This window comes from Lathamus discolor, chromosome 4 (genome assembly GCF_037157495.1).
Source record: "Lathamus discolor isolate bLatDis1 chromosome 4, bLatDis1.hap1, whole genome shotgun sequence".
In the NCBI taxonomy this organism is placed as follows: Eukaryota; Metazoa; Chordata; class Aves; order Psittaciformes; family Psittacidae; genus Lathamus; species Lathamus discolor.
In genome coordinates this window covers 22,687,540-22,790,023 of record NC_088887.1, presented here as the reverse complement: position 1 = coordinate 22,790,023, position 102,484 = coordinate 22,687,540, and the positions used below count along the sequence as shown (strand labels likewise).

The 102,484-nt window shown below is 44.7% G+C and overlaps 5 protein-coding genes and 2 long non-coding RNA genes across 20 annotated transcripts in view; 3 read left to right on the top strand and 4 right to left on the bottom strand.

Moving 5' to 3' along the window:
• Positions 1-15,874: 15,874 nt before the first annotated feature.
• Positions 15,875-38,972, bottom strand: LOC136013192 (protein spire homolog 1-like). 11 transcript variants are annotated; one of them, XM_065676682.1, is made up of 17 exons: positions 38,702-38,972; positions 37,863-37,894; positions 37,206-37,370; positions 36,436-36,576; positions 36,106-36,171; positions 33,608-33,805; positions 31,445-31,510; positions 30,870-30,999; positions 30,319-30,443; positions 28,244-28,319; positions 27,561-27,712; positions 26,319-26,450; positions 24,928-24,992; positions 24,079-24,106; positions 23,553-23,695; positions 21,280-21,374; positions 15,875-16,074 (listed from the first exon to the last, which is right to left on the bottom strand). In XM_065676682.1, the coding sequence occupies exons 1-16, from the start codon at positions 38,940-38,942 to the stop codon at positions 21,302-21,304; spliced, it is 1,833 nt and encodes a 610-aa protein (XP_065532754.1). In that variant the 5' UTR covers positions 38,943-38,972; the 3' UTR covers positions 15,875-16,074; positions 21,280-21,301. The 11 variants fall into 11 exon arrangements, with proteins under 11 accessions (XP_065532754.1, XP_065532753.1, XP_065532752.1 ...); XM_065676681.1 differs by lacking the exon at positions 15,875-16,074 and having other exon boundaries at positions 21,122-21,374; XM_065676676.1 differs by lacking the exons at positions 15,875-16,074; positions 21,280-21,374 and adding an exon at positions 21,519-22,384.
• Positions 38,973-40,482: 1,510 nt separating this feature from the next.
• On the top strand, positions 40,483-46,538 carry NEPRO (nucleolus and neural progenitor protein). The gene is made up of 9 exons (XM_065676671.1): positions 40,483-40,587; positions 40,712-40,866; positions 41,944-42,020; positions 42,128-42,259; positions 42,605-42,682; positions 43,596-43,957; positions 44,674-44,735; positions 45,147-45,397; positions 45,888-46,538. Exons 1-9 carry the CDS (start codon positions 40,497-40,499, stop codon positions 46,282-46,284), a joined length of 1,605 nt encoding a protein of 534 aa, XP_065532743.1. The 5' UTR covers positions 40,483-40,496; the 3' UTR covers positions 46,285-46,538.
• Positions 46,539-47,286: 748 nt separating this feature from the next.
• TAF13 (TATA-box binding protein associated factor 13) lies at positions 47,287-50,215 on the bottom strand. The gene is made up of 4 exons (XM_065676674.1): positions 49,714-50,215; positions 49,495-49,573; positions 48,870-48,967; positions 47,287-47,984 (listed from the first exon to the last, which is right to left on the bottom strand). The coding sequence occupies exons 1-4, from the start codon at positions 49,738-49,740 to the stop codon at positions 47,814-47,816; spliced, it is 375 nt and encodes a 124-aa protein (XP_065532746.1). The 5' UTR covers positions 49,741-50,215; the 3' UTR covers positions 47,287-47,813.
• On the top strand, positions 49,720-57,351 carry LOC136013191 (uncharacterized). Of its 2 annotated transcripts, none has more exons than XR_010612181.1 (5): positions 49,720-49,893; positions 51,118-51,204; positions 52,011-52,149; positions 52,840-52,943; positions 53,602-57,351. It is a non-coding gene; the product is annotated as an uncharacterized LOC136013191 (long non-coding RNA). The 2 variants fall into 2 exon arrangements; XR_010612182.1 differs by having other exon boundaries at positions 49,720-49,940.
• GTPBP8 (GTP binding protein 8 (putative)) lies at positions 51,329-57,355 on the bottom strand. Of its 3 annotated transcripts, XR_010612180.1 has the most exons (8): positions 57,029-57,355; positions 56,847-56,945; positions 56,226-56,356; positions 55,831-55,930; positions 55,323-55,441; positions 54,815-54,941; positions 53,080-53,153; positions 51,329-52,298 (listed from the first exon to the last, which is right to left on the bottom strand). XR_010612180.1 is itself a non-coding variant. In XM_065676673.1 (7 exons), the coding sequence occupies exons 1-6, from the start codon at positions 57,311-57,313 to the stop codon at positions 54,857-54,859; spliced, it is 819 nt and encodes a 272-aa protein (XP_065532745.1). In that variant the 5' UTR covers positions 57,314-57,355; the 3' UTR covers positions 51,329-54,255; positions 54,815-54,856. The 3 variants fall into 3 exon arrangements, 2 of the variants coding, with proteins under 2 accessions (XP_065532745.1, XP_065532744.1); XM_065676673.1 differs by having other exon boundaries at positions 51,329-54,255; XM_065676672.1 differs by having other exon boundaries at positions 51,329-53,153.
• Positions 57,356-92,502: 35,147 nt separating this feature from the next.
• CD200R1 (CD200 receptor 1) overlaps positions 92,503-102,484 on the top strand; it is a 14,615-nt gene continuing 4,633 nt past the window's right edge. Inside the window, exons 1-3 of the mRNA XM_065676670.1 lie at positions 92,503-92,773; positions 101,011-101,319; positions 102,092-102,343. Coding sequence (XP_065532742.1) covers positions 92,686-92,773; positions 101,011-101,319; positions 102,092-102,343 — 649 coding nt within the window. The 5' untranslated portion in view covers positions 92,503-92,685. The remainder of the gene's footprint in view (positions 92,774-101,010; positions 101,320-102,091; positions 102,344-102,484) is intronic.
• Positions 96,058-102,484, bottom strand: part of LOC136013186 (uncharacterized) — a 16,555-nt gene continuing 10,128 nt past the window's right edge. The window contains exons 4-5 of the long non-coding RNA XR_010612179.1: positions 101,385-101,539; positions 96,058-101,004 (exon numbers count right to left, since the gene is read on the bottom strand). This is a non-coding gene — a long non-coding RNA (uncharacterized LOC136013186). The remainder of the gene's footprint in view (positions 101,005-101,384; positions 101,540-102,484) is intronic.

Here is a 102,484-nt window from a genome sequence, read left to right as displayed (position 1 = left end):
CTGCATTAAAACACAAAACTGAGAGAGAAATCCCTTGCTTTAGAAATGCAGTTTAGTGGGAAAGGCTGCCCAGACAGCTCCTCCTGACCTGAAACACTTGAGTAGCTCCACCTGGGAGATGGTTCAGTGATGAGGAGGCAGTTTAAAGAGCAGGGTTCTGGTCCTGCCCTGCAACCGATGCCCTGGGTGACATTTTGCAAATTACTTTGGCCAACTGCAGTGTTTGATGTTCCCCAGCTGGTGTAGCCAGGGCTGGTTATACCCCACTGGCTGTAACTTCAGTTGGTCATAACCCCAGGTGGTTGCAAGCATGGTAGAGCTTCTTAGACGAGGCATATTACAGACTGGTACTTCAGCAATCGAACAGACATGTGCTGGACAGCGGAAATGGCATTCTGCATGAGTTTTGGGCTTAATAAATGCAGCAGTGATACTGGGCTGCAAAGCTTACAACCAAACAAAAGCTGTAAAACATAATAGCACGGGGATACAACATGGCTTTTTTTTTTTTCCATCTCAGGTAAGATGAACTTCTGCAGAGTCCCCGCTCTGATACAGACACCTCTTTGTTGCAAAGCCGGACAGGAAGCTACTCACACTTTGTGAGCTTGAGGCTTCATTAAAAACATTTCCCCCTTTTATCACCTTCAGTGAAAGCAAAATGTTTTTGATTTTGTGCTGTGAAAAGCTATAATATGAAAAAAATGTTGCAAACCAACTATCAGAAGTATTTTTTCTTGAAAGTAAACCTTCCTTTTTTCCATATATCAATTATTGTGGCTAAACATCCTTTGATCTATGAGATTAATCTGTTTCTCCAGGACTGCTGGTACACAATGAGCTGGCCAGCCAGAAATCTTCCTCACATTGGTGATCAGCCTCAATTGCTGTGACACACTCAGCGCACCATGACTTTCTGAGCAGCAAAAATGGCAACAAATTTAATTTGATTGGTTCTTTTGCACTTGAGGAGCACCTCCTCTGTAGCCAAACACAGCCATCAGGTCTCCCCAAAGCCTCTCCTCCTCCAGCAATCCACACAGGGCTGTGTCTGCCATCTTGAAGACATTGAGCATCCCAGGCTGGCCGGCTGCACTCCACAGTGCAGGTGAGGGATGCAGGAACAGGTGTGGATGACAAAAGATATTTAATGCTGCATGGCTTAATCTGGAAAGGTTTCAGCAGGATGGGGGAGGGTTTGAAGTCTGGATAACCCTCCCTATGGTGTGCAATTTAAAAAGGCACAATCTCCCTGGTTCTTCCCAGGAGCGATTCGATCTACAAGCACTTCAAGGGAGAGAGAGATTCCCAATATCAAAGGGTTCTTTAATCCAGCAGAAAAGGGCATTTATCAGGACCAGCTGCCAGCAGCTGAGGCTGGATATCAGACTGAAAATCAAGGTGCACTTTTTCAACTGTGAAAGTAATTAATCTGTAGGGCACATTACGTAGAAGGGCAACAGCAGCTCAGTCGCCAGCAGGCAAATCAGGACCAGATGTTTTCCTGGAGGAGATGATATCACCTAGGAGGGACGGCAGGCTCAGGGCAGGAACTGTGCGGGGCCAGGCTGGAGAGACGCAGCCATCACCACCAGCACCAGTCTTACAGCCCACGGCCTGTGCAGGAATGCATTTTTTATATATATGTATGTATGTGTGTATACACACATATGCACATGTGTAACTTCACATGTATAACTCCAATAGGCATAGACCAACATCTCCCCAGCCAAAGGTTGCTCTGCACACTCTATTTATTTACCCATTTCAGTCTTAAAGCACTGCACAAGTGCTTGGCAAGGGTTCAGGGGCCAAAATCTCCACAGCATCCCCAGTGTTTGACCTGGCAATGGGAATGGGGTGGCAATGCCTGCTGTTGCCCACCTTCCTGCCACAGCCCCCAAGGGTCCCTTTCTTTGGGTGTGTGCTGCCATACAGCCCCTCAAGTGTTGTCTGAAGCTGTCGTTGAGAATCAGTGGATTGGGCAAAATCCCACATTCACTCCTTCCCACCCCCACCCCTCCTTGGCAGAGTTGCACAAAAAAAAAAAAGAAAATAAAAGAAGAAAATTAAGAAAGCCCCAACCCTCCATGTTACCAACAATAGCAACAGGCCCCGGGCCCTGTAATTGATGGCCTCAGTAGAGGGACTCCACTTGCGCCCAGCCCCCTTCCCACCCAAGCCCCTGCTGTTGCTACTTCTATCCTCTATTTTGTCCTTCTCCTCCCTACCCTTTTTCTTTTTCCTGGTTAATAAGTGTGCATTCTTATAGATGTGGCCCTCCCTCCATTGTGCTTATTCCCTTTCTTTATGGCAGCAAGTGATTTTTGAGAGGGGGGAAACATGCATGCATCTTACCTTTGCACAGGTTGGTTCCTCTCCATGTGCACACTGGGATGCAAGAAAGGGCTGCAGCAATACAGTGTTGATGAGGTGCAGAGAGGGGGTGTATGTATGTGTGTGAATCAAACGAGCCTCCTGAATTGACAGGGAATAGTATGAAAGGGAAACTCTGGTGTGCATGGGGTGACCTAGATGGACAAATTGCAGTGAGGCAGATTAGTTAATGGGTTGCATTAAATTTAAACAGAGATGGTATTCATTTTCCAAGTGGCACAGTGACCGCAGAATGGCTTCACGGCTTCCACGAGAAGGTAGTGGTGTGGTGTGAAGCAAAACCAGGGCTAACCTTTCCTTCCACCACCCCATCCTCAGCAGGTGCAAACTAGGGCAGCCCCACTGTCTTTTCCCTGCCTGGGTTAACACAAGCCAGCTCCCAACACCCCCTTCCCTCGCCACCAGCGTGCATTTCCGTAAAGGGGATGATGATCTTGTCAGTGTTGCTGTAAATCTGAACTCTTCATACATGGTCGCAGCTCTCAGAGAGATGACAGCTGATTGCCAGCTGGCCATCAGAATGAGGAAGGGCCCAGGCAGTCTGCAAGACCCAAGTCAAGCTTTAAAGAGGAGGATGATAATAACATGTATCTATCCCCACTCCCACCCCTACCAGAAGGAGGATTTATACTCCTTCTTGCAAAGGACTTAAGTGGTCATTTAGGTTCTGCTTCAGCAAAGCACCTGCTTAATTACTAGCTTTACTGCGAATGGACAACACAGTCAAGAGCATGCTTAGAGGTGCTGCTGGGTAGGAATAAACTTAATCACATGTTTAAGCTTAAAGAGGTGCTTAAACACCTTTCTAAACGAGGGCCTTGCACCTGAGGAAAGCAAAAGGAAATGGTTGCTATAGCAGAGGACAAGCTTTTCAAAAAATGAGCCATTTTAGGTTCTCCACCCTGCATTTGAAGGAGATGAATGAAAATCACCATTACTTGCTGGCTGACGATGGAATAATCAACCAATGAAAAAGAGATACACGCCTTACTGTTCCACTATGACTGCATACCTTTAACTGGCAAGAAATACTTAAACTTTCCTGTGTATTCTTGTTTTTTGTTCAAATTGAATAGGCTGTGAAACACACTTCTTTGTTCAAAAAGGCATGGTGATGTTTAAGAATTCAGCCTACTTCTAAACAATCAGCCAAGCTGTCAGTGCAGAAGCGGGCTCTCTGGGCAAATTTATACCTCTTTAAATAAAAAGCAACCAGGCCATTTAACCAGGGGCTGGACTGGAGTGATGCACTCCCAAACCCTGGAGTGATGCACTGTAGGAAGACTCCCAAAATAGTCTGAGCACCCCCTTTGGCACTGCAAGGCGTAATTGCCCAGCCCTTTTTGGTATTTCTACTAGGCAGCTGCCAGCAGTGAAGGCAGCAGCAGTGCCTGTAGCACTGCCCTACAAGGTGTATCATCTCCCTTTATCAGGCCAGGCTTCCTTCTCCATGCCTGGCTGACTGTCACAACAAGGCATTATTTCAATTGCAGCTCATGTCGTGGGGATGCTTGCTCCAAAGACAGTCTGGAAGACAAATACACTTCTCTTCACTCCTCTTGAATTGTCACAGTCTGGACATGATTTAGGAGACACAGTTGCCCATGATGATGGACTCACAGAAATCACTTATGCAGGGAGCACAAATAGATGGGTATTTTTTACCTTTAGTAGCAATAACTTTCTTTCAGCTCAGCTTCATAGTTCTTTATTTGAGGGGCAAATACCTTTCAAAAATAAGCAGCAAGAGATCCCAAATTTACATGGCATGCAGGTAACTCTGGGATGAAAGCAAGCAGCTGTCCTCAAGCTTGCCTCACATTTCAGGGAGGGCTTCATGGCAGCCCTTTCTGAAGACATCTATTTCATAACCAGTACATTTTTGAGAACTGCAAAGACTTTGAAATTTCATTCCTCAAAAGATAAAAAGCAAGCTACAAACACTGTCCTCCCTCGGTTCATGGACCAAGGCTTCAAACACACTCATCTCCCAGATGTGCAAGCCCCCTGAGCAACCTGCTTCTGCTGATGTATTTATGTATCAAAGAAATGTTATACCTAAATCAAAAGTATTAGCAGCTCTAAGGAATGCTGTTGCACCTGAGTTTGCAAATATCTGTTTCCCCCTCTCTCCTAGGGTTGGATAGAGCTTTTAACTGGGTGAACATCAAACTACACTCTCATGTACCTGCAGCGACATGTAGGCATGATCCCAGCTGGACACATTGGGTGTCTGGAACAGCAGAGCTGCAGGATATCTTCCAAACCTTGCTTGCTACCATGTGAACCTGCAAGCTGGGAATAGGGTACTGTTAGCTGAGAGGATGATGTGGTGGCAGAAATAACACAAGGTGCACCAGGAGCTGGAGATACTGAAGATGTGGCAGCGGATGCCTCCTGCCTCTGGGTCCTTCGGACAGAAATCATGGCACTCCCAGGAATGGGGACAATGCAAAGCTAAGGGTGCTGCCGTACAAATAACTCACTGATGGGTCTGAAACCCTCTACATGACTCCCTAGGATGGCTCCGGTTACACAGTTGGTGCAACAAGCATCTTAAGCTGGAAGGCAGCACACACACCTGTTGTTCCTCCTTTCTTTTTTGTGCCCCTGGACTTGTTCTCTCTTTGCCCCTTCAGATCATCCTGAAATAAAGTCCACCTCAGTACCGCAGGGTCCTCCTCTCTGCCCATCTTCCGGACCCCCGCTGGCCCTGCATCTGTCCCCGTGCCCCCCCACTCTGCCCGCCGCCCACATCCTGAGCATGAAAGCCGTCCGGATTAATCCAGCACAGAGCACATTGTGTGTGAGTCATGACAGGCTCACTAAGGCGTGCAGTGCTGATAAAAGGCAGCTCTGATGGGCTCTGTCAGGGATCCCGGAGAAACAGCGTGGAAAAAATCTGCTAACCCACATCCCAGCCTGGCGGCTGGGGCCTGGAGACAGCCGGGCATCGAGGGGAGTGCAGGGAAGCTCCCCCAGTGCTGACAGGTCCTGCTCTGGGCTCAGTCTGTGGGGAAGGCCCTGGTCCGGGGCATGAGGATGGTGCTTCCTGGGGACCTGGAGTCAGCTGAGAGCTTATGGGCCTGAATCAGGGCTTGCATGAGCCCTCAGGTTCTGAGGATGCACCCTGGGATAATCCTTCTCTCCCTCGCTGGCCAGGGTATTTCAACTGTCTATGGAGCTGCAGAAAAGGGAAGTCTGCCTGACCCTTCAGTGCATCCTTCTGCCTGAAAGTTCCCTCTGGATATTTTACACAGCTCAGTTCTTCAGAGCTTATTTTACCACTCCTTTGCTTATCACTTAGCAGTACTGCTCCCAGAAGACCAGCAGAAGAGACCGCAGCCCAACAATACCCCACGTCCTTCAGTGTGCTGGAAAACAGCTTCATAAACAACCAGGAACCTGTGGTGCATGAAATCATCCCACAGGCAGGTGTGCAATTCACTGTAACACTGTCCCGAAAGGTTAGCGACTGCATTTGCTGCAAACAGGGCTCTGCCCTGGGAACCATTTGGTTCAACAGCTTGCCTGACCACAGGAGTAGATAAAATAGGGACCACAACACCAAGGATATTGCAGATAAATCAGGACAACATTCATGTACACCACTGCCCTGTGAGGAGTTGCAGACATGTGGGGTGTGTGGAGGGACGGCACCAGCACATTTCAAAACAATCGAGATAAATTGGAGAATTGGTCTCAAATCAGCAGGATGGAAATCACACAAGAGTGGGTGCAAAATACCACAGCGAGGTGTTGGAACTCAAATGCAAGATGAGGACTAATTGGATAATGAGCACCGCTTCAGGAAAGGCTCCTGGGATCACAGACAAAAAATCAGTCAACACTGCCATGCTGTTTCGAAACAGGCAAGTCCCTTGACAGGATCCATTAATGACAGATTCATAGGCCAAGCATGGGAGAAAATGACTGTGCCGAATTTGGCCCTGGGGATGCCTCAGCTGGGGATGCTGGGCACGGCACTCTCCAAACTGGGTAAACAAACTGGGGAGCGCTCCAAGGTGCAAGAAGCAAGCACGATAAAAGCGTCAGAAAACAATCTGTGAGGGCAGATTGAAAGAATCAGGTTTGTTTAGTCTGGAGAAGAGAAAACTGAGAGGGAACATAATGGCCTTTCAATACATGAGGGCTTGTCCTAAAGAGTACAGAGTCCAAGGGAGGAGCATGGGCAGAACTGGGGTCAATTTGCAGCAGAGATTTAGGACAACAAAGCAGTAATAGAGAGGCTTTGGAGCTGATGAGGGGTGGTGCAGACTCTCCTTCTCCGGCACCATGTAAGTGGAGGCTGGACAGATGCCCGTCAGGGATGGCTCAGGCATAATGAATCTTCCGTCAGCAGATGATCTACAAGACCACAACCAAGTACTTAGTGGTGTGCTCCTCCACTCTCCTGCTCTAGAAGTAAACCTGCAGCTTTATGAACCGCCCCTTTCTGACTTCTAGAAAGCAAGGGAATGGGGCTACCACAAGAGGAAAGTTTTCCATAAAGTGATCCTCCACCACCCTTGCTTTCATAGAGCCATAGAATTAACGAGGCTGGAAAAGACCTTTAAGATCATCGAGCCCAACCGTTACTGTAGGACTCTCAAGCCCACCACAAAACCATGTCACTGAGGGCAAACTGATCTCCCCTCATGGCTGCCTCTCATAATCTCCAGTCACAGACACCTCTCATCTGCCCCCTCATAGTGGCCCACACTGTATAGCTGCCTCCCCTCACCTCTCATGGCCACCCTCAAGATCTCCCCTCACAGCTAACCCTCACAGCCTAGGGCTGCTCCTGCTCTCATCTCACGATGTCTCTTCACCCCTCATGGCTGTTCCTCCTGTCCCCTCATGATCTCCCCTCCTCCCTCACGGCCACCTCCCACGTCCCTTCACGATCTCCCCTCCCGCCTCATGGCCATCCCTGCTTTCCCCTCATGACCGCCCCACCTCTTCCTTCATGATCTTCCCTCATGGCCAGCCCTGCTCTCCTCTCACGATCTCCCTTCACCGCTCATGGCCATTCCTGCTCTCCCCTGACCCCTCACGATCAACTCTTACCCCTCATGGCCGCCCCTCTCCCCCCTGACCCACATCCCTGACGTGCCCCCACTCTAACTCATCACCTCGCCAGGCCTCTCTGCACACCCCAGATTCTCAGTGTATTTCCAAAGTTCATTTGTGCTCATGTATTTGTGTGCAGTTGAGCTGCGAGACCCTGTCAGGGAGATCCAGGGGGTCTCAGGTGGCCATATATGTACTAAATAATGACACCCATTCCAAAGACCACGCTGGCTAGATAGATGGGGCAGAGGAAAATTACTTCACCCTGAGAGATGGGGCGGCTACAGAGGGCTCATCAGGAGAAGCTGAGAGAAAGGGACTTGGTTAGCCTGGAGCAGAAAAGGCTAACAGGGAATCTACTTGAAGTCGTCAGTTATCTAAAGAGGTTGAAGAGAAGACAGAGCCAGACTGCATGTGGTGGAGGCCAGTGAGAGAATAAAAAACAATAGGCACAAATTGCAACAAGAGAAATGCTCACTGGAGCTAAGGAAAAAAACCTGTCTGTGAGGATGTTTGTTCAGCCTGGAGAAGACTCAGGGGAGACATTAGAGCAGCTTCCAGTAACTCAAGGGACCAATACGAAATATGGCGAGTGACTTCTGAGAAAATGGAGTGATAGGACAAGGGGGAATGGCTTTAAATCAGAAGAAGGTAGACTGAGATTAGACATAAGGAAGAAATTCTTCACTGTAAGGGTGGTGAGGCACTGGCACAGGTTGCCCAGAGAAGCTGTGGCTGCCCCATCCCTGGCAGTGTTTAAGGCCAGGATGGACGGGGCTTGGAGCAACCTGGTTTAGTGGAAGGTGGCCCTGCCCATGGCAGGGGGTTAGGACTGGATGAGCTTTAAGGTCCCTTACAACCCAAACCAATCTATAGTTCTGTGATGTCTCAGCACTGAAACAGGTTTCACAGAATGATTGTGAAATCCTCGCAGATTTTCAGAACCCAACTGAACAGAGTGCTGGACAACATGACCTAACTTTAAAAGCAGCCTTGTTTTGAGTGAGGGCAGAAGTTGGAGCTCTACCAAGGTCCTGTCCACAGGAGCCATCTTTGCAATTGAGCCCTGCCACTGATGCTTCATACAGTGTATCCTCTCTGCCACACTGGACTCTCTCCATACATGCATTTCTGTCCCTTTGCCTCATGAGCCTTTCTTTGGCTTGTATGGTTTGCAAAGCTGGATCCCCACTGTTTGTATCAGACTTCAACCCATTGTAAAGCACTATGTAATAACAACATTTCTTGACTGTGATTCACAACAATAGCTACCACCCAAGTTCTTGGCTCACTGAGCAGTCCAATATCTAACGGCGTTCAGTTCAACCTAATATTATCTGCATCCCCCCCCCTCCAACTCCATCTTCAGAGCCTGGCCAGCATTCAGCCCATGCTGTTCCTGCTCGCAAACCCTAAGCACCCTCACTGCTGCTTGGAATGAAGAGGGAGCACTTGGAGATGAACTTTAAGAAGTGCAAGCTCTAGGGAAGGCTGAAGTCCTTGCTTGTCTGTCAATGATTTATTGATGCCTCCCTAATGCCAACCATACATGGAGATCTGCAGAAAGAAAGGGCTTGGCTTGAAGGAAAGAGAGGTCATTGCAGGCAAATCAGACACAGGCACCAAGAAATGGCTTTGTTTTGTTTTGTTTTCTTTGCTGCTGCAGTGAACGTAATAAATGTGCATCTGCTGAGCTGTTTCTACTGACAGAGTTTTCCCTTGTTCCGGATTTGGCCTTAACTCTTCTCAGAAATCCTGATTAGCGGTGATCTGCCCAGCAAGGGTATGTGTACGCATGTATGAGAGAGGGAGAGACAGTGCTCTTTTCCAAAGCAGACATTTTGTTCACCCTCTGCCAGCCATTTTTTTGGATGGAGGTATTTTTTTCCTTCATTTTTTTTGGGTCGTAATGTAAGCATAAATTTGAAAATGATCTGTAGGAGTAAGATTTAATAAGCTCACTGACATAGTAATAAACCAAGAAGAAAAAAAAGAGCAAAAATCACAGACCTTTTCTCTAGACCTTCTTCCTTACAAATGTGGGCACTTTTTAATTAAAAGTTAATCTACACCAAACACTAGAGAACATTTGTTCATTTTGGAGAGTGCAGTCTGCAATAGTTCCTCACATACCAGTCTAACACACATCTTTTATGCCCTCTTCACCTTCCTCTCCTGAGACAGAGCAGAACTCTGGTCTAGCAGCCACCATCTGTCGCTGATTACAGTGGCTTAAGATTTCACCTCTGAGGAGCAGAGGAGGGGCAGATTAAGGTCCCTCTATGTAGCTGCACACATCTCTGACACTTCACACACCGTCACTCCTCCCTTCTAGACTTGTTCTTCCAGGCCCTTCTCAAATCAGCCCTCTCCTTCATTAGCCCTCTTCATACACCATGCCTGTGAGACAGATCCTGTTGCTTGATTCCAATACCAGAGCTAAAGAGCATCGATTTGATGGCACACCAGAGAAGATGTGCAGTCTACTTTATATTTTGGATTAACCATACTAATTGAGCATTTTGAATCCAGCCTGCTGTGGCATGGCAGAATGCAGCATCCAAGTTAGGCTCTACAACAAACAAGCTGTCGTTAGATTGAGGTTTTCGAGTCATGCTATTGAAGCAACACTTGTGGTGAAGCATTTTATTAATAAGTTTTGTTGCAGAACTTTATCCCAACAAACAGTCTAAAAATGGAACTAATTGCACTAATTGCACTTACATCTTGTACCACAGGGTTCTTTTGTTATTTACTTATGTCAAGTGGGGGGTTTTGTTAGTTTTTTGTTTTTGTTTTTTTTTGGGGGGGTGTGTTGGTTTGGGGTATTTTTTGCTATTTTAAGCCTTCGTCAGTATAACCTTAAGGCTTGCTCCTGCCCTGCTTTGATTGCTGTAATAGGGCTCCTTTATCAAAGCAGTTTTTTTTTCCCCAGTGTACAGACCTGAGGGTTCAAGCCTTGGTTCTAGTTTGGGTATAGAGCAGGTTGGCCGACAGAATTCAGGTAAGGTGGAGAGAGCAGGTCACAAGCACAGCTGACCAGAGAGGAGATTTTACACAAGATGCATTGGATTGAGTATAGCTGGTGCTGAGGAGACACCAAAGAGGGAATAGCCTCTTGCAGTGCAGGAGTGAGGAGAAGCAGGCTGTGTGTGGCAAAGTCTGTGCAGCACCTTCCTGCACTAAACTTGGACCCCGTCTCTGGAAATCTCTCACATTCTCCTGGCAACTGATTCACTTTCCAAAACAAAATGAACTAAACCAGCATCATTTCCTATGAATGAAGTTGGGATGGAACTTAAAACACAGGAGGGGATATATATATATATATGTGACATACTTGAACCAGCAGAGAGAATGATTTCATCTAGCATCCAGCTGACTAGTAAAGAGAGTCAGCTGCCCCCAAGGAGAAAGCCATTAACACACAAACACATTTTATGTTGGCCAAGGTGAGAAAGGAAGGGCTGTAGGTACTGAGGTGACAGCTACTTTAGGATCAAAGGAGAAGGCTGAGAGGAAACTATAAAACTAACTTCAGATCTGGAAGTGGGAGGTGGTGTGAACAGAGGGAAAAACTTAATTAAATGTGGCAAACAATGGCTATTTTTTCTCTGGGGAAAGAGCGGTGATGATTTCACTTCCAAGATACTACACCTGAGCAAACATTATCCAAAGATGGCTTGAATTAGGACTTCACTGCCAGTATGGTAATGTGGTAATGCAGATCAAATCTTGACTTCAAAAGCTAAAAAAAGTAATGGCAGGGGGTGGATCTAGTTTGCCAGTGGTGCTCAGTATCTCTTCCCTCTCCTGCATAGTATCTGGAATGGATAGTTGCTGGGCATGGCTGAAGATGTGGCCATCTCATTCATGCCAATCATTTCTGTCAGGACAAAAGAAAAAAAAACAAAAGAAACAAATAAGGCTGCACCAGTGCTGTGCTGGGTGGCCCAGAATATCTACCAGGTGAAATGCGATAGCTAATATAGTTCAGGGAGAAAACACAAGCTTAGGGTAGCCTACACATCATCACATGTAGGCCTCCTCACCATGACAAGCCTGTGAACCACCATCCAGGAAGCAACTAGCAGATTTCAACCACAGTCCAGGCTTTGGTGGTAACTGTGGATTGTTTTGCACCCAGCTAGTTGTTGGGACAGGATAGCAGCAAGAAACTGTTTGCCCAAGCAAGCTCTACACCAGTGCAAAAAGGAAAAGGGTACAAGAAAAGAACAAAATAACTAGACTGCTGCAGTTGACCTTGAACATAAAGAGGTTATGTGCAGAGAATGAAATTTAGGCTAGATTACGGAGAATTACTGTACAAGCATAGCAAAAGCAAGGAAAATCAAAATCAGAAAAAATGTCTTTGAAAATAAAGGAGCTGGGGAATTATAGACTAATGAATTAAATTTCAATTACAGGAAAAATTCTGGAATGCATAATGAAAAAAAGCTATTCGTAAGGAACTGGAATGTCGTGGGATGACTAACAACCAATATTAGCTTCCTAGTCTAGTCTTGACAAACCCATCTAATTTCCTTTTGAAACAAGGAGACAGACCTTGCAGACCAATAAGGAGAAGCAGATGTCAGTGTCTTGACTTTTGCAAGTCTTCTGACACTGTCTTGCCTGAAATTCTCATAAACCATCTAGGAATGTGTGGTCTATCTACTGCAGAGCAGACACAGGACTTCATCCTCCACATACAGGAACCTACTGAATGGAGATGTTCTGATTTCTGTCTCTAACTCCAGTCGATTAGTGACTTGGACTGTGAACTAGAAGAAAGATGCTCAAATGTGCAGGGTTCCCAAAGCTGGAAGGATCTGCAAGTACATCGAAGATAGGATTAGAATTAAAACAGAACAAACAAAAAAATAGGCAAAAAACCAAAACCAAACCAAACCCAACAGCCTGACAAATTAAAGAAACAGGGGGAAAAAAAAAGAAAAAAAAAAAGAAAAGACACAGTAGGAATCCATGCAAGACTCCACACTGAGGAATAACTGACTGTACAAATATGGATATGGAACTACTGGAGCTGAGGTTTAGTGCAGATTGAAAACTGAACTGTTTGTCGTCAGTGCCATACTCTTGGAAAAGCCAAAAAAAAGATGTGGGATAATTAGATACAGTCCAGAAGAAAACAAGAAGAATAATCAGACGTCTAGAGAACATGATCTGGGAGGAAAATCTGAAACATTTGGTAAAGGTTAGCCTTAAGAAAAGAGCACCGAGGATAAGCACGAGTCTTTCAGTTTAGGGAAAATTGCACCAAGGGGAGAAAGGCAGTGGTCCGTTCTACCCGCCCAAAATGGCGAAGTTAAAAACTAGTAACAGGCTTAAACTGTAGTAAGAAAGATTCTAACTTATGTTACAAAAATATTAAGGCAAATAGATGGAAGCAATACATAAAGTATGCAGGTGTGAAGCCTCCCTGAGAGCTTCAAGAAGAGGTTTGACAGATGTCAGGAATGACAGACATATCCTGCCTCAGGGATCTGGAGGGGGCACAGAGATTTTGGGGGTACTCAGCACCTCTTCTAGGGGAGGCTGACTGAGGAGGAGGGCTGGGTTGGGTCCATTGTAAGTGGAGGACCTTGTCAGGAGTATTGAGTGAGACAGGGAGGAGTGCTAGGATGTTTCTCCTTCCCTCTTCCTCAGTCTGCCCCCAAAACTTCCTTTCCTGTCTGCACAGAGCCTTGTTTCCACTTACTCCCCTCACAGTCCCCTACCTGCATCAGGTATCACTGATCTTGTTGTGCTTCTCCAGCTGCTGCTGCATGCCTGAAGAGCAGGAGGGGCCAGTCCAGACTAACCTTGTCCTGGGGAGGTCAGAAAACTGGCATGTGCTCTCAGCTTCCTCAGCAGCAACCTGTGCCTGTCTCCTCTGGCCCTAATCAAAGAGAAAGACTGCAAGTCTGGTGCCCAAGGCAACATTGCCATTGCCTTAGAGTGTGTTACAGATCCCAGCACAAGGATTTTTTCTCACAACGACAGTATGATAAATGTCAAAGCCAGTCTGCATCTCTAACCTGATCTTAACAAGGTTCTTACCCTGGTTATACAGAAAATGACTGGCGACCCCAGGAGAGATAGGTAGGGCAAACTGAAGGCCAGAGAATTTAGAGTTCCCACTGTGTTACTTCTGTTTCACAAAACCCTGCATTGTGAATGGAACTGTACTATAGGGAAACACAGTTTTAGGAGTAAAACATATTATAAACCTATGTATCATCCTTGGATGGCAGAGTAGGGGTTGTTAGGTGTCTATATGCACAGATAAGATGCAGGCACAGAGCCAACCATCTGTCACAACCACCTTTTCCTCTGTGTTCCCATTCTAAACTCAAATTGCACTCTATGCTCTGCCCTGACAACCAAGCACTGCAGGACCTCTGAATTGTGCTTTCTCTTATTTGGGATCAGAATAAAATTATTTTCCAGTAACATCATGGTACAGACTCAGCATCTCATCTGGTAAGTGGCAACTGAATCACTTGGAACTGCATATATATATTACCAGAACCTACAGCACAGTCTTAAAAAAATCCAGCTCCAACACTCAATGAAAATCTAGCCTCTTAAATGTTTAACATTAACAATGGCTCTGATGATCAATAGAAAGCTTATTATAAGATTTTCAGCTTGTGTAAATTGGCTGATTTAGATTTCATTGAAAGTAACAGGGCCAGCATATTAAGTAAGCAACCTGGCCCTGTGAGCCCACAAAATGCAATCTAAATTATTAACTTTCAAAGAATGATTTCTTCTGAGTGTTTTACTGGCCTTTTGGGTGTTCCCAGATCACTTGTTCAATGGTAGTTTCATGCGCATTGGTAATTATTGCTAATAATGATTTTGCATTGCTTTAGCATCTCAGCAGAAACAAGCTTATAAATACATTATCCTTCTCTTTCCTTGTATGTACTTACTGGCAAAAAAACATCTCTGAGTATTTATTTTCATTCAGCTGAACACTGGTGATATACACAGAAGGACCAAGAGATGTCATAACACCCTGTGCACAGCAGACTATATTCCTATGGGTCAAATCCTCTTCTAGTGTCAATCAGCATTAAAAATCAATGGAGGTGCAATGATTTCACAAACATAGAAGCCAGGTCCAATAATCTTCGTGCCACTCCTGCCTTATGAGCCATATCCAGAATGGTATAGTGCTGGTCCCTCCTGTTGCACCATTGGCACCAGCACCATGCACTTTGTTACCATGCCATATCTTTGACTCCTGTTGGGTCCCCATCTCCTCTGTGAGGATGCTCTCCCTGCATGTCGGGGTAAATAAGTGTGCTCAGTAAAACCCCAGTGCAGCCAGGGAGAAGTGACAAATGTTTCTTTGGTGGCAGAAGTGGCCCCATTGTCAGAAATCAGAAGACTCATTTCCTGGTTACAGTAGCCTTCAAATACATTGATCCAACTTCAACCCCCAAATAAAGACACTGAGAGTGATATATTGGCTATTCTGTTTCGGTGACTGAGCACTTGAGAGCAAGAATGCAGCTCCCAGAGGCACGACACAAGGGCTTGAAGAGGTTGGCTGTATTTTCTTCCACTTAAAACTGGGAGGGGTGAATAGCTGGTGAAAGTGGGGAGGAGATTGATGACTTTGGAAACTGCAAGGCCCTCTCCCTATGTGGGACAGCTTTGGTACAGACAGTCAGCTTCAAGCCTGACCTTGCCCTCCCCGACCTGTCAGTAACCTCCACCCTGACCTTGGAAGGACCACCCTTTTCCTGGGGGAAAGACGGTTTAGGGAATAGGGGCTAAATCTGAGCGGTGATCAGGTCAAGATTATTTTATTTCCCAGAAGATGACACACTGTGAGGCATGTAGAAGCTGGATGTCCTTCTCATGCTTTGGTATTCATGGAGCAGGAACCTCGTGGTGCTCACACAGCATTAGTCCCAAAGATGGTCTGAGACTGACTACCTCTTTACACTTCTGCATGAAGCACTTTCTTGCCTCCTCTGCTGAGTCCCTATCTTCAGTGCACTTTGGATGCCATGACAGCAGTCTGACTGCATCCCTGATGGAATTTGTTGTTTCTCCTTCTTCAAAAATCACCAAGACTCAAACCAGGCTCTTTTCAGACCCAAATATTTCAGCAGCAGGAGTCCCAAACCTATGTTATAGCTCTCTGCTTCCCACTGCAAGGAAATCACCCCCTTCCCTAGGAGCTGCCTCCCTGCTGCTTCCCATTTCTCATAACCAGCCATTCCTCACCACGCTGTCTGTAAAACACTCAGTATGCACAGCAGCTGAGGGGGAGGGACTGAGGGCTGGTAGAAGCCACTCAGATTTCACATTTATTTAATAGCCGTGGCTGTGCTTGTTTGATTTATTTTCACACATACATTTGACAGATATGGTCTCATAAAAACTCCACAGAGTAAAAACACCAAAAAGGCCTGCAGCCATACTGTGTTAGCATGGAGTCTGGCTCCAGCTCCGGCACTAAGCATAGACCAAGCTTGCTGCAGCTGGCAACACTCTTCAGATGGGAAATTTCTGAGTTTGCAATGCCCAAACACAGGATGCTCAAACGTCGCTGGACCTGAGTTCCCCAGGTAGTGGTGACTGTGCAAAATAAAACAACACAATTTCCTCTTATCTTGAAATATTCCACTGCACTTTAGATAAATTGCTTCATTCAAATAAACTTACATTTGGGTGGCTAATCTCATCCTTCCCCCAAATCCTGTGGGATACAGCAAGTGTTCAGAATGTCTCAAGAAAACTTATGATTTTTATAGCACTTCCAAAAGACCTCTCCCAGTTTTCAACAATTAAAGAGTAAGCGTGCTTCACCCTTACATTATAAGGGCTTGACAAGCTTGCTGTGTTTGTATTATTCCTAACATACCCTTAAAAAATTTGAGGTCTTATTTAATGAGTCAGATTCATACTGTCGTGGTTCTGACAAACACATTTTCACTGGAGTGGAACTGTGACTTTGTGCAATTTGTGCACAAAGCAGCTACTGTGTATCTTGGGATATAGGCCCCACAGAAACACAACCAACTTTAACATTCATACTTCACAGTGCTTTTTAAAATGGGAGCGCACCTGAGACTCTCATTCCCTGCATCAAGAGAGGCAAAGTGAAATAGCTGTACATGAAATCACAAGCGTGTCAATGCCACTCAAAGGTAGGGCTCCAGCTGCCTTCAGGTGGCGTTTTATTACACGTAAAAATAACAACCCCCCCCCATCTCAGAGCTGCCAGCATGGTCTGGAAGAAGGAGCTCAGGACTGAAAGACCCTGTGTTTCTTTATATGTTACTCCCACATATAAAATAATGTTCTTAATACTTACGCATCACACAGAGGTAGGATAGAGCTTGCTCAGTTAACAAAAGCAAATGTGAAGACCTGTGCATCTTGCCCACAATTATCTTGGCTGGTTAAAACCACTGAAGAACATTAGTGGGAGAAATTGTGACTGCTTCTCTGTGGGCAGGTAAGATACTTGTGGTTCCCTCTTGAATTAGGGAGGATTTTCCCCAGCTATCATCTTTTCTGTTTTGGGTAAATAGCTAAGGAGAATGCAATGAAGGTTTGGAAGCCTCATGTTTTCCTGACTTCGGATAACCTGGTTTTTGTTTATGGGTATCTCCTTTATCCTGATCTCCTAGCTGTGATGTGGGGTCAGTGATACTCTTAATGCCATACCCACCGAGTTTTCACAGTCAGACTGAGCAGCATCACAACAGTCACAATCCATAGATGCAGCCCAGCGCCTGGCAGTGAATTATTTGCCAAAGGTGAGGACTCCTATACAGTGGTTTCGTCTTCCATTAGGGACAGTTCTTCCCAGCTATGGAAATGATATCTTTCCTGTTTAAGCAAATAACTAAGAAGTTTGCAGACTCTGCCACACTGGCTCTCCTGTTTTCCAAGGACACTAGACAAGGATTGCAGATACTGCGCATCATGGTCTGGCTTTCTGTCCCCCTTGTAATTCTGTTGTTGGCAAATGAAAACTTAATTCACTTTCATTAGCAGGTTCAAGGAGTGGAAGAATACACCCCTAGACTGAGGGCCAGCTTCTCCACTTATGGACAATGTATTAATTACATTGTATTAAGGTATTTATTAATGTTGTGGTGCTGCACACATTATGAAATATTTGGGCTTGGACACTCAAGCCTTGACCTGTGACAAACCAACAGTGAAGACCCATGGCATGACCTGACACCTTTCTGAAACAGGCCAGCCTTTGCCAGAGGCAGGGCACAAGCAGCTCCCTCAGAAAGCTGCAATCAACATAGAAAGGCAGGTCCCTAGAGCACACAAAAAGAAATAACCACACATGAGATCCAGATATCACAGAAGGAGGACCATATCTTCTACGTATAAATGCAGAAAAGGAGGCCACCCTCACACGGGTGACATAGCCACCCATATGCAGCATTTCTATCCTTTCTTTTTCTTTGTGGATAGCTACAGAGCTGCAAGGAAGATACTGACAAGCAGTCAAGGAATTCAGCTGCTGGTTGACTGTGCAGGACTTGGGAGCTGGAGGGTAAAAGTGATGCATGGAAATTAAGTTAATTTTAAACCGCAGGCAAGAGAAGAGACTTGCTAGCAGTTACTTATGAGAAGCTGCTGACTGTTTAAATACCATTAAGAGGATTAATGTTGGCCCGCAGAACCACTGAAAAGTTAAGGCTGAAAGGGACTTTGAAAGGTCAGATCAGTCCATCCTGCTAACCCAAGGCAGGATCACCTAAACCTCGGACATCCCTGACAGATGTTGCTTAACTTGATCTTAAAGCTCCCCACTCCCCAGGCAGTCCATTCTTTATTATCCCTGTCATTAGAAAGTTTTTCCTAACATCTAAATTGAGTCTTTCCTGCTGTGACTTAAGCCTTCTTTTTACTTTTTTTTCCTCTCTTCCCCATCCCAGACAAGGAACAACGATTATGTCCTTTTATGTGCTTAAAGATTTCAGTTCTCTCCTCCTTCGGGTTAGAGAATTTCAGTTCTTTCAGGCTTCCCAGGTAGGTAATGGTTTCTCGATTTTTGGCTTGTTCTCTCTGCCAGGCTGGATCCAATTACCCCACACCTCCCCCCAACTTACCTCAACACCATGGCATAGCTGACTCGTGTTCAGCTTTTGATCCTTTTTCTGAAGAATTGCTACTTAACCCATCACTCCCTCCTCTGTGCTTGGGGAGTTCATATTGCTGCTCAAGTGGACGACCTTCCACTTACCCTCATTCAACTGCCTCCTGTTTCTTCCACACCATTTCCCCAATTTGCTCACAGAGTTTTTGAATCTAGTCCCTCCCACCACATCTACACTTTTATTTCACGTGGAAAGTATTATATCCTTATGTTTGTACTTTATGCAAAAGAAAACGGAACCTAAGTCGAACTGAATGGGGTGCAGGGTGAAATCCCTCTCAGAACCACCTTTCACTTGGACAAGACATAGCTGGCAGTGGCATCCTGGGAGAGGTTATTCAAATGGGTTTGTGCCTACTTTCTACAGGAGCGAGTTTTCCCCGCTGGCTTCAAGCATCAAACACCAAACAACTGTGAAAGCCACATAACATTATTGCAGTCAGGCCTCCCCTGCTTCCCACCTCCACCTAAAACCTCCTTTTCGTGCTGCTGTGTCCATGTCCCAGCCATGTCCCACGTATCCTCACTTTCCACCTCATCATGGCCACTGTGGCTGCCCAGACCCAGGGTGCCAGTGGGAAATGCCCACGGCACCCACCCCGTACCAGGCTCAGGACAGTGCCGTGGGACAGACAGAACTAAAGCAAACGGGGATGGTTAAAACCTCTTACGGCCTACAAGCGGCTGAAGACGGGGCACGGGCAGCACGGGAGCACGCAGCTCGGCACTGCGGGGCAGCCGGGGCCCCGCCGCGCACCTCCACCTGCTCGCAGCCCGGCCCCGGCGGGCAGCGCGGCCCGCGGCTGCCCCCTGCCGGAGCGGCCCACACGGCTGGCTGCAGTGCGGTGCGGTGCCGGGCCCGGAGCCCGCCGGAGCCTCTCCCCTCAGCCCGGCCTCGGTGAGGCGGGCGGGCCGTGCTCTCAGGCGCTGCCTGCAGGAGCTAGGAGGTCGATGCAGCCGGGCGCCCAGCCGGGAGAGCCACCGCGGTCAGCGGGGCACTGCTCGGAGCCCCCGCAGGGGCAGAATGAAAGGTGTCCCCTCCCTGCCTTCAAACACAAAGAGCTGAACCCAGGAGGAAACAAGGTGGAAGTAAGCTGGCCTAGACAGACCATAGAACGGTTTGGGGTGGAAGGGACCTTAAGGCTCATGTAGTTCCAGCCCCCTGCCACGGGGAGGAACACCTGCCACTACATCAGGTTGCTCAAAGCACCATTCTCCCTGCTCTGCTCCCAGAGGTCCAGTCCAGGCTCCTTGCTATTGCCAGTAATAACAATTAGACTTCTGCTCCCAGTTTTCAGCCATGACTCACTACTGGGATAGGACTAAAAAGTGCACCTATGCTTTAAGGCAGAGAGCCATGTGATGGGACCCAGCACTGGAGCTTGTACTTCCTGCAGTGGTGGGAGAATACCAGAAGGTCCCCATGTGCATGGGGAGGTTTCACCGCAGCACAACACTAATAACAACCAGTTGATTCTTGAACAGGGAAGGGTCTAGCCCATATGATGAGAGCAACCCACGGAAGACTAGAAAGCAGGTCAAATCCTGTCCTCCAAATGATCACCTTGCAGGGGCTCCAAACAGAACAGGTTTTGCAGTCACTTCTGCATCCCCGGAAAGGGCTGCTCTTAATGCTCAGTCCCAGATCTGTTCCATATGGTAGTCTCCTATTCTGCACCCTTCAGGCTGCCTGTACCTCCTCCACCCCACAGCTCCCAGCTAGTCTCTGCTCCCTGCCATGGGCTCTCCTTGGCCACAGCTCTTTTAGCTGTATTTAAAGATACGTACATTTCCAGTAAGTGTACCCAAAAGCTCTCATTACTTACCTTTGCCAAGAGCAATGGCTGCACGCCAGAGTTGAAAGAGGACTAGATGTCACTCCTGTACAGGTGGACAGAGATTTCCACTAGCCCACTACATGCCAGTGCAACCAGTACAGTGGAAGAGGAGTGATGGGAACATGGGTCTTACTGACAGCTCACTAGGTCAGGGGCAGGGAAGGTCAGGCTGTCCCTTAGCATCCACCTCCCACCCCCTTTTGCCCGTTTGTTCTGCCAGTGAGGGCATTTCTTCACTCCACTCACGGCCAAAAGGCAGGAAGAGAAAAAGCCAGTAAAAAGAGCCCATATGGCGCCACAGCAGGTATGCAAGAGACAGAACCTAGAACCACCTTTGTTCTCCAGGCTCATTTCTAGCTCTCTCTCAACTACCTCACTCAGCAAGTGTCCAAGAGCAGCTCCTGCCCCTGGCCCTGTGCTGTACCCATCTTGCCAGCAAGCGCAGCTGTGGCTTGGCTGCCATTCCCTGCAGCCTGCAAGGAGCCCACCTGCCTGATATGGATGTGCCTCCCAGCAGCACCAGCAATTAGCACATGCAGGAGAGGACCTGGGCAGGCAGGCTGCACCCCTCCTAATTGACTCAAGGAAGAGGAACATTTGAACTTGCTCCAAAAGGAAGCACAAGCTCCAGCTTCCCCACATTAATTTACTCACTGAGCTTGCCCAAACCTGCAAGTAGGCATCAGCTTGCAGACAGACAGATTAGAGGAAGCAGAGTTAGGCCACCACAAAGCAGCTGGAGGTATTGACCCTTCTGGCAGTTTGGATGCAGACCTTGGGCTCAGCTTAAACATGTCTTTCTTCCCTTCTCACCTCACGGAAGGACTGGCCCTTCTCATTCATTTTCTTCAGCATGACTCATCCCAGCTACAAGTCCACTGTATCCTTCAACACTGCCTAACCAGGCCCTGCAAAACACACCAGGGAGAACTCCATCTGAGCACCTATACCCCTTCCATACAGGCAATTCCTGAGAAGCAGACAATCACATATCACATTTTGTTTTAACCATACAACGAGTTTACCAGTTTTTTTCTAGATTGTCATACATCATAATTACATAACTTAGAGGAAAAGACCAATACAGACAGCAATAATCCGTTGAGAACTATCTGCCCCTCAGGTGATGATGGCATTAAGATATACTATGTAATTCAGTGACATGTACTGAAGAGCTATGGTGGTAAAGCACTGAGAGCACACAAAAACTACCATCAAGATCTAGCTTCCCAAGCAAGCAGACTGAGCAGGCTGCCTGACAGCCATCAAAAGTGTGACATGCAGAGCAGTGAGTTTTAAGTGCTTTCTAGTGAGTTACCAGGAATGACTGTTTTCAAAATGCATGGTAATACAAATAACCAAGAGCTTCACTTCTTAAGCCGCTCTGTGACAGAGTTTTAGGTTAAGAGTTCTTACATAGCACAAAGTCTGCTCAGCAATGAATGCAAACAATGCCTCAGAACAATAAGAACTGCAGGTGCAAAGGAGGAAATGCTAGAGGCATGACAGTGCTTCAACTTTTATTTTCCTCAAAAACACAAAAAGAATTAAAACAACTGTAAAAGCCATAAAGTTTTATAATACTTCACAATACACATATACCAATTGCGCTTCCCACTTAGACTAACCAGCAGGGAGGTCTTGTATTCAGGCCTTTATGTCTGTGGGTGCATGAAGCCATTTCATTTACTTCAGGTACAGAACAAGTGACGGGACAAATGTATAGTAGACTCATTCCAATTTGGTTCAAGGACAGGAAGTTCTCCTGAGAGGGATGCTCTGCTGTTGACTGGAAGCCATGTTCAGCAGATACTGCTCACATCGTCTACAGATGTCTGCAGTCAGCCAGTCTGCCACAGGCCCTGTGTAACAGCACAGAGGCCGTGCTAGGCAACGGGGTTCCAAAGTAACAGGTACACTGGAGTGGGAGAGGGGAAAAAGAAAAGCAGGAAAGCTGGCACAGTTTTTTGTTGCAGGACATAGCACTCTTCCACCCTTCCCCCCTCTGTAGTCCAATACTGCTAAGTGATTTAGCTAGATGCACAAGTTCAACAGAGCAACCAGCTTCACTTAGGAAGGCTACTAAGCACCAGAACAGGTTAATTTACTGACACCTTCGCTCTCGAGAGTATGCCAGCCAAAGGGCTGAGGGCTAATGGGTGTCTGGTTGATCCAACATTATGGCTACATCCTTATCCTGTATGTTTCGGTTTGTTTTGGTTTTTTTTGTGGTTTTTTTTTTTTTGCCATCCTGAAGTATGGCACTAATGCAGTCACTCAGACCTCTTCTGCAGCACCTGCATTATAAGACAGACCAAACCACCACCCCACATAGCTAACTTCAGGAGTGAACACTACCTCTGATTTTTGGCAACTGAAGTACAAGCCTTTGAACCAGAAACTGATGTGACTTTGACCCATTAAAGAATGGGTTCAGAGAGAAAAGATGCCTGTTCCCCCAGTACAACACATAACTGATTTGGAAAGATGATAAGAGATAATACATGTTTTCAGTCCCTAGAAACTGCACTTATACCCACAAGGTCTTTCTTTTCCACCCAGAACTGTCAAAAGCTCTTTTTGAAATAGTTCCCTTTCTGTGGACAAAAAGGAAAGGGTGTCTGTATGTATCTGGAGGGACTGAGAAGCCATCTGTGGCATTATTCTTCAGGCACTTGTAGCTGAGACCATTAGCACACTAGGTAGAAGGGGGCTACTCTTGGGTTGTAGAGACAGACCTCTGGCTGCAGGGGATAGAGTACAATAGGGTCTGGGAATTCTCATACAAATCAAGCTCTCACAAGGAACCTTCTATGTCTGGACTAATATGGACACTTCTGACCCCAAGTCAGAAGCCTGTTAGCTCAAAGCAAAATGGATTTCACCTACACATCCTCCATTTTGGTCATCCAAAATTCATACTTCCAGAGAACAGTAGACTAGTTAGATGAGTGGCTAAACCAGTCATTCAGCATAACATTCAGCTGACCAGCACAATACTACATGCTGCTGTAAGCATGTTTGTAGACTTGCATATACAGGCAACATCTTTTAAGGCAAACCAGAACACCCCTGTCCTAGCTTACCCAAAATACTTCCAGTGCACTATTTCATGCAGCAACTCTAAGCTCTTCTGCTCTTGAGCAGCTGGGTCCTCCTCTCTGGAGAGTCTCAGAAGTTTCAGAAAGTGAAGTGGGAGATGTACACATGTTCTGAGGGGCAAGGACATCTGGAATCGCAACACAGGTCACCTGAGTTCTCAGGGAAAACATATGCTCCTCCTTAGCAGGAAAATCTGCATGGCATGCAATTGATTTATTGGTGCACTTAGAAGATAGACATTAATGCAGTGAACTTTCTGACCCAACCACTTTACACAGGATGAAAGAAAAAGGAACCAGAGCTGCGTTAGCCAAATATGATAAGCTACGTCTGTGGCACCCTGGTTGCTTTTGCACCTTGTAGTATTCCGTCTCCTTTATTCTCAGAAACAAGCTATAGTGTACACCTGAGGTATGAGTGGGATGACAGAAAGCTTCTTATGACTAGGTGAGGTGCAGGGAAAACAGAAAACATAGAACATCCATATGCTGTTGTAAAGACTAGACTTACCTTGACACAGCAGTCACAGCAGACAACACTAAGAGAAAAAAAGTTCCCAGCATTATCATTCGAGCAAAGCTCCATGCAGATACCAATACTGCAGCTAAGGGTGACTCACAATCACTTGATGGCAAAGTAAGCAAGCTTAGAACTATTCAGTTTGCCAATCCTCCTATTTATCCTAATAATCTGAAATTATGTACAAATGAAGATCTGAAAAGAAGCATACATAGAGTTTGAAGGCTTTAACTACAAACACCCACTACTTTTCATCCAGCACTACCACTAGCAAGTTACTCAGTTTCCAGTGGTTGTTTACTCATTGCTTCTAATCAATTCAGTGCTTCAAATAGATTTAAGAAGAGCCTTGATGAGCCTGAAGTTACTCTTTCACCCTCCCATGAACAAAACCCCTCAGACAAATAAGTGGATACAAGTAGATTCAACTCCTTTCCCAGTCACAGGGTCTGAAGTTCACTTTTTCAGTCCTCACCAGAATATTCTGGTGCACAGCCTCTCCCAGAACCTGCTCAAACCCCTAACAGAAGTTAAATCCAGGCTTTAGAGCAGAATGCAGAGCATGATCTCAGAGAAATTGAATCTAATACATACCCAATATATTTGGTTATTGCTAGCTTAATACTGAGAGTTAATATTGAGATACCACTTCAGGGGCAAGTTTTTCCACATCCTCTGCAGCTGTGGACACTTCAGCCTGGCTTGTGCATTAAGACAAAACTGAAGGGCTCAGCAACCTGCTCCTATCCAGTGCGGCAACTGTTAGAATATAGAGTATTTTTCAGCACTGTTTCTTTACTCTTTTCTCCCTTCTTATTCAGTCCTTTTGTACTAGCTCACCTGCTGCAGAGGTAACAGCTGTAAGGCCACTTAAGGAACATCTGCTTATGGCAGCTGAAACAGATCTGTGGAAAGAAAAGTTACTTGTGAATGCAAATGGTAAATATCTTTGTGCCAACAGTATCCACTGCTTGCCAAAGAGCAAGCATATAAACCAACCTTCTAAAGGCTTTAGATTCACATACAATAACAGAGATCCAATAAAGGATAGCAAAGACAAGAATTATAAAAGCTAAAAAGGCAAAAAAGGTCTTACTTGTAGGCCAGTGTTTTTATGATGCAGAGGTTTGGGGCAGCTGCCAGACAACAGGAGTGTTAAAAAGCTCTCTTGAGCAAACAATAGCTGTATTGTGCAAGAGTGTAACAGTAGCTAGTTAAGACAGAGAAGAAGAGAGACATTCTTTGAGGTAGACTGCAGCAGTCCCAAAGAGATTAAGTTAGGGCAAATTTCAATCAAATCCTGAAGCAAAAAATGAGTCATAAGGAAGCTGATGAGTCACTTGAACTTTATAAAAAAAGGAATACATTCATACACAGCTGGCAGTCAGAAGTGATATTATCTTGAGAAGCAGAGCTTGAGAAAGCTAAAAAAAACTTCAGCAGTGACAACAAAGAGAGTAAGAGAGCCATTTTAGAAGGCAGGCAGCAGGCAAGTTAGAGCAGGGTTAGTAAGTCCTAGACAAGAAGAACCCAAGGATTCAGTCTCAGGGACATCAGACAGATCGTGGCAGTAGCTAGCACAGCTCTGCTAGTACAACCCTTTGGCTCTGCCTGTACTGCTAAATAAGTGAGAGCCAAGTAGTACAGACTTCCTCACATCTGTGGTGCAAAGGGCTTGTACTCACAACATCTGTTATAGCAGGACTGGTTACAACACCCCGTCTAAAGGGTCCCAGTGAATAAGCCAGCAGTTGAGCAGAGTGGACAGCCAACAGGACTATGCTGCAGGTCACCCTGTCCCTCTCATCTCACTGACCTCTGCTTCACTCAGCAATTTAGCTGCCTTCACAGTCAGCAAAACTCAGGTGTGGGAGCCTGAGTTAAGAGCCTTTGTCTCTTTAGCAGTACCAAACCCCAGCTAGTTACTTTGTGATTTCAGAGCTGGCCAACAGACTTGGCAGTCTGCAGGCCTAGCATGGAAATAATAGTACAAGAAGTATCAAGCAAAGGCTGGGTTACTTTCTCCACAACTCACACAGCTTAAGCTTGATTAGAAGCCATTACCATACAATGTGTTAAAAGATTTTTACAGCCTAGGGCCAAACATGGATCAGCTGTTATGAACAGGATATATTGAAACAGAGCACCTCAGAGTTCAGCACTAAAGGCCATGAAGCCAGCCAGCTTTTGAAAAGGCAAGGACAGCACAAAGAGAAAGAGAAGAAACATACCTTTGCTCTTGGAAAGATGCCATCACTACCTCCTTGGAAGAAGTCTTGCCCTTCCAGCACCATCATTGCATATCTGGTTCCAATCAGCTCAGCAATGGTAGGTGTTGGCCACTTTGTAGGGAAGGGACAGTCCTATCAAAAAGACAGAAGTTAAGCATTCAGAGAAAGCTGAAGGAAGTAGATACCTGAGGAGGTCATGCTCAAAACTTAGTCCCAAAATGCTCAGGAGTATTCATCCCCAAAACTCAGCTTTGCCAGTGATGAGGAACATCAGTTGACTCTTTGACAATACTAGCACAGGGACTACTACAGGGGTTTTAGTGGTTGCTACAGTTTTCGAGCAGCTTCCTGACACCTCGTTAGGTAAGCAGGTCACTTGGTCCCCACAGTAGTTAATACCATGTCCAGAGCTAGGCTTTGGGGAATTTTACCCTTTGGTACAGATCACAGCACAAATGGCCTCCCGGTCCCTCTTCGGTACAGGATCCCTTTCCACAGCATAACACTCTCTTGCCTCCTCTTTCCCAAGACTCCCTGGCCCCACACCAATGGCAGCTATAGTCTGGTGATTAACCAGGAGAGACAACAGTGCTTTTATCCCCAGGTGGGGAGCCCAGCCCACCTGCATCCACTACTGAACAAAGAGGTCACACAGAGCTACGGCCAGTTTAGAGACTTGCCAGGGTGGTGCAGGGAGGGATGCAGAAGGGAGGGATGCAGAAGGAAAGGAGGCAAGGGCACAGCACACTTTGGCAGGTGAGGCCATAATTCAGAAGGCTGCACAGGTGCACACAAAACACATCATTGCTCCCACAAGAGTCATTCAAAGCCTGATAACTTCAGTACCACATATATTTAAAAGTTTGTGACTGTATCAGAATCTAAAATGAATGAGAGGAGATGGAAAAAGCATAAACAGCCCCACTGTCAACTGCGGTCTGCTTGAGGAAGCCTTGACAGACACTTTCAAGTAATGCAGTGGTACTTTTCCCTTCCTGTATGAGAAGCAACTCTATTTCCTATCACGCAAACTGGGAAGCCTCCACAAAGATGCTAGAGCATCCAGTCTTCAATTAAGCATCTCCAAGGACAGAATAATATATCAGCTTAATATCAGTATACAATATAGTGCAAGACAAAAACCACAAAACATGCTTACTGCTTGCACAGAGATCAAGGTGCAAGCTCTGGTCATTAACAGATGTATCAGACCAGGCATGCTAGCTGACATGCTGGACTTACAAGCTCCTTGCTTTGAAGGCCTCTCTCTACAGATTTGGACCTTCCTCTGTAAGGAGGCAGCTGCATTTGGCCAGCATTCAGGAAGCCATTAGGTTTAATGTCTCCTAGTGTGTGTGCACTCACAGGAGGACATATGCAACTTGCAGCAAGACCTGGAGAAGAAGAGAGTTTGAGGGTATAGAAAACCAGCAGGCAGTTTCTAAGCATTCACCCCAAAGCTGAATGCTTAAGAGCATTACGCTGCCTTCTTAAGGTAGCAAGGCTTACATTTCTCTCCCTCAACACCCATTGGCTCAGATAACAAAAAGCAGAGGTTACAGTAATTACGCTTGTCAGTAGGCAGTGACAAGGTTTCACTAGCCCTATTTAGTTTAATAGTATTAAGTGGTGCACTTTCTACTTGAACATTCAAAACAACCATTTAGCTTCTACTGTGGATTCCAGTTAGGCCTTTGGGGACATGCTATCATTGTTTTGAAGCTGCAGGAGCTATACAAGCTTCAGTCAACTGCAGAGCAACAGTTTTCTATGGGCACCTCCCCAGAAACATTACTTAGCATTGGAGCTTCTCCTGTTAAAGTGTTTTCAGGTGATCAAAGGGTACAGTGAGCCTAACCTAAGGCTTTGGGAACCCAGCAGGCTACTGACAACTGGTCTAAATGTGCAGCTAGAAGTACACTGACCTGCACTGTTGCTGGATACTACTGCTGACCTAGTCGAGGCAAGCCAGGAGCTGGAGGGCAGCTTCAGAGTGGTTTCCTGTAGGCCAGAGGACAGGACAATCTTAAGCTACATACAAAAGATACCAAGTCCACTTCCTCAGAAGTACTGCTGCCAAACAAAACCCATGATGCCCAGGACTGACCAGAAATGTTCAAGGCTCAGCCAAAAGTGGAGTGGAAAAAGAAATCAGTGTGGTATATTTAGCAAGTCTATATTCCAAGAGGTAATAGCAAGTTAATTCCCCCTCTGGAAGCTCCAGCCAAGCTAGTGAAATTTCAAATTCATCTGTTTTCTCTCTCGCCCAAGTTCAATCCAGATACTAGTCAAAGTTTCATCTGGTCAGGAACCAACTTCACAAAATCCTCCCTATACAACTGTGAGTACACTGGACCATGGTCTTGACTCCAGCTCACATGCAGCAATGCTAGAGAACAGTTCAAGAGACTGCACCCCACTAACCCAACTCAAACCCAAAGCTGTATCTCAACAGCACTGTTTCTAGCTTCTCTAGAAAAGCAGAAGTTACATTATAGTCTCCATATGAAGGTCCTTCTAGTTTAGCAGTAATACATCAGGCCACAGGGTTCTCAAATGTGGAACATTCCTACAAATAGCACAGACTATCTGTTTCCCTCAGTTAAGCAACTGCATTTCAGACAGAAGTGTTTATAGAAAACAGATTCCTGTTTGTATGCCAGTGCGTCTGTGCTAGACATGATGCGTTAGAGCTTAAGTTCTGTTCCACAGAATTTCTGAATACGCTCAGACTGGATCCCAGAACTAGGCAGTCAAGCTTTTCATGACCAAACCAGGAGTTAAAGAACCCAAAGACTATGTATCATAGTTTATTGAAGAATGGTGCTCCCAAAATTTTTCCACATGCAGTGGGAATTCACCAGAAGTTGCTTCCTGAAAAAAAAAAATAAGTTAGGCTTTCCTTCCACAAGCTCACATACCACATGAAATGCAAACATATCAATACATCTAGCATCAAATGCCTCACTGTGAGCAAAGACAGGGAATAGTTTTGACCCATATTGGCCAAACTCCTGTGAACATAAAAACTTCTGCAGGATCTAGTTTTAAGAGACCAGAGTAGGCCTTGGCTCTATAGACTGCTGTCATGCCACAGAAAGAAGTGTTTAAACATGGCATAAGCTTCTGTAGCAGGAAGGACTTCAGGGAACCTAATAATACCACATTCCTTCACAGAATCACAGAATCACAGAATCCCAAGGGTTGGAAGGGACCTAAAAAGATCATCTAGTCCAACCCCCCTGCAAGAGCAGGGTAACCTACAGTACATCACACAGGAACTTGTCCAGGCGGGCCTTGAATATCTCCAGTGTAGGAGACTCCACAACCCCCCTGGGCAGCCTGTTCCAGTGCTCTGTCACTCTTACAGTAAAGAAGTTCTTCCTGATGTTAACGTGGAACTTCCTATGCTCCAGTTTACACCCATTGCCCCTTGTCCTATCACTGGATATCACTGAAAAAAGCCTAGCTCCATCATCCTGACACCTACCCTTCACATATTTGTAAACATTGATGAGGTCTCCTCTTTTGCAAGCTAAAGAGACCCAGCTCCCTCAGCCTCTCCTCATAAGGGAGATGTTCCACTCCCTTAATCATCTTTGTGGCTCTGCGCTGGACTCCTTCAAGCAATTCCCTGTCCTTCTTGAACAGAGGGGCCCAGAACTGGACGCAATATTCCAGATGCGGCCTCACCAAGGCTGAGTAGAGGGGGAGGAGAACCTCTCTTGACCTACTAACCACTCCCTTTCTAATGCACCCTAAGATGCCATTTGCCTTCTTGGCCACAAGAGCACATTGCTGGCTCATGGTCATCCTCCTATCCACCAGGACCCCCAGGTCCCTTTCCCCTTCACTACTTTCCAGCAGGTCACCCCCCAACCTGTACTCACTTTGGAGAGACAAGATTGCCCACACTGAGATTTGAACCTGATGTCCCAAGCTACATGTGTGTGCAGATCTAGTGCCTCTCCTGACTCCTTTCACTTAAGTTCAGCCTTACCTGAACTCCTGGTTCCAGCTGCTGTCTTGTAGTGTCAACAATTTTAAACCCTGTACTGTCATCTTGGAGAGTCTGGAAACTGTTGCTTGGAGATTTCAAGGCAGCATTTGGTGTCACAATCATTTCTGCATGGGAGATGGGAACCAAACCCCCCACCCAGAAACATAAAGATATTGTGCTGGGACAAAATAACAAATATCCACATCAGAATTTGATATTTGGCTAGACTTTGTCATACTAGTAACTATCTTTTAACTTTAGGTAATGGTCAAAATCTTGTTCTTTCACTTAGTGGACAGACAAATTTGAACTTCCATTTAATAAAGGGTAAGTTGAAACATCTTTTGAGACTTAATAAGCCACAAATATTTTCTAGAAGGAACCATTCTTATGCCATACCACCTCTATCACACAAAATTTGCATCCCCACCTCCCTTGCATTTTACATGCTATGGAAAAGAGGAGTGCCCTTTAATTTCAAAAGCCATCTATTACTTTTAGTTAACATTGACTTTACTTGCATGCTTGATAGGTCACTTTGTAGCAGGTACCTTTGGGCCTGCTCCCATTTTCCCCTGCTGCTGCTGATTGAAGCTTCTGTGGTTGTTTTACTTCCACCATGAGCTGTTCACGCCAGTTGGACTTCTGTGGCATGTGCTCTTTCAGCTTCCTCTCCAGCACCTGGAAGCAAAACAAAGGACAAGAAAAAGTCAAGAGCAAAGTGACAACAGAACTATTTCTTTAGCAATGGCACTGTTTTAACAAGTGCCTCTCACTCACTGGGCCCTGCACACAAGAGAAATTCTAGATAATGCATACTAGAATACTTTAGCAACTCTCAAATCTGGAACTGAGAACTCCAGGAGTACTTTCCGGACCACAAAATGTTCCAAATGGGAGAAACAGTGGAGGAATTAGGTGGATTGATCATCTTTCTTCTATGCAGATGTCACCTCCCATTTTCCCAACCACATATTTTGGCAGTAGGCTGTGCCCAAAAGTTAAGTATGATAAATATACCCTCCTCCCAATCCCAAATCAGTAACTCTGTATCCCTAGAAGTTGCCCTGTCAGCTGCAGAATCATCTTGTTTTGCTATCACTAGATGCAGCACCAGGTCACCTACAGGTTTCAGATGAGGCTTTGGGACAGCTACATCAGCTTTGGGGGTCCTGTGTTTCTGCTCGATCACCTGAAAGAGCAGAAATTATGCTTAAACAACAGTTCTTTCTCTTTTCCTGATACACACTCCCATTCAGTGGCACAGTGAATGACTCAAATCAGGATTTGGGAATGGGGAGGTGGGAAAGGCATAACAAAACTGAGCTGGGAAGCGAAGAATTATGAGATTAATTTACACGGGGTTTGGTAGAGACAGATTTACGAGGTTTGCACAAGAAGCATACAGCCTTCTAGCTTGTGAACTGAGCTGAAGAGCCACTAAATAACATCATACTCAAATTTTAATATCAGGAATGATTCTGACAAGCACGATCACATTCAGCAACAACTCAGCTCCAGGGAGGAGAGTAACTGAATGGGTTAACAAGACTGTAACAAGAACAGTAGAAGCGGGCAGCTGCATGCATAAGCGACATATATAATGTAGCTTATGCATACAGCTACATATACATGCATAAGCTGTATATATAAGCTATATGTAAGCCAGAGACTGGCTTACAGTCCTATGCAAACTAGGAACAACAGCAAGATAGAATTGCAGAGCAAGTATTCACAGGAGGCAGACTGTCTCCATCATCAAGCCCTGCGCTTCACTGCATAGGAGAGAGCTGACAGAAAACGTAAAGTTGCACATGCATGTCTTTAGCTGCCTCATTTCACTTATTCTTACTTTGAGGCTATGCCATTTACTTTCCCTGTGTGTACAGCTTCTGAACAGGTGGGAGTGCAGGTAGAACAACACCACAGCTTCCCACAATAGCTGTAGTTTTCATTCATTTGCAAATTAGAGTACTGTTTGCTAGAGAAGCTTTACAATAGCTGATGGGGAAATCCTTGCTTAAGAGCCTTCACAAAGACCTGAGCAGTAGCACTCTGCTTTCTTCTAGCATTTCTGACTACTACTCTTCAAGCATGTTTGTGCTACTCTGCCTACCACAGAAAAAAAATAAAAGAAGGAAATAAAATAAAATCAAGACGCAGCTCATCCTGCCACCTTGAGTTATGGCTCTGTACTGCACAGTGCATTGATACACAGTGCATTGCAAGGAACATAAGTAGTTACAATGTACTGTCTCCTTTCCACTACTATTCATTTATGTATCAATGAAGATACCACCTCCAGAGAAATGTCATAGCTTTATCTGGAGGCTGGAGTCACAGTCAAAACAAGCAAGAGCTTGGATTTTATAAAAGTATAGGCTTTAGCTGAGACTTCTAAACCCCCTGCCCTCTAGCAGCACCAACAAGGAGAAAAAAAAGCCAATGTCTAGTGCTGTATGCAAAGTTTTCACTTTTAAAAATATTCTTCATTACAAGTAGAGTTGTCTCATCTTCTGCCAAGGCATCTGTTTGCAGAGCATGCCAATGCCACAAAGCCTTATGCCAATGTTTTAGATTTGCTCATCATTCCCAGCTCAAGCTGCAGCAAGTGAACAGCATCACAAGCCTTCAGAGACATCCCAGACATTTTTGTATCTGGTCATCTTCACCAGCCAGCCACACTGTTGGAAGCCCCTGCCACTTGAGTCAGCACAGCAGCTGCCCCTGGAAGGGAATCAGCATTTTTTTTTACCCTGAGTAAACTCCTGCAGTAGCTCATGTACACTGCTTAGAGGCCTCTGCCTGAGGCTGAGTGAAGGACTCAAAAGTGCTTTTGCACATATCCCATACCTGGGAAGGCAAGAAAACGACTGAGAGATGCCAGGTAAAGCTCAGCTCAAAGAGCCTGGGAGGACACAAGTGTCCAAGGTGGGAAGCACAAGTAGGCAAAAGCATTTCATGAAACTGCTGCATGCAAGGCAACACAATTGTTCCAGGAAAGGGAGTCGCTGACCCATGGAGGGAAGAAAAAGTACACCATCCAGCTTTAAGGAAGAGTGTATACCCCCAACTTTAAAAGTTACACGAAATTAAGAACCTGAGTGGACAAACAGGGTGAATTAATGCTGAGCTGCAGCTGAGAAGGTACTTCTAAGTCCAGATGCTTCTGGACTTGGAAATACCTTTGAGAAAGCCAGTCTTTTGGAGGAGAGGTCTCAACAATTACTGTTTAGAAATGAGGTAGAACAGGTGGTTTCAAAGTTGTCCATTGACTCCAGTCACTCACCTTCCGAAGGGTGAACCTCTTGCACTGAATATCATCCAAAAGTAATTCATAGGGAGAACGGATACGTTCTGCTGGAGGCAAGCGATGCTGTGGTCGCTCAGTAGGTTTACGCAGCTTCACACCATTCTGCAGCTCGCAAACAACACTGGGCCACAGGAATGCCTCAGAGAAACCAGTTAGGGCCTGGTCAACAGCTGGCTAGAACACATGGAGTAGATCCCATCCCATCCCCTCCCTCCAAGTAATAGGGCACACTTAGCAGCTGAAGTCATTCAGAAATACAAAAGTGTGTCCTTAACACTACTTTCAACTCACTGCCAGATTAGGGCCCAGTACCACAGCGGAGAATTGCTTATCTTTGCAGAAGTTAATTTACAACAAGGGAGCTGGCTTACCAGGCTTATTCCCAAATTTTGTCATTAACTTCATGAGCATACTTCAGCAAAACACAGCTTCTGCTGCCAGCTAGCTGGAGCCATTTTCTTGAACGCCTGAATGTTTCCTGCTAGTACTCCAGGTGCCAGAGCTTTTTCATATTATTTGATCCAAGAAAACCTTGGCAATTAAATACCTAATCTTACCATTAAAATCCTCTGAACTTTCGGAAACCAAGGGTTGAAGGGTCCACAGACAAAGAAATAAACAAAAAGGGGATCTCATACTTCAACCTTCCCAGCAGCCTACGTTAGCAGTTTCAGCCTGGAGACACAATCTGGTAATTGACATCTGCTCATCCTGTTCCTGTATTAATATCTGTGGATGCTCAGGCATGCAGTATAACCCAACAAAAGTTAAAAGCAGAAAAAAACCTCCCAAAAACTCAATAGCATGTTTAAACAACACTGTAATGGAAGTGCTAAGTCAACAGCTTATCTGGATCCCAAAGGCAAACTGAGCAAGAACAAGCGATTGTGTTATAAACAGTGAAAGGGAAGCAAAATATTCTAGACCACTACCTCAGCACAAAGTTTGACTTAAACTCCTCTCCCTTTTCCACTTACAGTATGAAGCATCTTCCCTCAACTTACTCCTTCAGCCATTCCCTGGACTGTCACACACAAAATGCTGCAACACTCTAAACCCACTGCCTTCAGTTCAACAGATGAGTGGCAAGACAGCTGTGTTCTCACTGCTCAGATTTCAAGGCAAAGATGGTCTTGTGACACGTATGGATAAGCTCTGCAGAGGCTACATGCTATCAGGCTGTGATCTAGGTTTCGGAAGGCCTGTATTGTAGCAGTCCACACAAAAAAGTGTGGCCCAGAGAGAGCATTATCTGCCTGGCACCACTCAAGGCATCAACTGTAATCTGTGGGATCCCAGTGAAGTTGGCATTCTGGTTATTTTAAACTGAAGAGTTTGTCAGAGCAATGCAATCAACTGGTGCTTAGGGACTTGGAAGCTGGAGGCAGAAGACTTGCAACAGACATCCTGCTTTGGAATTCATGCCTCCTGAAGGAGCAGAGGCCAAATACACTGGCCTTCAGGCCACACGGCAAAGCCCATGTATTTATTAATGTATTCCCTGCAGAAAAGAGCTATAGCAGTTGACGAGTTTGTGGTTTCAGATAGCTTGCCAGTTTATTTTAATAGATCACAAAATTGAGAATATGCCCAAACACACATTTCACAAGCATTTTCATACAAATAGTTTGAGCAAGCTTCAAAGCAAGTGCTATTTAGACAAAGGGAGCAAGTCCACAAGTCTCTTGGGGCTTGCCGTTTGCCTCCACAGACTCCAGACTACAGTGCATTTGTTTATGCTGGGCAGAGTTCCAGCCAGAAGAGCTATTTGTTTCTGATTGAGCCCTGACTGTGCAGGGCCTTGAAAAGAATAAGTTGCTTTATTTGCCACAAACAGAGTCCAAGATCTATGGAAGGAAAGAATGGAAAGACAAGAAAGGCAGTGAGCAGAAGGTAGGAGGTACATCTCCAACCTCACCCTCCTTCAGCCCTTTGTTTGAGCTGCTGGAGCTACACAACCACAAAGATGGACACAGCTAATGGCCTTCAGTCCCCCTCCAGCCCTGAACCAGCACAGACTCCACACAGAAACAGTGAACTAGTCCACCCCAGTGCTACCACCAACAGAACAGTTTTTTTGGAGTTTTCAGTCCAGCTACAAGGGAGGAAGAGATTGCTTTTGGCAAATATCAGTCACTGCCAAAAGCTGGAGGCTCATCTGCAGGAAGAAACACTTACTCCAAAGACTGCCTCAAACTTCATTTTTAGAAGTTATTTAAGTTGAACCACAAAGACAATCTTTGTGACGAAAAAATGTCCACGTGAGATTAACACACAAATTGGTTTAACTTCAAGTCCACTCTCCAGACTGTTTTGCAGACAACTCTTTAGCTACTTAAGCTTACTTAACCTAAGAAGTTTCATTTGATTTCATGCTCTACTTTTCATAGAGGAGTCAATGAAAAGCCATAAAGCCAAGGTAAAAAAAAAAAAAAACAACAACCCCCTCATAATGAAGGGATTAGATCCCTTACCCAGTGTTTGTCCTTCTTCTGAAGGGACTTTTCCACCACACCTTCCCCATCCATTTTTCTCAGACTCTGAGAAGGAAGCACATGAAGTCATGATCTTGTACTGTTCAGTACCAATTACTGTTAATCTGAAAAGCCTAGAAGCCTCAAGACACCTAAACTTTCAAAAGCTACAACTTATTAACATGGTGCAGATACAGTAGACCTTCACATTGTGAAAATAACCCTTCAGCTAGGTACTCTATTTTTAGTGCAGCCGGAAGGTTACTTTAGAACTAGGTGAGTGTGTGAATGCAGAGGGAATAGGCAGCTAAGGAGGGATCTCAAATGTACCTCTTTGGAGGTCTGGATGACAGTTATAAGCTTCTTAAGTTCCATATATCCAGTAAACAGTCTCCTACAGGTAATTTGGTAATGGCTGGTAACCTCAGAAGACCTGGACAAGTGATCCTCACAGGCCTGAAAGAAGTGCAGCTATTTAAGAGAATCTTGAAATGAGAAATATGATTGGATGGAATAAAGCAAGATTCAGTTTTCTCAATCCATAGTTAAAAAACATCTTCCTCACAGCCCCATTGTACCTTTCCCCCCAACTATTGCAGATGCAGAGGAACAAAGCAGCAAGATGTCCCATCTTATATGTACAATAATGTAAGTAGCTGTGTTATTTATCTTGTTCTCTATAAGATGGAAAGTTTCTTATAGCTTTAAATTATGGTTGAGAGGAAAATATAGTTTGAATCGAGACATTCAAATCCCAGCTTTCGCAGAAACTGAACAGTAAGGACAAGTGATTCCCCCCACCCCCCGCCATTATCCATAGTCTTCTAGGTATTGAATTTGAAGACTATGTGCAGAAGGGCTTTGTAAACACAGCTGTACAAGAGCCATGTCCAGTCTTCCTTCTTATTTCTTTTCCATAAGCACTTGAGTGCATTTAAGCTTGTTTTGTGATTTTCCTCTGATTGGAAAGCCACATGCTCCCTCTATGCCCCCCAGCAAGCTGCTGAGCCTTTTCCCAGAAGTGGTCTTGCCCTTAGTTAACAGCATGGTTCCTCAACTCTTCTAAAGCTATTGTATTTAGTAAGTGGGGAAAGAGAAACCTTGATAACATCCTGCAGGGTGACTGCTGGTTTCATTGCCCCATCATCCAATTTCAACATGAGATACAGCAGTTTCTCCAAAGGATCACTCAGTTCTCGCTCCACTTGGTCACTGATTCCCCAGTCCAGGGCTTCATAGATCACCATTCCCAAGTACTCCAACAGCTGCAGACAGAGACCAAGGAAACAGTGTAGTGCAAAGTGTTGTGGAAAACTTGACAGCTATCACTTCCCAACCATGAGTGAACCCTCCACTGCTTCTCAGGGCTGAGCACCTCTCTCTGGACAAGAAGGCCCCCAAAGGCAGCTAGACGCTCATTGGATAGCATGAGATACTACCTAAAGAAGCTGCTTTAGGATTTTAAAGCAGCCTTATCTAGCACCTCTAAGTTATATGCCATTAAGACTAAAAAAGACTGTGGCTATTCCACAATAGGCAGCATCTGTCCACATTGTTTCCCAGCCCCACTGTCTTGCTGGAGTTCAGTCCTGGCATTCTGTTTCATTTTCCAGATTGCAAGGGATGGTCACTCTCAAAGGGCACGGCAAGTTTAAGCACTTTCATAGTTTAAAAAGAGATCTGCATCTCCTGAACTGGCTTTCTACTACAGCAGCATTGTATCTGCACACATTACAAACATGAAGACACAGGCTTACCTTGTCCTCTGACTGCTGAATGCTGCCAACATCTGAAAGGGAAAGAAGGGAGAAAGAAAAATATAACTGCACAGGCACTGACAAACAGCTTTTGTAATCCCTCTCAAGAGAGGGAAACTAGAAGAATTCTTGGCAATAAGGAAACAAACCCCTATAGCATCAGTCCCGCCTGGGGAAAGCGGACATATGTTTAGAAACTCCTGAAAAGCAATACAGGACACTCTCCTTGTTATGAGCATTAACCCCAAACTAACAGCTGCAGGATATTTTTATATACATACATATATATATATATATATATATAGAGCTAACAACAAGGAAGACCAAAGCTCTTTTTCTTCATTCTTTACTACCCGCTCTTGTCCCTAGAGGGTTAGCCCAGCATTGACCAGTGCAGTAGTGCAGCCAAGCGATGCATAAGAAAAGTATGTTGCCACTTGCTGGCTACATGTAGTGACAAAAAAAGGGAAACTGACAATCATAGACCTGACTTGAGATTACCATAACAAAGGAACCATACTTTGGAAGGTTAACAGACAAGGACATCTAATAAAGCCTCAGACTATTTATTTCAAATAACATAAGCAGTAACAAAATTTTATCCCATCTATACCCTAGAACAAATAACTCACTAGGCCACTACCAGAAAAACTAGTAGGCTGTATGTGTGTATTATCACACATCTATGGCCCTTTGAAATTAAGTTCAGGCAGTAGAATAGCTTCATGACAACATACTAAAGGGGAAAGGGGGGAGAAGGGAAGGGTATTTCCTCACTTTATACCCCACATGCCAGCCCATTATAAGAACAAGCCTTGGCAGCCCTTACACACACTTACCGGACTCATGGTACACCATGAAAGAAGCAGTACCATCAGCATGAATAAAGATGCTTTCAGGACCATTTATGAATACAGAATGGAGAGGTGGACACAGCCCTTGGGCCAACTGCTTCATTTTACAGCAACATTGAAAGCAGACAGCCCAGGCTTGATCCTCACTCAAAGGATGTTCAAAACACCTCAGAATCTCAACTAGAGAAACCTTTGCAAGCCTCTGCTCACACCACAGAAACTCCATTTTCACCTCTCAACTCTCACCCTACCCTAAGAAATCCAACTGTCTCCTTTGCAGGCCAGGCCGCTGCCTTTTATCCTCTTTGCCTCCTGGTTTGATTTGCTCTCACCTCTTTCCTACAGGTGTAACCATTAATGCTAATTTTGCTTTATAGCTTTAAAGGGACACCACTTTAATCTGCATTTGCATGAGGCTCCTTGACAGAAATCATACTCAATTTTTACTCTATTATTCCTAACAAATCTATTAAGTGGAATACTAATGCTGGCAAGTAAAACAAACCATTGTGTTCAACTTCAGGCAGAGGGAAGGAGGCAGGAAATAATGTCTTATACTCAGGAGAGAATAACTTACAGAACACCATGAAAAGTCAATCCATTTCATGGGAAGCTGTTCTGGGAGCACTAATACATTACAGCAATCAACTCCACAGGGCACCTGCGTCCACCACACGGCCCACTCCTGCCTGGCCTTGACCCTTCGGCTCTGCCATAAGAAATACCAACAGCTGGGGCTGGGAGCAACCAGTGCGTGCAGGGACCAGGCAAGCCAGGTGAGCACTGAGAGCAGGGGCAGTTCAAAATGCTGGCAGGAATTGCTACTGGTGTGAGTAAGTTACACAGGGTTTTTGCACTTAAGGGTGTGTTTGAGATAGGGAGGGACAGTTGTATGGCTTGTGATGGGGTCATCCCCTGAAGAACCCTATTGCAGTCACAGTGCCTGCAGCACATTGTGAGGACCTCAGCTGCTCCTGCCCTGGCTCTGAAAAGCCGAATTCTGAAGGTAGGCGTTGAATTACAAAATCCTAGAATGGTTTGGGTTGGAAAGGACCTCAGATTATCCAGTTCCAACCCTCCTGCCATGGGCAGGGCTGCCTCCTCTAGACCAGGTTGCTCAAAACCCCATCCAGCCTGGCCTTGAGCACTGTGAAGAACTGTGAGGTTTAAGAACTGTGAGTGTTTCATATTTCTTCTCACTTATGACATTCTAGGAATGCAGCATCAGAGTCAAGCCCCGGGCCTTGGAAACATGTTGAGGCCAATGCGTCCTGCTGTCATTTCACCATGTGGTGAGCGCTCACGGCCAGCAATGGCCACCACGGCCGGGCACAGCTTTCTGGGCTGACCCGTGGCCTCCAACCTGCCCCTGTGCCCTGGTTCAAGCGCTGAATCCAGGACACCCGGCATCAGCCTGGTCATGGCGCATGGCAGGGCCGCATCTGCACCGCAGTGGGGCCGAGGTGGGCTGCGCTCTCCGGCTCGGCCCTGGAAGGCACCTCCGGGCCTCTCCGGTGCCCGTCCGCCGGCAGCCCCGCTGCGCCGTGCCGGAAAGGGCAATGGCACCCCAGGCCCTGCCGTGCCCCAGCACCAAGCCCCACCCCAAACAGCTGCCGCGCCGCCCCCCCGCCTGCCTCCTCCGTCCCCGCCGCGGGGAGCAGCATCCCCCCTGGCCTAACTTGGTCCGGCCCGCACCCTCCCTTCTCGGCACGACAACATAGTCCCGCCCGCGGTCGGTCGCCCTTCTGCCCTGCGCGGCACCGCCTCCGCATGGGGAAAGATGGCGGCGCCCGAGGCGGCGTGGAACCGGCTGGAGGTGCCGTGGCCCGCGACCAGCGCCACGGTGGCACTGGCGGCCGAGCACCCTGCAGGTCCCCGCCGCGGTCCGGGGCGGGTGGGAGGGACGTTTTGCGCTACTCTCACGGCGTTCGCGGCGTCTGGGGATGTGTGGGGTACGCGGTTGGTGCTGAGGCGATGCTTGTGTCCCGCCCGCAGTGAGGTGTCTGCCGGCGCTGCGGCGGCTGTGCGCCATCGCCCGCAAGCGGCTGTCGGGGACGGGCCTGGCCGTCGAGGGACGCGTGCTGCGGGCCGTGCTCTACGTCTACCACAGCAGGCTGCTCCGGCACCGGCCGTACCTGGCCCTGCAGCAGGTGAGGAGCGGCCCTGGCTATGCAGCAGGGTCCTGGCGGCTGGTCGCTGCTCTCCGGGCCCCAGTCAGCAGTCGCCTGGGGTAGTGCCCTGTGCGTGGCGCATCATGTGGAAAGTGTTGTGAAGCAGGCGGCTTTTCGATGTCTTTAAACTTCCTCACGGTTTAGTTCAGTGGGATTCCAGGCTCTGTGCAACCAGTGCAATTTCGGCTTTCCAGGCCTCTGGAATCAGTACTTGGATTTTTATACCCATGCTGTAGCCTGAAGTAGATACAATTGCATACATTTGAATGCAGGCTGTGTGTAATCTACAGTACTATAGAGTAATATAGTGATTTAATTTTCAATTAATTGTAATAAGGGGGGGGGGGGGGAGAATAATCCTAGGCTGCTCTATTAGGCATATTCTGGTTTAAGAACTCTTTAACCAGCTTTCTAGTAAAGGGACTGTCAGTATCTTCAAATAACAGTTCTAAATAGAACAGGAATTATCGAATCACAGAACGGTTTGGATTGGAAAAGACCTTAAGATCATCCAGTTCCACCCCCCCCCCCCTTCCAGGACAAGGATACCTCACACTAGACCATGTTGCCCAAGGTTCTGTCCAACCTGGCCTTGAACACCACCAGGGATGGAGCATTAACAGCTTCTTTGGGCAACCCATTCCAGTGCCTCACCACCTTCACAGTAAAGAACTGCTTCCTTATATCTAATCTAAACTTCCTCTGCTTAAACCCATTACCCCTTGTCTTATTGCTACAGGCCCTGATGAAGAATCTTCTCTGTTTATGCATTTTCATTCTTGAAAGCGAAAACCAAGGGTATGCAATACTGAAGGTATGCAGCACCAGTTAACAGTGGCTTGCTCCAAACCTTCACCTTATTCCATGTTGACAGTGGTGTGATAAAGGGAACTTTTTCATCATAGTGCAGATACAGGAACATACCAGAATATTCCATTATGCAAACCTGCAATTTATTCTCTTAAACTGATAGTGTCACTTGATAGAGTAACAGTTCTTAGGCCAATGCACTCCCATCTCTCAAAATGCCAGTCAAAGGGGTTTTCTTTTTTCTAGGTAGAACAATGCTTGAAGCGCCTATGGAAAATGAACTTGGTGGGCTGCATTGAAACCCTGGCAGACCTGATTCCCATGTAAGTGTTGTGATCCCCTATGTTGTACTATCCAGTAACAGTATCCAGAGCTAAAGGGATGGAATGCTACACCATAACCATCTCTCCTCATCTGTGTATCAATACAGGAAAAATACATCCCAAGGCCATGCAGAATGCTTGGTTCCCAGCCAGCCTATACTGGAAACAGTGGCTCTGAAGGTATTGGGAGGTTGCAAACTCATAATGCGTCTACTGGACTGTTGCTGTAAAGCTTTTCTGTATCCTTTTTTCATAGTGAAAATGTTCTTAGAGTTCGCCAGCAGCACCTCATGAGGCCAGAACTAGGTCTGCTCTAGGCCCTGTATTGCTGATACACTCAACTGTGCAATTCATGTGTGCAACTTGGAAGTTTCTTTGGTAGCCAAACACCTTATTTTCAAGTTATTATGTAGGAACCTTGGGCTGTTGGCTGGCTGCTGTTCTGGCCTTGAGGAACCCAAAATTTGGATACTCGTCTCCCAAATTATCCAGGATATTGCCTGGTGAATTGCCTCTAGTTGGTGTGTTCAGCAAGTCTCATTACATGCTGTTTGTTTTTCATCCTTAACTGGTATAATCTTCAGCTTGTCCGTTAAACATCTCTGCTCAGAAGAATTCATACTTTTGAACACTGTGGCTTCAGGGTTGTTGAGCCGGCTATGGTTTGTGTGTTCAAAAGTCTGTTTGTTGTCTGTCTGTTTGATGTGCCTGTCAGGGAGAAGGCTTGTAATTAGTCCTTGCTGCTGAGTGAGCTTTATTCAGCTGGGAGGAGGGGAGTCCCTCTATCCTTTTGGACTTGATTCTAGCATCTGAAGAATTGTATAAGTGGAGAGAGACTTCTTACATGCTGTTACAGAAGGCTTTGTTCTTGGTTCATAGCAAATGTTATGTAGCACTTATGATATCTTGGAGTTAATGCCAGCCTGCCACAAAGGCTAACATCTGGTACTCTGCAGCAGGCATAAGTCCTGCCTCAACCTGAAATGGAAAGGCTGAGATAAAGTTGTTCTATAACATTGCTGAGCTTTCCAGGAAAATCAGTGTTCTGGGATCTCTCAGTTTGAGGAAGTAACTGCTGTCTGTAGCTGAAGGAGTAATAGCATTATGTAAAGAACTTGGTAAAATGTTCTTTGGCACAAGAAATCTGTCTCCCCAGTAAACATCAAGTAGGCAATTGTATGGCATCAGTGCTCGTACCATTGTCCTGAGGTGGTACAAGTTGCTTTTGGGGAAGACCTCATGTCAAATGATGTGGCTGTGACCTGACTAGCTGATAAGTTCTAGGTGTGCAACTCAGCAAAGCTCTAGGGAAGCAGAGGGGCTCCTGATCAGGAAATTATGGGTCAAGTCATTCCTATCTTCTGATCTTGAGCTGTTCATTAATGGTCAGGCTAACATTAAGGAAGTGTGGTGATGGGATCATGACAAGATAAACTTGTATTGATGGGGAGCAGGGAAAGGGCAGCTTGGAATCTCTTCCATCAGCTCTCTCTCTGCTTGAGCTGAAGGTAGTTGTTCAGTGAGCATAAGGTTTTGCTAGAGCAGACTCCATACCTTTCTGTCTTTTCTCTTCAGGATTCAGTACAGGTGTGTGTTGCAGAGCCTCGTGTCCTTGTATGGTACATTGTCGACATCGCTTGATCTGGTATCTGAGACCCAACAGATGCCTTATATCAGGGGTTTTACCTTCCCGTCTGATATCTGTAACTTCCTTGGAGTTAATGTTTCTTCTGAGATGAAGAAGCAAAAGTCTAGAATGCTTACAACAAAGAAACCTACCAGCTGGATGAAGAAGTTCTTCCCAACAATGCCAGAGGCAGTGTCAGACATTGGGAAAAAGAGAAGTTCTGTGACCTGCAGGAGTGCTGTGAAAAACTGTAGCATCCCATGCCCCACGGACATTGGAGAGCCAGTTCTGGTGACTGGAGCCAGCAGAGGTAAAGCCTTGTGCCAGAGTGCTACTGGTTTCTGACATCTCAGAGACTGACCCCAACTTCTGTCCAACTGAGCCAAGCACTGCTACTACGCAGAGTGCAGTTCTAGTACAAACTCTCCTCTGCTGTCCTTGGTAGAGGAGGAGAACGCTGCATGCACTCTTGCCTTATAAAGCTGTGGATAATGTCAGTGTTGTGACGTTTTGGGGTTTTGTTTTTATTAAACGTGATACAATGTTTCATAGCAGTGCTTGCAGAGAAGCAGGTAATGAATGCAGTATACTGGTCTTGTAAATGTTTGTGTTTTCCTGCTTCTGCATAGGTGGGGGCCAGGAATAGTGAGGGAAGCTAAGAGTATTGTCTGGAGTTCATACAAGAGTAGATAAAGATGTAAATACAGGATGCAGGTATCCTGTGCTTACTGCTTCTGGGCTGTACCCGAGTCTTCCCCTGCAGTCAGGGCTGTGGGCAGCGACTCCAGGCATTCAGGTGTTTGCATGGAGCTTTTGCCCGTTAAATTCTCCTTTGCCGCCATCTGTAAATCTCTGCATCCTCTTCATCCATTGAGTGTAGTCCCGTTGAAGTGCTGAGCGCAGGTGTGAGGCTGCTGAGGTGGCAGTAGATCTGAGAGCTCCACCGGGCTGAGAACATTGCAGTGTCTGTGCAAAGACTTAAAATGGTCTTCACTTTCTGATGGGAACTTTCACCTTTCTTTGTAGGGAAGCACCTGGGGCTTCATGTGAAGAGCTTACTTAGACCATCCAGACCTCCAGCACGAGAGGTTTGTATGGTATCATTTTATGCTTTTTAACTTTAAAGACCCTAACACTCAAAATTGTATCCCTGATTGAAAATGTCCCTTTTCCTGCCTTATTTTTGCGTGTCGAACAAGCCAAGTCAGCATGGAAGCTTTGCACTGAAAATCACTACTAATTTCTGCTTAGGAGCTTGAGCATTTGTTGTTATGTCAAGTGAAATGACGAGAGAGCAAGCCAGTAGTAGACAGCAATACAAATTCTTGTTATCTGCCTCTTGTTGTATTCCACAAAACAAGACTGCTCTTCCACTTTCTCCTTAGGAAGTAAGGAATGTTCTCACAAAAACCTTGGTGCTCTGCTCCTCTCCAGCAGAGAGGGTCAGGCATGTCATGTTTTTGGAAGACATAACTATTTCTGTTACTCTTTTATTTCAGGGTATAAGCATCGCATCAACACCTTTCAAAGCAAATTCGGCATCACTTTCCTCTCGTATAGCAAAACTGGAGCATGCTGGGTTTCTTGTACAGCTGGTCCAAAGAGCTACATCATTTGGTGAACTGTCAGAGGCACTCAGAAAAGTTATTCTGTGGTGCAAAGGCAACAAATTCAAGCCAGAAGCTTATTTTCTGCGTAACAAGTTGCTGAAAAGCACCCGGCTGCACCATGTGGAGGCGCAAGGATGCAGGTAATTTTGCATGGGTGTGGGGCTTCTGGGTCTGACACTTTACATTTAATATCATGTATTTTGCTACAGTGTAGGGAAATACAGTGGTCTAACCCATTCTTTGTAAATTCCGACGGGATCGCTAGTTCAGGTTACTGCATGCTCACACATGAACATTGTGTTTAGCTTCAGTCCTTTGTGAAAGGATTTAAAGGCTACCAGGTGCACCAATACTTAAGAGGGAGGATGAAAATGCAACTTAAATCATTACCATTAAGCATGTGCATGTTTAATGATAACGATATGATACAGGGGGTGTCATCTTTCTCCATGGAAGATGAAGACAAGGAGCATTTGCTCTGGCTACTATTGTACAAGAGTACAAGGTGCTATCATATCTTCTTGGGAAAATGGTAGAGAAGGCTAATAAACCAAATCTCTCCAAACCCCAAATGAAGTAACATTTGAGCAGCTGATAAAGTTATGATTTGTGTGCCTTCCTCCCCTTAAGCTTGAAGAAAAAACTCTGCTGTGTCAAAACATCTGTCCGTAAATACCTCCTGTACGGGTCACACAAGGCACGCTGGCCAAAGCAGCACCTCCAGGCATGGTTCTGTCAAAGGAGGTTCAAATCATCTGCACGTTTGAAGAGAACTCTGAAGACTGTTTGTCAAAAACCTCCTGAGCTTGCTGGAGTCTGTGAGCACAGTGCATCACCCATTCTCCCGGCTTACCAGGATGGGCCTTGGAGTCAGGCAGGATGTTCCAGTGCTGACAGAGGCTGTGTCAAACTAAGCACAGCAGAGACCCCTAAGCGGCTGCTGCTAGATGGAAGCCCTGGCCCTGTGTGGAAAGAAGCTACTGAGAACATGGATATTGATTCTATTTTTGCATCAATAGGTGTCTGATGCTGGATATGCAAGGAGGAAAAGGGTCAAGTCATTCCACTTATGTATATAAATTATTTTTTTAAAGTAAAACAATCAGAACCCTCATGGTGTCTTGGTACCTCACACTCTGAATTCTGCTAAGGAAGTGGCAACTGGTTTATTAAGAGTTTTGTAAAACAGCTGTTGTTTGGTTTTGTGTTGGTTTTTTGTTTTGTTTTGTTTTTGTGGTGGCTTTTTTTTTTTTTGGAAGGGTGTACAAAAAACCTGCATATTCTTCATCCTTTCACTTAGCCTTGTCCTGAAACAGAGTTTGTTATCCTTACTCAGTATCCCTTCTCTGTTGTTCAACCACATGTTAAGTGCTGCTGTGAAACCCACAGCAATTAATTACTATCCGTGGCAGAAGTTTGTGGCTGATCACTTCCTGCTGCTTAGGACAAGACTTGTTGCCACTTTTCCAATGAAGCAGTCTTACATCCTTCCTTCTGTGCTGCTTGTTTAGGGAACAGCCCTGACTTGCAGTATTACTGTTGTTCAACATTGTCCTTGTCCTGAAACAGGGCATTAACTGAACCTGCCTCTGAGCTGCTCCAGAAACAGGGGTTCCCGTGCACAGCTGTGTGCCATGGCCTGCAGCAGTAAACTCCTGACTACTGCATGTGTTCCCAAAATCTTTTAAGTGCAATTTCTGACTGCTTGGCAATGTAAGGCACAGCTACTCTGACATGTATTATGAAATAATGTTAGAACAAGCAATAGATTTGATGTTTTGTGCCAGGCTCTTGTAACTAGGTCCTATGATCAGGATCACCAGGATATACTAAGAAAAAATTGTTCCCAAATGCAGACTAGAAATCTGCTTTGGTGTAGAGCACCTGCCTAACAGCAGTAAGGAAAGGCTGTAAGTGAAGTCAACCTATTCCATACCTACTTGCCATTTTCTAGGCTTAATATTGGTAGAAAACAAAAGAGCTATGCCAACTGGGACAGAAGAAAAAATAACCTTCCCAGCCAAGGAAGTGATAAAAGCCCCTGTATTACAGACCTTGTTTGAACTGATCAATTCAGTTATGAGAAGTGGGGACAAACTTAAATGTTTTACTCAAAGCGCATGTACAGAGCAAAGAGCAGAATTTCTATAGCAGATTGGGCTTGAAGGCAAGTTGTCTCAGTAACTGAGATCCATTTTTTAGGTTTCCTGTCACAGGAATACCTGGCAGTAAGTGAAACGGTTGTAGAGAATCATGCATAATTAGCCCTTTAGATATCTGATTCAACACAGTTCTACTTTGGACTTTCTGCCATTACAAGAATCATTAGAGCTGTTTTCTCAATTCATAGACCAATACAAAAATACCCAAGTATACCACATGCAATCAGACAGCATCCAGCTGCTTGAATACTTCTCAGAAAAGGCTGGGAGTGAAGGGCAGACATTCCAGCAGTGACCTCCACCCTGAATAGTTTCTCCAGACAACATGCATGATGTTCCTTCCTTTTGGGCAGCAAGTGCCTGAGTAATGCCTCAGTACCGCTTGTGCACAGAATCAGGATCCATAGTTTGCTTCATCAAAGGCCTTTCTGGCTCGTTTCAGTTCTTCATTCATAGTTAGGAGGTCTTTAACCCTGGCAAACTTCCGGGGGTCCTTGCGTATCAGAAAGACAATGTCCTCGACCTGTACACGACCCTGCCGCCCAATTGACATGGCCTTGTGTGTCTGTTAGAGGAAAAAAGGAAAGTCAACACAGTTCCTTTGCTCCTTAATTCTTTTCAAGCTCTCAATTCCACTTTATTTCTTGCCACTTTGTAATCAAAAAGTAAGCAACTGCAGGATCTGGGCACCATCATATTCACAAGAGAACTTCCCAGTACACCATGGACTTACTGTTGCTCTGCTGTCCCTGTCTGCCTGTCATTTATACCCAGCACATACCACTATATAGATGTAATAGTAACAGCATCAAAATTGAAGTCAGATTGTAGGATATGTAGGACTCCCAGCCTGCAGAGTGCTTGAAGGTGAACAGCAGCAGGTAGAATGTGGAAGCAATGTGAGGTAACTATCACAGGACAGTTTAGGGCATTTTGATGTGGGGAAAGCAAGAGCAACCTTGCAAAGAAAAGGGATCTGCAAACAAGTCGGAATAACCGGTGTGGTTTTGTTTTTTAAACAAATTTTCAAACAGTATCTAATTATCTGGGAGAGTGACGACTTCAAGCCCCACCTGCATTTCTTTTGTAGTGCAGAGCTACATTCCTATCCATGTAAAGACATTGGAAGAGCACAAAAAGTCAACAGACTTTCAAAGCTCAGCCTTCTCTTTTGTCAGCTGCAGATACAGTGATGCCACAGCAAACCCCAAAGTCAGTTGTGTATTTCCCCCCTCCCTCCCAATACTGAGCTTCAGGACTTCAGACACCATTTTAAATCCACATAGAGCAAAATAAATGGATTTTGGTTTAATCTTGGCAGAGCAAGGTTTAAGTTTAGCTTTTTCCTACTAGCATCAAGAGTTTTGGGCCTGGGATAATGCAATATTTGAGTCAGTTATTAACCCCTTTGTTGAGGATGTTTTCACAATGCTGGCTAGAGCTGACTTACCATTTCTGTGATAAACTCTATTACCAGGTCCTCAAGAATGTCTACTGACTCTGTGTAAGGGTTCTGGTCATCCCCGAATCCATACATCATGCATCTTACTGCAGAAAGAAACACTCAGCATGAGACTTCTTTCTTCCATTTCAGCTGCATGCATCTAGTTAGAGCTCACACATATGTGCCCCAGGATGGCACTTGGGTGTTGGGCCAGATGATTCTTGAACAAACATAGAGAAAATAAGCAGACAGACAGAAGGCAACAAAACCCCAGTGCTGTATATACATAAGCATGGCTGATGACAGCCTTGGCCGATGACAACCTTTAAATATGGATTTAGCCTATCAGGTACTGACAGTATGACTGACCGCTGGCACACTTCGGTTCAGAGGATGAACCAGCAATGTTTTTTAGGGGGCCTGCACAACAGCTCTGTGCACTTTCAGCCAGGGCACAGAATGGAAGTCGCGGTTTTGTTAAGGAAAACAAGTTTGTAACTCCACAGCTGCCTCCTCAGAGTTTCAGCTGTGTTTGGGGGAAGGACAACATGCCTAAAACAATGCTGCAGTAAGTTCCGCAGCAAGAGGCCCGTCAGCGCGGCGCTGGGCTTTCTGGCCCGGCTCGACTCACATTCTTTGGAGAACAGCCTCTTCCTCTTGCCTTGTCCGCCATCCAAGCCGCCTCCAGCTTCTTCCGCGTCTTCTTCGAACTAGACGAGCACAGCGGAGGAGAGACAGCCGTCAGCTGGGGGCGGCGGGGACCCGACCCCTCCCCATCCCATCTGGGATGTGGCCCCAAGGGTCCCGTCCGGCAGGAAGGGGAAGCACACAACCCACTCCCACCACTCACCGGCGCGTCCTCCTCTTCGTCAGCCATGCTGCCAGATCGCGCAGGGCGCTTCCGGGCGGCCGGAAGGGCTTCCGCTTCGCTAGCCCCGCCCCCGTGGAGGCGGCTCCGCCGCGGCCGCGGTCGGTACCCGAGTGTGTGGCGGCTGCAAGCGCCACCCCGACGGCGGTTGCTGCTTCCAAGGCCGGTGTCGTTTTCAGCTGCTTTGGTGTCAGAAGGGCTTTAACGTAGTGAGTTTTCTTCAGGAGGGGAAAGAACCCTGTAAAGTTTAATTCCCTTTTGTAGGTGTAGACTTTGTTTCTTGCTTTAGTTCTCTAGCTACAGCAACTGCCTATGTAGCCACTTCCCAGTGCAGGCAAACGCTTGCCTTGCCTGAGAAACGGTTTGATGCATGGAAAGAAACACGGGGGTAAGAGTTCTCTCTCCCTGGCTGCGGTGCTGCTGCCTCTAGTACCAGCCTGTGTCAGCATAAGGACTCCAGAGGGGTCGCTGACCTACCATACACAGCTTGGGGTCGGGCGGTGCAGGCACTTGCCTTGGCCCAGAAAGGGGTAATTTGGGGACTGCAGGGAGAAGCTGGAGTATGGATTGTTTACCTTGAATCAATCACTATCGCTACTGACTGTATAACTAACTGTAAAGCAAAGAGTTTTGCACACAATGCAAAGATGAGCATGCTTAAGCCTGTAAAATCCTATTCCTGCAGAAGCAGGGATGCTATGAGCATCCTTCTTGTAATTTCTTTAATTTACAAAAACAAAAGTTGCATTTTTCCAGATCTGAACTGTGGCACAAACAAATTACTCTGAGATTGATTTGGCAACCCTCTCCAAATCTGTATATGATACCCATTATTAGGATGTCAGATGAGGATAATGTGGTTTGAAAGCGGCCTCGTGAGGTGTCTGGTACAGAAATTTCTTGGAGTTACCTGAAAAGGGTGAAATGTCCATCCACTTTCTTCACCTGTTGGTTAGTCCATGACATGTTCTCACCACAGTCACTCTTACTGCATCTCCTCTCATCCCAAAGCTTGTGAAGAAGGTACATTTATCATTCTAACAGGTAATTATGGAACAGCTAATGAGATCAACTTCCTCTTTGCCTTTCATTGGGAGTTGATTTGTGACTTGGGGCTGAGTCTTCCTATGCACTTACATACTGAACATAAATGTGTGTGTTCTGTAAATATGAAAACCAGTGCATGTGCTGTATCAAAGCTCAAAGTAAGTTTCAATTTGCGCCTTCCATTTTTGGAGAAATAGCTACAGTGTCACACAGAAGTCAGTGGGCCTGTTACTTTGGGGTTTTTCACAGGTACTAGGACGCTGAAAAATGGTACACTGCTTTGTGACAGGGTCTTATGGAAAGAGGATCCCAAATGAATTCCTGGAATTTTCCTTTCAGATCCTCTGTGACTTGGGAGACAACATGCTTTTGCTGATGCCCAGGTCTGTTCAGGAGAAACTGAAGATGAAACTTAACAATATTAAGGTAAGATACTGGTGCCTGCCCTGTCAGGCTCCATACAAATAAATGTCCCTGTAATCTACATGAATTCTAAATACTGAAGACTTTATAGCTCTTAGACCATTAAAAAACAAAAAGAGGTCACAGGTGAAAGTAAACTTGTAGAGGTTTTATTCCTTTTCTGATCATTCTTATAAATGCCATGGTTTTAAATACAGGCTAAGTAAAAATAAAGGGAGAAAACTGCAAGCAGTTTTAGTGCTTGAAAGTAGCACCAATATAGCTTATACAAGACAGAAGACTGGGCTTTATTTTTCTCTCTGTTGTTTTTAGCATGATTTGGGGTAAGTTCTTCCTCCTTGCTTGATAAAGTGAGCATGGAACATGTAATCATGCTTGGCAGGTATTGTTTCATATTTTATTTTTTCCATCACCAGTTTCTAGAATTTCTGAAATCTTTTGTAATTGGGGTCAAATAACATGTTTTTTCAGACAATAAAGAATTTCTAAACATCAATGCAGCATCTTTTATCATGTCCAGGCGCAAAGGCAGCCGTGGTTCTCACGTCCTGCTGAATCTACACGGATCTTGATTCGAGTGTGTTTGTTTTGCCCTGTTAAATACTACTTCTGAACTGTACAATAGCTTACATCCTTCATAAATTGTTGTGAGCATTTAATGCTGATGCTTGAGAAACACAAGTTTCTTGTGTCTTTGTGAGGTTTTGGTTTAAGAAAAAACTTCTTAATTTTTCCTTATAAAGAAAAATTCATTATGTCTCCAGTAGGAGGCTCACTCTCCTAGTGTAACAAATGCCTTGTTCACACAGGGCAATGTTTTTTCTCTAGGAAGCTGAAGAAGGAAAAGGTGCAGCTGAGATGCAAACACTGGAGAAACAAGAACATACTGGAGAGTAGTTAGAGTCTTGATGAAGCAGTGAAGGATCCCAAGGAATGAAATCAAAAGAAGTGAGTACAGTGCCTTCTGGTGTCTGAGTCTCAACAGCCTTCCCTGATGGAGATCGGAACTGGTGCCATCCCTTACACACCACCTTCTGTGCTTGCCTCAGGAGTGAGAGCAACAGTCTCATCACACAAGATCCAGTGGAGGAGAACTTCTTGGAGAACAACATTAGCAAGAAGAGTATTAAGATTTATTCCCTGCCCCACAAACCCCCTTACTTCTTGGCATAGTATGTCCTCCATAATTTTCAATGTTTTCAAAGAAAATACTGGTTCATGTAGCTACATCTGTGCAAGTGGTGGATTTATTGTATTGTATAAACTTTGTAAATGTGCCACAAGTGTACAAATGCCACTGCAGGTTATTAGAATACAGAAATGTGAGCTACCTTTCCTGAAAAAAATCTGCTGTGTGTTTAACTAAACACTTGATGGGTCTCAGTAATTACCTTATTGAGCAAACCAGTTTTCTGTGGTTATATATGAAATGCTTAAAAGCAGACTAATTATATCTGAAGTAATTAGAGATCCAGTATTCAAGAAGTGCTTGGACAGTGTTAAAATAAAGCTGTTCTTACAGGCTTAGTGCTGCTGGTATTTCTTAAGAGCAGATCAAATTGCAGTTACCACAACCAGTATCATTTGTACAGCTGAGGAAAGGATGCCTGCTTTACTTTTCATTGATGGTGCTTTCAGATACCAATTGGCTGTAAATGCATCGGATGAGAAGAAAAGGAAGTTACAGGACTGGTTATAGTATATTGCAGAGAAGGTGGCTTCTAATCTAGAGGGCTGTAGAGGTAAGTCACACCTTGTAATTTATTCACTAGTCATTTTTATTTTGGGATGTAATATAAGGTCAGTTTGCCTTTTCTTACTCCTGTTCCTTTTGTCATAGCATCCTAGTTTGTAGGATGGGGAAAACCCACAACTTACTTCTCCCTCCTTTCACTCTTCTGTGCATGGGTTCTGGTCCTACTTTGTTTCCACAACACTTAAGCAGGAGAATGCTGTAAGAAGCATAAATAGAATTATTGACATAGTACCTGGTCAAGGTCCCTACTAAAATGTATTCTATGCTATAGTGACTGTTGCAAAAATACCAGCTTTGTAGTGTCAGGTTTATAGTAACAGACTACACCAGACACAAGGGGAAGAAAGATGAGAAAGTACCGCTGAAAGAGCAGAAAAGATGCACAAAGTGAAATCCTTTTCCACAGAAGCCAGTACTCGACATCACTTCTGTAAGAGCTGCAGAAGAGGCAAAGCTTTACAAGGCAATACTGGGTGCCTGCAGTGTGGTGTATACACTGCAAACAATTTAAGACATCAAAAGCTTTTAAAACTGAAATTATCTCCAGTGCTTCAGTACACTGCCAGGCCACCACTGATCAGCGAGGGGGGAAGAAAAGGGCACCGATTCCTGCCTGTAACCAGCTGTGGTGTTCCCTCTTGCAGATGGCTGAGCGAAATGCGAGTGATTCCAGTATTTTAATCGCTTATAAATGAAGATCTTTTGACCAACACAGCAGAAAACTGAGATGTGTCTAGAGGTAAAGCTGGTTCTTCAGGATAAGGTTGTACCTACCATTTCTAGTACAGCAGTAGCAAAATACATGACCTAGCTTTGTATGGCTTCCGCTAAGGAGACACCTCAAGGCAAGGATCATGGGGTCCAGTTCACAGTCTGCTCCCATTTCAAAGCATTTTTAATATAAATGGATTTACCAGACACATCTACTGTATTAAAGTGACTAGTAAAAGATTTCCTAGCACTTTAAGGGGTTTTGTTTAGAAGAGGAACTAAAAACAGAACTAACCTTCTTTTATATATACAGGCTTATCTTCAGAGGCTCTTCAGTCAAAGCTGAGATCTTGGCAAGATTTATGGTCATTTTAAGATACTAAGAAAAGATTATTCCCAAAGTATTGCCCTGCATGTGTTCATACGTTAAGATACTGCTTCACTTCTCCCTAGGATAAAGCATCCCATTGGCTCATTTGTTCTGGAGCATTTTGGTATTAGAGGTAAAATATGAAGAGAGTTTGATCGCTGCTAAGACGTGGAAGCTAGAGATCCAATTGACCTGTTGACAACACCATGCAGAAGAGCTACAAAAATAAGATACATGAGAACTCCTAAACACACCTTCAACAAAGAATGTGGCTGTTTCTACTCAAGGTCACCTTAAAGCAGGCAGGTTGCGTAGGGGCTGTGGTTTAGCCCCTGCTACATAAACAGAGAAGCAAACCTCTGTTATTCAATTCAACTTGGCAAGTATAGTTTGCTTAATGTTAGGGCTATAGTTTTTCTTCTCTAGACTAAATGCCTCTTTATGAATGGGATTACTAGACTATCATCTCTCACATCTTAAACACAGTAGAGCCTAGGCATACAGTGGTAACTCTTTGAACATTTTGGTGGAAGGAGAAGAAATGATGCATTAAACCCTAGCTTCTCTTTAGAGGTTCTCTTTCCCTTTTCCTCTTTGGCATGGTCACAGAGGTTTTACAAAACAGTTTTGTAATAACCTGGATAAATTCATAGTGCAAACTTCCTGAACTGATGAGTTTCTTAAAGAAAAACCTTAGGCTTATAAATTTTTATTTATCAAAAAATGAAGCCTAGTACCTTGGGTTATTACAACAATCCAGACCTTTAGGTTTGTACCTTTTGTTCTGGAGGTGCTGAACAGGTGAAGAACCAGTCTTTTCAGCTGGCCTCTACCATGGGCAGGTTTCCAGTAACATGGGCTACAAAACACCTTAGCAGGTGAACCCCTGAAAACTCCAGGGAACTGTGGAAACAAAGAAGAGATGTTGACACAGCTTGAAGCAATACAAGCAAACTCAGCCACTGGCTGTATTAAATGTAATTTCCTGCAGTGCAGTACAACCTTGGTAAACAATAACTACAACTTGCTACTCTTAACACAACTCCAAATAGAATGGCAAAGCCCACTAGCACGCAGCACAGGGACTGCAGCCCCCTTGGAGAAAAGCCAAAGGAAGAAGCAGCCTTGAAAACTGAACTCCATGCACATGCATGTGGGGTGCTCCACTGTCAGCCGCCCACCCTCCATCTTGGGGCACAGAGAGCAGACAGACCCTTTTCAGGGAGTGTGCCCCACTGAGATCATCACCTGACAGGAAATGGTTGCAATGGAGAAGAGCTTTACCTGACCAGGAATAGCTGAGGAAAGCATCCCTGAGTTTTCTCCTTCACATACTCCTGGATCTCCAGTACATTCTTTAACAACAGTCCCCTGGAAGCTCGGTCAATTTTTGTTAACACCATCTGCATGGATCCAGAAAGGGAGAATTGAAAGAGAAAAGAGGATTATTTTGCTGCTAGCTTGAAACCTACTAAGAGTCCTGGACCATCCTCCAAGGCAGGCTGAAAGCTCTGAAGCATATCTGGGGGGAAAAATGGTACCATACAGTTCACCGGAACACTCCTCTAGCTTGCGTAACTAGCTCCTCAAGATGGGCACTGAAAAAGTGTCCATTTAATAAATTCAGCAAAAAATCCCTTAAATCCCACTTACCCCTTTCAACACATTTATTAACAATAAAGGGGCTGTTACTACTTTGGTAAGATTAACTTGGATAAGCTCAGGTAGAGGGTACACGCCTTTATAGATTATCTATAGCTTATAACCAAGATAAGAACAAAGCATTACCTACCACATAAGGAATCCCAAACTCTTCCAGCATCTCTACTGCAATATGATCTGTCTTCCGGAGTCCTGCTACACCATCGACTAACATAAAAGTCCTCTTCAAGCTGCCAGAAACACAAGCAACTGTTGTTTCATGCCTGCTCTGCTACTTCCAAATTCATAAGCAAGAACAAGTAACACAGAATCTGGGGACACGAAAAGCCAATCTCAGGAGCCAAGGGCCAGCATGGAGCAGTACCATAATCTTCTCTTATTCTGACCTAAGCATGAATGACACTACAGTGATTCCCAGGGAAATGATGTCAGAACTAATCAACACTACCACTGCTGCTCTTCCTGCATTTACCGTCTAATTACATGACACCGTATCAGGTTTTTGTTGCGCTGTAGGGCCCTTACTTGTGCCGTTCCTGCAGGTAAGCCTCCACCATCTCCACAAAGTCTTGTGGGGCACGGTAGCCGTATCCTGGCATATCCACCAGAGTAAAGTACTTCCCTACTTTGAAGAAATTCATCTTCTTGGTGTGGCCCTGTGGAGAGCATGTAGGTAAGGTGAAGGAAGGAGACGGTTTTAAAAAGTTCCTTTAAGCAGTGGACTAGGAGATGTCCCACAAAATCGTACTTATCTGTACCACATCCTACACCACGCTATCCCCTGTCCAAAGAAGGCTGCAAAAATACTCAGCTGCTCTAAGCTGCCTGCTCTCCTGCCTCTGTAGTAATCCTTTATGGCTCTATCCTTAAAAGAGACTAAAAATGCCTTCATGGGTTCCCTGCTCAGCTTGCATGACTCTTCTGTCTGGCACATGTGCCAGCCCTGGCTGTAGGGCTAAACTAGGCTCCTTCCACTTTCTCCTTTGCTACAGCAAGACCCACATCAGCCACAGGCTGGCAGGCACCATGGCTGGCACGTTGTCCTGCTGCTTCAAGTTACCCAAGAGCTTGGTTCCTCCTGCCCTTCTCAGCCGCATCCTCTAGGCTGGCACCAACCGCTGACCAAGGGTGCGGAAGGTCACTCACCGGGGTTTTCGACACTCTGACCTCCACTTCTGGGGACAGTGAGAACAAGGCCCGGATTAAAGACGATTTCCCCACGTTGCTTCGGCCGATGAAGCACACCTGCAGGAGGAGAGCCAGTGACAGACTTCTGCACCTCCCCTCGCCAGCCCCCCCGCCAGCGCAGCGGTGCGGCGGTGCCTGACCTCGGGCAGGGCCAGCAGCGGGGCGTGCGCCATGCGCACGGCGGAGCTCACGTAGTCGATGGGGTGGTCACGGCCGGCCTTGAAGAACGCCTCTGCGCGCTGCAGCGCGGGCAGGCCGGGCTGGAAGAGGCGGAACCGCGCCGTGTCGGTGCCGGGAGCCAAGTACCGCTCCAGCTTCTGCAGCGGGAACAGGAGCCCGGTGCGGCGGCCCTGCTCCAGCCGCAGCACCTGCGCCACGGCCGCCAGCGGCGGCGGGGTCCAGACCCCCGCCCGCGGCAGCACCATCCCGAACGCAGCCGCCGCCGCGCAGGCCCGGCAGGGCCCCGGAAGGCGGAGGGCGGAGCGGGGCCCCGGGCTGCCCCCGCCCGGCCGCGGCGGGGACGGCCCGGTGCTGTGTGCGGCGGTGCCGTGGGCGCAGGGCTCTCTCCTTCATCGGGTTCCAAGAGAGCCGGACGTCTTTCCTAGGCTCGGCTCTTTGCGTGTGGCTCTTGCTCGTCTTCTGTTCTTTACAGACCCAGGAGCATCGCTGGGCTGCTGCGGGTTCTGTACGCTGGAGCCCTGTGTGGCCACAAAACGGCAAAGCAGCAATGTCCTTCAGCACGCTCCATCTCTCCGCTGCAGCGATCTGTTCTCCTAAGAGCTGATCTGACTGATGTTCGACCTTGCATCCAGGCCAGCCTGAGGGCCCTAGGCAACGCTGCCTCTCCTTTGAGACAGAGACACATTCTTCTTCTGCCGTCAGAGTCCTCTGTATAAAGCCCTGAAAGTCTGGCAGGTTCAATTATTGCAGTGAATAGATTTAAGGCCAGGAAGGACCATTAGAAGATAACACAGGCTATATCCTACTTCTCTTTTACTGAGCCTCGTTGCAAAGCTCTAGGGAGCAAGTTCTGTCCCCTAAGAAAAGGGCAGACAGCAACCTGCACGTTCCTCAGACATAGCTTCAGGGCTTTTGGAATAAAACAAACTGTCTTGGAGATACATACGCTCTTCAAATTCATGATCAGTGAAAGCAGTTACTGGTGAGAGTTAGGCTAATGGTGTAAACACAGGGGAAATAAACTGTATTCTATGTTAGCTGTGTAAATTAAACCTCTTATAACCAGCTTTGTTTCACAGCAAGACAGAGCTCAAATGCACCTAGTTCAGGACAGACCACAATCACAGGCTACTATGTGCATGCTTAGAAAAGCACTCCCCAATAAATCTACAAATTACCTTTATTTAGTTCTAAACCAGTTGAAATCCACAGAGCAGGTCTCTCTCCTGCCATCCCTAGTGGTGCAGTAGCCATAGGTACATGGTTTTAAGCGGAAGAATAAACCTGTCAAGAATTACTTCAGGAGCACTGCTATATTTTATTTTTCTTGTCATGCAGCAGCCTGATTTATTGAAACCTGTGGTGAGTCTAGCAGGAGAAAAACGGCAGTGGCGAGAGGTGATGCTTGTAAACACTCTGGTAAGCAGATTTCAGATTTCTGCGCCAACTGTGACATGCAAAACAGAGCAAGTGTTTTGCCTCAGCGTCCCATGCAGCTCACCACTGCTGACGGTAGACCTGTCTGCTTGAAATTACCCTGCAGCAGTTACCCTCACCAGGTACATGCTCTCCTTTAGCCCTGTAAAAGGGCTCCAGCATGAGTGTGATGCAAACAGGGAGATGGAAGGTGCAGCTAGAGCTTGGGCCCTCTCAAAAAGCCCGCACAGAGGGACTGTGCAGCAGCAGCACAAATCCAGTGTTGCAGAACTGCGCTCTCCCAGGGGCTGAGCTGTTAGGAACCACTGAGCAACTCCACAGCATCACGCTCTGAAACACACAGGAGGGTAGCTAAAACCAGCAGTTGGTACCTCAGTAACTGGGCGGGGAGAAGGGGAAAGCAAGTCCCTTTGCTAGAGGCATGATGTACCTGTACCTCTTTAATGGGGCTCTTGCAGAATGGCTAAAACCAGTAAAGTAGCAAGCGAGAAACAACACAGAGGAAACGGGATATCACGCAGTTGTTGATGGTACTCTGTGACAGACTGTAATCCAAAGAGTCAAAAACCAAAAGGTTAATTGAAGAAACACAAACACGATTTTCACTGCCAGAGAGCAAGAAGAATCTTTAGCAAAAAGAAATAAATCACAATTTGTGATCAAATTAGGCCTTACCCCGAAGATAGCTGGACTAGGCTGCACCACATGCTGCTGTAGAGAATTCTCCCTTCCCATTTATCAGGAGTTTTCCTGTCTTAGTTTCCAAAACCCTAGATTCTTTGAGGTGCCTGGATGCATTGCTCACAATTAAAACCCAAGTAATTAGGACCCTGGAAGCTTCTGATTTTCATGACTTGGACCATTGTTTCTTGCTGCCTCTGCCATTCAGTGCTGAGCTATGTCACCCACAAATTCTGTGGCTGAAACTATGGTAAGCCTCACACTGCAGTGGTCTGAATGTGACCTTGCATCTTGACGGGCCTCTAAACATGAGAAATGGTTGTTTTGCACTTAACCAGCAAACAACCCAGCACTGTAGCAGAAGCTACACTGACCAAGGTACAGGTTGCTGTCTGGAACTGTTTGATAAAATGACTTTCGGAAAGCACAGCTCCAGCAACAACAGTCAGCAGCGACGAATGAGCCAGCTTGTGCCAAGGCAGCCCTTCCTGACTCTTTGCAGTCCCCTCCCCGGCTGACCCTTTGAGTTCAAATTTAGATTGGATATAAGGAAGAAGTTCTTTGCTGTAAGGGTGGTGAAGCACTGGAATGGGTTGCCCAGGGAGGTTGTGAATGCTCCATCCCTGGCAGCGTTCAGGGCCAGGTTGGACAGAGCCTTGGGTGACATGGTTTAGTGTGAGGTGTCCCTGCCCATGGCAGGGGGGTTGGAACTAGATGATCTTAAGGTACTTTCCAACCCTAACTATTCTGTGATTCTATGATTCTATGACAGTGACATGTCAGCAAGTTGACAGCATATAGCAGCAACATGACAAATACAACCTGCTTCGTGTCCCACCCAGTCTGCTACATCTCCACAATGAGACGTTAATGATATACCTATGAGACGGCAGCTTACATAAGGGCAGAAGTGGGAAGGTACTGCAACAGCAGCTTGGCTAGGCCTAGGCATGTTTCCCTGTGTCTGTGTGTTTCACATGCCCAGGTTACAGAGCTGTTGGGCCTTTCTACACTCTTCACAACCCTTCCAAAAGCAGCCTTTTCCTTTTCTCTTTTTAATTTTCTTTTCTTTTCCATTTTTACCCTCCCGTTATCTGTTGTAGCAGCTATTTAATTTTTTGGAGTATTGGTTACACAGCTGATAGTAGCTCTCCACCAGCAACCTGGGCTTAGAACTGGGGCATTAATATGGTACAGAGATGGTAAAACACAGAAGACAAGGCACTAAACTCCTCTGGGTGCTGGGGCTCTCTGAGGGGGCAAGCCTACACAATTGTCCACAAACCTCAGCTGGTCTGAAGGCATCAGTGAACTTCAGCCTGATTTATTAGCGTTGTAGTGCCTTGTGCACATGGACCAGGTTTAAGGCTGACAAAGTGGGTGATTGCCCAAACCCCAGGACAGAACCTGTCTAAGGCTGAATTGGAGCATTGCAGGTACAAAGAGGAGGAGAGGGTAGAGAACAGGGAACTCCATAGCTTCCACAGAGCTGGAACATGTTGCTGATCTTTGTTGTTCATTCATTGCTTCTACTCATTACTGGCCACATGTCAAGGTCTGTGAGCCTCATTTCACATCTGAACCAGCTACTGAAGGAGCCATGGCCAAAACCTCACCTAAAGTTCAGTAAATAAGAAAAAACATCAAACCACAGACCAAACAAGCTTTTCAGTCCCAGCACACTAACACACAGAAATGTTGTTTAACTTTATAGGAAAAGCCATATCACTGCAATCCCTCCTTTGTGCAGCTTTTAGGCCTCTACCTTGCTGCCCCTCATCTTTTCTAAGTGCAGCCAGATAAACTGGCGTAAATTGCTGCCTCATGCGGTTTCTGCAGAATGATACCTGGAGGATGCAGACAATGATTCTGCTGACACAGTGCTATGAAACTGCTCCTGTCACATTTAGAGACACAGCCCCATTCCATCCATCTGTTGTCACTTATGACTGTTTGGTCACAACACAGTCTGAACTCTGCAGAGCTGACACAATGCAAATGAACACAGAGACAAGAGCTAGAAGAATAAGCAATTTGGAGGCTATCAAAAACTACTGCTAATTCTTTGTGGTAAGCTAACTGCTTTATCAAAAGGCTAGCAAGCAGAAAACAGCACTGACTTTAATTGATATCTGTAGCTATTGTGGTAAATGGGTTTCCACAGTGCACATCATCTGCACGCAAGTCATGCTCAGCTCAATCTCATTTCTGCAGCAGCTAAGCAAGCATTGAGCACCTACACATACAAATCTACATGCAAACAGCTGCTCCACCAGCAATCTTATTTTAGATTAAGACCATCCCTGAAGCTAGAACTCTGCTTGGCTCTTACTAAGAATGTCGCAAAGCGAGTACACAGAGGAAGGCTCATCTTCCTTTTCTCTCTTCACAAACTGCAGAGCAAGTAAAAATTTTATGGATACCAACAAGGATGTGCCCTAGGTTAGCAACAGCTAACCTGGTGTCAATGGTATTCAGGATATATTCTTGTTGAGCTCTACTTACTACATTTCTTTTCCCTTTTTCCAGATTGGTCAGGTTTTCATCCAGAAAGAAAAAATATCTCACATCCTTTGTTGCAGTTTCTGTTTAAATGGCTTAGAGTCTCTCTATCCTCCATCAGGGATAAAAGAGATCAGAGTCATGTACCAGAGCCCACAGGGCTCTGTAACCAGCCTTGCCCCTACTCCTCGGTCTATTTACTCTCCAAGCCATCGCAAAGCCTTCTGAAGGAGGGTGGATAGAGCAACCTAAGCCTTCTACAGTCAGAGTCTCAGCCTGTTCTCCTGGGCAACTGTCAGAGCAGCTAAGAACTTTTCTTCCTTTCTCTCACTGGCCACCCATCATACTGATGTGTTCACCACATGAGAATGACAGTTTTGATTGGAACGTGTGAGATTGAATTTATAGCTGTTATAGCTGTTTAAGTATTAACTGGCAGGCTTCTATGCTGCCATGGGGCTTGCTTGCCATACTGTATATTAGAATCTAGTGCTCATTGGTGGCTGCTTTTTGTTTTCACTGCTTGCTGCACTGCTTATTATCTTACTCTATTGTGTCTGCAACATTTTGATAACAGCAATGGCAATGTCCTTACACAGAGCCAAGGCCTTTTCTACCTCTCACCCCACCAGTGAGTTGGGAGTTGGACACAAGGAGTTGGGAGGGGATGCAGCTAGGACAGCTGACCCTAACTGACCACGGGGTTATTCCACACCATATAGTGTCATGCTGCGCATGTAAAGCCGGGGAAAGAAGAAGAAAGAAGGGGCTTTCGAAGTGATGGTGTTTGTCTTCCCAAGTCACCATTACACATGATGGAGCCCTGCTTTCCTGGAGGTGGCTGAGCACCCATCTGCCACGGGGAGTGGTGAATTAATTCCTTGCTTCACTTTGCTTGTGCATGCAGCTTTTGCTTTACTCATTGAACTGCCTTTACCTCAACCCCCGAGTTTTCTCACTTTTACTCTTTCAATTCTCTCCCCTGTTCCACCGGGAGGAGCAAGCGAGCAAGTGGCTGGGGCCGGGGGGTGGGTTAGTTTGCTGGCCAAGGTTAAACCACAGCAGCAGGAGGAAAAGAAAACAAAAATTGCTTACTTTTTTATGGGACTCCTCTTCCCCCCACCCCACCCCGCCCCAACTTACGCCAGACCAAAACGGTTGTTCTCCAAAAAAAAAAAAACCCAAAAAAACCCGCCATAAAAAAATATCACCAACCTCAATAATTCTTCTCCCCTTACCCATAAATAAGAACTGTCTCTTCCCAGGCTCAGTCCTTCCCCAGCAGGCATACACAACAGAGAGCACAGACTCATTTTTTCACTCGGTAAGCCTGCCCCAAAGGATTACATAAAACTCTCCTCACACCCTGTTTGCTTACAGACTGATGTCAGAGACTGCTCCAGCAGCACCAGCTGTGTCTCTTCCATGTTACCACTACTTCAGTTTAACAACGTCTTTGTACAAGTCCCTTCATATCCCTACTATTATGTTTGAACATGGTGAACAGGAGCACTGGGAGACCCAAGGATGCTCTCACTTCACGGTAATTCTGAAGCTTGGTACAAGGGTTCAAATCTAAGTCATCCCACTTGCAAGCTATCACACCAACCAGTAAGAAGAAAAGCAGGATGCTCTACATGCTATAATTCATACATTGAAAACAGAAAATTAACAGGAAAAAGTGTATTTCAGCGACTTCTCATTTCATGTGTATAAACACGTGGACAAAAGCAGCAGGTAGATTTGTTTCCCTAAATCTACATGCTCTAGGTAGAATAAGAAGGGATTACCTCAGAAACCCTTATAAAGAGTGCATATCTTTTTGCTCCTATGTCCTCTGATGTCTGTGAAGAAGTAACGTGTGCTAAAGTGCCCAAATTGGCAGAGCACTGGCCAAAATAGGCCTGATCTGTCAGGTGTTTTCAGGATGGCTGGCAAAATTCCTTCAAACAGACAGCGCAGCTCCTCCAGCTGAAAGCACAGCAGCTACACCAGCCCCAGTGACAAGGACAAGCAGCTACTCAAACTCTTGACTACAACTATCAAAACAGCTACTCCAGCTCCAAGCACAGCAGTTACACCAACCCCAGCGACAAGTACAGCAGCTACCCAAACCCTGACAACAGATACTGCAGCCCCTCCAACCACAGTGATAATCACTGCAGCTAAACCAGAGGACCAATTTGTGCCAATATCAGTTACCCCTGTACGCAAGGGGAAAAGCGAAAGAGAGGCAAGAAAGATGAAGCAAGATGAAGAAACAGTGCACTTACTACACGGGACAGCATCTGATCAGGAGTTATTACTATGTGGAATAGAGGACAGAGGAAGAAGAGGAAGAAGAGGTGACTTCTCGACCCCGGACCTCAACCAAGCTACAGAATATGTGAAAAGATTTTACCTGTCAACCAGGGGAGCACATCATCACCTGGTTGCTCTGATGCTGCCACAATGGGGCCATCAGTCACAAACTAGAACGTAGGAAAGCTAAGCAGCTGGGATCACTGCTAGGGTCAGGCTGGGTATTGGCCCCCTTCAAGACGAGGGGGTGGTTCGAAAGGATAAAGGTACCACAAAAGGTACAGCCAGAGCTAAAGATGAAAGCAAAAGAAATCCCAGCCTCCCCCTCAATCTATAGTTTGTTGTATCAGCAGCATTCATACCTAACAAAACACTTACTGCTTGTGCACTTTGTGCCACCACAAACCATCCTCAAAGTCCCTCCTGCCCACCCCACTGTTATCAGCTTATTCCTACCTCTGCAATGTCCCTTTCACTGACACTGGTACAAGTTTATGTGGCTGCTCACTGGAGTTGGAGAACTCAACAGGCAAAACCAAATTAACTTTGTGGTCTGATTTACCACAAGGCAGGGTACCACAGGGGTGGAAAGGAAAGGCCAGTGACAGGGAAGGTGAGGACACCTGCTTTAACAGCAGGGCCCACTTAGTCCTCTCAAGTGCTAACTGTGATCAGATGTGAGTGGAGCTGTGTTCTAGTCAGAGGCAATATCTGTTTATGGTGGGAGAGAAACTGCAGAGCAGCCTGCAAGGGAAGACTGATACTTTTAAAGGATCCTCTTGTATCTAAAGGTGAATAAACTGCAAACATTTCTGTTTAACCCTGCTATTCACAGTTTTCCCCATGCTGGCACAGTAACTTTCTCCAAAAGCAAGTTTAGAGCCCTTTTTCTCTTCCAAGACATGGTTAGGCGTGACTTGAACCTGTAAGTTCCTTACTGTGAGGGTGGTGAGGCACTGGCACAGGTTGCCCAGAGAAGCTGTGGCTGCCCCATCCCTGACAGTGGTCAAGGCCAGGTTGGACAGGGCTTGGAGCAACCTGGTCCAGTGGAAAGTGTCCCTGCCCATGGCAGAGGGATTGAAACTGCATGAGCTTTAAGGTCCCTTCCAACCCAAACCATTCTATAGTTCTAGAATTTAAAGAAAAGATCTCAGATTATTATTTTTGGGGGTGAGGAGGGAGAAAGCCAGTGTCATGTGTCAACAGTGTGACACCCTGTCAGTACTGGAGGTAGAGCATTGCCTCCAGCTCCCTAACATTTAAGGGAAAATTTATCTTCACCCAGCTGTGAGAAGTGAAAAATAGAAGGCATAGTTGCCCTATCTGTTTTCTCATGCTTTCCCAGACTGACAGCACAGGAAGCTTGGTGGCAGGAAGCATCTTGGGAATATGTTCAGCTTTTGTTAGGAGCATGACAAGCCCCAAACTACAGGCTTCCAACTACACATCAACACATGCCAATTGCTTTTGTGGGGCTTGCTATTATTCTATTCTATTCTGATGTAAACTTATATTTTCCCTGTGTTCAGGCACCTGCCAAAATATTTTTTAAAAAATATTTTAAAATTTTGATTTTAAATCAAAATATTTTAGGGAAAAATATTTTATTAAAAGCTCACAACTAAACCTACTCAGAGGCATATGCATCAAGCCATGCTTCTTACTGATATGCAAGACTGAGGACAGGAGGTTGCTTTGGAGCAGGCTACAAATCCAAGTGGCCACTTGGGGCCTCTGTCCGTTAAGGCAGAAGACAAGGCACAAGCCTTCAAACAGGGCATACCAGCGCTGGACATCATCCAGAAGAACAAAAGCATTTAAGCATTTGGGGGGGAAGAAAAGGAGCACATGTTAAGTGAGGACAGTTGTGCACCACAGAAGTTTAACTAAGTTTATTTCCATGGGCTATTTTTGGCCTTTCATGCTGGCACTGCAGCACATCCACTAGTGAGAACAGGCTTCAGCAGTGACTGTCTAACCTGGTAGCAACTAGACCTGTTCTGTGCAGCAGGGAGAGCAGTGGATGTTGTGTACCTCAACTTCAAGACTTCTGGCATGGTCTCCTACAACATTCTTATAGAGAAGCTGAAAGTATTGGCTGAGTAAGCACACAGCGACATTGGTTTAAAACTGCCTCCTGTACTCCATCATTGCACAAAACCTCAGGGCACCAGATTCACCCACTTCAAACCCATTCAGGGCTGCAATTGAAAACTCAGTGCAGAGACCACCAGAAAAGAATCCTGTGCCAAGGCAGATTTATGATGGGTGTTGAATTTCTGAATGCCTCAATTTGCTTCACCCCAAAAGCCTTGGAATTAAACATTCAGATCCAACATCTAGAAACCTGTAAGTCTTCCCTGAAGTCTAACAACAATAAAAAATACCTGGAAAATCCCCTCAATGAATCAAGTGCTGTTTTGGCTCAGTTAGGGTAGGTCTCATTCCACCCTACAAGGTAAGTGTTATTACTTGCTTGACTTATAAGATTATGATTGAAGAGCAGACAGTATATTTTTGAACTGTTACCTTGGTTTTACACACAACAACACATCAGAAAGAATATTACCAAGTCTATGTAGCCTCATGCACCAAAATATGAATAACCAGATTAAAAAATACCTGAGACATATCAATAAATATATTTCCATGGGAATGAATGAGAAATAGAATTTTCAGTCCACATTTGAATCAGGGCAAAGGCTGGAGGTGAGGAGCGGTTCCCCCCACATTCACCTAGATTCTTAATTTTTCTGCATGTCTGCTCATGATGTAGCAGCAAGGTATTGTATTAATGTGACATTTGGCATTATGCTGGTGAATTACTGCTCATTCCCAATCCTTCTCTGAAGAACAGCACAGCCCAAGACTTGAGGCAACTGAAATTGTGATGTAACTCTAGAATCTGGGGGTTTATTTTAATCAGATCTTTGCTTTTGTTTCTTCTTCAAATGTGAACCCACTTATCACTTCACCCTGATTTGCAGACATAAAAGAAACAATGGCTCCTTCTAGAAGGCAAGCAGGTCTCCCCTTGTTCAATGTATTTTAACTACAGTTCTTTGCTTGCATGTCTTTTAGAAACATTTTCCTGGAAGTGAAGTACAAATTTTGCCCCATATCCTCCTGAAGTAGGGATAGTAGATGTTTTACTTCATGCAGGAGAGACTAAAACTGTCCTCTTCAAAGATTCTGTTGTAAGTCCCCACCATCAGGGCAGGACTGTTGGAGAACACTAGAACTAGCTTTAGCCTTACATAGAATTAGATAAAAATAAACATGTGCCTGCTTTCCCGTTTGAATTTGTTTGGCTACACTTTCCAGCCATTAATGGGCAGTATAAATTTCACATAGAAAACAGGATCCTTTAACATCTAGTGTTTCTTCTTAGGTGCATTCAGTAGGTTATTTGTCAAAAGCACTAGTTTTCAAACAAGGGTTTTTCAAAAGATCAAAGGAGCAGATAATGCCCAGCCATGAAGAAAGTTAGTGGGAAGAAAACTTTTGTTCCCTAGACAACAAGCATTCAAGGTTTCTGGACCGAAGTTTTCCTAAGAAGTCCCCATCCACTGGAGTGAATGCATTCTCTCATTCACATCAGCAGAAAGTTTGTCTTACAAGTGACTCAGTTTGAGATGGGTTGATCTGAAAGCAGTTGCTGGGGAAGAGAAGTCCTGTATCTCCACATATACCACCAGAAAATACCTTGTTAAACTCATACAGCTTCAGACTGACTACAAGCATGCATTTCTGTGCCAGAATATTTGTATAGTTAGTTGAGTCATCCTTTCAATCCTACAGAGCAGGGATGATATGCAAATAAATCATAGGCATGAGAAAGGACTTAATCTCAAATCTCTCTTATGGTTACTGTTACTGTTTTCATGATAAGCTCATAAAAGAGTTTGGCCGTGTCTGGATGCCAGCTGTCCACCAAAGCTGCTCTACATCTTCCCCTACTAAGATGGATGGTGGAGAGAAAATATAAAGAAATGCTCATGGGTTGAGACAAGGACAGGGAAAGATCAGCAATTACTGTGACAGGCAAAACTGACTTAGTTTAATTTATTACCCATCAAATCAGAGTAGGGTAATGAGAAATAAAACTAAACCTTAAAATCACCTTCACCCACCTCCCCCTTCTTACCAAGTTTAACTTTACTCCCAAGTTCTCTACCTCCTCCCCCCTGGCAGCACAGGGGCAGAGGGAATGGAGGCTGCTGTCAGTACATCACACATTGTCTCTGCCGCTCCTTCCTCCTCAGAGGAGGACTCCTCACACTCTTCCCCTGCTCCAGCGCAGGGTCCCTCCCACAGGAGACAGTTCTGCATGAACTGCTCCAATGTGAGTCCTTCCCACGGGCTGCAGCTCTTCATGAACTGCTCCAGTGTGGGTCCTTCCAAGGGGTGAGCCCTTCGGGAAAAGGCTGCTGCAGCACGGGTCCCTGTGGGGTCACCAGTCCTGCAGCAAACCTGCTCCAGCACGGGCTCCTCTCTCCACAGGGCCACAGCTCCTGCCAGGAGCTTGCTCCAGCGCAGGCTTCCCACAGGGCTACAGCCTCCTTTGGGCATCTCCCTGCTCCAGCATGGGGTCCTCCATGGGCTGCAGGTGGTGATCTGCAGAAGACACTTACCTGAGTTCCAGTGCATTATTTCTGTTAAGCAAGTGAAAAACAGCCCTATCACCAGTACTTCTAACAAAGCTGTTTCCCCTGCAGTTTCTTTGCTCCTACAGACCCAACTTGCCTCAGCTGCAGGACATTCCAGCAGATGCCCAGCCACAGTATGGCAAAATAATGAAGCCCCTCATTAATTCCTTCTGGCCAGTCTTTCCCTTGGCCTGTGTACACTGCCCCATTGTGCATTATTTTACAATCTGTAATCAGTCACATATGCTGTGCAATGTTTGGGCCTCTCTTTACTACTTCTGACAGCTTTATTTCTAAGCCTTTAATAATATGCACTTATCATATGAATTTCTTTGCCTTTTTTTCTTCTATCACCTTCTCGATGTAGTATATTTACAGTAATGGTACAAAGTGAGCAAGAAGTAGGTGGAGCTTCTTGTGAGAAAACCAGCCATTAGTTCTAACTTTCCATTACCAAAACAAACTGAGATCAGTAAGTTTCAAGTCTTCCTCTGCCACACACGCTCACTTGCAAGACAGCAAATCTGTGGCCACAAGTTCTTTATGTTTTACTCAATGTATCTGTTCAGAGGATTATGAAAAATCCACCCACGTCTTCTCAGCATGTGAGCTCCCTAATGACCTCCATCCTACCTGCCTCAAGCTAGCAATACCTTGCTAGGTGAGCACCTCTGAATCTTCAGCGAGTTTACTCACACAACAGCACTTTTAATATGCATGTGATTATAGTTAGAAAACTACATGCAGTTACATGCTCAAGAGCAAACAGGAAGTCTGAAATCTAGAACAACATTGATTTTAGTCTGTACTAGACAGGGTGGCAGCTTAACCCATAGACCCTCTTTTTTTATGCAATATAACGAAGTCATAGGAGTGACTTCAGGACCTTCTGCTAACTGGACGTTGTCACTTTGGAAAGGGATTAGGTAAGAGAGAGGAAAAAAAGCTTTAATCTAGAAAGGAATCCCTGGAAACATGAGTAGGAAGAAGAGCCTTTGACAAATTAAACTGTGTTTTTTCACAAGTAGGCTTTATGCAAATACTGTACAGAAGTATGGGTGGGTGCTTGTAGGTGGGACTCGTACAGCCAGCTCTTGAGAGTGTGCAGCAGTTCCCACTAGAAGCATCTGTTTTCTACAGTTGACAATATTGCTAAATGTTACGAGTTTGGGCTAGAATTACCTGTGGTAGATGTCTGCCTCAGCCCAATACTTGATTTATTTTTTCCCTTTACATTTTAGCTTAAATCAATAATTCAGTAACAGTTTACTCATACCAGACAGTGTGGACAATCTGTCATTTGAAAACCTGCAGCAGTGACATAGCAGTTAGTGTTTGGCAGCATTTGCCTTTGTTAGTGATATGCTATGCCAAGTCCCATAAGGGTCAAAGTTAACCCAGGGACAAGATTTTGTAAATGCACAACTCACACATGCACTGCACTGTTCACTGAATGTTTCTTCCCAAAGGAACATGTATGAGTTCCAGAGAATGGAAGCACAGGTACAGTCCAGTGTCACTGTAAGGCTTTACATGCAGAAGTGAGTGAAGACCAAGACCCTAAGAGTCTTTGCAAGAGCAATTATAGCACTTTGAAACAGAAGGATTTCCAAAGACAGGAAGGTGTCCGTATAAATTCAAGTCCAAACCAATGCTAAGCCTATAAGTAGGAACAACAAAAACAAAGGGCTAGGCCTGCAGTTTCAGAAAAGGAAAATGGAGCAAGAGTAACACAGCTCTCTGTATAGCAGGATTGTGGACAACACTTGTTGTGTTGCTTCAGTCAGGTGGATTTAGGATTGCTAGATTTGTCATGGCAGAAAAACACAATGAGCCTCTAGGGTTCAGAGGGAAGTACAGTAGAAGAGAAGTGATTTAAGAAACCTATAGCCATGACCATTAATCCAAATCCCAAATGCAGCTGAAAAGCAGCAAGGAAACTGAGGAAGGGTGACAAATAAGTATTTCCTCTTTAGTCTCCATGCCCCATGCTGTGTAGCAGAAAGAGCTTGCTTTAGAAACTGTTCCTTTGTACGTCACATTACCCTGAAATGTAAGGGTGTGTACCAGAAAGATCACAAGAGTGAAGCAATGGGAAAATGAAATCTAACTTTAGGCTGCCCTGTGTGGGTCAGTAGCTGTCAGGGGTCTGTGGGCACCAGGATGCTTGGGTTCCATTTACAGAAGTAATCCACGTACAGACACTTTTCTCAGAAAATGGGCCAAAACCAGCAGAGCCAGTGACTGAAGCAGAAAGTCATGCACCAGCCTTTCTGCTGTTTGTCTCTAGTGGTGCCAACACCATTACCAGTGGCAACTGCTTTTAGATAGACGCATATTGTAGCCTGTCATCACAGAGCTAGCCATTGGCGAGAAAGAGCATCACACAGGTTCAGTACTAGATTACTTGTGTCTGAAGTAGAAATGGCTCCATTTTATTAAATATTTAGCTTTTCGGTGTCTGAGAGGTCTCAAATCTGTCAATGACAAGCCTCTCCAGAGGGAGAAGTCGTAAGCACACTCTCTACAGGAAAAATTCTACAATTGTTCTTTCTTCTGGAGCATAAATAAGTCAAACTATTACTTTGGAACAACCTGATGCTATGGGTAGGTCCCTTTCCATTTTTGTTCTGTATCACTGAGACACATGAGGTTGCAACCAGTGTTGGGTATTCCACCAGAAGCCATACTATGACCGTGTTGGACAAAACCCCTCTTTGTTCTTTATGACCAGCATGGTCATACACCCTGACTTGTTAAACTCTTCTCTTATGAGCAGGAGAATGACCAAGTAGATTACTAACACAAGAGGCAGAGCCTGAGACAACCTGTTGCAGTCTGAGCTTGGAGGTCTTCATGTTTCCTTCCCCCCCACTGTTTCTCATGCTGTTTCCCTCACAGGCACTCTCTTGTGAGCAGTATAGCTGGAGAACACAGGCATGAGCCAGATTTCCACCTTCTACAGCCAGCATTTTGACTGTTAGTTAAAAGAGGCTTCTGCACAACCACATCCATGTGTTAGGAAGTATTTTGAAGAAAAGTTAACCTACTAAAAAGTATCACCTAGACAGGTTTCTGCATGCATGGATAGGCAGTACAGTTTCTGAACAGTCTAAACCACACAGTGTGGTGTGTAGATCGGACCAAAGAGAATATTTTGCTTTTGTACTGAGAAGCAGCACAATGAGCACTGCACAGGACTATATTTGGGCTGCTATTAGTTCTTTGTGGTAGTGTAACTGCATGACCAAAAGCCACAAAATTCAGTGCCAGAAAGCTGCGCTATCCTGAGTATGTCCCAAAGGATTACACAGAAGCCCACCCACATCATCCCAATGTGCAGAATGCCTCCAGAGGGACAAACTTGCTGCTGATCAAGACCTCTGTGGGTCAGAAGTTACATTTAATCTGGCAGCTAAGCAAGTCACCCTCTATCACTGAGGTAAGCAGGTGATTTCATTAGTATTTTAGAGATGGGGACCAAAGGACAGAAGAATATTCCCTGTAAGGTCTGGGAATAATTGCCAGGTAGTAAAAGGCACAGTAGCAACTTAAAAAAAGACAACAAATAGGGTTCTTTCCAGCACAACTTCTCACTTGGGTAAGGATCCAGTAGACCAATAGATGCACAACACTCTCACAGGCTACAGGGGTTTGCTTCTGATTATGCTAGATTTTCCAGAGATAGTATGCGCAAGAACAGTAATATGGAACAGGATTGATACAATTTCCTAAACCTGAGAAGAATGTGCCAGGTGTTCATCATCTCTGCCCCATTCCTCACAATCTCTCCAGGTAACTTGGATGTCCCTTTGGATACGGGCTCATAACTGCACTCCTGCTCACGCCAGAGTACCTCTTCACTTGAGAAAATATCAACACCACAAATGTAAACAAACTATATTTTTATTCCTTTGTGGAAGGTATAAATTTAGCATTTTCAGTGCTGAAGGAAGAACATTTCTTCCACTAGCTCAGAATAAGAAAAGTCTGTCTGATATGAAACACAGACAGGAAGAGACTCCTACCCCATCTGATCTCTGCTGTGGGGTTTATCAGCCACAAATCAGCCCCATGAGGAGAGCCAAGGCAAAGAGGCAGGAAGCCCAGCTCTGCTAAAAGGCATGGGGTGTAAGCTCTCCAGCTTCAAGAACACAGTCTGCCAGAATAATGGGGAGTCACAACACGGTAGTGAAGAGAGTGCAATGACTGGTTGCTGAGGATGTACTGGCACAAGCCAGACTGCATGGAAGACTCATCCAAGAGTACAATATAGCACTGTTACACACTAGCGCTAGGGCTCTGTGCCCAGGCTGTTTCTGTCTAACTTTGTCACACTGCTAGCCAGACACTGAGATCACATCAGAGACCAGGCCAGAACTCCAGGTGTTCAAATGAGGTATGAGAAACAAGTTGTGGAAGCCACATGAGGAAGGGTTACATCACTTCCTGGAATGGCATGTAGGCCAAATGTCTATCACAGCTGACCAGTGAATTAGTTCTGCACTAACCCAATGTATCAGCAGCACTACTCTTTCAAAGATAACCATGCTCCACAACAACTGGATGATACAACAGAAAGAGCTGGCTAGAGACCCAAGTCTTCTGGAATTTAACCATCCTCATGCTGGCATCAGGACAAGAGACTGTCGGGAGGATAAAGAACTTATGAGAACTATGTATCAAACTTACAACCTATCTTATGAACTAAATATTAAACTTACAAAAACTAAATACCAAATTAATATTGAGGACCAGGAGCATACATACAGTTTTTCTGTTAGTGCTTAAAAGGTAGTTCTAGGGTCCACAACACTTTGTAATGTCTCTTCTGCTCAATGCTGAAACTACTACTAGTCTTACTGAACATGACATTTAAAGGCAAGTAGTGTTATCTCTTGATTCCTGCTCACCACACTGCTGTACGGGAGCTTTAAGACCTCATTCAGATATGTAATTCTAAGACTGCATGGAAACTTTTCTCCTATTGTTATCATCATATGTAATTTAGGTACTTTTTTCTTTAGAATAAAAAGACATTCTGAAGAAATGATAAGAAAGCAGTTGAGATCACTGTGTCTTATCCCATTATCACTGATGATTTACACCATTAAAGTAAAAATTTTTATAGTCCCCAGATTAACAAGACAGATATAAGGCTATGAGGTGTCTACCAGAGTTTGCACATACGCCTTCATCCAGATTTCCCTCAGTAATGAGATTGCAAACCTAATAACAATAGTGGAGTCAGAGTTAGTTCCTCTTTACAACAATATCGAAGGGCAGAATTTCTACTAAAGGCATATGTGCAATAACAAGGAGTTAATAACAAATTGAGTATCCTTGCCAGCACAATTCAGGATGACATTTACCCAGCTAACAACATTCTAGTAAGTAAAAAATAATATCATCCTCCATCACCTATATTGGTCTAAGATGCAAGCTGAACAAAAACAAGGGTTCTGCCTTATTTCTCTTTCATCTAGCACAAGGAGAAACACCACACTGGCTGTAGATGGAACAGCAGCAGTCTGGGACTGAGGAATACCCATGGGTCAGGTGCAGTGACTATCAGGGGTATGACCAAAATTACCCTCTCACCAGTCAGGGTTAGAAGGCTTCCTCTTCCTGCAGGGCAGTCCAGGGGACAGTAGCCCAGTCCAGATCATCAGGCAAGTTCATGGTGGTAAGGCTGGGAAGTCAATCCACAAGTCAAGGTCAGGTGAAGGTAACCAGGGTCAGACACAGGCGGGCAACCATGAGGCATCTTCACAGCCATAAGGTATGCCTGAGATCAAGCTATGAAATCAATCCAGAGCAAGGCATAAGTATAACCAGCACAGAGATCAGCTGTCCTACAGGGCACCTCAAGAAGGAAAGAAGAACCCAAGCCTGAGTTTACGTGGTGCTCCTGGGCCTATGGACAGAGAGCTTTGGTGAAGGTCCAGGTGAGGCTAGTTAAAGCTATTAAGGCTTGTTAGTGCACCCTGACAGTAGGAGCCTAATCTCTGTAAAGGGCAAAGTAGCTGCACGGGTAAGTTTTATAAGTCTACCCAGAAATGCTTTTCAGTTGCTGGTTACTAGAGCCTTAGTTGCTGCACTGTAGAGTTGCACGTAGTGCAGTCACTTTTGATGACTGTAATGTAGATACAGCTGCAGAAACAGGAGATACACTAGCTACACTAGAGTTCTGCATTAGTGTACTAGCCACAAAGTGAGTTGCTTCTTGTAGGACTGTAGAATAGGCTCTGTCGTTCATAGCTACCACTGAGAAGAGCCTCGCTCCAGAGGGATGTGCTTAAACTGAACATAATGCTAGGGCTTCATATAGGCTTTGTCAGCATCCAGACTTTTATTCACTACCAAAACTGTTTCTTGCTTCAGTTTGTTCATTCCTTGGATAATAATCAGCCTAGAGAGAGTCCTGTTTGTCTCTGGGCAAAAGGAATTCAAAACCTAGAAGTTGTAGTCTGACCAACAGCACAAAAGCATCTCCCAGATGGGATGATCTCAGTGATGGGGGACTGTCCCGTGCAAAATTTTCGGGATAAGATTGCGAATCTTCATAATGCAGCTAGTGTAACTGTGCAAAAATAAGCACTGCCTGCCTAATCTTCACTTATTGCTATCTCTCTTTCCATCAGTAGGCTGGTTGGGCCTTGTTTATTTTTACTGTATGTGGTATTTCCAATCATGCATATGACCTTTTTCCTATTAAGTAATTTGCTTAACATCTGTACATCAGGAGGTTTATCTACATTGCATCGAATAGACTTTATTTATTTCATGTCAGTGTCATGTGTGTCATCGAAATGCAGCACGTTATGAGACAGGGCAAGCACAAAGAACTCTCTAACCCAGTGAGTCTCAGCTTTTGCAGGCAAGTAGCCTGTTCTACCATGAAAAATATTTAATTGTGGAACTCCTTCTATATGTACCATGTCACAGCAGAATCTGCGCCTGTATTCTGTAGAACTGGCCCTTTCATACACACTGCATTGAGAGGCAACTACAAACTCAATCTTGTGTTTGAAAACTATGAGTTAAATCACAGTTAAGTACATCAGAGACAATATTCGTCATATCATATTCAGTTCTGCTTATTTCAGGTTTTATGCCAAGGGGTTCAGGCAGCAATTTGTATGATGCTTAAATTCTTAAATCTTTAGATTTAGTGAAAAAATATCATTAATTTGTTTTTTTCTCCTATTTCTGGTTCTTAGATGTACAGAAGAACGAACTTAACTTTCTCAGACAAAGATGAATCTTCACAGGAGTCTACATGCAGGTGAATATCAAAATGGATAAAAAAATTCTAATAAAACTTTTCAATGTAAATATTTTGAAATAAACCGACATATAATGATGACCATTTTGCCATACATATTCAAAAATTACATTAGGTAAAAATCATACAGTAGTACATGCCTTCTCCTAAGGTTTCACAGAAAGTAGACCTTGAAAAATACTTCAACCCCCCATACAAATGCCACTCCTTTGAACAAATAAAATCTTTGGCTTTGAGTTGAATACAGTATTTTATTCTATCCTAAAATGTATGTCTGAAAGATGGCACTGTCATCTGGTTTGACCACAAGGTGAAGATGAATGGGCAACGAGAATGGGTTTTTATAATCTAACCTACTGAATTCACCCACAAGACAAATGCACATTATTCCAACTGCCTTGTCTTGTGCGCATTGAGAAAAAACAATGAGAAAAAAGCGTTTTGAAACAGCTGGTAAAGAGGTTAAAAACCATTTCCATTCACTGTGAATTCTAGCGAAACCCATGGGATAGAACGGAAAAAAAGAGACAAGTTTTCTCCTCTACGAGAAACATAACACCCATTTCTTAGATCCTACTACTAGAATAGCTGAAAAGTAGGGTGGAATGTAAGTAGAAGAACCATGCAACATAGGTGAGATGTTCCTTCTAAAGTAATTTCTGGTCTGTCAGTACTTCTGGTGAAACATGTTTTCATGACACATTTATCAACAGAGAAACCCAACTAGAGAGAAAAGGCAGCTGGTAACTGTGCATAATTCTTCTCACAAATGGTATGGATGGCCAATGCTGTCAGAACGAAAGTCCATGCTGAATGTGGATAGCAATGCAAGAAATCTTAGTTACTTCAGCTGACAGTTATTTTTAAGGTGGTTACGTGATTTGAGTTCTCAGGTCATTATATTTACTCATGAAGACAGTACCTGAGAAAAGATTTGGGGTATCTGTGGGGTGCCGAGCCTGGGCTGAACTGCATGTTGCAAAACGTTCTACATTGCCTTTTCTTTTTCTTCTGATCATTCTGGACTTAGAGGTCTATGATTCTCTGTCCTGGGTTCAGCAGTAGCAGTCATTTTTCTTCTTAGTAGCTGGTGCAGCGCTGTGTTTTGACTTTCAGCCTGGGAACAGAGCTGTTAACACACATGTTTTAGTCTGCCCAAGGACTTCTTGAGCCTCATGCTCTGCCGGGGAGGAGGGAGAGCTGGGAGGAAGCAGAGACAGGACACCTGACCCAAACTGACCCAAGAAGTATTCCATACCACAGCACGTCATGCCCAGCATGTAACGGAGAATTACTCGGAAAGGCTAGGGCACTGCAGGGTTGGAGGAGGTGTCGGTCAGTGCTCCATTGGGTGGAGTGGGGCGAGTTGTTGGTCGGCTGGTGTTGAGGTGTTGTATTCTTTCCTCTTGTTATTTCCTTTATCATTATTATTACTGGTGGTAGCAGTAGTGATTTGTGTTATACCTTAGTCACTAAACTGTTCTTATCTCAACCCGTGTGAGTTACATTCTTTTTGATTCCCCTCTCTGTCCCTCCAGGAGTAAGGGGAGGGCAAGAAGGGGGGAAGTGAGTGAACGACTGTGTGATTTATGTCTGACTTTGTTTAAACCATGACATTCTCACAGAGATCAAACACTAATAGGTTCCAAAAAGCTTCTGTGGTTTCAAGGCATTAACTGTATATGACATTTGATACGCAGTCATTCTATCTTATGGAGGGTATGAAGGAATCAAGTATTAGCAAAAAAAGTTGGGAAACTTCGGCTGGTTTAGATAATGACATAAACAATATATGTATCCCAATCTACCTTGAAAGCAAGCAGAATATTTAATCACAGAAGATTTAATCTGTCATTGTACTCAGTTTAGGAAGTTATTTGGATCACAACAATCTATTGACAAAGTGATTTTGGAAGAAGAAAAGCTGCTGTACTCCTGCTGCACGCTTGCTGACAATAGGAAAAACTCGTTAGTAAGCTGCTGTTGGTATTTATAGCTTATCAGGGTAAGCAGTTGCCCTTTACAGGAGGAGAGATGCAAATTGCAAATGTCATCACTTGTAATCACTGATCTAGTTCAGAAATTCTGGCCTGATTAAAACAAAACCCATAATTATTGTAAATAACAGAATTTTGCCATGTTCTTTTCTTCACCTGAAGTGAAGTTGCCAAGTTCCCAAATTAAGTGGTGTTTAGAATTCTTCTGCCACAGCTGGAGTCATATGGTTCTCTGCTGAGACTTGGTTCCATAATACCATCTAGAGGAGAGCATGACTCTATGTCTGTTGTTACACAATGAAACCACCCCAGCAAGTGCATTTCTTTTGTACTCATATGATTTGTGGCCAGCAAGTTGAGGCTGTATTTTCCAGCTCATACAGATGTCCTACACCCCCCTCACCTCCCACCATCCCCATAGTCATACATCACTAGTAACTGTAGGATGGTATTTTCCTGTGTCAGACAGGCCTTGTTTGTTCCTGTGTAGCAAGCAGTGCTGATTCCCAGTCATATATTAGTGTAAGAAAAACTGAACTGTTTAGCAAGTCTCCTTGCATGGGAGAAGCCCATTTGTTCTGTTTCCAATATGTGCATCCCAATCATAATATGAGTAGTGTATGTATGGAACATATGTAGCTTTGGAGGTTGAGTGCAATGACAGAAGCAGTTTCTACAGTTCACTTATAAAAAGTGAAGGTGACAGAATGAGCCAGTAGCAAAGCTGGAAGAGAGATCTTTACCTCCAGCCTATCCTGAACCCCCCAGATCAAGTCTCCTGCCTTCCTCAGAAAGTAGCAAGAACAGCACCGTGAAATCAGGCAATTCCATCCTATGTGTTAAAAACATTGAGGTTATCAGGCAAAATCAAGGCTTGATGAATAAACTGACCTTTCTGGAATTATACTAGAGATTCTTTTGGATTTGCGCATCTTAGTTAAACAAACTGTAACTGAATGAGCACAACTGTGAAGGACTAGACTTGGCTAACAACAACCATGCAGCTGCTCACTTACTATGGGCACCCTTGGCAATAGAGAAGGAGAAAATATGAAGAATAGGAACAAGAAAATTCATGGGTCAAGATGAAAACTAAAGAGAATGCTTAGTGATTACCCTCATGGGCAAAAAGCCCCAAAACTTGAACTGGGGCAACTTAAAAATATTTACTTAGTGATTTGGGTTGTGGGAAACAAGAAGACAAACATTAAGACAATTTCTTCTTCTCTTTTCTATGGTAAACTTAATTCCCAGGTCCTCTACCTTCTCCAGGGGCACACAGGGATTGCAGGGTTAGTCAGCACAAAGCAGTTCCTCTCTGATTCTCTTCCTCTTCACACATTTCCTCTGCTCCATACAGGTCCTCCATGGGCTGAAAGTGAAGTACCTACTCTGGTGTTATGCAACATCCCCTCCCCTTCTTCTGATGTTGGTGTTTCCTTTTCTGTTTCTTACTCTTTTTGTTTCTAATTTGGTGGTTTCTGGCTTTTCTTAAATGTGTTTTCACAGAGGCACCACCAGCTTTGCTGATGGGCTCAGCTCTGTCTACAGTGAGTCTACTACTCCACTACCAAACCCTGGTATATGCACCCAGTACATAAATCTAAGGAAAAATCTCATTGTGGGGAGCTCCTCAAATGCTAAATATTTTTCAGCTAGATTAGGATTTTCCTTTATTAAATAAAAATTGTGTATTTTTTCCTGAAATTAGTAGCACTGGAGTTGATTAGAGGTAAATGCAGCACAGAAGTAATCTGAATAATATGGAATATTTCCAAACCTCCCAAATTTATGGCTGGCAGCTCAATCTGGAGATAAGAATTTCAGTGTGATTTGAGTCACAACATAGATCCTTTGCTAGGAAAGCCCTCTTTCATGGAAAAATATTGTCTTCAGAATATAAGATACGTGCTGCTGGAATGGAGATAACAGATTCCCTCCTCCATTTCAGGTTCTAGAGACTGCTGAAGCTTTTATCGGTACCCTTTGGAAGGAGAGACACAGAAATGAGAAAAGGCAAAGCATGGTACAAGATCCAGAGATTGTATCCTCACTCAGATTTTTCATGGCCTTGAAGAAATTTTGAATCTGGTATTATTTTTCAATTTAATCTCCTTTCTCTGGTATAGCCATCTTTCTTCCACTGGAAAAATGAAGAGTAGAGCAGGGTAAAAGCCTAAAGGTGACAACCCGTAACTTCCCTTAATCACCTACAGATTAGGTTCATCACTGCTACACAGTTCACTGAAGTGTTTAAGATCGATCCCAGGAGAAGTGAATAGGTACGAATAAAGGGTGTTTTGAATTTCATGTGTATCCTGTTTTTCATCTCACTAGAGGTACTACTAGTGCTCATTCTCTGTGGTGAGATAACTCAGCCTCTAGTAGAGTACTTTTCTAAGAAGGCATCTGGTCTTTACCTGAAGGAAATGAGGTATGGGAATCATCACTTCCTATAGTAGTTTGTTCCAATACTTAGTCACGCTCACTGTTAAAAATACGTGCCTGAATTATAGTTTGAATTTGACTGGCTGTAGTTTGGTGGGTGTTGCACACTTTTCGCTGATTGAAAAAGTCCTTTGCCTCCTGCACTTTTCCCCTGTGCACATATTTGCATGTGGTGATCAGATCACATTTTTAACCTCCCTTATTTCCATTTACTTTTTTGTTTATGTACGATTAATAGCTATCTAACCAAAGGATTAGATCTTTGGAAAAGGGATTTCTCGGTATGGTTGAGGAAATGAATGTGTGCACATAAAGGTAACTTGTCAGTTTATTTATTATATTTATTGAAGCACCAAGAAGGTGCTTCAAGTCTTGAGGCAAAATTTCACAGGAACTAATGAATTTGTCCCCATTTAGCTTGAAAAGTTTGGCCTTTTCAGGACAAGATATACCACTGAATGCTCTTGGTCAATCTGATGGTGGTGAACCTAAAAAGAAAAGCTTTCTTTCCCATTTCTGGTCCCACCACTCAACAAGATTACACAAAGCTGCAGTCCATGCTGTTGGGAAACAAGTGTAAAGTACAACCATGTCTTGATTGCAGCTATTAGTCACTAACACTGATGCAGTATCACATAGTACATACAATACTGTCTTGCTGCCCTGGTCTGCACACTGTCTCACTGTGTGCTCCACTCAGCCTCTCTTGTCTCATGTCTTCTCTGCTCCAGCAGTGCTGGGGAAGGTGAAGACTCCCATATCCCACCTGGTGGCACTTCCCAGGCAATGCAGGAGAATGGAGCTGTCATGTCAGGGGGTCACAGGGGTAGAGGGGAACAGCCAAGGAAAGGGAGTCAGAGGGAAGAAACGAATCACAGCAACTTCTACACTTGCTTTGGCTGTGGAGGTAAGTGCCTAGGAAGAAGTCATGCAACCCCCATACCCCACTTGTGAGATCAGATCACTTGGACTACGGGAAAGGGTTAGTAAGACGGGAGGAGAAATGCCTGCATCCATCTGCTGTCCCCTGAAGTTCCACTTATCTCTGTCCAGAGGTTTTAATACAATGCAGATTTAGCATGGGTTCCTGATGGCTTTTTCTTTTATGAGGGGAAAAAAATCCACCCAAAATTAATTTCAAGCCTTTATGACTGTATTAATAATGTATGAATGACATGGTGGATCTTAATGTAATGTATGCAGTTTAAGAATGATCTTGAGCTGTGAGATTCCTGTGGCTATCTCTGTGGTAAACTGAACCTCACTGAGAAGGCAGGTTATGCTAATAAACCAGAGGAGCTGAGAGAGGTTTTCTCTTTAGTGTCCAAAAGTAAAATGTTGAAAATAATAATTTTAAATGGCCATTTTTTAAAATTACTTGAAATTTTGCTAATTCTCTGTGAACATATAGCTGTCTTTTTGATGCAGAAAATTACAATGAACCTAGCATGCATTTTTAATTGGTATTGTGATCTTCCCACACAGAAATGAACCATGGTTGACTGATGTTACCTACAGACAGCAACAAGAGCAATACACATGCACACATTTAAGGCTAATTATTGTATGCCTTGACCAGACTTTGGGAAGAGTACAGGTTTTTAAAATTACAGGAAACATTCAGTCCTGGCAACACTTTGAGTTCTATATCTTTATCCAAGTGTAATGGGGATTAGTTTTGCACCAAAATCCCTCCTAAACTGCTGTCTATCATTTGACATAGGCCTAAAAAACCTGGTCATATATTAGCAAATCCCACCACCATCAGATATTTCAGGCTTGAATCATACGCTTCTCTTTACTTCCTTTAGATCGTGTTAAATGTGGTCTGAATAGAAAGAGAACAAAACCAGAGTTCTTAGAAGAAAGGTAAAAAGATAGGATTCAAGCTGGGATAGGTGATGATGATGATTATTATTATTACTACTACTACTATTACTACTACTACTACTATTACTACTACTACTACTAGTAGAAATCAGTTTCCATTTCCTTTGATCCCCACAATGCAAGAGCAGAAAGATGCCTCACCTCACCTCATACCAACTTCAAGGCAAGAAATGAAAGTAACTTTATTTCACTGCATAAATGGGCTGCATACATCTTTATCACCAGATATTGCTGAAATAAGAAAGCAAGACTCCATAAAACATTAAATAATCATGAACTGTGGACACTTCAGAACAATGCAGATACAGATATTAAGCTTTGTGTACTGTCATTTAAACCCATTCCTATCTCCTGAAGATTAGAAAGTATCTTGCACCTTTCTGTGAATGATCTGATGCTGGATTTTAATTTCTTCGCTAGAAACGTCCATTCTAGAAGAATCATCTTCTCCCAGATTTACTGCTGTTTACTAGGCAAAATAAGACATAAATAGCTATTTGAACCCCAAGTCAGGCAGAATAATCTTCTGCTTCTGCTTTCATGTGTAGCATCTGTTGTAGAAACTGAAATAAATGACTTTACAGCCCATGAATGTCTCTATACATCAGCTTCTTTCCACTGACCTCCACTGATATATGTCAGGGAAGAATTTCCCACAAATTTCTCATGCTTCCTTGCTACAGCTACTTGAAATAATAGAGAACATATCAAATGCAGCCTTAGTATTCTATGCAGCCACACTGGGGATATATAGACAGAGCATGACGTGCAGAGTAGTGCAGAACTAAGCCAGCAGATTTGCAAGCCACATCATTAGAAGTACTGCAAATGGTATTGAAATGCAGAACTTCCTCCTTCATATCCTTAGCTTGTCCACCCTCAACTGGGAGATTGCTAGGAAACATCTCCATAGGAAAAAAGCTCCAGGCTTTGCTGTCAAGTGAAGATACCCTGTTCATTCTTCAAGCCAAGGATTTCAGCTCTTTAAGAGAAGTGAAACACTAGGCGGTAAAGGGGCTCAAGATAGTTGGTTAGCATTCAAGGACCGCTTCTTCCAAGCTCAGGATCGGAGCGTCCCAATGAGTAGGAAATCAAGTAAGGGAGCTAGGAGACCGGCGTGGTTAAACAAGGAGCTGCTGGGCAAACTCAAGTGGAAAAGGAGAATCTATGGATTATGTAAGGAGGGGCTGGCCGCTTGGGAGGAATATAGGACAGTTGTTAGAGGATGTAGGGAGGCAATTAGGACAGCTAAGGCCTCCTTGGAACTCAATCTTGCTAGTCGGGTTAAAGACAATAGAAAGGGCTTCTTCAAATACATAGCAAATAAAACTAACACAAGAGGCAATATAGGCCCACTGCTGAACGAAGTGGGTGCCCTGGAGACAGAGGATATAAAGAAGGCAGAGGTGCTGAATGCCTTCTTTGCCTCTGTCTTTACTCCTGCAGACTCTCCCCGAGGGCCCCGGATTTCTATAGCCCCAGAAGGAGTCAGGACAAAGGAGGAGTTTGCTTTGGTAGATGAGGATTGGGTTAGGGATCAGCTATGCAATCTGGACATCTGTAAATCGATGGGTCCGGATGGAATGCACCCACGGGTGCTGAGGGAGCTGGCGGAGGTCATTGCTAGGCCACTCTCCATCATCTTTGGTAAGTCGTGGGAAACGGGTGAGGTGCCTGAGGATTGGCGGATGGCAAAGGTCACACCAATCTATAAGAAGGGCAAGAAGGAGGACCCGGGTAATTATAGACCGGTCAGCCTTACCTCCATCCCTGGAAAGGTGATGGAACAACTTATTCTTGACTCCATCACTAGGCATATCAAGGATGAGGGGGTCATTAAGAACAGCCAACATGGTTTTATGAGGGGGAAGTCATGTATGACCAACCTTATAGCCTTCTATGAGGAAGTGACTAGGTGGAGGGATGATGGTAGAGCGGTAGATGTAGTTTTTCTTGATTTCAGTAAGGCATTTGATACTGTCTCCCACAGCATCCTCACAGATAAGCTAAAGAAGTGTGGGCTTGATGATCAAGTAGTGAGGTGGATCGAGAACTGGTTGAGAGGAAGAAGGCAGAGAGTTGTGGTCAATGGCGCAGAATCTAGCTGGAGGTCTGTGACTAGTGGAGTTCCTCAGGGGTCGGTGCTGGGACCGGTGCTGTTTAATATTTTCATCAATGACCTGGATGAGGGAACTGAGTGCACCCTCAGCAAGTTTGCTGATGACACAAAACTGGGAGGAGTGGCTGACACACCAGAGGACTGTGCTGCCATTCAGCGAGACCTGGACAGGCTGGAGAGTTGGGCGGGGAGAAACTTGATGAAATTTAACAAGGGCAAGTGTAGAGTCTTGCATCTGGGGAAGAACAACCCCATGTACCAGTACAGGTTGGGGGTTGACCTGCTGGAAAGTAGCGAAGGGGAAAGGGACCTGGGGGTCCTGGTGGATAGGAGGATGACCATGAGCCAGCAATGTGCTCTTGTGGCCAAGAAGGCAAATGGCATCTTAGGGTGCATTAGAAAGGGAGTGGTTAGTAGGTCAAGAGAGGTTCTCCTCCCCCTCTACTCAGCCTTGGTGAGGCCGCATCTGGAATATTGCGTCCAGTTCTGGGCCCCTCTGTTCAAGAAGGACAGGGAATTGCTTGAAGGAGTCCAGCGCAGAGCCACAAAGATGATTAAGGGAATGGAACATCTCCCTTATGAGGAGAGGCTGAGGGAGCTGGGTCTCTTTAGCTTGGAGAAGAGGAGACTGAGGGGTGACCTCATCAATGTTTACAAATATGTGAAGGGTAGGTGTCAGGATGATGGAGCTAGGCTTTTTTCAGTGATATCCAGTGATAGGACAAGGGGCAATGGGTGTAAACTGGAGCATAGGAAGTTCCACGTTAACATCAGGAAGAACTTCTTTACTGTAAGAGTGACAGAGCACTGGAACAGGTTGCCCAGGGGGGTTGTGGAGTCTCCTACACTGGAGATATTCAAGGCCCGCCTGGACAAGTTCCTGTGTGATGTACTGTAGGTTACCCTGCTCTTGCAGGGGGGTTGGACTAGATGATCTTTTGAGGTCCCTTCCAACCCTTGGGATTCTGTGATTCTGTGATTCCTATCGTTCAAGCAGAGCCTTAACAATTACTTCTTTCTGTGCAACCTTCTGACCAAAGAAAAGAATGTCTGACTCCAATGTTTTGGACCTCCAGCATAGAGGGGAGCCATAGGAGGTTCCTGCTCCTTTCCCCTCACCAAACACCTACCTCGGTTCATCCAGTACTCTGACTCACTTCCTCCCCAGTTTTCAGTCATCCACCCTCAGAGCTCTTCTTCAAGAAAACCCAGTCTTCTTTGCCCAACCTGGAGCACCGCTCAAGGGAAGCCTTGCTGGGAGGTAGGCTGGAATGTAACCACAATGTAATCACAAGGTGAAGCTCCTAGGCATTGCGGCCTGTTCAGGAGTTTGGGGCAGGTGAGCATCATGTATTTTAGTCATCTTAATGCTGATTTCAAGAGAGCCATAACATTTCATACCAGCAGGTACTGTGTGCTTTCTGCATATGTCAGTTGCCTCAGAGCTAGCTTTGAATAAGCTGATACATCATTACATTGCAATGGGTAGAATCATTCATCCCACCGGGTACCAGTTGGTTGCATGCAGTTAGTGCCTTGGCTAGGTGCAGCGCTGTGCTGACTTGACTGAACTACTTCTAGTTTTGCAGCTAGCTCAAAGCCAGCTCAGGGAGCTCTGCACCGTCAGCAACTGCGCAGCATAGACGTGACCAATGGAAGCTATTGAGACAGGAGCTTCCCTGAAGGGAAAGGGACTCTGGGAATGTGGGCTTCACCTCAGCCTTACCTACCCTCCAGTGGGAGTTGCGTGAAATAAACTATCTTCTCATCAGGACTTTCAGGTGTGTGGGTGTTTCCAGGAATAAACAACACCCGACCACAGAACAACCAGGAAGCAGCTTTATAAGCATACTGTGTCACTTCACCGCTGCAAAGCATGTAAACTTTATCTCCATAACCAGCCAACTGCCTTACGCCATTCTACTGGGGGATAAGGGGACCAATGGGGTGGGAAATGACCAATGAACGTGCCCTTCATGGCACGCTGAAAGCAAGAGCTCAAGTTATACCTCCATATACAAAATTACTGTATTTTGTTACAGAGTATTCAAATAAAACTTAGGAAATTATTTTCCCCTTATTATAAATGTAGGAAGTTCTAGGCTCTAAGGTCATCAAAAGGCAGGAAGCCCACTGACAAGTGTGACAGCCTCTGCTATCTCTGACAGAATTAAAGTAGTTTTAATTCCCTATATATTGGGCAAGGCCATTGCATAATGTAATCCAGCCTTAATTACTCTTCCTTCCCAAATTGTCAGATGAAACCATTGTACTCCATTGCTGGGGTGAGCACTTAGTGAGTAAAACAGATCTGTCAATACACAGAGAATTATGATGTTTTTCCAGAAGCATTCAAAGATCAGAGATCATAGAATCATAGAATCGTTAGGGTTGGAAAGAACCTTAAGATCAAGTTCCAACCCCCCTGCCATGGGCAGGGACATCTCCCACTAAACCATGTCACCCAAGGCTTTGTCCAACCTGGCCTTGAACACTTCCAGGGATGGAGCATTCACAACCTCCCTGGGCAACCCATTCCAGTGCCTCACCACACAGAGTAAAGAACTTCTTCCTTATATCCAATCTAACCTTCCCCTGTTTAAGTTTTAACCTGTTACCCCTTGTCCTGTCACTACAGTCCCTCCTCAGCACCCCTATAGGCCCCCTTCAGATACTGGAAGGCTGCTATGAGGTCCCCACGCAGCCTTCTCTTCTCCAGGCTGAACAGACCCAACTTTCTCAGCCTGGCTTCATACGGGAGGTGCTCCAGTCCCCTGATCATCCTCGTGGCCCTCCTCTGGACTTGTTCCAGCAGTTCCATGTCCTTTTTATGTTGAGGACACCAGAACTGCACACAGTACTCCAGGTGAGGTCTCACAAGAGCAGAGTAGAGGGGCAGGATCACCTCCTTCGACCTGCTGGTCACGCTCCTTTTGATGCAGCCCAGGATACGGTTGGCTTTCTGGGCTGCGAGCGCACACTGCCAGCTCATGTTCATTTTCTCATCGACCAGCACCCCCAAGTCCTTCTCCGCGGGGCCGCTCTGAATCTCTTCTCTGCCCAACCTGTAGCTGTGCCTGGAATTGCTCCGACCCAGGTGTAGGACCTTGCACTTGTCGTGGTTGAACTTCATAAGGTTGGCATCAGCCCACCTCACAGGCGTGTCAAGGTCCCTCTGGATGGCATCCCTTCTCTCCAGCATATCAACCGGACCACACAGCTTGGTGTCATCGGCAAACTTGCTGAGGGCGCACTCAATCCCACTGTCCATGTCACTGACAAAGATGTTGAACAAGACCAGTCCCAACACCGATCCCTGAGGGACACCACTCGTTACCAGTCTCCAGACGGACATCGAGCCATTGACCACAACTCTTTGTGTGCAGCCATCCAGCCAGTTCTTTATCCACCGAGTGGTCCATCCATCAAATTGATATCTCTCCAATTTAGAGAGAAGGATGTCGTGTGGGACAGTGTCGAACGCTTTGCACAAGTCCAGGTAGATGACGTCAACTGCTCTGCCCCTGTCCATCAGTTCTGTAGCCCCATCATAGAAGGCCACCAAATTGGTCAGGCAGGATTTCCCCTTAGTGAAGCCATGCTGGCTGTCACCGAGCACCTTGTTGTTTTTCATGTGCCTTAGCATGCCTTCCAGGAGAATGTGCTCCAAGATTTTACCAGGCACAGAGGTGAGACTGACTGGTCTGTAATTACCCGGGTCTTCCGTTTTCCCCTTCTTGAAAATGGGGGTTATATTTCCCTTTTTCCAGTCATAATTGGATTCACTCATTTACATGCAGCCTGTTGAGCTATCTGTATGGTCCCAAGATTTAGGATCCTCAGCTGACAGAAAGAGACAGCAGGGAGAATTCTCATGTGAAGAAAGTCATGGTAGCTCCATGAGCAGCCAATAGAACTGGGACAGTCTAAAAGTTTATACCAGCTGAGGTTCCAGCACTCTGATATTCATGTCATCATTGGAAATGAATTTGATTTCTGTCTGCCTCTTGATAATTGAAATCTTGCTTTTCAGCTCACGCGCTTGTTGAACGAGTTATTAGCATGGAATCTGCTGTCAGCAAGGACTTTAAGGCTGAGTAAAACCACTTCAAACAGAGCGGATCACAGACTCTGCCTTTGTCAAACAATAGCTGATGACATTGTGATACTTAACATAAAATAGTTCTGCAGTAACCCACACTGAAAACCACAGTCAGAGCCCAGATCTGTGATCTCAGAACACAGAAGGCAGGGAAAGTTCAGTCCTCGGGAAGGCTGTGATGGCTCTGCGTAGCACCTTAAATAAACAGTGCTTGAATTTTCTCTGCTGCTGTGTGGAAACGAACATTTACTGAAAGTGTATCTTTAATTGTACCTTGTTGGTAACATCTTCATCCTCAGCTACATCCCAGGCTTCAGCTTCAGCTATCACAATCAGTTCATCCCCCTCTTTCTCCTCCCTCCATCAAATTCATGTTACATTTCTGACTGATGTAGCCAGCAAACTGACAATTTTCCCTCCTCTACATGCATTATTTCCCTACCTAAGTCATCCTCTGTTTCACTCTGGCCTTTATGTTAGAGTCAGTTGCTCTGCTATCGGATCCTGGTTCTCAATGTGTAACTGAGAGGAAGGCTCCAGTGAATAAGAAATAAACTACACAACACTTGGGGTAAATTTATGCTTTCAGTCATGTCCTGTCACAGACTTCTCCTATCTCACTTCCCAAGTTTTGTTGCCTGTAGCAGATTTTTCACAAGGTAGAAGAAGGAGCTGTTGCAGTACTTCTCAGACTCAGTTCTCGGATTTCTAGATGTTGTCATGTAACTGTGGACAGGATCAACAAGATAGCAATTATGTCTCCACCAGCTAACAAGAAAGAAACACAATCTTTCCTAGGCCTTGTGGGATTTGGAAGAATGCATATTCCAGGTTAATCAGCTTGTGATCCCACTTCACTGAGTAACCCGAAAGAAGAACTATTTTGAGTGGGGCCTTGGGCAGCAAGTCTTTGAGCAGATCAGACAGGAGGAGATGACTCATGAGGTAGCAAATGATGACTTAGCTGTACTAAATATACTCCACACTGCAGCCAGAGAGCGTGGTCTCAGCTGGAGCCTCTGGCAGAAAACATCAGGAGAAACCCAATGCTGACCACTAGTGTTTTGGAGCTGAGGTGTCAAGGATCAGAAGCCCACAACACGCCGACTGAAAAAGCGATGCTCAGCAACATGTGAGAGGGTTCAAGCAACTTCATAAGTTGCTGGTATAGAAGTACTTCTTTTCTTGGCACTGCTATTGCCAATGCTACACTGGATGTTCAAAGAAAACATCCCCTCTACACATCATGCAACCAGTGCTCAGTGGGTGGGGTTGATCATGCAGTGGGCTTGACTGGGGAAACCCAACCTCCCGCAAATCCTGGAAAAGACCATGGATTGGCCAGCAGGCAGAGATTTTGGAGCATTGCCTGAGGAGGTGGCTTGTGCCCAAGAGGCACAACTCTATAATGAGTTATCACAAGATGAAAGGCATTATGCTATATTTACTGAGCATAAAGCCTTTGTTGTGTTGTAGGCAAGCATCAGAAGTGGAAAGCTGATGTGTGGAGTACCAAATGGCAAGTTGCTGAAGCCACTGAAGGAGAAGGTAAGTCAAGTCAATTTGCAGAAGTGAAAGCCATCCAACTACCCCGAGAGATTGCTGAACAAGAAAAGTGTCTGGCAGTGACACATGGATGGTGGCTATTGCCTTGTGGGGGTGGCTACAGCAGTGGAAGCACAGAGGTAAACCCATCTGGGCTGCTCCATTGTGGTAAGGCACCACTGCCCAGGGAGAAAGCATTGCTCCAAAGGTATGTCATGCTCACATGCCCAAAAACCATACCAGTGAAGAACATCAAAATAATGAACAGGTAGACAAGGGTGTCAAAATTGAAGTAGATCAGATGGACCTAGAATGGGAGCGTAAAGGTGAGCTATTTGTAGTTCAATGGATCTACGCAACATGGGGACTTCTAGGGAGAGATGCAGCATACAGATGGGCTCATGATCAAGGGGTGGACCTGACCATGTAGCCCATCACACAAGTCATTCATGAATGTGAAATGTATTACAATCAGGCAAGCCGCATGAGGGAAGTCTCCCTGGAATAGAGGGTGGTGGCTGGGTTTTCAGTATGGAGAGGTCTGGCAAGCTAACTGTATTGGATCACTGCATGAACACTCCAAGGCAAGTGCTACATACTTACTGTGGTGGAAGCAACCACCACTTGGCTAGAAACATACCCTGTAAACCATGCCACTGCCCAAAAGGCCATCTTGTTTTGCCCATGGTTCAGTGATCCCCCTGTCCTTATGTCAACCCACGAGCTTTTGCTGTATTTTTGTCTCTCTGTCCAGTTGAGGAGGGAGGAATGACAGAGAGATTTGGTGGGCACCTGGCAGCCAGCCAAGGTCAACCCACCACACCTTCTCATATGAGCCCTTCACGTCTTCCTAGAAACCTAGGCTTCAACCAGAAATTTTCTTCCAAAGCATCTTAATGACACCTGAAATAATATTTGTTTACCAAAAGAATCCAGCTATCTTCTGGTTCCCAGTGAATTCCTATAGGAATGGCAGAGACCTTTCATTATGACAACTTAAAGTAGGATTTTTTTGATTCAAAAGACAGTTTGCTCTCTTACAAAATATCCTCTATCCCACTACATCTTTTATTTTTTTATGTTCATGCAGCAACCACCTAGCCAATATGCCACGTCTGCACATTTACACCACCTTAGCTTCCTTGCCTTTGCATCAAATTTGAGCATTATTTCTTTTACATTTGAGGCCTCATACTGCTTTCATGTTGTCTACTTCTCTCTCCGGCCTTGTAGCTTAAACTCTATTTGCATAAACACCCCTTCTTCCTCTCCATGCCCTCGTCTAAAATATAGCTATTGTACCTATTCACAAGCCTTACGTATTTATAGGTCAGTGGTAAACACTCAGAAAATAAACCAAAATGTTACTGTGATAGCATCTCGAAAAACTCAGAACAATGTGGAGTGTCAAAATGTTACATTGAATTTAAAAAATCAAGTGGGAAAAAAAACACAGAACACCCTCCCACACAAAGCTGTAGTCAATGAGTTGATCCTGAGACCAAAACTATCAAGATGAATTTCTTTATATGATCATTATCAATCTTTGGGTTTTACTTATTTACATAGGAGCATCAGTGCAGACCATTTTGGAACACCAACCCGATCAAATAAAATTACCAGAACATCAGACTACAGTCATCAGTACAGCTTGCTGATATTCAAACATGGTGTGCAGTTCTATCTCCTGAGCAGCTCGATTTCCTGCTGACTTTGATCTATTTTCTGTCTTAATCTCTTATGTCTCTGTCCTCAGTGCTGGTTATTCTGACTCGTAGCTTTCAACAGCTGAGGCCTTTTCTCTGTTGCTGGCCCACAGAACTGAGCTGGGGAAATGCTGTGGTTTACGAAAATAAAAGGAAGCTTGAACCTGAAATTAAGATATCAGTGAGGAAGTGGGGAAACAGGTACAGTATTGTTTAAAAAGACCCACGAAACAGTATTCGGAGAAAAACTCCCATTTTTCAGTGAACCATGTGGACCAGCTTCAGTTTCTTCGTTATTTCAGTTGAAAAGTATGTAAAAGAGGCCTTCCTTTCTCCTCAAAAGTCAGTTTCTTCCCTGAGGGTCTGGAAAGCCTTGTTGTTCAAGATGAGAACTATGCTGCCAGTAGCTAATTAGTTATTGAAGGGAAAAATCATTGAAAATGTCACTTACAGAGAAGACTTGAGACTGCTTATTTTTTTGAGGCAGACATGAGGAGGAATTTTCTTGGAGGCAGTGACAAAAAAGTAGTAGCAGTAGTCGTGGTAGTGATGACTATGATGAGTAAGTTTCCCTCTAGCTTCCCAAGACTAAGATTTCCTTTTTGATATTAAACTCAGCCTTGAATAATCTCCTCTGCTTTTACCCCCTCTGAGCTCTGCTGCAGGGTTTATCTTCACTCATCAGCCTCCTGAGGAGAGCCAATGAACGGAAGGCAGACTTATTCAATCTGTTTCCTCAGCGTTCGCCTGGGCTCTCTGCACAGGAAGCCTAGCGCTCTGAGAAGTCAGAAGGAGGAACCTCTCCAGCTTTGAGGAGCCAGTCGATCAGGAGCACACACAGCTAGAGGAGAGGAGTGGGGAAAGGGGAGAGAAAACACTGACGTTGGCTGCTGAGGATGCACTGGCAGGCAAGAAACACTCCCCATGACCACAGCTAGGCTGGAGGTGGGCCATGAAAGCAGGAGCCGACATGAATATTGCTGGGAAGACTGTGTGTGTTTTTGTGCTGCTCACCATCACCAAGGTCACAAGAACAGTAGGTGAGTCTAACTGGGACCAATCAGCCATCAGGGTGAAACAAAGGGAATGTCTTCCATAAAAGCTATTCTTAATGCTGTGAATTTAATTGCTAAAAATTATGGAGCACAACTAAAACAATGCTTCCCCAATACCTTCTCTTGCTCTTCTTTTCTTAGTGGTCAGAGAAGGGCCAGGCATTATATCCGTGACTTTCGTGTAGGTAGTTATTTCATGAACCTTAGCTGGGCACGTACCTTTTGTCACAGATAGCCTCTAAATCCGCATGATCTGAGAAACTGATCCATTTGACATATTAAAAATATGCCCAGGAAAGTGTTTGTGAACTTGAAGCTTTTGGCTGTTTAGTTTCTGCTGAAGACAGGCTGCAGGATACTCTGAAACACGGCAGGGATCTCCTGCATCTTTCTGAGGAGCGGCGGAAGATCACTGATGGAGTGACGCTAGCGAGCAGTTTCTGGAATTTCGTTCTCAGGCTAATGGGCATGGTCAGTATTAAGAACGGGAAAGAATTCGGTGCCAAAGCCAGTGGCACTCCTAAGCCTTCCTATCCCCATCTTTTAGTGTAGTTGACTTAGTTTTAGCTACAGCAGCTATTGTCTGCCACATACTGTTCATTTGCATTTCTAGAGTTTGCGTTCTTTCAGACACCACGCAGCAATCCAGAGACTTGGTAATGGAACTAAAGACTTGAGCAGTGGTTCCAGAAAGCTAAACTGTATCTGTATAGAGGAGAAGGCAGATAGGTCTGTGAGACCCAAATTAAAGTAGGGACATCTCTGAATAATAGCATTTTTATTATGGACAGGTAGAACTAAACTGCGTGGACATGGGTTATTCCATTCCACTTTTCCAGAAAGTGAAAATGGCTCCTTGGTCATGTTTTAAAGAAAAAACTGATGCAGTCATTGTTGGCAGTGAGGGAACACCCGTATATAATGTATTTAGCTGATCAAATGAGGGATCCAAAATGGTTACCTCAATGTTACCCATTAGAGAAATAAAATGAAATGCTTTACAAACATTATTAAACATGGCATCAATAAACTCACAACAAGTACACTGGAGGTAAAAAACCTGTCCCAGTTCTGTAGGTAAATAGCTATATCAGAAGAATACTGAGGAACCCGTTCAGGGTCATACCTGATTCTGGTAGCATCAGAGACAGTCTGTATTGTAATTGTAATATTGAAGAAAATGGGTGAGACGAAGGGGAATCTTACTGACAAAAATTATTTTTTAAATTGATTTTTCTGGAAATATTAAAAAGAATCCAATGCCAAATATTTTTGGTTTTTCTGGGGGGTTGTTTTATTGTTGTTTTTTTCCACCTAAATGTAATTGGATTTTAACTCTTTGGTGTCCTGGTGAATTAACAATATTCCCCTTCAAATGACTGGGAAAGATGTTCAGTTAAAATCTAGTTTCCCCTCCTCCCCCCAGATAAAAAACAGCCCACATCTGATGGGAAGTTTTTAGCTAACACTGCTCTTAAACATGTTTCCTTCAATATTAGGGTGGCTGTTCTGAGCAACATGTAGTGTTCAGTTTTTTTCTTCAGAGACCACAGGCTAAAGGTGTCAATGTGTGTATTCTATCTATCTGAGAATCTGACTGTATGAAGCTCAGAAGGAACTACAGTGAAGACTAGAGCAAGCTACTCTGAATGAAATAAGGTCATGCAAAAATTGTTCTGTGTAACCAGACTTTATCTGCATTAGCATTTTCCTTAACATTTCCTCAACGTGTTGGTTTGTGTGGTTTGGTTAGTTTTCACAACTTCAGAAGGGGCAGCTCAGAAGCAAGGCTGAGGTCACTTTATGATTGTCATATCTACATCTGTCCACAAAGAAAGCTGCATAATATGCTACTGAAGCTGCTGGTGCATGATCTGTACTAACAATTCTCCTGTGGCAATCCTCATAAAAGCGGCAGTGGAAAAGACTCAAAACATTTTTCATAACACTCTGAAGACTTCTCTAGTTTAACTGAGGCAGTTGTGTGCATACTCCAAAGAAAAGGGGATAAGGGAGGGCAAGACCTTCCATGACAGGTTCGTGCAAAAGTCTCTTTTTATTGGATTAACATTTGCAATGTCAGACTGTGTAAGTCCTGCATCTGCATTTGTATCCTGTGACAACAGCTGTGCCCAAGTGTTTCAGAGGAAGATGCAAGAAATTCATTGTCAGTAATGACGTGATTCTCTGTGGCTTTTTATCAATAGTAAAAAAACTGAAGTCAGTGGCATTGCGTCAGTGCTGGAATTAGAGTGTATGAGGTGAATAGAAGCAGAGTTGCAGAGCTACCTGGCTAGTGTTCAAGTTTACCTACATCCATAACTTTCTTCAATGTTACTGCTTTCATTTCATTTCTTTCCTTAACACAAGTTGTAAATTCTCTTTCACTAGCGTTCTAGTGGTTTATTGCCTTTTATTTTTTCACTTCTACTGTGTTTCAGTGGCCCTATCTTTCTTGCCACCTATTCTAGTTTACTGGAATCTTGATCTGGAGACAAAAAATCATAGCCTAAAAACTTATTCTGGCAAACTTACATTTGTCTTAATTTCACTATTTCTTTGCTGTGCCTTTGGGTCTGTGTGCTGGAATCATTCTGACTTCTTTTACCCTAAAAACACCTGAACCCAAACAGCCTGGGTTTCTTCCTCAAATGCTTAAAACAGAATTCTGTACTATTAAATTAAGCAAAAAATTTTCTCAGGAGAGATCTAAATTGCCCTGGTACAATCTTCAAAGCATGTCCTTGTGACATTAATATTTTACTTTGCTGTGGTCCAAACGCAATGTCTGAATGTGTCTAGTTTCATAACCATGGAAACAAAGAAGTTCAGTCTTGGAAGCTGACCACATTCTCTATGACCACAAAGCAGATCTTATTTAATTTGTAATGCATTTGTAGAAGTACATGCTATGTAAAACTCAAAGTTGATATGTTTTGTATACAATCATTCATAAGAAAAAAGCGTAGAGAATCTTCTTACGCTGCCCTATCTTCGTATTGAGTAAGAAAATGCTAGGAAGTACTGTGCTAAAGCTAAGCACTAAGCAAAGTATAACTTAGATTTTAACCAAATAAAAGTGAGATCATAAGCATATTTTCACACTGTCCCTCATCTGCTCTCTGCTAAGTATGAAAAAGAGGGCATGCAACCTACCTTTTACAGCCAATGATCTATTTTTGTTTAGAATAGCAGGAAAACACCACTTAAGCACAAACAGCACAATTTATTTATTTATTCTTCTCATTAGGAAGAGAGTAAAAGGCCAAGTTCAGCGTGCAGGACAAATATAAAATGATATAAACCATTCTGCATTTGTTTCTATACTGAGAAATAGGGGGCCTTTGCACTTCATTACATACACTGTTGTAATGCTACTGAAAGAAATATTACCCACGCCACTTTGACATCCAGTGTAAATCTCTTTTCCCCTCACCCATTCCAGGACAAAGATCTACTTACTTTGCACACAGAAGCTGCTATACCAAGTTTGACATTTACAACCAGACTGATACAGTATGTGACAGCTTGTTAAATTCAGTGATGGTTTATTACCAGTTGAGGATTTGGCCAACAGTGTTTGTTCTGCAAGATGGATGACTCTAACACATCATTTAAACACCAACTAATTCCTTCATTAAAGAATTGTACCCATCCCTTTTTTATGAAGTCATGTTTACACTGAGACATAGCCCATCTATGTGAGGGTAGAAATAAAACCTCAGAAAAGACCCTTACATCAGTGCATTGAAATGGGAATAGGAGATATTTTCTAGGAATAATAATGATTACAGATGAGTGTGAGTAGGAAACTAAACTTCTTTAAGATATGACCATGCTGAAAAAGCTGTGATCATAGCTTCAAGAAACAGTCATATGAGCTCAGGCCAGCTAGTTCATGTATTTCTACCATGGAAATTAGAGTACCCTATTTACTACTCACCTAACATGCAGGGTTTATTTTCTCTGTCCTGTGCTGTTGCGGCTACGTTTTCAGAGCCACAGAGCGACCATGAGTAAACTGTGAGCACTTTAGCAATCCCCACCCTAGTACAAAGCACTCCTATCTGTTTGTCTTTCACTTCATTCCAGACAAGCCTTGCTAAGTGTAACAGTCACTCTGTGGAAGGGCAAAACAGATGCAGAGCTCAGCTTGTTGTATCTGACCTCTTCCAAGCATCCGGTACTGCCTTTTTGATAATGACTTGCTATGACTCATATATTCATTCCAAGATACAGTTAGTCATTTGCTTGTGGTATGATCACTGTTTCAGTTCATTATATCTCTAAGTTTAATATGCCACAATCTGCAGAGGGAGGGGGGAGATGTACCAGAAAACTGTGGTAGAATTTTACTGTAACAAATGAAGACACAATAGGATTCTGCCTGAGGAAGTAAAAGAGTGTGAAAACCAGCTAAATTTCTGCAGAGGTTGTCATGGAACTTGAGTCATTTTGGGGGCAGCAAAAAGTTGGACGGTGGGTTGAAACCTGCTACAAAGAGAGACTGGAAATCTTTCCTACTTGAAAGGAATCAAAAGCCCTTTAAGCTGCATAGCTGTCTCTGATTTTGCAGCGATTCCTCTGAAAATTTTAGTGGCTTCACAATCAAATTTTCCTGTTTTTAAAATCTTTCTTTCTCCTTTTACTGTGAGAAAGACTCTGAGAAGCGGAAAAAAACCACTGAATAAGTGAGACTGCAAAGGAACTCATGCAAATAGTTATCTACAAGAGCTGTCGAACACAAGGGGCAGAGAAAAGTCTTCCTCAGAGCCTTTTCAGTTACAGTGATTTTTAACATGACAACAGTAACCAGCACATTTCTGAAACAAAAATATGAACTCCTCAACTGAGTTTGTTTTTTGTGAGAGAGGATAGATCCATTTTCAAACATAAAAGTGGAATCTGTAAGTGCATTGGAATGTGCGCTCAATAGCGCTTGAGAACCTCCTCAGACATGGCTTAAAATCTTCAGCAGTCAAGAAGAAACAGTGAGGGATGGCATAATATTACTGGTATTATAATCAGATGAACTTCAGGGGGGCTGGAGTCAAATTGGAAGACCTCAGTCTAAAGGCCTCCTACCCTACCCGCCTGTCAGATGAGTCTTCAAGGTGGAACCTGCTTATGATAGATTTGCATCCATAATCAAGGTAGAATGGCTCAGCCTGGAGCTGTATAGAACTCCTGCAATCTAACTCACCTGTTTTCTACCTTAGTGTGACAAACAGCACATACTTCTGGCTCCTGAGCTTTGTTTGCTCCTTCTGGCTAACAGAAAAAATGGTTGCAGTTTTTCAGAGTCCACCCAATTGTGAAGAATGAGACAGGAGACAAGGAGCTCTTTACAATAAATGTATAGATATACGATCCTTCATGCCATCTCTCTCACGTATAATGAAATAGTTAATGGTACTGATATTTGATGATTGTCCTGTGGTTATCACTGCACTGATATGAGCTTGACAGCTCACACCTCTTCAGATTTCTTGTTCTCTTCGAGTGAGGCCTTTGCTGCACTGGTTATCCCCCTTTTCAGCTAAAGCAAGCTGTGAGTTCAGCTTAGCTATAACGTGGGATTTCACCTTGAGTGAAGTATCAGTGTACTGGCTTGTTTCTGAGCCGCTGTTTGAATATACAAATGCCGATGTGTATGGCATAGATGCCCTAATGCATTGGTCATAAACTAATCAGCTATTACAGAGGATACTTTAGCAACTCTTAGCCATTTTACAGTAAAGCACCATTCCAAAAATCAGTGGCGCAGAGATGGTCTGAGAAAAAGAACAGGATACAGAGGAATTCAGAATCCCTCTACAACTTTATTGTAAACGTAATATTGCATTTAAACATGACTCAGCAGATTTTAAGCTGACTGATGTGGCTTATCATTTGAAGTGAATGGTACCTGATTCATTCAGGGGAGAATATGACAGAAAGGCATAGCAGGAAGCACTGCTTTTGCTCCCTCTTTCTTTAGTCTTGAAGCACACAGGCTGTTATGTTGGGGAACGTGTACATTGCTGCTTAGGAGATGCAGAGTTCAAAGACAAGTAAAATGCTACTGCTTTAATATGTAAATGCAAGTGCACACAGTTAAATACGCACAACATTGTCACTCATGAGCAGCATTTGCAAACATTATCCAAAAACCCCAGCCGCAGCACACAGGCTGTTTGAATGCTTAGGTCTGCTTAGTCATTTTCAGATGAGGTCAGCCATACTAGTGGCATAACTCAGTGCTCTGAGGCTCTCAGCAGTGTTAAACTAGGAGAGGAAACACTTTATTCTCCAGTTTTCAGTGACAATCATAGGACTCACATCCAGAAACCATCCTGAGACAAAAGGCTTCTTTCAGTTACTCTCCTGGTAAAATCATCTGAGTTTAAAACGCATACCTCATGTTACCTTGAAATACCATTAAGTAGAAAAACCTCATCATTTAAAAACATTTCCAGTGTGATACTGCATCACAGAACACTGTTGGCAATTGAATTAAGGAAACAGCATTTGTGGTGCTTGTGGGTAATTCACATGTCAGAAAATGGTGTGACTAGATAGACTTTCTTTCTTCAGCTGTGCTTGGAAACATTAATCAGTGAATCCTGGCAGTGCTGAGAAGCAGGAAGCTAAGTATTATTTCCTTTATTTAATAAAAATGGGAAGTGGATGCTTCAGTGAAATATTATCCCCACCTAATTTTCCTTTTCTACCAGGAAAAAAAACAACACAAAAACCCAATAAAACAAACAACCTTCTCAGAATTACGCTCGTTACACAGCTGGAGTAACCAATACATTACAGCACTGTATGGTGTAGTGTGGAGCAATATTGCAGCTACGTATCAGCCTGCATGAGCAAGGTCTAGGTTTGGAAATGTCTTCACTCAAAAGGGTCCCAAATCTGGTCAATATAAAAAGAGCAAGCATGACTCATGTCCAGTATGTGCAAAAGAGAATCAGTTCTGCAAGCCCATGGAAAAAGAAAACCCAGGCAGATTAGTTTCTCGGCTAAGTAATTGGGGGACCCATAAGAGAAAACCAAACCAAATAAATAAATTAAAGGCAATCCCATGGGTGTAACTTGTCTTGAACAAACAGCACACAGATGAGCCATAATAGTGGACCAGCTCTTTCAATGGCCAGTGTGATAACTTTCAAAAAGGAGAAAAGGACTAGGTTCAAGCTCTTCTATACAGACATTTGGCTTCAAGTATATAGTTCATGGATCATGAAAAGATAAAGACAGGAGGTATTGTGCCTGATTTCAAGCAAGAGTCATCTTTTAAAGGCCAAAAGAAGAGTCAGCGTCATAGAAGGAAAAAATAATAAAATAGAAAATGTTTGCAAGCAAACGCAAAACGGAATTCAAGAACAAGACATGCTCACTGCTACAGAGTCCACACAACTGATATATCAATTGAGTAAAGTTTCTCTGCAATCTTAGCCTCACTAGCAAGAGGCACAGGGATATGGGGTATTTCATACGTTCACAGCTGCATATCTGGCACAAAGATGGGTGGGACTTACATTCATGTCCTGTGGGGACCGCTGCAGTAAAACCAGTACAGTCATGGTGTGACTGCATATGTAGACATTGTATACAGTCACAGTGTGAATGTGTATGTTCACAAAGATTCAGAAAATAAAAAGACACCCCTGACACATAAGACAAAAACCTTTCCTCCCCCACAAGCTCCATCATTGTTATTTATACTGTGGTCATATCTGGGAGGTGCAGGCTTCTGCCAGCAGTGCTGGATTTTGTATGAATGCAGAAGTAAAAGTTGCTTACTTCTCTGGTGCAACAGTTCCACAGAAGAGTCATTATCACGTGGCCAAATGCAATGGTCACATTTCTGTAATTTCAGCCTGTAAGTGGTGACAGCCCTGTGAGCAGCCAATGGAGGATTTGCCAACAGAAGCACACTATTCAGATGCTGAACTGCTTAAGACAATGGGCAGAAGCAGGGTCTTCCTCCACTGTCTTATCCCCCAGCATGAGCCTCAGTGGGAAATCAGTTGATAGTATTGAGAGGGCTGGCTGAGATAGGTCGCTGGCTCCATAATCCGCAGCTGTAATATCAGACGACAGACAACTTGCAGATGAGCGCAGACAGGGCCTCGCACCGGCATGTGACAGTGCAGACCAGAACTCCAGGGCTATGAGTGACATCGCTGGGCACCTTCTCACACATCCTTCTCCTTCTTTCTCTCCTTCAGGGAACAAAAGAGTGTCAGTGACAGTAGGTAGCAGCTCTATGCTCACCTGCCCTACCAAATCAAACAGAACCATGGTAACATGGAAAATCAGCCCCAAGGTTGGAGGCCCCTGCACCTTGGGATACAGGAGCGATCAGAACAAGACAGACAGAACCAACTGCAGCGACAGCATAAACTGGAAGTTCAGACCAGATCAGGACCCTACCCTTGCGATACAACAAGTGGGAATAGCCCACGAGGGAAATTATATCTGTGAAGTAGTATCAACAGAAGGGAATTTCCACGAGGCATACCACCTGACCGTGCTGGGTAAGGGGCTCCTTCCTCATTTTACAGATCTCTGGGGGACCAGGTATGGGCCTGGATGTACAAACCTCTTCTCTTCATGAACCAGGGGAAGTGTGCTGTAAGAAGAGGTGTCTTCTTGCTGGGATAAACTGTCATACATTTCACTGATTGTAATGCTGTGTCACTCTTCTCCTTATTTCCCAATACTCTTCTCCCTTCTGCTTCACATTTTTTCCACTGCCTGGTTAGAAATGATAGGTATGAAGCAATTTCCTATACATTAAAAGAGCATTCTGTTCCAGTTACCCTGTACAATCAATCCTTAATGCACTAAGTTAAGAGAACTAAAGCATATGAGAGTAGCAATTCCAAGTGCTGAGCTGCTCTATCAAGCACAGGATGTTCTTATCCAGACAGAACAAACAGACCCATTTCTTCTTCTGCGTTCAGATACATTCAGATACATTTTAAACCATGTGTACAATGGCTGCTTAGGATGAAAGTCTAATTCAGCCCTGTAGTTGGCATAATTCCCTACCACAATGTCCAGGGATACCTCCTCTAATGGTGCATGGCTGTGGTAACCCACCTGAATGGATGAGAGCTGTCCAAAAGGGAAAAAGAGGCATGAACTTAGTCTCTTGTGACTTTGTCCCATGTTGCTGTAATGACATGGCACCTCCCATGTCCTTCTCCTCTTTCCCCCCTGTTCATTTTGGGTAGAGAACAAGAACATCCTATCCCAGCTGCAGCAAACTAACTCCATGCATCTCCCCTTCCGGACGCTTTGCAGTCCCGCCCAGGCTGATCCTGTACTGCGATGACCGTGGGAGCCCCGTGTGCACGGCAGTGGCAGGGAAGCCGGCAGCTCGGATCTCCTGGGTCCTGGAGAGCAGCTTTACCCCCAGGGAAGAAGGCCATGACAACGGGACAGTGACTGTTGTCAGCAAGTTCACAGCATACGGCAGCAATGTGACTAATGCAACCTGCTTCATGTCCCACCCAGCTGGGAACCAGAGCAGCTCCATAGCCTGTCGTCCCTCAGGTGAGCTTCCCTTTGTGCACTCAGCATTCAAACCTTGTTTAGCCTCCTGTGCACACTCTTGTTCCTTCTAGGAAGGAAAATCTATAAAACTATAGAAACCTTCAGAGAAGTCCTGTATAGACAAGAGTACCATCCCTAACT

Coding starts and splice junctions, on each gene's coding strand:
- LOC136013192 (XM_065676676.1), bottom strand. CDS start 38,942: ATGGAGTTTCTGTGGTGTGAGCAGAGGCTTGCAAAGGTTTCTCTAGTT. Junction 30,444..30,869: donor AAATGGGAGCAGGCCCAAAG/GTACCTGCTACA, acceptor TCTCCCATGCAG/AAATGATTGTGACACCAAAT. Junction 24,993..26,318: donor GCATCTTTCCAAGAGCAAAG/GTATGTTTCTTC, acceptor TTCTTTCCACAG/ATCTGTTTCAGCTGCCATAA.
- NEPRO (XM_065676671.1), top strand. CDS start 40,497: ATGGCGGCGCCCGAGGCGGCGTGGAACCGGCTGGAGGTGCCGTGGCCC. Junction 40,867..41,943: donor CGTACCTGGCCCTGCAGCAG/GTGAGGAGCGGC, acceptor TCTTTTTTCTAG/GTAGAACAATGCTTGAAGCG. Junction 42,260..42,604: donor TGTTGCTGTAAAGCTTTTCT/GTATCCTTTTTT, acceptor TATAATCTTCAG/CTTGTCCGTTAAACATCTCT.
- TAF13 (XM_065676674.1), bottom strand. CDS start 49,740: ATGGCTGACGAAGAGGAGGACGCGCCG. Junction 49,574..49,713: donor ACGAAGAGGAGGACGCGCCG/GTGAGTGGTGGG, acceptor GTGCTCGTCTAG/TTCGAAGAAGACGCGGAAGA. Junction 47,985..48,869: donor TAGAGTTTATCACAGAAATG/GTAAGTCAGCTC, acceptor TTCCTCTAACAG/ACACACAAGGCCATGTCAAT.
- GTPBP8 (XM_065676673.1), bottom strand. CDS start 57,313: ATGGTGCTGCCGCGGGCGGGGGTCTGGACCCCGCCGCCGCTGGCGGCC. Junction 55,442..55,830: donor AGTTTGGGATTCCTTATGTG/GTAGGTAATGCT, acceptor GGATCCATGCAG/ATGGTGTTAACAAAAATTGA. Junction 54,942..55,322: donor CCTCAGCTATTCCTGGTCAG/GTAAAGCTCTTC, acceptor TTGTTTCCACAG/TTCCCTGGAGTTTTCAGGGG.